Source organism: Durio zibethinus, chromosome 3 (genome assembly GCF_047325235.1).
Source record: "Durio zibethinus cultivar Kanyao isolate XHJ-2024 chromosome 3, ASM4732523v1, whole genome shotgun sequence".
NCBI lineage: Eukaryota > Viridiplantae > Streptophyta > Magnoliopsida > Malvales > Malvaceae > Durio > Durio zibethinus.
Genome location: NC_143164.1, coordinates 7,872,458 through 7,994,353, shown reverse-complemented (window position 1 = coordinate 7,994,353; position 121,896 = coordinate 7,872,458). Strand labels below are relative to the sequence as shown.

Genomic DNA, 121,896 nt, shown 5'->3' with positions numbered 1-121,896 from the left:
CCATTGTCGCCATCGCTTCTCCACCGTCAATCATTGTTCTCCTTGCATCACCGCTACTACCAATGGCTTTGATTGCTTCTCCTATCCTTTTTTGTGTTTTATTTTGCTTTATTTTGCTGAATCTGACTATATATATTTTCTACAATGTGGCTTTGGCGTTGGGTTCCTCCTTCAGGGAAAAATTGTGTTTTTTTTTTCCTTTGATTTTTTTTGTTTGGGTTTTCTTTGAAAAGTGATAGAAAATTTTTTTATTTTATTTTGTTATTTTTTTTGGGTTGATAGTGGTTGTGGCTAAAGGTTTTGGTGGAGCTTGGGGTTTTAAAAGGGGTTGGTCTAAGTAAAAAATGGGCCATTTAAAAAGTAGTTCTAGGTAAATGTTGGTGCGGCTTGAGTCAATGGTGGGTTCTAGGTATGTGTCGGCTGGGTGTTTGCGTTTATGGTGCATGGGTGCGATGTTAAGGTAACGGCCGGTGTGGTGTGAGCACTAAATTGATGTGGACAAAGGTGCAGGGATTTAACTTAGTTTTATGTGCGAGGTTCTACGAGGCTTGTGAAAGCTAAGCGCGAGGATTGGGAGATGCAAGTATGGAAGGATTGTGCTGGGGGTTCTAAAGTGGGCAAGGTGTTTAGGTAGATTTGGGGTAGTGATTGAATAGGGTTATGGAGTAGCTGCAGGGGTTATAAAGTCGGGGCTTAGAAAGTCTATGTTGGGTAAGGACTAGGCAGTTTGGAGAACGTTGGTGCTTAGTGTTGTGTAGGCGTGGAGTAGCTGCTCAGGCTATAAAGCTGGCCAAATGAGGTCTAGGGATTTCAAGGGTGGAGATGGGTGTCGACCTTATTGTGTTTCCTTTTTTCTTTGGTTTTTATCTGGTCTCTTGTAACAACCATCCAAAATTTTCAGAGCAAGGTAGTGGGGCATGACACTAGGCAATTTGGCTTGTTGTAGTCTTGCTACACCAATGGTAAGGAAGTGGAGCAGTGGTTGCTAGCAGAGGGTAAGGTAGTTTTATTGTCTTCCACCTTTTTTTTGTAATTTAATTTTAATTGATAATTAATTTTTTTATAATTAATTAATTTTTTATTATATCTATTTTTTATTAATTTAATTAATCCTAAATGATAAATAATAATAATAAATTAAAATTAAAATAACTAATATGAAATAAGCTCGAATAAATCCAATTCGATTTAATATTTAAACTGGCTCAAATAAAAACAAGTAAATTAAGCATAAAAATCGAACATGTTTGAATTGATTCAAACAAAATTGGGTATCTACAAAATTTCATTAGTTAAAATATTAAAAAAAAATTTAGGATTTCTCTAATATTATGATAAAATTCTTAAAAATTCTTTCATCCTAAAAGTATCCAAAAAAACAAAATCCATTTGTTCCTTTAATGAAGTTCTATTGTCATATTAATTTAATATTTTATAGAAAAAAGTTTATACCAACATTTATTTTTTACTAAATAATTTACTAAAATGTAAAAAAATTTTATTGAAATATTTTCAAAATTTTTCCAACACTTTTAGTAACAGTTTTGTTTTAACTTCATTATTGGAATAATTTTTATATTTTTTCAAACTTTATAAAATTTACATGATACAAATAAAAAAAATTATAAATTATAAATTTATTTGTCTAACCCATATTTTTAGTTTTTTTTTTATATTTTCAAATAATTAAAATACATTCCTAATATAAAATTTTAAATATATGTAAATAAAAAATAAAAAAATAAAAAAGAAAATCAACAAATAACAGAAAAATTAAAACTAAAAAGAAAATGAAAAAAAAAAAAAGATAAAAATCAAAGAAAGAAAAAGAGTTGGCAACTTTTAATATATGACAAAGATAATTCGATCCTCAAATATAAATATTAACTCCAAAAGTATCTCTCAAATTATTTTTTAAGACAAAATTGATGTGATTAAGTACATTATAAGTAGGGGACTGTTTTAATTATTTGTATAAATATTTACTTTAAGGACTAATAGTTATAATCAATGCTTTGATTTAGCCACACAAAAAAAAAAAAAAAGAAACTAATAAATGAAGTTGTTTCATTTACATAGTTTAAGAAGGACAATTTAAATTTACAACCTCTTTTGTAAAAGAGGAAAAAAATAGCATGAAGTTTTAGGTTAAGATTCAACTACCAAGCACTCCCTTAATGCAACTACCAGGTACTGACTTAATCACTATAAAGAGGAAAAGGGCAAAAGAACAATTGGTTCACTAGATTGTCCATATGCAAATAAATAAAGAAATAGTGCATATGTTCCTTTCAATAAACTAAACCATGTAAAAAAAAACTTTTTTTTTTTCAATTTCTAAAATTTTCCAATCAAACTCCAAGAAAACTATAAAATTTGGACATTTTTGTAATGCCTACCTTGCAACAAAACATACAGGAATATGATGTAAGTCAAAGCTTCATTTTCTACTTGGTTTTTTACTTCTTTAATACTAGTTATTATAAAAGCACAAGTAAATACTAAAGTATAAACCAAAATATTGTCGAATTAAAAATAATTAAATAAATTCATCTTACATTTGATTATGTAGTTGATGCATCATCGTTTTATTCCAAGAGTAGGGTTCAAATCCAATTTTGTTCAAAAAAAATATATAATCTTAATTAAAAAATAATAGTTCTATACATAAGTAAAATTATACATTCAATGAACTTTTATTTTGAACATTTTATTGTTTGATACAATTTTACTTTTTGCATTCTAACACTTTTGATTTTTCTTTTTTTCAAACAAAAAATCATGTAGTAGGAGGGGTAAAGTAATACTAACAAAAAAACCTTAAGTAACGTTAATCCTAATCTACATATCTAACATATATAATGATTAATCCTAATATACATATCTAACACATATTTTCATCTCCTGTTGCCTAAAATTGTGATACGAGGACTGTCACATATGCAACATTCATTTGCCATGTAAGATCATTAAGTTGCCAAATATTCAATTTAAGTTGTTAGATCATTCAAGATTAATTATCCCCATTTTATGTCTTTCATCCGTTAGGGTTTAAAGTCAAGAATGCTCTATCTTTCATTCTTGATTCCCTCCTCAATACTTGTATTTCTCTTTCATTTATTTAAAAAAAAAAAAAAATTGTTCTATTTCCATATTCGAGAGACATTGAATCTTCAAAAAATCTTTATAGCTTGAAAAAAAATGAATTTGCATCATTTAAATTTTTCATATAAGTAATCGATTATCTTTTCTGTTCATTATTATTTATTTAATGCTTTCAAATTTTTTTTCCAAAAAAAACATATTCATCTAATATTTGATTATAAGTATAAATATTTTTTCAATTAATTTTTTTTAAAAAAATTCATTCTCTATATTGGATTTAAGTTTTTTTTATTTTTAACTCTATCGATGATTTATCAAGTACTCTCTTTTTCAATAATCTTTCTATGAAAAATATTTCATCAAAGTGTGTTATTTCCAATTGAAACAGAACAATCTTCCTCTGGTTTTAAAAATCCACTTGAACCAAAAAAAAAAAAAAAATTATTGTCATATTAGGTGATATCATCCACAAATTGATGTTACCTTTTGGTCATATCAAAAAATTTATATGGATGGTATCACCTAATATGACAATAATTCTTTATGTTCCATTTGGATATTATTTTTATTATCTGTCTTTTTTTTTTTTTGCTATTAAATACTTAAGATAATAAATAGAAGAAAAAGGCAATTTTGATTAAATGTAATATTATTTCGAATATAATTGTTTTGTTTAACCGTTATTTTTCTAAATTTTTTCTTTTTTTTATTTTTATTAGTTTCTGTACAATTAAAAAATTAATAATAATAAAAAAATTATATTTTATTAAAATAAATAAATGATTGACGCTACACATCTTATGTGTAATAGAATTCAAAGAGAATTTTACCTTCAATTGCTTCGTATTTGAAAAACATTTAATGCTGCGTTTGCAGGCCCCTAATTGCACTATTCTTTCAGTTCTCAATTTGAGGCAAAAAGATTAAGTGAACCGCTGAATTTTAAAATAGTGGACCGTCCTTCTATAATTTTAATGTAAAATTGAAATGTAAAAAAAAATAAAATTTATGTTGTGCCCAAAATGTACTTTTTAATTTTTTTTGGCTTTCAAAAATAAAAAATAAAATATTAATTTTATAAATAACAAGGATTCCAATTTCCACCTATTTTACATTGCAAATTGTGTGAAGAACACTCATTCATTGTGGGCGGTGAATGGTGCTGACCGATGAAAGCACAGTTGTAAACGGGCCGTGCGAAGTGCGAACTCAATGAAAGCCCGTGACTGCGTTACCAAAACCAGCCACGCTCCCCTATGGCCGGAGACCCTAATCACGTGATTCTCAATCAAATACCGTACACGTGGCGCCTTATTGTGTGAGCCTCGCGCCAACTGTTCACCGCATACGTGCTCTCCACGCTGATGGCCACGTGCCCTCTCCCTTCTGATATTACCTTTAGAATTAATAAGTACTACCAAAAAAAATTCAATGACATATTCTTCCTATATTTTTTTTGCTTTCCAATGTATATGTAAATATTTCACAAATAAATTAGTAGAAGAATAAAGAGGAAAACCATTGGTATTAAAGTATTTTTTTGTTAAATATATTTTTTATTTAGAAAAAGTAATTCTTTTTTATTTTAAGCAAAATATCATATATATATATATATATTCAGAGTTTTTTTTTTTTTAAAGGAGATAAAATCCTACAATAAAGGAGAAAGAAGGAGGTTGGAGTCGAACTTCAACTTTGATATCTTTTAAAGGTTTTATTAGCCATTAGCTCAAGAAACTGAAATTTTAATTTTGATTTATTCATATAATTACTTTTAAAAAATAATATTTAATAATATGTGATTCAAACATCTAACACCTATAATATTTTATATATCCTCACATTACAGTCTTTTATATACAAAAAATTTTGAATTAAATACTCTGATTGCATTAAATTAAAATTAAAAACATTTATCTTAAAAATTTACTATCATAAAGTTATTATCTTATACAATTTTTGAGTTTTGATTTCATGATGAGTTCCATCTTGTGAGAGTTACCATGAAATTTTAATGTGGCATATCTCATAATTATAAAATTTTAATTCATAATAAATAGATAAATTTTATTTTAAATATTTCAATTAAATAAATTTGATTTCAATTAAATTTTATAATTGTAATTAAATCACGTTGAAGTTTCATGATAATTCTCATGAAATAGATCAAAATTTTAAAATCCTTAATAAGACCTAGCCAATTAATGTTACACAAAAATCTTAAACCTAGCTTGCCCCGGATCTAACTTCAGAGGTGTTCAATTCAAAAGCTTCCAAAAGCAAACTGTTAGAAGGAAATTAAGGAAAGGGAGAGGTGAAGGGCTGCCACTATGAAAATAAAACTTGTCCAAATAATAGGAACAGCAATGTATAAACAAAGAGGGTCGTGAGGGAGGGACCATTGGTTCCGATGCTTTTGCATTTGCATGTGATATGTTCCTTTTAAATTTTGACAAAGGGTCCACCTCCCTTTCCTCAAATATAGCCTTCTTCCATTAATTAATTTTCTTTTTAGGGTTTTAATATTTAAATTTCTCAAAACCCTAGATTATGGCCACTGTTGCATTGTCGGTGGATCCAATGTGCTTCCTCACATGCCAAAAGGCTTAAAATATCCTCAGTTACCCACCTAAACTAAATGAAACAAAGTAGAAAGTGGAAATATTTTCATGCTTATAATGAGGGTCACAATAATTTTATACTATGTTCTTAAAGATCTGCCAAGGAGACATTTAATAACTCTAATTTTATGGGCTAATTAATTCTAGTGGGTCCTAAGATTTTATAATAAAGCTTCAAATGTTGGTACCACTCAAAACTAAGTTTATAAAATACTTTTAATGATTATAAAATTAAAATTGCATTATATTGTTGGATATTGGATTTTGTTACCGTATTTTATTTAATTTTTTTGTCATTGTATTTTAATTTCGTTGATTTGTGACAAAAAAAATTAGCGTTGAACTATTCCATTAATGTAAATGATAAATTTTTATTTTAAAATATGGTGATATAATTAAATAAAATTAAAATACAATGATAAAATCAATATTAACTCATAATCTAATGATAAATTTAAATTATTCCCGTATTTTTTTAATGAATGCAATTAAATTTTTTACAATGAAAAGCATGTGGTAATTGAAGGAGAGGACATTTGGTATAGGAAAATGAGAAGGGAATCATGGTATCCATTCCAAGCTTAATTTTTCCGCTCTTTGATAGTTGCAATCAAGAAGGATGCTTATGGGGATATGTACGACCCCTGCAAATCAAAGAGAAACCGACCTTTGATCTTGGATTTGTGGGCCTGCCAATAACCACCGACATTGGCAACAATTTGGTCGAATGTGTAGTATTAATAAATCTGGCCATTTTAAATGATTTAATTGATCAATGGTTGTAATCATTCATCACGGTAGTCTATATGCCAGGCCAATTATTATTTTTTGGTTGATTTGTTCAATAATGGAGTTTGGACCCACAGAGAGTACATGTTCATAATTGCAGCAGATATCATATATTCTTGGTGACAGACTAGTTTAGTTGGGTATCTTTTCCAATGGGGACAGGCCAAGCCACTTCTGTAGATGTTGCCTCCTTTGATAACGTATACAGTCAAGGTGCTTCTTGTACCATTGGCAGGCATGGGATGGTGCATAAATGTTTCTTAGATTTTATCTACAATAGCAAATATATATTTTTCTTTTTTGTCATTTAAATTAATTTTTTTACATGTGAAAAGTCTACATAAAATCTAAACTCTAAATTTTAAAATAAAAATATCACATTAAAAATTTTATTAAACTATAGGGATCAAATATGACATTATTTTTAATCAAGTTAAATTGGCAACCTTAATTCTAACTTTTAAACTCATTTATTCCGGCTAATTAAGTTGATTAAAATAAAAGATAAATTTTACATTTTACGCACCCCTCCCTAAGATAGATAAGCAGAAATCTTTTGATTTTGTAGTCTGACTATAAGGATATTTTATTTTTATTAATAAATATTTTAATTAAAAAAAAAAAAAAAAAAACAAACTTTACATGATGCCATAATGCTAGGCCATAAGTCCATAATTAAGTCATGGATTCTGGTTAATTTCCTCTCACAATTCCCAACAAGTACTTCTCCATCTTACATGATTAACTAAAGAGACAACATCTATTTTGTGACACCCAAATCCCTGCCTTAAGACCAGATAATAATGCATACAAAACAAGGTCAAAACTATGACTTTCACCTGTCCTTTACGCTATACAAAACAAAAAATGATGATTGCTTAGAGTTCTGATGTTCCTAACAATTGGCCGTTAAAATGGGGCTTGGAACACCAAAACGACACGTTAACCAAAGGAAAGAAAACTAAATATGCAATAGCGGCAATGCCAAACCAAAAAGTTTCATCATATGCATCGTTTAATCTCTCAATCGGTTCAATTTGCAAGTAACTAATCATGGCTTTTTTAACGGACAGAAAAGGAAACTTAACTTGTCAGTTGGTGTGCGTTTGCGTGGGTTTGTTTTCTATGACAAAACATTGGATGTTAGATAGATTAGAACAAGTTTTGATTGGCTTAGACAATGCATGATGTTCAAGTAAGGTAGTAGACTTGCTATCTTGTTACTTAAGTCAATCAACTCTGCTTGAAAACCCTGCTATAAGAAGGTTAAAGAGTCAACTAATTTGATAAGGTATGTATGTTAGGTTGTGGCATCATCATTTTTGGGATGAAGATCGTTCTCTTTAACAAAAGTATTATTTTACTTCATAAATGTAATTGTGATTTAATAAAATTTCTTATTTATCTATACATAAAAGATTTTATATTTAACCAATAAACGTTGGTTTAAGTGAAAAAAAATTTGTTTATTTTTATTATCCCGAATTAAAATATTATTTAAAAATAAAATTTACATTTGATGCATTATTTTCACAAAATTAACATTTGAGTCTATTAATTATCACTTATATGAATTCAACATAATCAAATTAATACCGAATATCCATTTATTTACTATTTACTGTCATCCTTTTTAATTTCTCTAGAGATGAAAAAAAAAAAAACTAATAAATGAAAGCAAACAAGGTGTGTTTTTTAATTTTGATTGAAATGCTGAGTTTTGATTTATAGAAAGCTAATGGAGAGCATAAATCAAATCGTCTAATTGGGCTGGGAATAATTTAGAACTGGATTATGGGCTTTCCTAATACATTTTACAGGGGTTTAATTTGTATTTGGGTCAGTAAGTTGGGCTAATTGGTAAAAGAGTAGGGCAATACGAGGATACATGCCTAAGGTTTTTCTTTAACAAATATTATATATTTAAAAAAAAAAAAAAGAAAATAAATTATTCATCCTTCTCGAGATCTTAAATTTGAAATTTATCGATGATTATTTATTGAGATAATCTTAAATATATAATCTGTAATCATCTACCTTGAGTTATCAGATACGATACATCTTACTTTGATTTAAAAAATTAAGTATTACAAATATATATATATAATTTTGTTTTCATTACTACTATTGATGAAAAAAAGTCAACATACACTGAAGATCACAAGGAGATAGAAAAAGTCTCTTTCCAAGGCTCCACCTCTAAATGCCAAAAAATAGCAAGGAGTGATATATTTTTCTAAGATAAATTAAAACTACTCTTAAGATCGTCAATTTTTTTGGTAAGTTCATGCATGAAACCACTTTGCCACTACTTTCCATTTATTTTATTTTATATTATTTTGAGATCAAAGTATTTCACTAATAATTTTTTATTATAGTTTTAAATTATTCAACTATAATAAAAAATTACTAAAAGTCATCCATTTATAAATCTGTAAATTTCATATAATATTTGATAAAATTACACATTTGTAAATTATAATAATATTTTGTTTTTTACGATGAAAGCTCGTATGCTTTCATATTTTATTTTTATTAATTATCTAAGTAAAATATTAAAACAAGACATGGTACACGCTGTAAAATATTACACTCAAGGGATCTTTAATATTAAAATGGTTAAATCATTTATGAAAATCATAAATAAAAAATAAAAGTCAGTTCAAGGTCTAATTTTTAATTAACATTTACATAGATTAGATTCCTTGTCTTGGTTGGTGCCTTGTTGACATAGCTAAGGACCAATTTCACACGGAATAGAAAAAGCCCACGTCCAAATTGGACCACACTATTTTTCCTCTTCTTGTGTAAAAGAGTCCTAAGTTCCATCCAATAAATTCATCAAATCTCTGTATAGAGCTCACAATTTAAAAATATAATATAAATATGATAAAAAAATAAAATATAGAAGTAACATAATTTAAAATTTTAATAATTATTATATATACATTTAATAAAAATAAAAAATAAATATTTTATAATTATATATAAATTATAATATATTATTTTTATATAAAATACAATATAAATATATAAATTATAATATTTTATTTCATACATATTATCAGATTTGCACCGGCATTGCTTAATATTTTCTTAACTGTCAAAAGTTCCTAGAACCGCCCCTCTCTGTTTCCTCATCACTTAGCCTACGCGCTACTGTTGGAAAATAAACCTCACATGCCCAATTTTTTTTGGTTTTCGGTTTAATTTATTACTATTATTGCGACTAAAAGAACTTATTTATAAAATGTTATAAAAAATTATTGTGAAAAATTATTATTTTAAAAATTTTAATATTTGATATATTATTATTGATTAATTGTCCATCTTCAAAATTGAATCCAAAATTCCATATTACAATCTAAAATTCAACCATTCTTTTTATTGTGTCCTTTTAAAAATAATATCACAAATTAAATGCAAAGACTAGTTGTTCCGGACCTTATAAAATTCAATCTATGTCAAATTAAAAAAAAAAAAAATTCCCTAAATTTTTTATTTTCATAAAGACATGGGTAAACAAGGAAAAAAAACACCATGGATGAATTAACTATTTTCTTTTATTTTAATATTTTTGCGTGTCCACTAGTAGGACGAGTACATTTCTTCTCCAACTCAAGCAAGTGGCCTAAACTACCCACTAAGAGTAGTTACCCTGGTGTCGAGTATTGCTTCCAATCGGAACCATGTTTGCTTACATCCGCAGTTCTGAGTTATTCTCTCTCTTCCTCTTCATATATAAACAAAAGAAACCTTTTTTAAGTATTAACAGACTTTCTACCAATTTTTCAGCTTTTGGTCTTTTTCTACTTCTATAAATATAATAAACCCAAATCAATCACAAAAAGCCTGTAGGACTCTTGTTGAACCTTCCTTTCTCATCTTGGTAATATCTTGTGTTCTTTTCTGTTTTGTTGTTCTGTTCCTTTAACTGTTCTGGTTTGTAAACTTGAACAACATTATGTTCTTGGTCTTTAGGCTTCCTTGATTTGTTTTCTCCTTTACTTGATTTAGTTCAACTGGAATCAACATATGATCAGTTGGGTCACTCTTAGTTTCTGTTTTTTTAAGAGTTTTGATAACTTTGAACTATAAATAGTTTGATTTAACTGCATGATGGTGTGTTTTCTTAATGAGTTTTTGCTTGTTGAACTGGAATATTCGCCAACTACTATATTTTTCTCCCCTTGGCTTTGGAAAATTTGTGGAGTTGATTCGATAATCTGCATGAACTGAATTTTATTGATGACTTGTTTTTCATTATGCTATATTTATTGCTTTATTTTCTTAAATGGGTTTTTGGAGTTAATGTTTGTTGTTAAAAAATTGACCTGCAAAGCATATGATTTTTCTTTTTTGAATTGAGGATGCTGGAATATATGGTGAATGGATGTAAACAGTTCAAATTGCATTGGAAAAGCGTTGAATAACTTGATCATAATCTCCTTATGAAAGATACATGCATTTGAGTGTTTATAGTTTTGTAAAACTTGCTTTCTGCAGGAGTGGCTGCTAATTAGAGACCTCAGTTTACATATTATAAATTTGATACAGTAATTGGATGCCAGATTTTGTATTTGAAATCTAGTTGTATTTGAGAATGCCCTAAAATTCAGAGAACTGATGACCATGACTTGCTATTCTGTTAAAGAAGTTAGGTTATAAACTTGGCATTCATTAAGTTTAAGCCGCATGACTTTGTTCCTTCATATCAAATGTCTGATGGCATCAAGGAACTATGATAAACATACCCCTTTAGTTCTTTCTTTCCTTCTGTGTGGTTGTAAACTTGGTGGATTCAATTTATTGATTGAACAACATATTGAAAAAATAGTCTGAAAGTGTTTTGTATTGAGGTAGAAAGAATCTGATGGATCAGTACTGTTCTTGTACTTTTTTCAGTCCAATCAACACTTGAGCAGATTAGCCCCTTTCTTATATTTATGAGATATGCCATTACTGCACGTCTTAGCTGTTCATGGATTCCTCCATTGGTTTTATTGAATCATTAATGCTTTATATTGTTATCGTGTCCATAAGTTTTGAGTAAATTTGATGAAAGATGCTGATCAGACTCTTTGTTACTTTTCAATTGCAGACGTCAACCATTCTTTGTTGATTGCGCTGTGAAAGATATTCAAAGTTGGTGAAAATAGTCTTTATGTTTCAAGCCATTGTTAATTAAATCATGCAGTTATATCATCATCCATACTCATTGGACAGCCAAAAGGTCAGACTCGCTTTGGAAGAGAAAGGCATTGATTACACCTCATTTCATGTCAATCCTATTGTTGGCAAGAACATGGACTCCTCGTTCTTCAGGATGAATTCTAGTGCCAAACTCCCTGTTTTCAAGAATGGTTCTCATATAATTTTCGACACAGTTGAAATAACCCTGTATGTTCTATCCTTCATTGACAATTTTTATCCACTTAAAACCTTCTGTGCACTTGGATGTAATTTCAAACTTGCATTGACAACCACTAGAATTTTCTACTGTTGCTTACTAATGACTTATAATGTGTGTAAGATATATGCAGGTACATTGAAAGAATTGCAGTTGTCTCTGTTGGTAACAATGGCAATGCCTTAAGCAGCGAAGAAGTAAAAGAGTGGATGCTCAAGATACAAGAATGGAACCCCAAGTATTTCACTCTGTCAAACATTCCAGACAAGTATCGCCTCTTTGTTTCTAAATTCATAAGGAAGGTGGTGATTGCTCGGATGGCTGAATCTCCAGACCTAGCTAGTGCTTACCACTGTAAACTCAGGGAAGCATATGAGACCGAGGAGAAGCTGAAAAACCCTGATGTTCCGAAAAGGAGCAAAGAACATCTGGTTCAACTACTTGATGAAGTTGAAACAAAGCTGAATGAAACAACATATTTAGTAGGGCACGAGTTCACCATGGCAGATGTGATGCTCATTCCAGTGCTAGCTCGCTTAGTACTCCTGGATTTGGAAGATGAGTATATAAATAGTAGACCAAACATTGCAGAGTACTGGAGTTTGGTGCAAAAAAGGCCTAGCTATAAGAAGGTAATAGGAAGGTATTTTAGTGGCTGGAGGAAGCGCAAAACTCTAATAAAAACTTGGTGCTTTCTTCATATCAGAAATTTGCTGAAGAGATATTGATTAAGGACTGTGGGTTAGAGGTGACAGGATAAGGTAAGTGTAAATTGAGATGCGTAAAATGAGTTGGAAAGAAAAATTTGCAATTGTATTTATTTTTCTTCTTGTTATCCTTTAAATTACAGGATTTTTGTTCTCTTTCGGCTTTTGTTAAATGTAAACCGGTGAAAGAAAAGAAAGGTCGGTATAAATGTTGAATTGATGTTAAGTCTCTCTAGTCATGTGTTTTTGTTACTCGTGTAGAATGTTTTTTTTAGCATATACCTGGAAAAAAATATAGAAAGAAAGAAGAAACACAAACCAAAGGACAACCAAGATTTATGTGGGTGTGCCTGCATTTCCCTTTGACCTAGGAAAATATCATCCTATTCAAGAATTTAAAACAGCTATGAGCCTTCCACATATAATGAAGAATGAATTGGTTTTAATATAAACGAGAAGTGCTACCTCTCTCAATAGTTTGCAAGAGGCATCCATGAACAATAAGGCAGTTACCATTCTCGCATGGAACCTGAGATTGATTACTTCAAGTCGGAAATTGAATAAAATTACAAATTTCCACTGGAACTTAAATCCAGGAAACAAAGAATTGAAGAGAATACACTTTATGAAAGAAAATCCAGTACTTCTCACAAAAATTTCCTATAAATCAATGTTGATTTGGGTGCTGTGGTTGCTGATAAAAATCACCGCGACCTTCTCCAACACTATAGGTTATATCATCTGAGTAATAAGAATTTCTCAGCTCATTTTTTACATTAACTACATCAGTGCAGCTTGTCACACCTATATGGTTGTTTCCCATGCATTCAGACTTACGCCAGGGAGGCCCTTTTCGTTTCTGCTGTCTGAAGTACTTCTTACCCAGATCATACGAGGATTCCCTCGTTCTTTTAAATGCCTGTTGGATGTTAGTAACAGGAATGTCTGTATCTGGTGGGTTACCACCAGCTGCGCTATGAATATTTTCATCAAGATAACTAGTGGCAGGTTGACGGCTGTCTTGTCGCTCTTCTAAATCTTGTTTAATTCCATTGGAGTTAGCAGCACAAGCAGGTGGAGTGTCTTTCTTATCACGGGGACATGGAGGTAAAGGTGGAAAAGGGTGGAAAGGCATGCCAGGGACAATTACCCAACTCTCTACACTTTCACCCTGTGGTGATCCAAACTGCTGCAAAATGTGCAAGGGAATTCCATATGAGACGGGCAAACGGGAAATGAATCTCTTCTGTGGATGAGCCACAATCATATCAGAATACTTCAACTGAGAAAATTTTGGTTGAGGGAAATCAGTAGCAGTTGATGGAGCAGTAGATGAAACCATAGATGCATTGGAAGGAGATGAGAACCCCGGTGGAACATCGTCCTGAAAACTGTTCCTTCCATTGTCAAAATTAATAGCTTCACCTTTGCAAACAAATTCAGGACATTCTTTATCCCCTCTACTCATCTTGTCTGTGTGATCTGGCATTGATTGAACTAAAACAGGTAATGGGCTATATTCAAGTTTCTTTGGTGACGGTGAATCAATTTTCTCTGTATCTGCCGGCTGATCCCAACGGCTTTTACGCTTGCGAATTTTGGTGCCATTGGTTTGGGAAACACCTGTGGAAGATGAGGAGCAACCCTCACGGGCAGAAGTATCCACTGAAGTTGTGGCAACCGTGGTTTGCATGATACAACTAATTGCCTCAGTGGGTCTTATAGCCTGGTCGCGCCAATGATTGTGCGCTGCTGAAACCTTGTTACAGTCCAAACCCCTGTGAAACTCCATCCTGCCCTCATCCTTGTCCCTGTAGCTAAGTTTTCTGACAGGTTTTGGAATCCATCTATCTCGAAAATTTCGGGCAATTTGATGGACCTGTAAGGCACGTTTAACAATTAGATCTGATATTCACCAAGGAAAAAGCTACTCAAGAAAAAAAAGTAGAGTCCATAAATAACAAAATACAGAAGCTATACTATTATGTTCTAAGCAATAGCTCCCTCTGAAATACACATATCATGGAAAAAAAAGAAAGTATAAAAAAAACATGTTAAAGAAAAATTCAAAAAATAAACAATGAACAACACAATACCTGTTTGTCATCATGCTCTGTGAATGACAGTATAGACTCCCTAAAGCTGCATGAGAAAGCACAGTGTTCAGGAAAAGGGAATAAAAAAGATTGAAAAGCGTATTCAATCAAACAAAACTCAGCTATGTTCTCTAACCTCTCCCTTCCAGCACAGGGAGGACCTCCATTTATATGTTCCAGAGTAAGTATCTCCCTCATTGCTAAATACTCTAAAACCTGCAGAAGAAGCAAGTTGCAAGCTGTAGTCTTGTCATATCTTCCGAGAGTTTTCTTATTTATTTTCAAGTTCTTATAACTGACACTTTATCATCATAATTTGAAGATTCCAGATACAAGCTTAAGAATAACAACTCTGGGCCAGACCTAACTGCACCCCTTTTTATTTTTCAAAGAAAATGAAATATTCAGATAAAATCATGCTTAAATTTGGCTGAAATCATGAAGTTAGTTGATTAATTTCTATTTTGGCTTTAGTAAGATGTATATCCCAGTTACACCTACAACTCGCATGATCAAATGCAGCAATTGTCTCAAATTTTCTTCTTTAGTTATTCAAGATATGACTGTTATATCAAAAAAGAAAGAGATACCTTATTGATCATGAAAGCAAGTAAGAAACAATACACATATAAGAGTTACATGCTTATATATATATATACATACACAAATACTGTATGTTACAGTTCAATGAATCTTATGTGACACTTTCTGCAATGAAAAGTAGACAGAAGAAAAGCATTCATACTGCCCTATATTTTCTAATTTTTCTCCTCCATAAAGGAACATGGGGTGCATCATTTATCTGCCTCAAAGTTCAGCAGCTTAATTTATATCTTTGGCACACAAATGAAGGCAAAAATTATCCACAAAAGACAATATTATTTGAAAGAGGTAGGGGAAACTTAAAAGATCTATCGCACTATCACTGACTTAACCAGGGAGCGGCATGTCATTATTCAATTTAGAATTACAGATAGAGAGCCTTTCGCTATCAAACTATTTTCCCTTTTTCTTTCAAAATGAACTAATTAAGCATTTTGACCATTTCATTAAGCAGTGAAATGCGGCTAATTCAAATACTATCGTTGAATAAAACTATTAAAAGAAAGAAGCACCACGATAATGAATCTTTCCCTTGATTTTTAATTTTTCCCTAAAAAGAAAAAGGGTGTACAATTTTCATCTCTTTTTACTACCATTCAGTTCAAATACTATGATGTACCTTATATTTCCAAGAATCGGTAACTGGCAAGACATGCAAATTCGCAAATATGATTATATAACCACAAAAAATTATAATGCAACACGGTTTCCAGCACTGCACCTTTAGAAGCTTTCGAAGAATCGGAATCTTTTTGAAGTCCCTTCTGTATTTCTTCATTATGTTGTGTAGCATCTGCAAACCTGAAAAGCAAAGCAACATCCATTTATTTGCATGACAATGGAGACGCAACTGGAGCAATGTATTCATCACCGGATGCTGTGCAGAAAAAGTTAGGAAACACTACCATTCTTGTTAATTATATCGGTCAGCACAAGTCGTGATTTTGTTTTTAAAAGTGCATCAAGAATCATTGAAAGCTCTCGATTGCTGCACAACAAGAAAGCTAGAATCAAAGATTGGAAAACTTATATAACATGAGCACAAAATATAATGTTCTTAAGGCCATATAAATGAAGATAAACTAAATTGACCTTTGAATTGCTTCACCATTGCCACTATCACCAGAAGTTGCCGTGAGAAGCAGAAGCTTCAAGTAGCCCTTAGAAGCATCCTGCCACAAATCAAAATGCCTGAGAAACATGATGTGGTATAAAGAAATAAAGAAGCATGCTGCATTACAAGAAAGTCGACATAATTCTCTCATCAAAATAAGTAACATCTCAATATGATTTGTAGAAGATGCCAAAGCACAAAATTATCTACTAAACTTAAAAATGATGAAAACAAGAAATATCTGCTAAATTTAAAATTTTACTATGTTAAATGCATAAAATTAAACCACTAACCTTTCGTTTTGTTATCCCCCCCTCAGAATCCAGCAATTCATTAAGTTTCTCCTCCACTGCAAGCATCCAAATGCATGTATCAGTACAATAAAAAAGTACACAACAGTCCCATTCTAAGTTAAGAGGATTCTTAACCTGTTTCAAAGCGGCAAGTACTGGAATTTTCCAAAAATTTTTTGGGTTTGACAGAAGGCACTTGAGATTTGATAGATGTTATCTGAACCTTATTTCCATTCAGAGAATTACTACTATTTTTCCCCTTCTTAATAGAGCCGGATGAACGACAAGTCTTCATCATGGGGCGAGATTTTCTAGGAACCTGTTTGTCTTCTGCTGTATCAAACTTTGACTTTTTATTAGCATCAACAATATCAGAAGATAATTTGTTGTCTGACACATTTAGAGAAGTATCTAATTTCTGAATGGAAGATGGGGTTTTGTTCATAGCCTTCTGTTCTGTGGTACCATCAGGCTGAACAGCTTCACAGGGAACTGTCATAGGCAAAACCTCTGGCTGAATGGCTACTTGGAAATTTCCCTTAAAATCTTCTGTTTCAACTGAACTGTTCAATTTAGATGTGGCAAAAGCAGAACGATCCACAGAGTCCTCAGCTTCTGGTTTATTCTCCAATTTTATAACACCACCAGTTATTACACTCCCCACAGATTGCATCGCTGCACCATCAAAGGAACTAGATCCAGATATAATTTTGTCAGAACCATTCCAGGTTTCACCATCTTCAAGCATCTCAGGTTCAGGAGATTCTTCATCTGAATCATCATGAACAATTACTTCGGCACTAAGTGGATCTCCACCTATATAACCCCGACAATGAGGTGAACCACAATGACATTTTTTAGCAGCAGCTCCAAATACCCTCACATAGTTGTAGTCAAATGTAACCTCTTCACCCTGACAAATATACCAAGCTTGTAACATATACAAAGATGATTTGTCACGCATGTTACAGAAAGACAAAACAAATACACACACAGATATATGTATGTATGATATCACATTAGAACAATTAATTCAAGGTCACTGCATGTGCCCTATACCCTCCAAAAACTCTGCATAAACATCAGATTCGGCTTGCTCAAGTTTTTTTGGTTTATTAACAAAATATCTTACAGAAAGGATGCTGCTAACTGCAACTAAATTTTCTGACATTTAAGAACCCATGAGATGATGCATGGCTACTCTGCAATGTATGCTGATCAACTTGGTGGTTGTTAGCTTGTTAATTAAGCAGTTCTGTCTTGCTACGAGGATGTGCCTCTGGAATAGGGCCTTTTAGCATTAACCCTTGTATTCTACCCTTCTTCACCCAGGATTGTAGCATGGATTAGTTATTAGTCTCGATAAAAGGCTGACTAGCTATTGTATGGCATATTTGAGAAATCTGTTAACCGGGCTTGCAGGGGACATATGAATTTGGTTGAACACAACTACACTTTTAGGATTTATGTTTAGAAAAAGAAAAAAAATGTCAAAGGTTTAAGACTCGAAAAAGCAACTTGGACTAGCAGAAAAAAGTAGACTTGTGTAAAATTCCTAGAATAATACAAATTTCCCCAAATTACAAAGGTAGCATTACCGTGCAGAAATCATATAAAGTAACAGTTCTGTTTTAAATCAATCATAGTTAGTAACTCATAACACCTCTTGGCTGGCTGGTAAGAAGCCCCTTGAGATTTTTGTTTTGAAACCTCCAAAATCTCATTAATTGTAAAAACAAGATAAAAGACAGAAAATTGCTAAAGTTAAGTTTATTTAACAAAGAGCAACTCAACTTTTTCTTCAATAGCTGCAGTAACATCTTTTTTAATATCACAATGCAGCACCATCTACAATTGAATATATTTTGTTATTACCTAGCATCATTTTATCATGACAGTTTCTTTGGGTTGCATGCATCATCAATAATGAAAATGGTGATGTGAAAGTTGATAACAAGATCAATGGAGGTGACAGATCTTATGTTCCAGTTTGTGTTAACCAGCCCTCATGTGACCAGGTGGAATTTAATTAAAATGTTAGGTCCCTATTCTTGCTCCTGCTTTGGGATCTTAATTTTAGCTTCTGTTAACCCTCACACACTTTCTCTCTCTGCAGTTTACTCTTCAATATCTAAAATAGAGGTTTTCAAACCTACAACAACAACAAAAAAATAAGCCTTATATTCCAAGCTTTGGGGTCGGCTGTATGGAAGGCCAAAAAAGGAATCATGTTAGGTCGTAATTTTGAATCTTCTTACACCACTCGTTTCTATCAAAAACAACATTTTCATCTATTTCCTTAACTGTCATATCATTTTTTATTACTTGCAACCACGTCTTTTGTGGTCTACCTCTAGAAGTTCTGATCTCTCCCAAATCTAGAAGCTCATTTCTACTAACTAGTGCACAGATAGACCGACATTTCACATGTCCAAACCATCTCAAATGGCCCTCTCTCATATTTTCCTCAATTCGAACTATCCCTAATTTTCCTTGAATCTCTTCATTTTTTACTTTATCTTTTCTAGTCTTACCACACATCCATCTAAGCATCTTTATCTCTTAGTTACACTCATTTTCTTCTCATGTAGATTCTTGACGGCCCAATACTTAGTCCCATATAATATTGCAAGCCTTACAATTGTTTTACACAACTTCACCTTTAACTTTAAAGGCATGTTGTGATCACACAACACACCTATCACACTTCACCACCTCACCCATCTTGCTTAAATCCTATGATTTAGATCCCTTTCTATCTCAGTATTGCTCTGAATAATTGATCCCAAATATCAAAAATGACCACTCTTTGGTACTACCCGACCATCCAGCATAATCGCACAAGTACTTGTTTCCCTATTACTACTAAACTTACAATCCATATATTCAGTTTTAGATCTACTCAATTTAAAGCCTCGAGACTCCAACTTATGCCGCCATAATTCTAATTTCACATTAAAAAGATTTCAAACCTAGAATACTTTATTGTTTTTCTACCTTAATTTTCAACCTCCATTCAGCTGTTGCATCTTTTACTTACCCAAAATTCATCAAATAAGGATTATAAAAATGTAAGCTCCCCAAGTGATTTTCAAAATCTCAAATATATCAACTTAAAGGAATTCAGTAGATCAGTAAGCACCAAAATATGATATTTGAGTTATACATATGAGCCAAACCATAAAAAAAAAAAGTAATTATGAGATCCCATATAACAGCAAAGCTTGGCATCAATAACATACTGTGCTAGCATACCTTCTTTATATCCCTCACTGCAAACAGTCCAATACAAATTTCTCCATTCACCATCCACTGCTCATGAAAAAGATACAAAAACAATGGAAAGAAAAGTTAACCTTCTTGAAATAAAATGAACACATTGAAAGAAGCATATTTTGAGAAATAAAAGCCAGTAAAACAAGAGAGCCATGTTCATATTCAGGGCGCATATTCTTATTCAGGGAACATAAACACTGAAAAAGTCAAAATGCGATTCACCAAATGACATATCACACATGGAGATCAAAGCAGTTGGCCAGATCAAACGTAGGGAAAGGTACATAGGTCAGTAAGGGAAAAAGGCAAAACAAAACAGCTAATGTTTTGCAAGCTTATAATCTAAGTCTGATATTAATAGTTAATATATCGATATATTTTAATAATGGAAAAGACTTTGAAGCCCATGGTCACTAACAAAGCATAAAAAGGCAAAGATGGCCATGATACTCCAAGAATTTGGCAAATCACATTCAAAAAGAAAAGTTAGTAACAGCAATCCCCAACTTATCAACCTAGTTTTTAATTAGGGTTCCACATAGCGGAGATATCCTTGAATTACAAAGGAGGTGGAAAGGAGACATTCCACCAAGAGATTCCTTCATTCAGCTATCATCCCAATCACAATAACAAGCACATTATAAGAATCCCATTTAATTTGCTTTTATAAAAAAAAAAAAAGAATTCTCATTTTCTTGTCAACTGATATGATAGCAAAAAGCTCATATGAATAATCACCTTTTCAGTACGACAATTGGGATCACAACTATGGTTAATGAAGCGCCCCAAATTTCCTTTGACATATGCATCTATAACCTGGAAGAAGGGAAAAATATCCTTGAAACTGAAGCATCAAAGTATAAATTGACAGAAAATCAGACAACAGATTAGATTTTAACGATATACAGAAGAAATTGAAAATTAAATGAAAACATTATTCAGGACAAATGGATAATTAAAAGTCTGCAGCAAACATGGGGCTGCAAAGGCAAATAAATTGTGAATTCAAAAACCAAATTTACAGTGGCAAAGGAAACTCTTGGCTTCTCCAGTGTAAGGTTTTATCATGAACAATAAATGCAATCTACTAGGTAAATAAGAATAATTAACAAAATTATGTTTCATGTTATATGCACGTACATGTACTAAGTGCTAAATAATTAAATAACAACCAAACACAGGCAAGAGACAGTTGCAAACTTTCTTCACTTGCTATGGCCTTTTGTACTATCAAATGCTATTTGATATTCATATTATGTTTGTAAAATATAATTAATAAAAAAAATTAGAAAGGTAAAGGATATTATATAAACCTCACTGCCATTCAATGTCATGAAATAGAAATGCCTCTGACCCCTAGAAGCATACTCCTTTTGTCGAGCCTCATAAGATTGCATATCAAGCACCTGATGAACCAAATATTCAAATACCACCTATAAATATACAAATATAAAAAAGTGTCTACAAACATAGAATCAGTATCATTGAATCCCCACTCTACATAAACTCTAAATACCTAGACAATGGGAATTATTTCTTTTCTTTGGTATAAAGGAGGCCACAGCTTGGAGATAGGGAAAGGATTTGCAAGTGCTAGAATTCGAACTCTAGACTTACGAGATGCTACCTTTTAAGGAAACTGTATGAACCAACTAGGCTAAGTCCCGGGTTCGAATTATTTCTTTCTTAATTATGCAAACTATAACAAAACAGTGAATTATGGATCAGACAAAAACTAGCCTTCAACGAATGTAACTTTTGCATGCATGATAGGCAAGAGAAACTTCTAGATAAGTATGACAGGAATTGGTTAACTTGCTTGGCATTTGGATTTAGAAAATGGCTAGCACAAAAAAACCAACAGTCCACATGATAACATATGACTCTTAAAATAATTGAGGGATCATAATACGAACTAGATACACCCAGCTTTTTTCCTTTCTACAAGACATGAATACTTAATTCATGTTAAGAATGTTTACAAGAAAGATTACCGCTTAAGAAAGTGCATACATTATATCAACTAAATAATGAAGCTGAACTCACAAGCCATAACACAGCAGAACCATGCCTTAAACATGCTTATTCTGCCAATCCATTTGACAATACATTTGGTGCTTTTACCTAAACAGTACAGTAAGCTGTGGAAGCCTCAACAACAGTCTTCATTATGGCTATGGTTTACTTAAAGTTAAATGCACCATACTTAAACAAATACAAAAATCAAATGTAAAATAGCCATCACTTGAATTTGACTATAATTCCAACAAGCATGTCACTTACTGATCAACAAGCATAAAATACTATAAAACAAAACTTTGGTTACCTCTCCAACGTATTCAATAAGGAAATGGCCAGCAGATATATTCTCAAGTATCCTCAGCCCAAAACCTTTCTTACCAAATCTGTCCCACTTCATCTTTGCATATTTGCGCTTCTGGAACTGCAAAATGATGCTTGGAATAAAATAACATTCTCTTCAAAAAAAAAAAAGTCCTCGTAGAAACACATACACACGAATATAAAATTCATAAATATTGTCATTATCTTCTACTAAAAACAGTGGAAGAACCTGTTGATTTGAACAAAGGTCCCCGCATGGACAGGTGCCTTGAACACATTCAATGTTCAGCATTCGGTTTAGGCATTCATCTCCACAGCCAAGCTTACCGTCTGGAGGTCGTTTGCAATGGCAAACCATTATCTGCTTAAAATTTAACTGAAATGTTAATTGCAAAAACACACTCCTAAACAACCAGAAGGTTATCGACCTAACAATGAGAAAAATATAATCAGAGGAAAGTTAATTTAAGTTCTTCTTTTTGTCCAATTTAATGAAAGCCTATATACCAATATTTGTGACACATTGAGAGATAACTAAAGCAAGGACGGAGAGGTGTCAGCAAGCTTAACAGATACAAAGTCTGTTTATCCAAGACATGAGATCAAATTCTAGCTTCACCAAGGACTTAGGAGGGGAGATTAAGTAATGTAAAAACACTAACCTTATTTATGTAGCCTAGAGATAAAACTAGAACAGGTGAAGGTGTCAAAGTAGTTAAACAAAGGAAATACTTCCAACCACAACCCCCCTAAAGAAGGAAGAAGAGGAAGCAATAGAGGAGCCCACCAATCCAAATTAATAATTTCCTCGCCAAATAAAAACTACATTAAAATTATCACGAGTTCACTATGTCAGCATAAAATCTTTAGGAAGGAAAAGGTGGAAATAAGCAAAACTCATACAGCCTTTAACAATCAAATTAGATGTATTTTCCTACATTATCTCCCTCTGTGTTGCATTTTCTTTCAATCATGACAAACAGATCTCCAAACTGATGTTGGTTAATAATCTTTAGAAGTACCTACCATTTCTTAAAACCAAAATGTTCCATCTTACAGTCCTACCTATTTTTCATATTGATTTATTAGAGGAAGCCTCTAACCGTTATTAGCATTACAATGAAAAGGAATGATTATACTAACAAGAATGAAAAATCCAACTGCAGACTAAATAGCATATAACTATTTAATGAAGTCAAGTTAGGTTCAGAGTCAGACCTCATCAATGGTTTGAGTTTTACGGCCACGGTGCAAAAATTGGTTACTATCAATACGCCAAAAATGTGACAGTGGTGGCACTGCAATAAATAGGAAAGTGATAATAGAATATCAAAAAGGAAAGAAGCAGGATAAAAAAGAATCATTATACTAAAACAACAACATTTGTATCTACAATTCATTCATGCAGTTTGGCTATCAGCAGCAAAAATTATACCTGTCATTCGTTTACTTTCAAATCCCTTTTCCAGTTCCTTATTATTGAAACCATCACAACCATCTTCCTCAGCATCTGATATGCCCAACTCAGTATTAATATCTGCATTGGACTTCTCTTGAGGGATTGAGCAATCAGCAAATGCTTTATCCCTGTTGTCCCCACAGATCCTTCCAAGTAAATGACAAAACAAATTTAAAGTTAGACATCACATTGCTTTTCTCAGTGCAACCAGACAACAACCAATGCATTAGAAAGATAGGTCAAAAACATGAGGAAAGATAAAGAGATGACATATTGTTTGTATCTAAACTACTGTCATGGTAATGCTTATGAAAAGATAAAAAATGAGAACACACTTGAAATACAAAACATATTATACAACATTGCTCAGCCAGAAGAGGAAACATCTGATCAGATAGTAAGATGCCATGTTTTATGAAGACTATGATCATTAGAAGAACACCCAATTGTGTTTCACCAAGTTGGAGTATGCTTTAGGATTAGGTGAAATGCAACTAACAACAAGCACTATAGCTCAATCAAGTCTTCCATACATACATTTTGAAGGCCAAGGAATCCTAAAAGCATAAAGATCTCCCAAGATAGAAGCTAGACTTAATACAGATAGAATAATCAGTATTATTCTCGTACAACTTCCACCATCAAAACTTTAAGAGGCATGGGCAAATCCTGTGAGAGGGTCAATTACTTTCGTCAAAAATGGCCCTGAACTGCATAGAGGGTAGACCTTTGCAAAGCCATGTCTGGTAATGGTTCTTCCCGCATGTCTTTTTATTTATTTTTTTAAAAAGAATGCATCCACCATAGATATTAAAAGCATCCTGATTTAGCTTGACTAAAGTGTGATCTAGACTTCTGGCATTTGTCTTACACGTAAGCAGTAACATGCAACAGTTAGAAAGTTTTGAGAATGAAACTTAAGGTGGCCAAGTATTAAAAAAATTACTAAATTACACCCTAAAAAAATGTCTATAGATTTCCCAAACATTTTCCATAAATTCACTATACCAAGGAAGCAACACAGCACCCAAAGCCCAATCGAACCTGGCTGGAAGCAACATCCTGGTCCTAATTGCATGGATACCAGCACTAGGTTGACAAAAGCATAAATCGAGTGATTAAAATATGCGAGATCCATAGGTAAATAACACATTTGACCATTGCAGTTCATAAGATTAGGGATGGCAAGTTAACCTGAAACCATCAGGAACACTAAAGTTGGGGTGGGGTCGAAGGCAGTTTTATGTGAAAACAGTCCCAACCCGATATAACTACCAAAATGCCCTTAATATATATTATTTTAAGATTTCCTTACTTTTCTCTTATCTCTTTCTTTCACCACCTGACCATCTCCGACCTTCCTCTCTCAATCTTAGATCTGTAAAATTCGTTTTGTCATTCCCAAACCCATCTCCAACCATCAGTTTCTTACTTGAAGGAAAGCCATCAACGACAGCAGCATTAGTTATATTTCATTTATTTATCTGATTGTTTATGACTCATAAGATTAATTAGTTGTATCAAGAGCTCAAGGCCTCACATGAAGCTTTTGATGGTTTTCTTTCCTCTTTGCAGATCATTAGCATGGAATGTTGAAATAAAAGAAATTGTCAATTGGGTAGCCATGGAATGTTGAAACTTTTTCTTTTCCAACTTCATGAAAGCAGTTATTGAGTTGTAGTTGTCAAATAGGTAGCCATTGACAGCTGGGTTTTTAGATCTATCATGATAAAGCACATGCTGGGTTTAGTTGAATAAAGGACTTTTAGTCAAATTTTATATTTTGGTTTGGCTAGGAACCCATCCAGTTAAAAAATGCTTTTTGTATCCCTTTGTTTTCATATTATCTCTGCAACAAAAGTATAGCTGTGACAAACAACGTAAATATCTATTACTATATCATTACCATAATAGCTTTGCAATGCCTTGACAAAATCTGGTTGAACCTTATCTTTTAGAAAGTCAATCTTTAGTGCAAAAGTAAATGCTTTTTGTTTGAAACTTAGTCTGGGTCTAATCCTTGGCAGTCAGATGCTCGTATGGAGTTGGTGAAGATGAATAGATGATGAAAGAGGTGGGTTGAAGTTGGGGAAATGTCTATTCTATCCGGTTAGAGTTGGATTTTACAATTTAAAACTCTGATCCAAGGCAGGTCGAGGATCGGGTAGAGGTGTTGGGAAGTGGGTCGAAGGCAGGGCAAGCAAAAATCGGCCCCACCCGACCTGTTGTCATCACTACATAAGATCTGTGGATAAATAACTAAACATGTGATCCTTCCTATATCCAATAAGTGATATGTGTTTGACCAAGAGATTTACTGTTCTCAAACATGTAAGAGCCACCAAAACAAACATGTAAAAAACAAGCATTGAATAATAATTTTCACATAAATTGCATTCTAAGATGTTAAAGAGTTGTATGAATGAGAGTATACCAACGGCACGCCTCATCAATTGACTTTACAAGTGCAACTGGTATTCGCCGCCATTTATGACAATCATCACAACGCACCCAAGCATCATCAGGCTGTGTATGCTGCTCCATGACACCAGCAGCTACCAAGTCAACATTAGCCATGTCTACAGATGCAATACTGTTGCCAGTATTTGATCCCTCAGTATCATCCAAAATGTGATTTCCTGCAGCATCAACTATTGTAAAATTAATTAAAATTATCTCCAATTTCTTGTATTCTGAATAAATTTATCACATTGGCAAGGAATAAGAATGACAACTAATATCTGAAAATATTAAAGAGATTATAAATAATAATAATAATAACATGAGATGAACAGAGAAAAAGGGAAGAAACAGTTAAACATATCCTTAGAGTTCCACTACCTGTTAGTGAGTGCTTTCCTCCTTTAGCTACAATCTCTTCATCAGAGCCTTTCTCCTTTACGCTGCTCTTACTAACAGACTTTAACTCATCTCCCTGCAGCTTACAAGCATTTCCTTTCCTGCTCTTCACTGAATCAGAGATTCTGGACTTTCCCTTGCTCACTCCCTGAGATTTTGAACTTTTGTAAAGTTGATTCCGCTTGTGTTTAGAGGAAGACAAATTCTTAGTGTTCTTTGTATCTGGAACATCAGGATTGCAACATGCTTTAGCATCCATATTAATTTCCACTTCCATGGCCTCTTCGGAGACTCCAGGCTCATTCTCTCTTGAAGAATTTGCACCAGTGGATGAAGTAAGAGTGTCGCTAGAGACAAATCCATTAGCTGTTGCTTTTTGCCTGCCTCTGCAATTCTTTGATGATTTAGGTCTCCTTATGCTGGATGCACGAGGGGAACTATGATTATCCTTCTTTCCCTGCTTGCTACCCTTGCTACTCTTAATAACTCCAGTAAAAGCAATAGCTCCAGAAGTATTCAAAACAGTATCATGCGACTCTTCTTGGTGTATTAAACCAACTTGAGCATCAGGAATTGAATTGATTACTTCTGAATCTGGTGAAGTTCCAGGATCCATATACTTGTGTTCTATTGCTTCTCCAGATGCTTCAGCCACAGCATCAGACTGACTTACACAGTAATTATTTGCAGCAACTTCAGCAGACTTTTCAAGATTTTCAGCACTCCCCACAACTTTATTTGCTAGTTTTACATCCATAATAGAAGCATCTGAGCTTGCTTTCACCTTTTCTTGGTCCTCCTTGAACTGAAACAGCATTTCACTACCCAGTTCTACTTTATCTTCAATAACATTGGCTAATTTTGGAAATTGTAAATTTGTTTCCTTCCCATAATTACTAAAAGAAGAATCAAAAGAAACTAACGGATCAATCACTTCTGCAACCACAGTGTTCAGATTACTTGGAGCAACTTCCTTGCCCACTTTAATCTTCAAACGTAGACAACTGGTTGAAGTGTTACTTAGCCCACTTGACTTTCTGCTGTTTTGACCAGCCCGATTTTTGCTTCGTTTCCCACTTCCTCGCCCACCCCCAGCTTTGGACGGTTCTTGATTCTGCACTTCATTACAAACAGGGTCAGGACATGGCTCAAGAAATTGTGTAATATTACTGAGCAATCCCCAGATAGAAGAACGAGCAGGTTTGGATGAACAGCTTCTTTTCCTTCTTGAAGCTTTGAAAAGGAATTCAATACTTTCATGTGGGTGTGGCAGCTTTGTGTTCCTGCAGTTCCTAGCAGCCCTTTTTGCAGGATTTTTTCTGCTCGATTTACTTTTCCGGCTGCCCCTTCGAGAAGAGGAAGATGTGGTAGTATCATGTTTAGTTTCTGAAACACAATCGGCCTTGACAAGATCCTTTCCTTCATTTTCTCTTTGTCCGGAACAGTCAGTTGAACTGCTAGAACTAATTGCAGCACAAGTATCCTTTGTCAAAAGATCCGGTGGATCCAACCTCCCAGACAGGTTTTCAACAACATCAATGGGCCGACATGACAACGAAGCTGATTTATCAAAAAGACAGCCTGCACCTAGCTCAAAAGAATCACCCTTTGAGTTGCAGGCATTTTCTTTGGCATTTATTATTTCACTGGAAGCTTCAACCATTGTACCTGCAGTAACATCATTCCTCCCCTCAAAAACCTCAGCAACACCATCTCCTGATGGACCACTAACATTCTTATTGTCAGATTGTGCATTCTGCCACGTGCGCAATGATTCAGGCCTATGTAAGATTTCCAATGCACCTAGGCAACCCTGTGAAGCCAATAACTCAATGCATATATCATCATTACTTTTAGGTTCCACATGCTTAGTAAAACATTCCAATGAGAGATCACTGCTACTCAAATCATCTTTGTGGTTATGCCAGTCACAACTACTCACTGAATCACCTGTACGTTGTAAGTTGGAAATGGTCTCAGCACAACATGAAGCTGATAGCTGGCTGCACGTATCAGATTCTATTAAGGGTGAAGCACCACTTTTCCCATCCAGAGCAGGACCTTTGACAATGTTACTATCGTTCAGGTCATTTTCTTGGGAACAATCACTCCTGCAACCAGCAATGGCTAATGATTCTGAAGGAAAGTTACTACCCTGAATAGATGGAATTTGGTTGCAAAATTTAGTCACGATCTCAGCTAATATCTCGTGTTTTTCTTCCATAGCTATTTCCACATAGGAACAACATCTACTTGGATCATCCTTATTCCTGTGTTCACCAGTTACATTAATTAACTCAAAGGGCACTTCACATTTCTGTGAAGGCAATATTTGTTTCAGAACGTCTGTCCCTGTCATCCTTACCACATCTTCCATGATCCCTTGCATAATGGAACCACTGACCCTCTCATCATCCTTCCGCTTATCCTGCTTAACACAATTTCGGGGACAACAAGTCATCTTTTTCAGTTCTGATGGCAGTTCACCCTCCTGTGAAGCATCATTTTCTGAGTCATGATGATCAATTATACCCTGATTCTCAGTCAAACAACCACCTTCTTTGTCCATAAATTCTTGTAACATCAAGCCAACCACATTTTCATCATTGTCTTTCATCTGATCTTCACAGTTTATAGAAATCTCCATGCCACTGCTCAAACTAGCAGTACTTTCATCCTGAGACAAGCCTAAAGATCCATCCAGAGCAGCTGCACCACCCTCAACCAAAGATACTTTGTTTTTCAAGCACAACATATCAGTTTCAGAATCATTTTTATCAATGGCACCCTGATTCTTGTCTAAACAAACCACTTGATTACCATCCTTATCAACCATCAATTCCTTTGAATCAGAATGGTCTACATTTTCACACAAATTTTTATTTGAATAACCCATGCTATCACCATCACCCATCAATTTCTCTGACCCAGAACCATCTAGATTTTCACCTTGATTATCATTCAAACAAACGACAGTATCACCACACCTATCACCCATTATTTCCTTTGAACCAGAAGCATCCACATTCTCATCCTGGTTTTCATTAAAGCATATCATGCAATCACCATTGTTGTCACCAATCAATTCCTTTGAGGCAGCACCATCTACATGCTTACTCTGATTTTCATTGGAACAAACTGTAATATCACCACACCTATCACTCATCAGCTCCTCTGCAAAAGAACCATCCATGTTCTCACCCTGACAACCATTTGAGTAAACTGTGTTGTTCCTGCACCTATCACCCATCAATTCCTTTGAACTAGAACCATCCACACTTTGACCCTGATTTTCTTCCAAAAAAACTGCACTATCACCATGCATATCACCCATTAATTCTTTTGAACAAGAAACATCAGCAGCAATTTCACCCTGATTTTCTTCCAAACAAACTGTGCTGTCAAAACATTGATCACCCATCAATTCTTTCAAACCAAAACCAACCACTTGGCCCTCTCGCGAGATGAAATCAATATCCTTAGACCTTTCACAACCGGTATTTTCATCTTCACCCAGTTCACCGGCACAATCCCCATTAGAATCAACTACAATGCAATCCCGCTGCTCAAGCATAACGTTTTGCCTTGACTCTGAGCACGAATGTTGCTCTGCAGCAGCAACTTCATGCAAAGGTTCGCTAACCAAAGTCGTATTCTGGCACGAACCCATGTCAGTTTTTTCCAAATAAATTATCTCAATACAGCAAACTCATTACTCCAAACCTAAATAAGAAGCGAAAAGAAGAAACAATAATTTTGACCCAATAATAAAAATCAAGTATATCCTCTTCACCAATACAATGCACCCTCAGATTCAACGCCGAGGAATCCCTAACTCCCTTTTCTGACCATATCGTTCCCAATAAAGCCTTTACAAAAAAAAAATACTAATAATAAAATAACACCTCTGTCAAAGCTCTCTGAGAAGAAATTCGAAAAAAACCCTAGAATCCCTTTCTCTGCACAATCCAAAAACCCCTAATCTCAGAATCCAAACACTAATGCGGATATAAAAACATAAGTAAAAAGAAAAAAAAAAACGGATAATACATTCAAATAATTAACAAGCAAGAAAAATAATAAATTTAAGGAAAGAAAAAAAGGAGAACGTAAAAAAAAAAAAAAATTACCTGTTAGAGAGAAGAGGAACCAGGCTCTTGAAGAAGGAAGAAAAGGGCGCTTTTATATTTTTTATTTTTCATAAAATATTAAAAAACTTTTTTTTTTTTTTAATAAAACTGTTCGCGAGAGGAGAGAAAACGAGAGAATTCGGTGGCGCTGTCAAAGCTCTTTGAGAAGAAGCACGAGAAAAAGCGAAAGAGAACTTAAAATATCAGTTTTGACCTTTCCTCCTCCTTTGCTTGTTATTAGGTGAAAATCTATTCGTCTGAGTTTGATTGGGACAACTTTGGTTCCTTTTCTCTCGCTTTTACACGTGTATTTTTTTTTGGGTGTTTTTCTTGAATTTTGAATTTCTTTTTTTTATTAGCTTATTCATGAATTTTTGGAATAAAATGAGATTTACCTCATTTTTTATCCTAACATTCATTTGTTTCTTTCTTTAAAAAAAAAACATTACTTTGTTTCTCTACGAATTGATAGAATTTGTCACATTTTGTTTAATATATACACTCGTAGTATTTGATTTTTGAGGAGATTTAGATTTTTTTAAGGAAATATAGACTATAATTTAACGTAAATGAAAGAAGATGAAAGACTTCTTTGATAGCAATATGGAGTAATTAACACAAAAGTATATGAATAAATTAATGAATCATCAGTCACTTATTCCTTTCGTTTCTATTCATCTGTTTTGTATTGATTTTTATGAAATTTTAAAAAGAAATTAATTTTAATATATTTAATATTAAAATTAAAATATATATATATAATTTTGGGACATCCTAAAAAAAAGGATGAAAAAAAAAAGGACAAAGGAAGTATAAATTATCAATTTTGCTATAAAATGAAAAAATAAAATCATGTTTAACCTTAGTTTTGATAAGAAAGAAAGAAAAAAATTTGATTTACATACATAAAAGTTTATACTATTATTTTAGAATTCAATCATTAAATTACAACATTTTTTCTATCGAACATAAATTTATTACAAAATGTTTAATTTCACAATACTAAAAGTATTTATGAGTTGAATCAAATGAGATAAATACTTCAAAAAATTAAGTCAAGCTATAATTGGTCCATTTTTTTATTTTATATTTATATACTAAAATATTAAAAATATTTGTATATTATTATTTAAATTATTTTAAATTAAATAAAAAGTTTATCTATGACAAACATTAAAACTGTTGATGAAAAGCTTCGATTTTACGTCTCATGACAAAGATAAAATTACTTAGATTTGTTAAAGATAGTTGTTTGTTAATATAATAATATCTTCAATATCGTTGAATAAATGAGAAATCGAGGCCCAAATAAGTTGGGCCTCGGCCAGTGGCCGAAAAACAAACATTGGAATATGCAAAAAAATTGAAGTTATAAAGCTTCAGCTAGCTAGGTAACTGCGGCCTGCCTCAGCAATCGCAACAATCTTATTACATTCTCTCTTGTAAGTTTGGTTGCATTGGCTACACGCAAAAGGCATCTGTGAGTTATGGCCCCTAGTTCCCTGGTATCCATGATCCATCTGCTTTCTAGCATTTCATAAGTTATATACTGTTGATTATGCAAAGCAAGACATTTATATATTCATAGTTATAAACCATTCTATGAAATGAACAAGCTCTGGGGGTGATGGGTTTCCTTAATTACTGATCTAGCTAGGATCCTAGTTAGGTTTAAGGGTCATTATTTTCTACTATTTTAGAGAAGATTTGTTTCCTTTACATCCGCTCCTCTCATGAGGTGGTGTGTCAACTCAACATGGTGAGGCAAAATGCAAATATTCATATTGCTATATAAAAATCTTTTGCAAAGCATTGTGTTTGATATCAATAACTTCTTAGATTATGGGACTCTAGAGTTTAGAGCTTCAAAATGAAACTGCACCACTCGTTTGCAACATATATGGGAAATGGGACTTAAGACCAATTTTTCCCTTTTAGTGTATATTGTAACTCAAACCTTAATTCAATAGTATCATACACAGTCATTCTTAAAAGATAATATTTAATAAATATGACATTCGAATTCGAATACTTTAATTCATTTTTTTATCCTCAAGTTGAGGCCTCTTTTGTAAATATAATATATATATATATGTATATATAGAGAGAAAGAGATCTAGCCCTATTTCCTGATAAAATAATTTGATAACCAAAGTTTAAACTAGGTCAGCAAGGTGACCTTAGACATTTTCCTTCTCTACCATGTTATAAATTGTTGCTAGAATTTAGTTATACAAGTATGGATCATTAAATAATTTTTTTTCTTTTGTTTTCGTAATTACATGATAATCAAATAGTTTCTCCCACACTATCAATGTTTGTTAAGAAAAAAAAAATTTAGTTTATCTTTCACAAGAAAATTATAGCTGTATATATGATCTATGAGCTTACATATGGTATGTTGGTTAAATTTGTTGGTTAAATTTGTACTTCTGACCAAGAAACCCTAAAGCTGCCATCATGAAATAATTAGATCGTATGAGATTTGTTCATAGAAAATACATTTTAATTAATGCCTTTAAATTGACTCCTATATTCAATTTTTGCAAGGAAAAGGAAGGTGGAGAATAACATTTTTATTACCACCTCTGTTGATAGAGGTTGCGTTTCAGATAGGTTTAGTTTTCTTTTTTAACAAAAGAAAGGCATAAAATATATATCAATGAGAGAGAAGGGGCTAAAGCAATACATCAATTCATCCCATTCGTAGATCTATTCAGATAATTCATAGTTCATTTATATATATATATATACCAAAAAAAGTCATTTTCCTAGTCACAACAAATACAAAAAAAAAAAAAAAATGAAGGAGAAATCAAAGGAAACAAGGAAAAAGAATGAAACCTACCTCATGTTTATCATCCCACAACTTAATTTTCGAAAGTCTTTTGATATTTATCCAAAATATCACTTGACCTTCACCATAAAAGGAATTTTTTTATTTTCAAATGAAAAGGAATAAGCAGACAGAAGACCCATCAAGAAAAAATATACTATATATAACAAAATAAATTTCTTGTAGTTAATTAGAAGTACAACCAAGAAAGTAAAAAAGGGTTTGAGAAAAATAAGGGAAAGAAAAGCTTCATACTGAGAAGAAGGGTTGCAATACTCGTGCATTTTCCTAGAACTAGCAAAGATAAAAAGAGAAACATGAGCATCACACAATACATTAATCTCGTTAGCTTTCTTCGTAATCCCATTCTTTGTCTTTGAATAAGTAAGTTGCCTGTTGCTTGAGTTCTCAATCCTCTTGATCTCAAATTTTCCTCTCCCCATCTCTTCTCTGATCTTTGCTCTTTTACTTTTTTTTTTAATCTTTTTTGTTTTGCTTTTGCTTGTAAAAGGATAAAGAATAACAGAGCAGAAAATGAGGTTTACAAATAGAGATAAGAGAGGAAAAGTAATAGGTAAACATTCTATTTTGGGTTTGGGGTCGGAATGTTCATAATTCGATTTTAATCAAATTAAATGATCAAACCGATTTAATTTTATTAATTAGTTAGTCATCGAATTAATTTTAGTTAGTTATCGAAAATAATTTTAGAGAAACTTTGGTTTTCTATTTATTCAATTCAAATACCAAATTAATCGAAATTTTAACCAAAATATTATAAAACCTATATATAAAATTTAAAATATATGAAATTGTCCATTTCATTTCAAGTTATTATAATTTTTAACGTAATATTTTGATGTTTGAATAATTTTGTTGGATAATTTTATTTAATTTGTTTCACATATGAAAAAATAAGAATTAAAATATAATTTAACTTAATATATTTTATTATTCAATATATCAAAAAATTAACCAAATCGACTAAATTAATTTCATATGGTTAAATTTTAAAATTAAAAAATTCAATTCAATAAATGAAAATAAAATAATATAATTTAGTTAATTCTATTTTGAGTAATTTGATTCAAAATTAATCGACTTGATCAAATGAACAGCAAAAATAAAAAAAAAAACTTTCAAAGTGTTATGTACGGACATCTTGTTTTTTAAACCATTGGTCTCTACAATCCTGTCTCCATTAGTCTCTACCAATACTCTTTGTGTGATAGTATTTAGCATGGTAGTATTAATTCAAGGAGAGCTCGTAGCTTTAGGGCTAGGGTTTTAGATATGGAAATTTGAACAAAAGCAATATTGGGAAACTTATGAGATTGAGGTGGGAACAACAAACATTTTTTAGGGAGGCTTTGCCTTTGATGTGTTTGATACGTAAAATGAACGAAAAAATAAAATGAATTTGGTATGCATTTCGTAATCGATAAACGTCATGATAATAATCTGTTGACATAAAAATAATAGTTTTGTCTATGTTGTAATTGATGGACAACTTATATCAAGATTTTTAAGTGAAATTTGTAAAGTTTTTTTAAAATAATTTAATAAAATTTTAACAAAAAATTCAAATCAATAGATTGATAGAATTCAATATGAAAATAAAAAATATGTAAAAAAAATTATTAAAAATATTGATTGATATTTATTTAACGGTAAAAATTTTATCAATATTTTTACTAAAAATATCTACTTAAAAAATATATCAAAATTTATTAAATTTTTTTTTTTTAAATTTGCACTCTTGATCTATATAATGAAATCTTTTAATTTATTAGTTTTAATCTTTGACATTGGTTTTTATTTAATCATTTCTAATAGACAACTTCACGTACTTCATTTAAAAACTTCATTGAAGTCTTTTCTTACGGTAGATATATTGTATCTATGTTTGTTTTTTGTTAAACACATGAAAATATAAAAATTGTTATATTATAATTCGTGTCAACACGTCAAATATAAAATAAATTTTTTTATCTTTTATCAAACACAAATACGATTTTTAATAAAATTTTAAATCATATAACTCTCATTTTTTTTTGTTCATATCGCTTTTCTATCGAATTTAAAACATTCAATTTTATTTTGTAATGATAGAACCAAGAGGATACTTTATAATAAATTTGTCACATGTTAAGCATTGAATCAAAATCGAAGAAAGTTTTTTTTAACTGAATATGTAAATAAATAATGAAAAAGGTTAAAAAATAACAAAAATATAAGGATGTACATATGATTTTTCCAAGAGTAAAAAATTATGGAGGTCTTAATTTCATAAACAGGAGGGCCAGCTAGGACTTGGGTTGGGGTAGTGGGAGGCTTTGTTCTTTGCTGGCTATTTGCTTCGTTGCTTTGAATAATTTTGTAGTAGTTAATTACATTGTATAAGTTGATTTTTTTTTTAAAGATAATTGATGTCAAAAAGTCTAGAAACAAAAATCATTAAAAAAAAATAGATATGGAAGTTAGAAAGTTAGAATGCTAAGTATTTCCAAAATTAGAAAAATGAAATAAAATTTTATGATATCCTAAAAAAGAAAGATAATGAAAGAAATTAATGAAAATAGGGAGAAAAGCCTTTTATTTTTCAAATTGACTAGCACAAGTTTATGTCTAATTGGTATACCTAGATTTTGAATTTAGAAATTTATTGCTCAATCTCAGATATTGTAGTAAGTATATAGTATTAATTTCACGTGATATTTAAATTATAGTAATTACAACAATTAGCAAACAATAACATATTAAACTTTATGCTCTATATTTTGGAATCGACTTAATGAAAGACCAAATAAAAAAATCATATTAGATTGTAATTTAAATTTTTTTATGTCACTTATTTCTATTAACAATAATTTTTTTTTATCTAATTTCTTAATCATCATATCGTTCTTTATATAATATTAATTTCACGTTAATATTAAATTGAGATGAAGGTAAAAAATAAATGGCAAAATGACTTAAACCATGTTTCTTTAGTATACAAATTGATCTATAGGCAAATCATAAAGTTAACCTACTATTCTCCATTAAGTGTATCCCTCCTTTATTTTTAATATATTTTAATCATTATTTATATAAGGTAAATTTCTTTATTTATATAAGGTAAACATATAAACATTGATAATTTTTTTTTATTAAACAGTAAGAAAAAAAATAATGAAGGAATATCCCATCCCTTTTTGTTGCCAATGGTATCCCATAAATTAATTGATCATATATCAATTAATGTCTAAATAGTTAACATAAAAATGTCTAATATGACATCCAATATACATTATAATATTGGGATGTTATACCGTAATAACACAAAGTTTATAATATACCGTATACACTACTTTGAATATAAATAATTATACTATATTATTTAATATTTAAATCATTATTATTCAGTTATATTTTTATTTAATAATTTTTTATAAAAATAAAAATGAAATAATTTTGCATTGTAAATTATATATATTTATTTTAATTAATTAATTAATTGTAATCAAACTTTATTTTTTGTATTCAGTTAATATATGTGTACAAATTCATATTCTCTTTGTATTTTTTTGCATATGTTTTGGAATAAAATAAATTGTAATTTATCTTCTCATTTGCTTTAAATAATTAAGATTCAAACAAAATAAAAATAAATTAATGATAAAGTGACAATGTATTATTTACATTCAAAATTTCAACTATTTTCACAGTTTTTTCCTTCTCTGCTAGAAATAAATCTATTACAAGTTAATAGTTTCAAACCAATTGCCAATAAAGCTTAGGCGCTCAAGGACAAAGGCTTGCTGATAAGGATTAAGGAACCTTTAGATTTCACGAGTCAAGTCCCACTGCAAGTAAATTTAGTCCAATTTTATATTAGTTTATTTAATTTGTTTGTTTATAAATTTAGTCAAATTGGAGTTTCTTCACGAATTTGTCCTTCAAACTTTGGGTCTAGTCCTTAACACTCGCAGACAAAAGTTTTGCGAAGATTTTGCAATTTAAATCCTTTTTTAGAAAAATTAAAGCTAGGGAATTTGTTAAAGTTTAAGAAACTAAGAAAATTTATCTTGAAAAACTCTAAAATAGTGTTTGCTTGTGACATACATGATTTTGAAATTAAAAATTTTTTTTTAAAAATTAAAACCACGTTACAATTCTATCAGTATATTATATTTTTATTACTATACAATTAATCCATTTATTTTGAGTGTAGATGAGCTTTGAGTGTAATTAAAAGGATGGTTTTGAAAGCATGGTTATATTATACTTTGTATCTCACTGTAAATCATCACCAACATATCTTACAGATTAATAGAAATTACGCAAATCTTATGTTTATTTTTATTTATTTATTTTTTTAATTTTTAACTACTACAATTTCTAACATAAAATATGTTAAAGAAAACTCTATTTGACTCTGATATTCTTTGAATTAATTTCAATGTCCCATAATATTGCACCAATTCCCTAATTAGGATTAGCCCAACATAGCAGTGTCCCAAAGCAACAACCATGGCAATGTCCCAAAGCAGCAGGAAGGGACGATGCTCCATGAGAAGAAAAACCAGAGACAACTAATTAACATCAAAACAAGTTCTTTAAAAAGAAATGTCACAAGTAAAAAACAACAGCCAAACACAAAACTATTTAATCTCTAGAACCAGTACAGATACAAACCAATCTGCAAAATATAGCAAAAGAACTCATTTGAAAAAAATAAAGTGTACAATCATCTAATAAGCTCTCGAGCAATTTGTTTATCTGTCAACAGATATGGCAGGATATCAGCATTATAATCACTTCTGCTGCTGAAACAAATTGCAACTGCAGAACATCCAAGTAAACATAATATCGACTAAACCATAGTTTTCTACCAAGTTATGGCTGTGCCAGTTACATAATACTATTATACAAGTGAACTCACAAAAAGATTTAAAATAGATGTAATTTGAGAAAGCATCAATACTAAAACAAGTGAAATTTGACAAAAAAAAAAAACAAATACAAATACAAAAACAAAATTAAGTGAAATAAACTCAACTTATTTACCAAACTCTCAAACTAGTATCAAGCCACAACAATCATGCCAAATACTCACTCACCATCTATACTAATATGCAATAAGGAAAATCATTGCCAAAGCATCACTGAAGAGATATAGTACTAGAAATAATTCTGATAAAAACATAAAGCCTCCCAGAAGACATCCATTATAACTATAGTAATCAAACAAAAGAAATTGAGCTAGACAAATCAAACTCAAGCAATACTTGTTTAAAAAGCGCTAAAATTGTGTTATTATTCACATGTACATTACTGGATTAAGACAGGTATATTGTAACTAAGAAGGTAACACACCAAAATATAATGGGGCACAGCCAAACTAGAGTTTCAGAGGCCTACCTTTTTAAGGCAGAAATGTTATTAAACGAATTTTGAGCTGGAAGATTTTTCAAGTGAGAAGACCAATTGATAGAAGTAATTAACCGCTAATTATATAACAAGAGAAGTAATTGTGAGTTCTCTTAGCTACAACATACAACAAATTTGAATGGGGCAAGTGCCCAGATAATGCCAAGAACATTCATAATTTTGAGCTTTAGCCAGGAGCAATGGTGAAGGAAGTGATTTTTGCCCTCAATTGTCAATTTTTGTTTTGCAAGTTGAAACTTCAATTTCCTACATGCTGACACATCCAGACAATGTGGACTGGTTGCATGATTATCCTCATGAAGCAGCCTCTAAATTATGTCATTGGATTAGAACCAATTTGAAATGCTGAAGTCTCGTAGCTTTCTGAGATGTCTTTCCATGTCTTCTCTGGTCTTGACCCACTCTTCCTTTTCTATTACAGTTGTTGGGTCATCTCTTTCACTCTGGAAGCATATAGAAAATTAAATTAGGTAACACAAAACAGGCAAGGCAACTCAAGAAAGTGAGACGGGGCATGGGTAGTCACTGCATGAATTATTTTGAAGGAGTTTCCATTAGCACGTACAACAAGTAGGTCGCTCTTTCTATCCTGGTTTCTTCCTCCTGGAACTATGACCTACATAAAGAATCAATAATTAAGACATGGTAAATCAATAATTAAGCACTATTTACCAATTTAAATATTACATTTAGCTAGAAGAAATTTAGAAACAATATATTGTCAAATCAAGTTGCTGCTACTTGCTGCTCTTCTTCTTCTTCTTTTTCTTTTTTTTTTGCTTGAAGCAGCAGTCATTGTTAGATAGGTTCTAATGTTCAAGTTGTAATTGAAAAAGGTTCTGCAGCAGGCTCAAGCAAAGAACAAAACTGCATCTCACCCTTACTATCTAAAGCATCATAAAAAATGAGGAATATTTCCTATTTGAATCCACAAAGCCAAAAAGAACTTATCTAAACAAGAAAGTTACTAAAAAGGGAATGGAAGGCATGAGCCATATTGTAGCCTTGTGTGCAATAGAAGAGTATTTAAAGAGATTTAATTACAAAATTTCGTACCAAAACTTTTGCTCTGGTAATTGACTTGGTCTTTGAGTCAATCACATATATCTCCTCAAAGTCTAGAACAAACTTTGGGTTGCCCAACCTTCGGTTCCTGTAATGTTTTGCCAAAAAAACCTGCAATAAAAAAGAAGCCAGCTCATAATATTGCTCAAAGAAAATCAATGATCTTTACCCCCTCCGATTGAGATAACAGCCATATTTCAATGAAATGGCCAATGAGAGGAAGAGTTTTAATTATTCAGAATTCCTAAATTCTGTAATTTGTCCATCTCATTCATATCCTTGTTTTGCTATCATACCAAGGCTAAATTAAGACTTCATTGGCATTTGTAATTTGCATACCAGCATCAGCTTGCACCCATTTTTCTTTCTTCTTCTATTGCTTTATTCTTATTTCACAGTTCTTCTGGCATGTCTGTTTTATACAAAGTTTTTCTTTCTTTTTCTCAATTAATCCTAAATCATAATTATAGCATAGCTTTAAAGAGCATACTAACTTATTTATTCAACAAGGTTCAAACAACAAGGTAGGCCGCAATTGACAAACACAAAAAGTAGGGCAATAGTTGGGATTTTAGCTCTCTCTAGGTCAAATCTCTAAAGTTGTTTAATCTTATGCACAAAAGGAATTCTCAATCTTAATTGATAAGCATTTAGAAAGTTTTTATCATGCATGGAAATGGCATTGGAAGATACGTTACACAAGTGAGATTGCATATAGCAGCACATGCTAATCCCACATAATGATTGAGCATTTGTAGCGCTAAATTAACCAAAGATGAGGTTGGAGCTGCTTACAGAGAACAGGAAAGACGGATATAACTAAATTTCCTAAAGGGAAGCAACAACCTGACAATTGCATGGAAAAGAGTCTACCGATGACTGCCAGCCCTTCAACAGGGCGATCCTCTAACCTACTAATCAAGAACAGAGCTAATGTCTGCAAAGGTAGGCATCAGACTTGTAGGAAACTTAAAAGAGGAAAAATTACACGTCAATTCATACTTCTAGGAATACATGCAAGGACATCTTATGTGGTACCCAATCCCATCCTTTAGCAATTTTACTTTTAATTCTTTTTTTAAGAAAAAAAAGTGTCACCCTTCAGCAATATTACAATCTCAGGCGTTTATAAAGCATAAAATCTAAAAGGCAGGATTATTTTATTTTAATATCACTAAATCTGAAGCAAAAGCAAATTATGGAGTTCTCTCATAGGTTTACTGAGGAAGAAGAGGCATATACGTAGGATATATCAAACTAAATGAAATTAACAACATCAAATACTCTTGAATCATAATAAAAAAGAGTTAAAGAATAGAAACCCATAACGTAATTCAGACTACAAACCAGATCAGAAAGATACACTTGTATGAAACACATGTTCATCTTGGAATGGTCAAGTTTGCTGGAGGAAGGAGTGGATTCAGGGAGAGGGAGAGTGAAAACTAGAAGAGTATTTGGATTCACATGTTAACAATGGCAAAACATGTGGCAATAGATAAGTCATACCTTCTTGACCACTCTCTCAGATTATCAAGTGGATCTCGAGGTACATCAATGGGTGGTTCTGCAACATTGTAGCAGCCATAATCATTCTTTCCACAGCGAATGTACTGTAATTTTGAGATAAACAGAGTTGACCCGATTAATGAAAACAAATCAAAAGATCAACTTAAAGAATGTCAATTTGACTAGCTGTTACCATGAACAAATAAAATGAGACAGAAAGAGTATTATACATGATTCAAATCTATAACACATTACAGCCACATTATTCTTTCTCATCGGAGCATTATAGCTGCATTGACTTTAGATAAGGAACCAGAAATGTCGTCTTAGAAAAACTAGTAATAAAACCCAAAAATAAAAAATCAACAATTACACTACCTTTTGAGGCATTGGAGCCAGAACCTCGGGAATGGAATACACATCCATATCCGGTGGAGTAACATACATCTAAGGAAAACCATATAAAAAATAAGAACAAAATCACATAACAAGTCCAAAAACCCAGCAAAAGTAACACAAAAGACCAGAAACAACAATTCAAGTGCAGACAAAAAAAAGCAGAAATTCCCTTAAACCACAAAAAAAAAGAAAAAGCCACTAACCTCCCTGAAATCATAAACATCATTATCCGGGTCAGGCGGCTTCCGAATAAAGAAATCACAATCCAACAAGCTAATCTTATGAAACTCCTCCTCATTTATCCTATAATCCACCACCATCTCCCAGTCCCACCCTTGAGTCGGCACGAAGCTCTTGCTTTCAATAACTGCTATGTCCACGTCAACAGTAGTAGAAGAAGCGGTAGCAGCAGAGGCGGCGTCTAAAGGGCCGTATTCAACGTCGAAGTTTTCTTGTTGTCGACTTCTTCGACTTATTTATTCGTCCATGTCGTAGTCATCGGGTCCTCCGGCATCAGCGTCGCTGTCTTCGACCCGGACGAGGAAGGGTGGGTTTAAGGATTGGGATTAAGGGGAAGTGGAGGGGTTTGGGTTTGAGAAAAGGGAAGGGAAGGAGGGAGTGGGTGAGGAAGAGGGAGGAAGACTATTTAGGGGAGAATAATGGAGAGGAGAGAAAGAGCGTGGCCGTGTTGAAGGAGGTGGTGGTCATGGAGGGGGATAGGATTGAAACTTTGGATTAGATTTTTGAAACAAGAAGTATCCTAAAAAAATCTATTTTTCCTCCCTTTACACGTTGAATAAATTGTTTGCCTGTGAGAAATGTCTCTCAATAATGTCCGATAATAGCATAAATAAAGGCAATATCAATGTTTTCAACCAGGCCGACAGCTCTAGCCCACGCTCCTGGACCATGTGAATTAGAGCCCCGGTCCCAAAAAATCGAACCACAGGCTTTAACCGATCTGGATGGACTCTCGTGATCTTTTCGAATGCAACCCAAGACAGACCGACCCTTTTCGGCTTTTCCCTTCTCCCGTTTCGCGTCTGAATTTGATCGGGAAAAGAAAACCGCAAGAAGATTAAACCCTAAAAAGACCATTAAATTTTTTTAATAATCCACACATAAGCCCCCCCCCCCCCCCCCCCCAAAAAAAAAAGAGAAAAACGGAAAAAAACCCCTGCTAAAAGGAAATCGTTTTTCTTTATCCCGCGCAATTCTCTTCTCACTCTATTTCCCAATCAAATTCCCCAATATTCTAGGTCTCAAATTAGAGCCTTCTTTTACTGGTTCTTGAATATTCTTCTGTTTTAATTAACCCTAGGAGTAACAATTGGGTGACCCGACCCGGAATTCTTGATGGAAGATAAGAGTGGTGGTGGTGGAGGAGCCGTAAGTGGTGGTGGTGGTCAGCCCTCGGGAGTGGTTGCTCCGAAGGTGATTAAGGCTGGTGACCGGCAGGTTTTCACGGTTGAGCTCCGACCAGGAGAGACCACGTATGTTTCTTGGAGGAAGTTTGTCAAAGACGCCAACCGGGCCAATGGATCTTCCGCCGCTGCCGCGGCTGTGGTGGCGGTGCCTGCACCTGAACCACCTCCTATTGCCCACCCTAATCTCCAGTCTTGCATCGCCCCTGTAAGGGCCGCTTCTTCAATCCTTATTTATACGTAGTTGCATTGTTTAACTTTTAAATTTAGTTATTTATTTTATGCATGTTTTTTATATGCATGCTTACATGAAGTTTGACTTCGTAGTTTTGTGGCGCTTGATTTAAGAAATTGTGCTTTGAATTTTTGGGTATATTTGAATGTGTTAGTATTGTTTGGCTGCCAAGAAAATGAGGGAAAGTGAAAGAAGATCTGGTACTTGCTTTTTCCTTTTCGGCCATCCTTAAGCATGCTTGACATTATCCAGGGACAAGCAGCTGAAAAAGAAGCGAAACATGAACCACCTCCAAATCGTTTCAGTGCTGTAATTGAGAAGATTGAACGTCTTTACATGGTATTTGTATGTTTTATTGTGTTTGCGATCATTTTGAGCTGCACTTTGAATTGTTTATGTTAATGTGAAGTGTAATTCTTTCTCAGGGTAAAGATAGCAGTGATGAGGAGGAACTGAATGAAACTCCAGATGATGATCAGTATGATACAGAAGACTCTTTTATTGATGATGCCGAGCTGGTTAGTAGTAAATCTATTATTTCTATTTTTAGCCAGTCTATATTGGTTTTATGCTGATGGTAGTTGGTGCTATTCTTCATGTAACAAGGATCACGTAATGTATTTTTATTGCTTTATAATGTTGCTTTGTTGCTTGTTCTGCAGGATGAGTATTTTGAAGTTGATGATTCAGCCATAAAACATGATGGATTCTTTGTTAATAGGGGAAAGTTGGAAAGAATGTGAGTTTCTTTGAACCGTTTCCATCCTGCTTCTTCTCCGTTGGTTGGTGACAAAGCTGTAGTAATGATCCTGTTTAGATTGCTATTCATATGTATTCTATGACATACCAGAAGCAACCATACATCTCATATCAGTTAAAGCTAGGTTGATTTATGTATTATTTTCCCTTAAATTGGTACACATTTGTCTTGTGGACCAAAATATAATTGGATGCGCAGCTAGGCTTGCAACTTTAATTCCTGATATCATGAACATTGCTACTGTAGTGGTTGTCAATGACGCATTGCTCGTCTTGTCTAAAGTAACCTTATATCGTATTTATTTTATCATTCTTTTCTCAATGCAATGTGGATAAAGCTAGGTTACTTGATTTATCTTTAATTTACCTAATCAAGTTATATGCTTTTTCATGTTGAAAGTTCATTATTAGTTGATTTCTTCCAATTTCCCTTTACTAATATCTTTTCCTTCTTTTTCAAGAAATGAATCTTCTGTGATACCTAACCAGCAGCCCAAGAAAAGGCGAAGAAAAGATGCTGCAAAACCTCCTGGTGAGGATGACGATGGTAGTGTGCCAAATCATGTAAAAGCAGCAAAGATGACTGCAGGGGCGGCTGAACCATCTCTTGGGAAGAATAATTCTAGTTCTTCTCTGAATTTGACTGCATTAAACGAACAATATGGGGATGTAAAGTCTCAGAATCAATTATCAGTTTCTGGTGATTCTTCCAAGAAGAAATCTTCTGAGATAAGACAAGCATTGGATTCTTCTTCATATTTAAAAGTTCCGAATGGTGATTCTTCTGTACATTTGGCAGATGTGAAGGATATTGAAAAGTCGAAGACGGGATTTCTGCAGCCAAAAAATGTTGTCAATAACAAACTGAAAGATGCAATTGGATCCTTTGATGTTTTGCATCAGAAATACCATGATAAAAATGCTTATGCACAATCCAAATCCCAACATGGAAAACCAATCAGCAATTTTCATGAGCTAGAACAATCGGTTCGGCCTAAAGAAAAGAATGGTATCCATGAACTGCCAGACATTAATGTTTCTGATGGCAAACATGCTATGCATTCAGCAGTAAGTTATTGTATTTAATCTTCAACTTTTTTTTTTGATAATTTGTTCCATTTCTCAGTTTCCATTGGCTGGTTAATAACTTGTTAGTCATAATTAGTAGCTGCATAACCTAGTTTGAGTTTTGACATGAAGACAGGGTTCTTTTAATGACAGCCTACAATATCTGAAAACACTAGGAGTTCCATGGTTGTGTGTGTGTTACAGTAATAAAAGCTCGAACATAGATTCACATGACATCTGCTTTGACTGCAAGAATAGTGCTTCGCAATTAGAGATGGAGACAGAGATAGAGATAGAGACAATTGAAACAGTTGTTATATTCCCTCAAATTTCATTTGAACAGTATGTGGACTACTGAAAACACCCTGGAAAGCTCAAGGGACCCATAGACCTCTCTTTTTTAGTGTGTGTGCATGTGCATGTAGTGCAAGGTATTAGAGAGGTTCCTGCTTTGTCCCAAATTATCGCTTATCAGAGAGATGTGAGCAACTACTTTTGCATTAGATATTAATGCTATCATATTGATTTTGATTTTGTGTAATATATCATGCAGAAATCTTCACACATGCCGAAAAAGGATGGCTCCACTCTTAGGCCCAAAACTTCCATGCTTGAAAAGGCTATTAGGGAGCTAGAGAAGATGGTTGCGGAATGTAAGTGTAAATATGTATCTTGTACAATGCAATTATGGATAGTTCCTTTTAAATATATATTCTTTTTCCTCCCTGTCTAAAATATCACAGCAAGGCCACCTGCTATTGAAAGTCAAGATGTTGATACTTCATCCCAGGGGATTAAGAGGAGATTGCCTAGAGAAATAAAGCTCAAGCTCGCTAAAGTTGCTAGATTAGCGGTATGGGACTTTTATTAACACTTTATGTCCTGTAAAATAACTCATTTTCCAACTGTCATTTGTTTCAATTGCGTGATGCCTTAAGATAAAGATTAAGTTTTTTATTTTTACTTTTATGTTTGTAGCAGGCAAGCCACGGGAAAGTTTCTAAGGAGTTACTAAATCGTCTTATGAGCATCCTTGGTCATTTAATGCAGCTAAGAACACTTAAGGTATCTTTCCTTGTCTATGGATGAGTATGACCCCCACCAATTTTCAATTGCAATTCCAATATTTTGCCTTTACTAGATCAAATTTAAAAGGGTTTGGAATGTTGTCATGTTATGATTGCATGCCAACATACCAATAACTCACAAATCTAGAAATACTTTCTGTTAAATCTACCTTTTCTATTGACATGGCTTTTGCTTTTAATTCGCATGATGTAGTTTCTTTTTGTTCAATGAAGAAAAGTTGGTACGCTATATGTTGGACTAGCGATCATTATAACTGCAATTATTGTGGCTTTGTAATGTAACCTAGTGCATGTATTTTGGGTGTTGAATCATGCAATCAAATTTGTGAGATCTTGAAGCATGTTTTGCTTGTAGTTATAATCCAAGTTCATTTGGAAGCCTATTGTAGAACCATACCACATGAGGACTGTTTGGTGGATGTCAAATATGTGACAAGTTTTCTTACTTTTAGAAGAGATTCCTCTGGTTTGTCATCTTTATCCTTTGAAATGCAGAACTGTTTAAAGAATTAATGGAACAGGGCAAAAGTATGTAAAACTTTTGTGCATTACTCTTCTCTTTTTTTTTTTTTCCTCTATGATAGACTAAATCCTCTTGTTTGCTCTCGATGATCCTTTCTATTAAACTCGTTCTACCAATTTGGATCATCTTTGTAATACAAATCTATGAATATTGATGCAGAGGAACCTCAAAGTCATGATTAGTACGGGTGTGTCAGCAAAGCAAGAAAAAGACGCTAAATTTCAACAGATAAAGAAGGAAGTCATTGAGATGATAAAGACAAGAATTCCTTCTTTTGAGATAAAGGTTTGTTTTACTCTCTCTCTCTCTCTCTCTCTCTCTCGCCCTCTCACTTTTCTAATTTCTATTTTATTTAATTTCTGTTTCCTCTCTTAGTTTCTCCTGATTCAACAGTCTTTTATCTTTTTTTTTACTCTCTATAATGAAATGCAGTCTTCATTCTGCTTTGCTTATGAGCAAGGGCAAAATTTCTTTCCTACACATAGGGCCTGCACTTCTGTTAAAATATGCCTTTTCTCACCTTCTCGCCCTATGCTATTGTACTTCATTTTATCTCCCTTCTTTCTATCATGTGGATTGTTTAGTTTAAATACTCCATTGTAGATTCCATGACTATTTTTCTCCTTGTTTTCTCTTTTCTTCCCTTCATCTTGGTATATAAGATCATGGTCTTTCATCTTGTTCATGGTTAGTACTCTATATTATCAATTAAATTTAGAAAATTTTGCTGCTCTTAATGAAAAATGCATAATTGTGTTTCAGATATTGGAGCCACACGCCAGAGCTTCTGGTGATTTTCAAGAAATTGATTCCGAAGAAAGAGTTTTTAGAAGGAAATTTAGCATGGACGCATCATTGGAGAACAAGATTTGTGATCTTTATGACCTCTATGTTGATGTAATCATATGTCCTAGCATGACTTTTGAGAAAACTTCATCTCTTTCGGGGAAATCTTCTTCTTAATGAATCTTATCTTTGCTTTTTTATTGTTTAATGGTTGTAGGGATTGGATGAAGATGCAGGTCCACAAATCAGAAAGCTTTATGTAGAGGTTGGGCACTTACCATTTCTTTCTCTACCCCCACAGTTACTGTAGTGATAATGAAAATCTCTATATTGCTGGCATAGGTGTTCATGAAGGTGGCCAAATATGTCTCTGCAGTTATTGTTTAGTGATAGGTTTTGATAGTATCACTCTCTTGCCATTTGGATGAGAGGAGTGCATGAGACTGCTATGTCTCTTTCTCTTCTACCCACCTTCTCTCTTCTGTCTACCCTTATTTCTCTTCTAATTTTGTATCCTATCCTTGTACAGTTGCATTCTCTTCCCCTTCAACTGCATCATCCCTTTTTATAACTAAAAACATGCCTTAAAATGCTTTGCTGAACAGAATTCCATAAATTTGTCCTATATTATCATTATTATTTTTTTTCAAATAATTTGAATCAATTCTATGGTGTTCTTCTTGAGCTCATTTCTTGCTGCTACCTTGAACAGATCTCTTATTCTTTGTTTTGGTCATGTTCCTTTTGCGTTAATTTATTGGTGATGAATCTCTTGATTATTGTTCTTAATGCTCAATTATGGTTTTATTTTTTCTGTTAAATAATTATCTTATATTTGGAGTCCATCTGTGAACAGCTTGCCCAGCTGTGGCCAAATGGTATGATGGACAACCATGAGATTAAACATGCAATATGTAGGGCAAAGGAAAGACGGAGAGCAAGGTACAATAGACGTAAGGTTAGTAATATTGCTTCCCTGCTTTTTGCCCTCGTGTTGGTGTATATACTTTATTTATTGGTGTGTGTATGTTTTCAAATTAATTGGTTGGTCTTCTGCAGACTGGATTAATCGATCTTCACAATTTTTATATAATTATGAGATTTGAAGCTTCCTTAGGCTTGGCAATCAAAAACCTTTCTTATCCAAACATTTACTGGCACAGCAACCTAGCCCATGTTTTTGATTATTCTTAGGGTTTCAGATGAACCAGTATTGAGTGGATGCTGGGTGTTTTACTTGGCCATGTTCTCTATTTTTGGTGATATATTCATTAATGGGTCTCTTCTTGTATTGTTTGTTGGTTCCCATTCTGAGCAGCAAGTGAGATGAGATGACATAGTTGCCATTTGGCTGTAGATAAGTACATGTCTTCTTTTCATTGATTTCTCTCAGTTTGATTGCTGTTTGCTTATTTGTGTTCATTTTTGTCCTTTCTAAAAGGATCTAGAGAAAATCAAGAGGAAAGAGATGTTGGCACCAAGATTGGAGGAGAGTGTTCGAGTGGAGTCTGCCTCAAGGGCACAGCCACAGCAGATGCAAGAGAGGTCAGCTACTGACTTCGATTGTCAGGTTTTGCCTTCAACTAATAAGTCAATTTCAAGCACAACAACAGCTGCTGTCCGGATTCCCAGTCCCTCAGCAACTGGTTCCAGTTTGGACATACTAAAACAGGAGAAGTTAAAGGGCATTTCAAGCAATGCCATGGATGAAATAAAGGTGGCGGATGGTTCAATGCCAAAGAGAAAGGTAAAAAGGAAGCCTGAAATGGAGTTGGATGAAACTCATTTCCGTCCAGAGAAGTTAAATCTGCAACAGGGTAACGACAGGCACAAGTCCACGAAGCAGCTTTTGAATCTTGCCCCGAAATCAAACCTTCCGCAAACTGCTACAATGTTCGAGCAGTCAAGCTAACATAATGTCGTCCATTTAGGAGTTCTCATCATAAACTGATAAGTGCTTACCCATTTTTTTTTTGTTCTCCTTCCCTACTCATTCTTACCTTTTTAATTTTACTTTTCTTTATCGTTTCATTCGTTCAGAGTCTTCAGACCTACTGATTTGTCACCTTATCTGGTAGTACCATTTTTGTAATTACATGTTCTTTCTCTTGCAGTTAAGAGTTCTATGTTAAATAGGAGATAGCAATAAGGTTGTAATATTCTATTGCGAATGTATTTTCTAGGGAACCCTTTTTCCAGCTGGAATTTTTCTGTTTGCCTTTAGATCATTTGCAAACATAATAAATTAACCCCTAGATCTTATTCGTTATGCGGGTGTTTTTTTTCCTTTTCTTTTTATTTTTCCTTGCTAAAAATAAGGAAAATTTTAATTTTTTATTTGGTAATACGGTTTGTGTGATTATAAAAATATTTTTTACATATCCAGTTAGTGTATTTTTTACATCGGGTTAGTGTATTTAAGGTTTTATTTTTTAAATATTTTAGTGTATTTAAGATTTTATTTTTGAAATATTTTTTTCTTCACGAGGAGAAAATTACTAGGAAAGGATTTATAAAAGAAATTGCAAACTTGTAAGAGCCGTCTGATCCAAACCATGGACTGGCCTAGTAACTATCCCATTAACCAAAACAGAAAAGCCCCATACAAACGATCCATTTTGGCCCATACTATATAAGACCCAGACCCTGCCGCGTTTTTCCATTCCCACTTCTTCCTTTCCCATAAAGCTTCCCTCATACAAACGGACTACCTCTCTCTAACTCCACAAAACCTAACTTACCTTGAAAAAAAAAAAAAAATTCCAGATATAGAGGTTGAGGAAGAGAGAAAAAAAGATGATGATGACTAAGACGAAGGCGTTCAAGATGTGTTGATGCCACGAAACTTGGTCCTTCCTCAAGTCTTCGACAAACTTCACGGCTTTCTCAAGGATAGCGGAGCCCAAGTCTTCCTCTGTTGTGAGCCTTCTCGAAACGCCCCCGATGATTTCCACGTCATCTCTCCCATCGATCACGTAAACTCCTTTTTGCCGCCATTTTCATTTTGCAAAATATTTGAAATTATTTTTAAATGTCTTTATTTCATTTAATTAATTCCTTTGAACTATATGCTTGATTTGCTATCACATTGTTTCGCTGGTGTGGACTTAGGAGATTTAGCCATGCTATGTGAGTCAATCCCTCTATGGCGAGCTCAAATGTCAATGTGTGCGTTGTGCTTTTCTGTGTATCAATTCTTGTTGAGATGCTGTAGAACTGGTTTTTCTGGTAAAGGGATATCTTTGTTGAGATTTTCTTTGGCTAAGCAATTGAATCACACAATTGAAGAATGGAATTGAAGAAGGGAATTCCCTCAACCCCACTCAAATTAAAAAAAAATTACAATTATATGTATATAGTTGTAAAATTTGTGTAATTTTTTTGTATTGACTCCGCTCAAATTCAATAAAAACATAAAACGATAGGTTAAACAAAAAAAAAAAAAATTATAAGGACAATACTAATATCTAGATTCAAATTAGATAAAAGTCTTTACATTTTTAATATTAAATATAAGAAATTTGGATGTCTTAAATGATAGTGCCATGACATGATTGTATTTTCTTTACTCTTACTAGAAGATGAAACCGAACATGCACTCTTCCATGATTATCTCTTAGATTCTTTATCTCTAAGGAGATAGAGTCTAGCACACATCCTAGCATTGCCAATCTTCTTCCCTGAATCCAAGCCCTGAATTTCACTAATGTTAGAAAGAAATTTAGTAACACAATTAAGATCTCTCGTAATTTTACTAATAGACAGAAAGTTGCAATCTAAATTAGGGACATGAATAACAGAGTCAAGTGTTATGTCTTTTGAAATAATGATTGAACTTGTCTTGGCTACTCGGAAAAGTGACCCATTTGGTATTCGAACTATGAGGTTTTCAGTATATGGTGATGTATTCATGGAACACCGATGCATCACCGGTCATTTGGTCTAATGTACTTGAATAAACAATCCAAGATCTTGATCCACTTTACACAAGTAGTGCATTGAGAGAGTTACCATTTTTTGCAACAGACGCTGTGCTTACAACTGACTCAGTGTTCTGAAGAGATTGCTAAACAATTTTCTAAAGGAGTTTCAACTGCTCTTTATTGAACGGGATTGATTCCGGGAGTGTTGGAGTTGTCTCGGTGGTGGCAAAATGCTCATGACTCTCTCGATTTTGAGTAGAACGTGGTTTGTAGTCAGTAGGTTTCCCATGGATTTGCCAACAATTTTCTCGTGTGTGCCCTGCCTTCTAATAGTAGTCATACCAAGATCTGTTACCTTTCTTCTGTTGATTTTCACCACCTTGGTAGGATTTTGGTCTTTGTACAGCAAAGGCTGAATTTTCTGTCTCTTGTGGATTGCATGATGTCCCTAACATCACTTTCCTTCTACTTTTTTCTCAACGGACCTCAAAGAAAACTTCTTGGATGCTGGGTAATGGCTTGATGCTAAAAATTCTTTCACGAACATCATCAAGGCTCTTGTTTAGACCAAGTAGAAACTTATAAACTCGGTCATTCTCCACTATTTTCTTGTATTGCTGGTTATCGTCAAGGTACTTCCATGCTATTTCTTCAAAGATATCTAATTGCTGCTAATAATGAGTTAAGAAATTAAAATATTCCATGATAGAGGAGTTTCCTTGCTGCAGGTCATGTAGAGTGCTTTTGATCTCAAATATTGCAGACGTATTCTCTATGTTGGAGTAGGTTTCTATGTTGTTGGCCAGGGTGTAGATAGAAAGATAGAAAGAAAATATATATATATATATATATATATATAGCTAAAACATCAAATTTGGCAAATCCCATGATATCCTAAAGATAATAACAAATCACCTAAAAATCTTCTAACAATAAATAGAAACTACCAAGTAAGAATTTGATCAATGAGCCAAATCCTTTTTATTTAGGAAACAACCAAAATACTAAATGAATGGCACCTAATCAAATCTGGTTAGGAATCAGTTTTTCACATAGGTTTATTCTATACATGCTATTTTGGCTATCGTGGTTATTCTGTAAATAATGACTGTTGCTAATGCAGGTTCATCCAAATGTTCCTTGTATGCTTTTTACACCTATCTGCCCACATTCCCTCTCATTTAGATCAGTTATACTTCCAGATTCTGCAAGGCTTAAATTGAAGGTAAAATTATTCACATATGAAAAGACTACGCATATTTTATTCTAGACCCCTTTTTTTCCCATCTAATAAGAACGTAGTGGAATTCTTTTATGCTTTGTCTTAAACTAGTATATTATTTTTGCTTTAATTAGTCAAACTGGGTTCATGTTTTATTTTTCCAATCAATTTCTCATGTGCTATATTAGAAAAAGTTCATTAGCTTGTTCTTATGCATTATGGCTAAGTGCTCGTTGAATACTAACAAGGGAAGAATAAATTTAAATTCTTTGATTTGCTTGGTATATTAATCCTCTTAGTGACTGTATGTTATCTACATTACATAGGTGTGGGTGTGGTAATGTGTATGCATGGGCATTGGAGTCAGCTCTTCTAACCTTCATGTGAAAGGTTTGTGGTGTTTTTCAAGGATTTGGCGTTATCCAATCTTTGCTATATTATTTGAAGATTTCTATGTTACTGGTCGCAACCCCCTGTTTAAACTTGTTATTTATCATTGGCATATGAGAAAAAAATTGTTTCTGTGCTGTACCTGGCTGGAAGTTGCCTGCCTGTTTGTTTAGTTGCTGTAGAGTCTTGCCTGACAAACCATCAATTGGCCAGTTGGACTCTTGCTTGTAACTATTTTTTCATTTTCTTGGATGTTGCAAATAATTTAAAATGAGGTGTTTTAATAGAGAATTAAACAGAGAAAAGATGGTGTTTAACTTTCTGCTGTTATTGGATGGTCTTCCAATTTTGAGAGCTCAATTGGTTTTTTTTTTGTTTTGTTTTTTTTTTGGGGGGGGGGGGGGGGGTCATATTGCACCAAATATGCTCATTTGATGTTACTTTGTCAGCCCTTCTAAGTAATGCTCTTATTAATAGCTATATTCCATGTTAAAACTCAATTAGCTTAACATAAGTAAACACTTCAATATACACAAATGAGGTTGTATTTCTGATACTTGTTCTCATCTTTGTTATAAAGGTTATAGTCGGGTAGAGAGTTGTGGGTTTCTTTTGCACAAGCTAAGGGCATTTTTTGCTTAAGGGGATAAAACAAAAATTGTGTGAATGAAGCTAAACAAACTGAAATTGCATTTTAAGTCTGAGAGTTCTTCAAAGATGACATCACAGTATCTGTATCTGAAGGAGATTTCATTGCCTGTCTTTTGAAAAAACCTTGCAGTTTACCAAATTCTTTTAGGTACATTATATAAAGCATTGAAATATCGTTGTTTGTGGCTTCACAGATTCCTGATGATGCTTGGAGTAACGCTTGGGTTTCTTTTGATGGGAAGAGAAGGCAGCAACTCTCACGAGGACATTCTGTCAGAATATCTATGAGCCAGCACCCCCTCCCAACTGTCAATAAATCTGATCAAACATGTGATTGGCTCCACTGCTTGATTCGCTGCCTAAACTCGAATGAGAGAATGGATCAAAAAGCCCTGTAAGGCCTTGCCTCTGACATTGGGTAGCAAGTTTCTTCATCCTCAAGGTAGGATAATGAAGCTTCATGTAAATGGCTGTACAAATCTAAATGGGAAAAAGTAAAAAATGTTTAATATACAAATAGTGGATGTTATTCATTACCAACATAGGCTTGTCCATGTCAATTTTCACCCTTAAATTGTACAAACACTGTCAGTTAGGACACGGCACGAATTTGAAATAAGGAAAAAAAAAAGATCTGATCATTTCTTTTTGGTGAAAGAATCTAATCATCAAATGTGTTGTATTAAAGCTATAATTTGTCATTGCATGATCAATTACGTATGTCTTTCTGGTAGTTTTGTATCATATATTTCTGCAACTTAATAAGAGAATGCGGGAATTATACAGATTACTTTGGTGGTGCCCTCGTACTTTCAAATAGTTTTGAATTATCAAAAAAGTTGTCACATAACCTAATTTACTTATGATGATTTAACGAAGGTTTGTCTTATTAAATTTTTGAAATAATTGTGAAAATTAAATAATGAAAACAAGAGGAAAATCACAATGAAGTCAAATACTCTGAAAGATGTTTCTTAAAATAAATAGTAGAATTCATAAAATATATATGATTATAATTTACAATGCCAACTTTAGCAGATGCATGAGCATCTCATCATGTTCATCACCCAGAAACAGACCCTGGTAATATTATTTGAGCTCTCTATCCTTCCCCGCAATTTTATTTTTGAGGAAAGAAAGAGCTCTCGTCTTTGGTCAAATGCTTAATTATATAAAGAGCCATGTACCAAGGAAGAAAGTGAAAGGTAAAAGAAAAAGAAAAGAAAAATTCATCATTTCAGTTTTTAGCTTCTTATCTTCTTGCTGTTACATGGCCTTTACAGCTTGGAACCTTGGTTCTTTAGGGAGGAACTTTTGCTGAACATAAACGGACATGTAGTCGCCAAAAACAAACTTGGGATAGGTTTGTTTCACTTCTTGGTTTGTTTTCTCCACCAGCTGTGGTGCAGGAGCTATGGTCGCCTTAAGGGATGGATTGTAAAATGAAGCAATCGATCTCCTGTTCCCGTCATTGGTGCTCAAAACACGGTGCCAAGTGCTCTTGTACCGGCCATTGCTCAAGACCTCTATCTGATCACCAGTGTTGATGACAATGGTGTTTGGCAAGGGCTGGACATCAATCCATTGCTCATCTTTCAGGATTTGAAGGCCTCCTACCTTGTCATCTTGGAAGAGTAAGATCACACCGCCTGCATCGGTGTGCGCTCGAAGACCATTCACTCTCTCAGGGTGAGGACACGGTGGGTAGTGGCTAACCTTGGTGCCAAAGAAGGCATTCTCACCTTCTCCATCATTGAATGCCTTCTTGATGTATCCCTTTGGTAAGCCTAAGTTTTCATCCATTACTTCCATGACATTCTCAGCCAATTTCTTCAACTCAAATCTGTATTCTTTCATGGTTTCCCTGTCGTGAACATCAACAAGTTAGATTATATATATTCAGCCATTAAGCAAGCATTTTAATGAATTAACACGTTAAGAACTGATAGATGTATTACTTACTGGAATCCAGGTGTTTGGGATGGCCATTCATTATCATCCAGGAGATTAATGGCATCCTCCCAGTCCACATTCTCCAACTTTTTACCAGTCTCATCCAACAAATTCACCAGCTTTGAGTTCCTGAAATTCTCTTCCCTTTCCAGCTTATAGAACTCGGATGAAACCTTCTTTACCCTCTCCAGCAGCTCCTCCGGAATCCAATGGTTCATCAGCTGCAACAAATATGCATGATATAGATAGAGTAAAACTAATGCTTTGTTTCCTATGGCTAAAGATAATAAAAGGGTACCTGAAAGAACCCCCATTCCTCGCATGCATTTGCAATTTGAGCCAGTGTCTCGGCCCTTTCCTCACCATTGAGCTTAGAGAAATCAATCACGGGAATAGCCATTGAAGTGATATAAGTAATGAACGTAGTGCTCAGAAGGATTGAGAGAAAAGAGAGTGATACTTAAAGTTGCGAATGCTTAGCCAAGTTTGTAGTTTTGTGGTTGACAGGGAAGAGGGGTTGGCCCTATTTATAGCAAAGCAAAAGCAAGCTTCCCGCCATATTGGATTTGTCAACTATTTTTACTCAATGCCCTTTCTTGTTCCTGGAAGTAGCCGTTGGGGTGAGGTATGGGACGGTGACACAATCATTAATTATTAAATCATTAAAAACAAGGTCAATGCTTGAGATGTTACTCACTGGTAACCCACAACAGAGGCATACTTTCCATCGGGAGTAATAATGTTGCTGATGATCATTTCCTATGATTAAAACTCCTCTTTAATTATCATTAATTAATAATTAATAAAACTCTCTTTTCTATCGCTGCCACGTACTAATCTCAGTTTTGACATCAATTACAGTACCACCGAATTAACAACTCACTGGTATAATTTAAATCTTTGCCGACCTCCCACTATTTGCCTTGATTTATAATGTTTGGCTGGTCCCCTTGATCTTGTAGACTGTAGCCCCCATCACCGTCTCACCTCCCACACATGAACATGCTCTTCAACCAAATGCACTGTTATACATGTAGGCATAGTTTAAGGGTTAAGCAAGGAAGATTATATGAACTTATTTAGATATAAATTAAAATTTAAAAATTTATTTGAGTTTAATAAAAATATACAAATTTATTTAAATAAAATGGTAAAATTCAAAAGGTTTTTTTATTATTTGAGCCTATATTATATCATAAACATAGCTATCATCAACTCTTTACTTAATTAATGCATTGTCAACTCCATTGTTTTATATTCCAACAAGCTTTCCTTTTTCTTTTTCCTGTCTTTTTATTTTTTATTCTTAATTGGGGAAGGTTTGGGATACAATTTAATGATCAACATTTCCATTTTGAAAGGTTAAGCCAATCTTATAAAATCAAAATCATTATAATATTTCTTAACACTTTACTTTTTAAATTAATAGGAAGATTTGTATAAAAATCTCTAATCTTTATTTTAAAATTGATTTTTAATATAAAATTAGTGTCGAGAAATTTGAATTTTGGGTTACGGCATTTTATTGGATATACTAAGTATTATATGGACAAATTTAATTACAACGGTCTATTATTTTTATTAAAGTTTGTATTACTTATAAGGATTTTAAAAAAAAAAAAAAACAGTGTAGTTTATACACTAGAAGTGGTATTTTGGAGGGTAGGGGATCTGTAATTCAAGAAGCTGCAGTACAGCATCAACAGTTGATGCATAGTTGGCAATTTCTGATCTTGATTCCAAAAGTGTCCAAATTTTAGGGTACAGCTTCGAAGAGACAGGCTATATTGGCCGTCTGATGAAGAACTTCCATCACAAATTTAATTAATTCATTGCTGTACTTGTTAGTACCTCTCTCAAAGAGTTTGTCAAAAATATTAATACATGATGGATCAAACTGATCTCAACAAGATTGCATACATAATTGGCATGTTTTGGATCTTATGATACATAACCACTGCTGCATCATGGGCCACGATGCATGATTCTTAATCATTAATCGTCCACCTCCAAGCTTTGATTCGATTATTTCAATGATTTATGTTTACATATTTTGACTATTTTTAGAATAAAAAATCTTAATTTATTGTAATTAAAGAACTTAATTTGCAAAGGTGCGATGAGATTTGAATAAAGATTTTAAGTTCTGGTGGCATTATATTTATTTTTTATTTTTAAAAATTGACATCTTCAACATTTAATTGAGCAAGAAAAACTTTTTTTTTTTTTTGAAAAACTCTAAATTTTTTTTAAAAAAATTGACATCTTCGAAATTAATCAATAACTAAAGAGAGATAATTCAATCCATGACCTTGTAAATAATTATTAATTAATTAAGAGTTTTATTATTAAGTAGATGGAACATGGGTTTGTTGGTCAAATGTCAACTTAATTTGCAATTAGAAAATAAAAAATCTTCATCATTAATTTATAACTTGTACTAACTAAGAAGACCATTGCCCAAATCCACGAGCCTGCATCAAGCATTAGCATTTCTCCTCTGAACCAATCTATTAGACAAAGAAATCCATCTGCAAAATTCTCTGTTAATTTCATATGTTATTCCTATGTTTTTTTATCTCTTCTTTAGTCCCTTTATCATGCAAATAATAAAAAAGGTTGAAATTGATGACTTGGGTGTAGATCAAAATCTCATTAAAATGAAAAATTTTCAAATAAATCGATAGACTGAAAGGATTCACGTATTATAAAATATTTTTTTGAAAATAAAATCTTTATATTAAAAAAATTATAAAATCTCTAACTTGATTTTATGTGTCTAAATTACCGTCTTAAAGAATTACGAATATATATCCTAGTATTTAATTCAATAATTATTGTATATTCTCTTATTCAAATTATAGAATTAAAATCTTTCTTATTTCTTTTTTTTTTTAAAGTTAAGAATATGGATTTGATCGCTTCTTGGGCTTCACATTTTATGCTATTATGCTACATCTATGGTTACATTTGATAATGTTTTTCTTAAACTAGTAATTAATCTAATACATTGACAAAATAAATAAATAAATAAATGAATCTAATGAATGCAAAAACTAAGGACACACCCTACCTGAGAAGCAACTTCTCCTAACTAACAACATAGAACATCTTAAATTACTCTTCATATAAAATTAGTTAATACTATTTATAAGAATTTATAATCATTTTATTATTACTATTAATATTTAATATGAGGCTGGCGTTATAGGTCTTTAAATTCATTCCCCCAAGACTTGTCTTCGGATTGAGGGTGCTCTGGGGATTGAGTAATATTAATATATATTCACTGCATGAATCAAGGGTTAGGGTTAAAATTTGATTTTTTTTTTTCATTTCTATAGCTTAAAATTAAAGAAAGTCTCTGTTGTTTCACATGGTGCTGACTAATGGGTGTTTCTGATCAGAAAGCATTTGTTTCCATGATAAAGAAATGGTCTAGGGAGTCTGTACATAGTTTTGGTTTTCTGGTCTATATGTCTTCCATTTATTAAATTTAATTGACTTTTATTTTAAAATCATATCTTCTTATTTAAATAAAGTTTTTTTAATTAATGTAATTAAAAGATTATGAACGAACTTTAAAGTTAGTTGTATTATTTATAATAATATTTTTATATTAAATGCAGTAATTGATTTTTAATGTGATAAATTTTAATATATTAAAAATTATTTAATAAGATAATTTTAAAAAATACACACTTTTTGCAAAAACCAATAAGTATTTTGAGCCAAAGAAGTAAAAAAAATGTTAATGTTTTCATGAAGATGATATTTTACAAACTTAATTTAATTAATTTTTATTTTTTTGACAAAAAATAGAGGAATTTAAAAAAAAAAAAAACTATTTTTCTGTATAGGAGGGATGATATTATAACAAATAACAATTCATAAAATTTTTGGCAGAAAAGAAAAAAAAATTCATAAAATTAAGAAGGAAACTGTTGCTAGAAACCAACCTTGTTTTTTTTTAGGAGAATATATATATTTTATTCCGTAACTTTAAAGTCTTTAACGCCCTAAATATAATATTAAAGTTGCTAACCATGAAGAATGGGAAAACAAAGACAAATAAAAGTTGCATTGACTTGCCTTTACCCATGGGCCATAGCTGCTAGACTTGACATGGAGTGGTGTGCCCTAGGCCTACAAGCTCAAAGGACCGAGACTTGGGGTCACTTTTAGTAGGCCCCAATAGGCTAAATATTCAAAGCCAACAAGTAGGCTGCTCATTTAAGCCCAGTGAAGCCGAAGTTGAAGGACTTGAAAGAAATATTGACATGCAGATGCAGATAGGAGAAGGATAATGCAGTCTGATGTATTGAAATAAAAGCAACATTGATTCAGTAACAGCTGAGCATTAAGTCTTCTATCTGAAGATATGGAATGCCATAGTGGAACCTGAATATAAGTCATTCAATAAAACGAAACGCATGCGAATACATTGACTCTAATAAAAGAATTTCACATTTGCTTTCAACTCAGCACCAAAAAATTTCCATGATCTCAATGTACATATATACATGCCAGGATGAACTTTGAGAACTTTTGATGGTATCGTACAACAGGCATACTTTTCATTGGTGATAAAATTTATGGTACAACCAAAGTCTTTGTAGACCATTGCCTTAAGCATACTGCAAAAATGCAGGACAGTTTGAAACTTGTTGGCCAAAAACACAGCTTTGTAGGTTATATGTATCCGAGTGATATAATGGAAACTTTGCTCCTTTGAACTAAATAGTATCCACAATCTAAGTTGTCAAGAAGCCTTGTGGCGAGAAATTATGCTGACTCCGCTGGTCACCCTGCCACCCAAAGACTCGGAGTATTTCTTCCCAAAGCAGACTGGAGCAGTTGTATTAAAAATGAAGCTAAGAATGGAAAAAGAATATAAAATACCCTTGTCAGAATTATACTATGTGATCTCCTTCAGTATACCATTGATGAGATTTCATCCGACTGTAGTTCACTTTGGAGACTGGAAGAGCAATATCCAATCCAAACGCCCTACATATACTCCGTTGATGGTGAATGTAATCAATATCAACTGCCAACAAAAAGGAAAAAGGTTGACTCAAAAAGAAACTTAAAATAAATAAATTAAGAAAAAAAGAAAACACAAGAATTTTCTTCTTGAAAAGCAAAATAATATTATTAATAGGAAAAAAGTACACAAGCCGATCACAAGAGAGTGAATAGTAAAAGCATTAATACATCTCAAACAGAATGGAAATAACCAGGCCTAAGATTCTCTTGTTTAGATAATAAGGGAACAAATGAATGATTTTGAGGGGCAAATCTTGACATCATCATAAAACCGAAAGAGTTCGAAAGCAGTCCCATCTCGAAATTGATAGAAAAAGATATGCAGAAATAAACCTTTGTTTGATCAACATCTGCTTTCATGACAAAAATAGCTCTTGGGACTCCATAGGAGATGACCAATAATACAAGAGTGGTTCTTGTGCTGAGCATTGAGATGAAAAATCGACACCCATCAATTTTATATTCTTCAAGAGGATTTCTGTGCCCAAAGCTTCTTACATTTACCTGTCAAAGACTGCCATAAAAGTGCATCTATGTTTGAAATCTGAAGAGAAGAAAGCAATATATTCAGATTAAGTACAGCAGAACTCAGCCTGTTCATGTTTATGAGATGATCCCTCCAGGAACAATCCAGAGTCTTGACAAGAACTGCTCTCTGAATTCCAAACATAAGGAAATTAGCAGAAAAAAGCAGAGAAAATAAACAAGATCTTGGATGGCATTTAAGAGGTAGTAAGAGTATAGGCTGAAAAAAAGAACCGATAACTAAGAAAGTAGCTGATATGTGCTCTCTAAACCACATATACAAATATTAACTAGAGTTTGGAAGTCGAAAGAAGGTAGGTGAAAGGAACCCGATGCCAAGGTCCCATAGTAACTTTCACAGGATCAAGCCATTGATTGGAAACACTACTCATGTAAAAGAAGCACCTGACCTCAATTTCTTTTATGTACACATCATCATAACCCGATTCTTGTACAATGGTCAAGTATGACACAATCAAAATATCCCCAAGGTATTTGCAGAGAAGACTAGTTGTTGGTCGGTACCTCCCATTCCTAGAGTAGAAATATCAACGGTTATTATTTAATATCAAAATGGTCTAGAACTAAACTGAATTGTGGAAACCAATGTTTTTCCCTCCCCTGTTTTCATCTCAGCAATGGACCCATCATGAAGTACCGCTCCACCAATAATCTACCATAAAAAAACTTTTAGGATAATACCTATCATCAAATGAATAACGAACATACTTGTATACAGTTATGTAATCCTAGAGACATGATCAGAGTATCCATGCAAGCACACAGTCATACATGTTTTTTTGCCTGTATCCATAAAAAGATAAAGGCCAGCACATCAAAATGGCCCATGCCAAGCTTCCTTCTTGCAGCTTCACGAACAACAGCAAATTCCTCTGTAAAACCAACAATAAAAAGAGCCTTAATTCTCATATAAATTTCATAAATTCAACCCTCTGAAACAAAAGCATTAATAAAAACTAACCAGCTTGAATATCCGAAAGGGTATCTCCTTGGCTCAACCTTTTCTTAAACTCAGAAGTTTTAGCAGTAAGCTACAAGACACAAGCTCAATCCATTATCCCAATGAACCAAACAATGGCAACGCAAGTAATTGACTGTAAAAAGCCGACCAACCTGCTCATCAGATAGCCTATGAATCTCTCGCTCAAGTGTATTGACAGAGTCGACAAGACGATAGTAATCACGAACAACCCAGTAGTTTAAGCTAGTAAAATCACCCAAAGTCTTCTTAAAACGACCCACGTTCTCCTGAAACAAAATTAAAAAAGGGCATCAAAAGTGCACAGCAGCAACTCCGCACGGATAAAATCAAAGCAGTTGATCAACGATTGCGAATAGTGGAAAATGACACAAAACGTGACCTTGAAAGATGCCGCTATAGGCTTTTGACCATTAAAACTATGTCGCTGAAAACCGGAGAAAGAAGGAAAAGATGAAAGTAAGAGGGAAGGGGAGGTGGGTTTTGTACAAGGGATGGTTTGAGGGGTTTTGGGTGAGGAAAGAAGTGTTAAGAAGAGAAGGCACAGTGGCTATTTGGGCAGCTGTCGTTGCCGTTGGCTTCTCCTATGAATTATGATAGCATTTGTCTGGCGTTTCCTTCCTGCAATTAGCTTTGGAGCTCAGCTCTCCATCAGGGAAAGAACTAAGTGTTGGTCTTTTTTTTTTTCTTTTTTAATTTTAAATGCTACATACATCCTACCAAATTCAAGTTTCATTTTTTTATTTCTATTAAATATACCTTATCCTTCGCTTCATATTTTCTATTCCTACATTTGTTTTTCATCTTTTCTTTTACCTCCAAAAATCAAGTTTTTTAAAAAACGAATAACCAAGAAATTTTAAAAATTTTTGAAAATAAATATTCAAAAAAATTTAAAAAATTTTTGAATATCCATTTTCGAAAAGCTTCAAAATTTCTCGATTATTAATTTTCGAAAAAGCTTTATATTTTTTATAATATCAATTTCAAGAAGACGCAAGACTTTTTAAAAATGAATATATGAAAAAATATGAAGGTTATTAAATCTCTATATATACGAGATACCTTAGAGCTTTTGGTTTTCTAGATAGGATAAATCCATTAATAGAGATCTCCAATCTTTCAACTATCAATAATTACTGTTTGTTCAATAATGTTTATAATATTTTTGCAATTCTAAAAGATATCCATCTTAAAAGAATTGTTAAGTGTAAAAAGACGCTAGTATAAAATAATTGTTACATCATATGTGATGAAGTGCCATGTGTGATTGAGCTTCATCGTACATGATGCAGTAGCTACTTGTACGAACGTTATTCACCATTAACAATTTTTTTTAAATATACATTTGTTAGAATTGGATAAAGTTGTGAATATTATTTATCGAATAGTGCTTGATCGAAAAATTTAAAGTTTTTATTATCAGATTTATACATCTTATATGTCGGAGCTTGAATACCTTACATAAACAATATTAGCAGCAAATTGACAAATCAGATAGTATCTAATTTTTCAATCATCAATCCTTACTATCAGATTTATTAATTTGTTAATGATATTTTTTAGTGACCCTAATATTAGAGATCTCGATTTTTCTGTTATCAAAAGCTTATAATTAAATATATATTTTAAAAAGAATTTATGCATTCTTGGAATCAAATTTTAAAAAGTTATATTGTGTTAAAAATTCATTTTTAAAAAAGCAATATAAATATCAGAAATAGATTATGAGAGGCGTATTTTATTTTTAATAATCCATTTATGAGAATTATATTATTTTCTTAAAAATAAATTTTTAAAAATATTATATAACACTAAAAAATTCATTTATGAGAAATATGATATGCTCTTTGCATGTATAAGTTATTAAGGGTTTTTTTTTTTTTTTTTCATTTATTAAAAGTTAAAATTGGCATTTGGTATGTAGGTATTTTTTTTAAAAAAAATTTTAGTTGTATAAAAAAAATTTGATTATGTATTTAGAAGCCTTTTCTATCTTTTCTTTTGCGAAGGTTTTAAGCTCTATTTATTTCGTAGAAAATGGCTTTTAAAAAATAATTTTAGTATTTTCAAGTATTTGTTTAATAAAAAATTGACTGGTCAATAGAAAATAAAGGTTTTTTTTGAAAATTATCTTATAAATTTGAAAAGGAAAATATATTTTTCAAAAAAGAACTATATATTAGTAAAACTATTTATCAATACTTTTGAGCATAAATTTATTTATAAATAATATTATATTAATAAATAATATTATAAATTATTGATAAATTATATATTGTTAATAAATAATATTAATAAATAAGATTATAATATTAATGAATAATATAAAGAATAATAAATAATTTTATTTTAAGTATTTTTTTATATTCACATAATATTCTAACATTAAATATTATTATTAAAATATAATTATTTTTAATATTAGTAATTTTAATAATAAATAATTTCAATATACTTTAATAATAAATAATTTTAATATTTTAATAGTGATATTAATATTATTTGAAAAAAATAAAATTTTCCAAAAATTAACCAAATAACGGAAAATATATTTCCTTAACTTATCCAAATAATACAAAATATTTTTCAATTCAAAAAATACAAATATTTTTAAAAAATAATTTTTTAAAAGTCATTTTCCACTAAACAAAAAGAAGCTTTAATTCTATAAAATTTTAGGCCTAAAAACATTTAACATTCTTGAACTCTTGTTTCTTTCTTTTTTCTTTTTTCTTTTTAATTTCCCTTATTCTATTGAAATATAAAGTCTTTTATTGCTTAATAAATATTTACATTGTATTTCACACTGCAAAATCCTTCCTTCCCTATAATAATTACCAAGAAAAAGAGGCCAATCTATCAATGGCCATTTTAGCTTCTCTTGGCTAGTGATATAACTACTTGAGCACTGCATGTTGTGGAATCTACAAATTTGTCTATTGACATCAACATATATACATGTGTTGAGAGTGTATAGGTACATTTTTCTGCACAAAATTCATCGTCTACAATCTACCACTCCATTGGCTTGATCCAGACTACAAGCAGAGAACAACAGCTATCTAAATGAGATTTTGATCACTTCCCATGATAGAATACCTGCATGTTCAGATCAGTATTAACTGATTCAGCAGCAAATCATCCTTGGTTGGAAGGAAAAGAAAAACAAAAGCAGACCCTTAACCACACAGCAAATTTCCTTTTCATTGTTGGTTATTACACACATGCCTAGATTAAAGCCTATGAACAGAGACAGGGAGGTTCTGTTGAGTTAAAAAAAAATAAAAAGATGTTAGAATCGAAAACAAAAAAGTGGTTATTTGCGTAAAATATTCATTGGATTGGTCATCTCCTAACAAATGTTACAAAAGGAGCAATTCTCATGAAAATATACAAAAAAATATGTAAACATACCTTCAGTGTCCTATCGCCAAACCCGACAAAAAGCTTTCCTTCACAGTAAGATAAAGCTGTTATGACAGAATCACAAGGAATTGATCCAATAACTCTAACATCCAAATCAAAATCATCTCCTGCTAATTCCTGCAAATCAATTATATATATAACATTGTAAATATAAACATAAATAATAATAAAAAAGAATCTACATCAACCAATTCAACAAATTAAAAATTAAAGAAGAAATAAAAAGAATTCCTAGAGGTGAATGTTTTTATAGAATAATAGGTTAAAATCCTCATCCAAGCTGCCTACTTCACAGGCAGACAAGGATCAATAAGTGAAGTCTAAACAAATACAATAACAGGCTGTGTTCAAACCTGTGCCTTGATGGTTCTGTCCCAACTTCCTGTGAAAAGCCATTTCCCCTTTAAGCTAATAGCGAAAATGGCACCATTGTGTATTTGTATAGATTTCCTGAACACATCATCCCTCCAGATCTAAAAAGAAGAAGAAAGGATGGAAATGATTTCATTAACAAACTCAAGAAACTAAAGGAAAAGGAAAGAGGGTGGAGGAGAGAGTAGAAAAAATGAATTTGGCCTTTCCACACGGAGAGGAGAAACCAACAGTAACAATCCTATTGAAAGTTTATATTTTCCACCTAGTAGTTTCCTATAAGATTAAATGTCCCCTTTGTTTCCCAATATAATATACATTTGCTGACAAAACATTCAAATCAGACTTTTTGCATTCCAAGCAAGGAGTTTCAGGATTTGGATACTGGCATCAACTATCATTTGGGTATAATATTACTGTATGATAGGCCATAACATTACTGCACGGTTACATCAATTCATTTCCATGAAAATTGCAAATGCACATAAGAATGAAGGAAATTAAGACCAATTCAACAGCATTTTGAAGAACAAAGAACCTTTATAGATCCATTTTCATAAGTAACAACAACTGTGTTCTGGTCAGCTGCAAGAGACAAGACAGTTCCAGGTGTGTCACTCCCTATGACTGTCAAAAGGCTATGATCACTTAGACTCCACAATCTAACAGTTCCATCCCAACTCCCACTGTGAAGAACTCCATTACTCACTGCTAGCGTGGAAACTACAGATTTATGGCCACTCATAGTGCATGACAGGGTTCCATCCTGGAAGAAAAGAAAACCAAGGTTCTGAATGATCACCTAACATTTCAAAAGGTGAAGATATAGGCAGTGCAGGTCATATGATAAATTAAAGAAATTACCTGCAATGACCATTCTTTAATCAATTTATCTCCACTTCCAGTATATAAATATCCATTCTCTGAAACTGCCAAAGCGTGAATTCCACTGTAGCGCCAATCTTTTTCCTCATACCATTTTTTCAATGGCTCTTCTCTAAAAGGGATATTAATGCACCATACATATATACCACCTCCACTATCACCACTAATGCATAATGGCTGTTCTTCATCCACACAGACAACAGCCATGACTTTATGCTCATGACCTGTAAATGTATGCAAATGAGAGTAGTCCTGTAAAAAAAATGCAGGAAGAAAATGATTCAAAAGAAGCCAATAATCCAAATTAAATTACTCACAGAAAACTACAATTACAGAGTAAGGTTGAATTTTGATCATGCTAGTAGAGCCACTTGAAAATGACAATTTAAGATAGTATACCTGCAGAGACCATACTTTGACTGATTTATCAAAGGAGGAGCTAAACAGATAACCCCCTACAACAGAAGAAAAAAAATAAATCAGAATACAGCTCCTAAATTACCTAATATTCATAAACTCATTTTAAACAATCTGTGTGAAGAAGACCTTCTGACACACAGTTAACACTGAAAAGAGAAACAGAAAGGGAAAAAAACACCATTTAACCAAATACAATACAACTTAACGTTCAAAGAGTTGTTCCAAGGATCACGATGCACCCACAAGAAGAAGGGGGAGGGAGAGAAGCATCATATATCAAGCACTTGTGCAAAGGAAGAAACTAGTTTACCAATAGCAAATCTATAAACCCCTCCCCACTCCCAAGCCCAACAGACTCACCAACTCGATTAACAAAGAAATCCTTGTGATGTGGATAACTGGTAACTGTGGCAACCATATAACAGTAAATATGAAGTTAAAAATTCTAAATGCAGTTATAACAAAGGGCACAAATGACCACAGATTCACAGGCCTTGGGCTTGTAAAGTTTGTAAATACACACAGTATCAACTACTAGAAAGCCCTTCTATCATTTGGCTAGGAGAGATCCCTTTAAATTTCATTGATAGCATGGAAATTTTCCTTTTTTACCACTACTCAGCATAGAAACAATGTCTACAAACCAATTAGGCTCTGGTGCTTGAGAATTAAAAAAGATGTCACAATTACAAAGATTCGGAAGTGTTAGTTTCAGCAATATGTTGCAACTTGCAACTTCTTACCACAAATTGAACAATCATCTAAAATAGATTCAGGTAGCATTAAAAATTATTGAATTGAAACAGCTTATATCAAGGACAGAGACAAAGAAGTTATACTTGCAACAGCTAATCCTGTAACACAATCAAGATGGCCTTGCAAATCTTTAGATTTAATGCTTCCCTCTATGAGACCATTGACCATATCTGCACCATTTGTTTCATTTCCTTTTGACTCATCGTTTTCCTGTGTTTCGGTTCTTTCCCTGGGCAGTAGACACAATTTTCCAATAACCAAACATCGACCTCTATTCCCATCATAACTTGCTCTATCAAATTTGACTATTTTATCAAACTGAGGTTTAATAACTAGCTCCCTAATAAATTTCCATACATCTCTCACAAGTGAACGGTTCTCTGGATCAAAATCCAAACATTTACATAGAGTCTGTTGCAAAGACACATGTTCTGAACCAAATTTAGTTCCCAACAAAGAGCTAACGTTTTCCATCAAACTGGTGTAAACACTTGAACAAGCTGATTCACTATCTTCATCAACTTTCAAAACAATATGACACATAAAATCAACCAACAAATCACTAAAAACTTCGCCAAGGAGAATCCTAAGCAAAATACAACCTAACAACCAAACATCTGAGTTATACCCTATGGGATATCTTGAGCTACCACTATCAACTCCAATACCCTCTTTCTCCAACAGCTCAAGCAATGTCTCAGGGCTAACAAACACATCCCTTTTCAACAAATCTTTTAACAACACACCAATTTCTCCATCACCAATCTTTTTCCCACTGGAACCAACCTTTGCAACAACATCATGAATTCTCCTTCCAATCAATAACACCTCATTCAAATCAAGAAATACATGCCCAAAATCATCAAACTGAAAGCAAGAATAGCCTAAACAACCAGCAAACAACCCTTCTTTATGTAAAGAAATAACTGCCTCACACATTTCCATACCTATCATTGCAAAATTAAAAACTCCATCTTTTTCAAAACCACCGACGTTTTTATCCAAAAAGTTCCCTGATTCTTGCTTCTCACTCACTAAATACAAAATCCCATCTCCAAGATCACCCCATAAACCCAAAAACCTACAAATTCTACCACTTTGTTTAGTAAAAGCTCTTAAAACTAAACCCAATTCCTCTCTTTCCTCCTCCTTCATTTCACTCAAACAATCCATAACTCTCACAAGACAGCCAGCCTTAAACCCGGAACCATCCTGGCCACTTCTTGAAAAAGACCCAACAGTCAAAAGACTCACTTTTTTTCTCTCAACGGCGTCGTCAGGGAGAAGGTACTTTTTCCAGATGGAGTAAAACTCGTCTGACCAAGAGCGGGGGAGGAAAGGGATACGGGAGTCAATTGGGGAATTTTGAACCGGTTTTCGGGGATTTTCAGAGCCGGGGAAGAGTCTGAGGAGGTCGATGTTTTTGGGGAGAGTCTTGGGGCCCTCCGGAGGGTACTTGACGAGCACCGTACACGCGGGACAGCGGATTGCTCCCGGGAGCTTCTGAGGGAGGGTTGCAAGGCATAACTCACACACCGTGTGGCCACACGCGAGCACCCGCGGTATCGTGCATGCCTCGTCGTACGGTTGCAAACACACCGGACACTCTGGTAACTCCTGCGACTCCATCAATGTAAACAGGAAGAGAAGAGGTTTCGTCCTTTTATAGGCACCGTTCCATTTTGACCAAAACATATATCTTGACATGTTTACCCCTAAAGTTTTCGTTAATACCAAAATTACACTTCTTTATGGGTAGTTGGTTTTAACTTGCATCTTTTACTTCCCTGAATTCCATCTTTACTCTGAGATTTTGACGCATCAGCAGAGCAACGGAGAGGGATCGGGCAAAACTAGGGTTTAAAAGGTACGGCCTTCAATTTTGAAATTTCGAAATTCCCGTTGATTTTTATTATTAGCATTTCTTCAATCTTTTTGTTTTATCTTGATCTGTTTTTTTTTTTTTTTTTTATCGGATTATGAAGCTGATTTCCAATTTTATTTGATGAGATCCGAAATGTGACATAGATAAGATTGTCATTCAACTAGGGTTTATCTAAATTTCACATTTCAATTTCTCATGTTTCCAGATTGTTAATTATTTCCTGAGTGTTGCTTAAGCTTTTTTCTTTTTCTTTTTAAATGCAACTTGAAGGCCATGGCTGGATCAGGGAGCTCGATGCTGTATTCATTTCTGCTATTTACTGTGATTCTCTCACTCCAAGAGATGTATCGAGGGAAGTTAGCGTCGTCGGAGCTGTTTACAATACTTGGAGGATTCATCAGCTCCCTCTTGTTTCTGGTGTCACTAACGGTGAGTCCTAGAAACCCTGAATTGACTCCTTTTCTTTTTTAGTTATCATCCGGAACTCAATCCGCCGTTTTATGTTCTGAGTTATGGTTTTAATCTGATTATGTGATGTGTTTGTCAATGTTGTAGACTCCAACACACTACAAGCTGAGCTCTGAAAACCGAATAGCATTCAGTTGTGCAACTTATATTACTTTATTTAGCATAATTTCCTGCCTTTTGTTATTTCAGTTCATTGGGAATTTCCAGGAAGCATGTGGGATGAGAACTGGCTGGGGTGCTGGTAAGTATAGAGAGGCTTCTTTTGATTTTTTTAGTTATTTATGGTTATCTATTATTAACAAAGGTCAGAAAGAATGAACCTTTAACCTTTTATAGTGCTCTGTTCGTTTCACTTTCCTTGGTGAAAATGTAGCATGCATACCATGATTAATCTAACGCAATTAAGATTGCGCATGGGTATGTCATGGGCTTGGAACTTAAGTAACTTAAGTAGTCTCTGTGGTGCCTGTGCTAGTCTCAGTGGTGTGCGTGCAGGATGTAACATGAAACTGTGCTTTCATGTTGCATGCTTTTTACTACTGAAAATTAACTCTAGTAAGAAGCTCAGAAGGTTTAATATTCAAAAGCTGTTATTTCCTTGTATTGTTAACAGTTACTGAAGAACCTGACATTAACTTCTGGGAAGAAACTGCTATTTATCTTCTACTACTCTGGTAGAGCTTTTCATGGGCAATGGAATTTAAGGATTCATCGTAATAACTAGCCCTTTGTTCTGACACATTTTACAATGCACGGGGTTCTCTGCTACAGAATTTGTTGTTTGTTAAAGAGCTTAACATGAATTGCTCTTGTTGTTTTGTTTTTGGCAGTCATATTAGCAGAAGCAGTTGCACTGGTTGCTGCTGGCACTGTTCACCGAGTTTGTATCACAACATGGTAATGTTAAGATGTGACCTCATTATCTGCATTTTACTGCATGTTCATGCATGCTTCTTGGGAAATTTTTTAATTCATTGACAGCATGGTTTGGTAAGTTTAATTCATGTTGAAGGAAAAACATGTTTATCTGCATTTTACTGCATGTTCATGCATGCTCCTTGGGAAAATTTTTAAATCATTGACAGCATGGTTCGGTAAGTTTAATTCATGTTGAAGGAAGAACATGTTTAAACAAGTCCACTTATAAAGGAGAAGCAACCCAATGTCACAGAGAAACTGGTAGCTGCTGTTGAACATGTCTCTTATAGACTCGTAGTGGAGCCAGGGTGATGGATTTGAACCTTAGACCTCCTTTTGACAAATTGTAGGCTTATAGCCACCCTTCCCCCCAACACACACGAAAAATGAAGATGATTCCTAATAGGTTTGCTCCATGCTGTGGAAACAGGGGCCAAAATGAGCATGAAAATCTGAAATGGTTTTTAATTGGAAAGAATTACAGTTTGCTTAGTTGGAAGCTTTCAGTTTGTGAAATTAATTTACCAATAATATGGACCAACCAGTATAATTAATGGAAAATCAGCTTTGTGTTTGTGTTTTACAAATATACATACTAATAACTGTTTTTATGTTTTTGTATTCTATGCAGTTTCTTGTTCTCAGCTGGATTACTTTATGAGATCAGCAAGATTTCAGGAGTGACGCTTTCTAAAAGCGAATCAAAAACAAAGAGGCACTGAGTTGAAATATTGTTCCTTTGCACGGTAATCCATATTTGATTAGAATGCTACCTCTTTGTGCCATAGGGACTAGATGTAATCAATAGTCATCAGTGATGCGAATTTAGAAATTTATTTGTAGACGTTACTGCTACCAAGGACTTACACACGGGTAATGGGACATAGATCTTCTCTCCACTCCCTCCCTCACCCTTTTTTTCCTTTGAATGAAGAATTTTACGAATCGATATTTTTTTTTCTTGCCCATTGGTGCCATTTGTGCGTGCTAAATTAGTTTTGGTGAAGTATTCTTATAATGAAGTTAATGAAAACAAAGTAGTAGTCAACTTCAGTTTTTATACAAGCAGATTGGTGGTGCATTTTCATGTTGGCATGGCATCGTCCATGGCAACAAGAGATGGATTGAAGAACTCAATTAAAGATAATTATTCCAGATAGCCCAAATGTGCATTCGACTTTCCAAGAACCAATTACAATCCTCTTCCTCCACTTTCATCAGTTACCATATAGACTTGGGTTGAGCTAAAATAATAAGTAAAAATAAGTCTAAATCTCGATATAAAAAAAATTTTAATATTATGAATAATTTTTAAATTAGAGATATTAATAAATAAAATATGATATGGATAAAGTATTTTTTTATTTTTTATTTTTTTATATTATATTTATTTTTATATTTATGTCAAAAAATATTTTAAAATCATTTTCATACTTAGCTTTGCGTGTATTTAATAAATACGATAATGTTCGTACTCTTAACTTTTATTGAAAAATAATATAAAAAGGATATATTTTTTACGGAAGAAAAAGGGTGCAAACAAGAGGGAAAAGATTTTGGTGAAATTTTGGAGACTGTTTGGAAGGATTTAACAACGGGGATTTGGAGTATCAAGGTCTGATCTGAAAAGATTTTCTCCAAAATCAAACAGTGAACGACGTGAGGGGTGAGGAATAGAACGTGTGTGCAAAAGAGGGGGTGAGGAATGTGGTGGTGTTGCCACTTACTTGTCGGCAGAGTACAGTGCTCCACCCACATTATGCCATGTGTTACTTTCTGATTTTTTTGCGTTTTTAACATTGTTTTTGACTTTTTTCTTTTAATAGCATATGTACGGGCTGCCATGCCCTTTCCTATCATGCCACTTGTTGCGATACAATTAACTCATTTTTTTTTATGTTTTCCTTTTAAAAAATTAATAAATTTTTAAAAAATTATAAAAAAATATATTTATAAAGATTTTATTTTTGTATGAGACCTATTATACCAAATGTTTTTTTTTTATTTTTATTATTTATTTAAAAATAACAATTAAAATTTTTTATTTTTTTAAAATACTTTAATGATGTATGGTTTACAATCTTTTTTTTTATTATTATTGCATGTCATTTTTTTGGTTTTACATTTTTTATTTTTTAAAAAATTATTTAATAAATATTTTTAAAAATGATAAACTTCTATATATATTTTAGATTTTTTTTAGAGTTGCTTATATCAAACTTTTTAATCATAATTATGAAAATATTTTTATATTATATTTAATTAAAATTATTATAATATTTTTAATTATAATTATAAAAAATATATTTTTTATTAATTTATGTAATATTTTTTTACCATAATTATGAAAACTCCCTCGTACCATTAATCTTAAGCCAAAAAAATGTCTCGTGTCGGACGCTCAGCTTGTCACGTGGCAGCCCTTTAATATTTATTTTTATTTTTTTTATATTTTTAAGTTATGAGATTCACTTATTTCTTAAATTTTTTTTTTTAAAGTGTGGGTTCACATTTCTTTTTAAAGTGTTGGGCTTTCTTTTTCAATTGGTTTCTTTTTATTTTTTGGTGGGGTTCACATATCGTTTAAAATTTTATAAAGGACGTGGGGCTCACATCTTTTTTTTTTTAAGATGTGACTCCCAATTTTTTTGCAACTAGTTTCGTTTTTTTTTTGTTATTTTTTTATTGGTGGAGCTCACATGCTTTTAAATTTTATTTTAAAAGATGTAGGGCATTTTTTAATTTATTTTTTGATTTTTTATTATTTTTAATATTTTAAAAAATTATATTTTTTTTGTTGGATTCATTTATACAAAATTTTTTTTATTTTTTATTTTTGCTTTTTTACTTTTTTTTTTTAAGTTTTTTCAGACAAAATTTTTTTTTCATTTTAATTTGATTTTAAAGCTCACTTACTATTAAAACACAAGATGTTTTTTTTTTTTTTTTTCATTTTTAACATAATTGATAAATATTTTTTGATTTAAATTTTTTTTGATCCACTTTATTTAAATGATATACAAAATGTTGAGTCATTTTATTTTTCATTCATTATTTCTATTAACTTTTTTAATATTTAATAGTTTTTATATTTTGATTTTTTTAATATGGGCCATTTGAGATTATTATAAAAAATATATGTTTGATTTTTTTATTTTTTATTTTTTAATTTGATCATTTTTAAAGAAAATTATATTTATGAATTTGTTGGCTTTGTATTTGAATTTAATTTTTCTCTTTTTTTGAATTTTTTTTAGTTTTGATTTTTTAATTCATAATATAAAATTTTTCATAAAAACTCATTATTGTTGATATCACGTATGAACTTAATTTCCTTAAAAATAATCATGATTTCTTTTTAATTACATAATAATTGAATTACATGTATCTAAATTAATTGTAATGTCTTTTCTTTTATGATTAACTAAAATTATTATAATGTCTCTCTTAACATAATTACTATAATGCCCTGCAACAATAATTATGAAAATATCCTCTTACTATTATTTGCCATGACTATAAAGCTATTTGTACTATATTTACAAAAATGCCCCTCATATTATTATTTGTCAAAATTGCTATAATATCTTTTAACCATAATTACAAAACACCCTTTTAATTATTTCATATAATGCCTCTTTAATCATAATTATGAAAATATATCTTTCATGTTCAATTGGCCAAACTTATTATAATATCTCTAAGTATGATTACGATAATACCCTTTTGATTATTTCATAATTATGCATTAAATTTTAATATCATATAATAATATGAAATTAATTTACCTAGAAATGATCATGATGTCCTTTTAATTACTTGAAAATTAAATTACATGCATCTAAATTGATTGTATTGCTTTTTTTTTTATGATTAACTAAAATTACTAAAATACGTCTCTTAACATAATTACTAAGATACCTTTCTCACCATAATTAGCCAAAGTTACTCTATTGCCCTCAACAACCATAATTACGAAAATGCCTTCTTACCATAATTGCAAAAACACTTGTCATATTATAATTTGTTAAAATTACTTTAATACTCTATAACCATAATTATGAAAATGCTCTCATACCATAATTACAAAAATACCTCTCATATTATAATTGATTAAAATTATTGTATGAGTAAAATTTAAGATTTCTCTTTAAAATCGAATATATTCAGTTCTAATCACACTTAAAAAAAAAGATTGATGGTAATTTCTTTAGTCAAATCTAGCGATAGGTGCATGGATCTAAACGTTATTAACAGTTTGGTGACTCCACTGGGGACAAGCCAAGAGTCAGGTTAGCAAATAAATTTATGTTATCCAAAAGCCTAATAAAATTGATTTTTTTAGATATTTATTTATTTATTTATTTATTTATTTTGCTTATTATGTCATTCATATGCATATGTATAACATGAGCTTTACATTCGAGTTTCGTCCTTTTAGGAGGGAATAAAGTATCTAGTTCTTTCGTGAGGTTTTAATACCTTCGTAGTGGCTAGTGAAATATTTCACTCAAATTGAATTCTTTTTGCTTGTAGCTTGTAATGGGAGAGGATCGGAGTGCCTCACTAGTCTGTAATAGACAAAGATGTGAGGAATAATTTGAGAACCTTTAGATTATCAACCTTAAATCACATATAGTGACCATAAAAAACCTAACTTGTAGGTAGAGTCTTACTTTCCCTTTTGTAGAAAAAATCCAACAGTGAAGTTACATTTTTGCAATGATTGATTTTTCTTACAAGGAAATTAACTGTTTGTACATATCATGTTGCATGAATTGTCATTTTGAAGTGTATGATAAGGTGTATGTTAGTTGAATTTCTTCATTCATCTATTTTTCTTTTGTTTAAAGCAAAATAACATTAGGTTGCATATATTTTTGCATTCATTTCACATGTGTTAACTTGAAATCTTGGTGGTTGCATATTGAGACTATTTTCATAATCCTTCCTTCATGGCATGAGTATGTAGTAATGTAAGCATCTTAATTTATGGTAATCAAAGGTTCAATGATAGCTCGACCATCGAAGACTCTTATCCAACGTACTCGTCATTTATATAATACTTGATCACAAACAAGGCAAATGGAGCAAGTAGAAAATAACCGTATGGATAAGATTGAGAAAGCTCAAAAAGAGTTAAAAGTGGAGTTGGTGAAGATGATGAGAATGTTAAAGAAGTTACATAAAGGCAATACAATAGAAAAGACCCTCAATTCAAATGAAAAACAAAATATCATGGATCTTTTGCATCATCCCGGGTTTGGCCTAAATTAAGGCCAATCTTCTTAAAACACACAAGCCCTGTAAATGCCATTTTTTGGGGCATATGCTTACATATATCCTGAAATACCATTTTGTAACTGCACTAACACTACCTTTGGGGTAAAAGCATATGATCTATTTGAAGTTTTTGATTTTCATGACCATAAAGAGAAGGAGAGATTAAAGATAAAGACTTTTAAGATGATGGAGGATTTAAGCACGCAACAAATAAACCTTTTAGAAGGGAGAGTGCAAGTTATTAAAGGAATGGATTATTTTGGCTCTATTGATGTAGTTGAACTCTATTTAGCTTTAGATGTGGTCATTCCACTGAAATTTAAAGTCACAAGATGCTTTGTAACTCATGTTACCATGTACTATTGTAAAATGGTTGCCATGCTTAAAATGAAAAGCTGTTGATCATGTATTCCAAGATAACTTTACTACTTTAGTCCCGAGATGGTATGTCTAGTTAGACAAAACCCATATATACTATTGAAATAAGTTGGCAAAAGCATTCATTACCTAATACTGACACATTATAGATTTAACTCCAGATCGTCTATCTCTACACAGTATGAAAAAAAAACTTTTTAAAAACTTTAAAGAATATGCACAAAGATAGAAAGATGTTTCTGTTCAAGTTCAACCACCTCTTACTAAAAAGAAAACAATAATTTTATTTATGAGTACTTTGAAAGCTCCATATTATAAACAAATGATTAGGAATACCACCAAGAATTTTACCGATATGGTGATCTCTAACAAAATGATAAAAAATACCATTAAGAATGGTAAGCTTGAAGAAGGAAAGACTTCTAGTATAAATAAGGGTGGGATGTCTAAAAAAAAAAAAAATGAAGCTTAAGCTGTGAATTTTGAAGAATATCAGTTTAGAAGTTACACTTCATACCCATAGCCAGTATATCCTGCATATTATCCACCCATTAATCATGTTGCACCAGTCTCTTACCATTTTGTCACAACTAGCTTATCGATAAACTTTTCAAACACCTATATATGGGTCTAGTCCTATCACTACACTAGTTTCTAGGCCTAACAACCAAGTAAGTGGTTTGAAGAGATCTCAAAATAACAAATAAAGGGCCTAAATTGATCCTATCCCTATGATTTACACTGAGTTATTCCTAGAACTGGTCAAGAATGATTTGATATCTCTAGTTATTTTAGAACCATTAAAGCCACTCCATCCTAACTGGTATAATGCTAATGCCACATGTGATTACCATAATGGGAACGTGAGTCATTTTATAGAAACTTGTTTTACTTTCAAGCACAAAGTGCAAAGTTTGACTTGAAAAGACTTAGTGAGTTTTGACGAATTAAGATGACCAAATGTCAATAAAAACTTTTCACCTGATCATGTTAGGGCATAATTTTGATAAGGACAATGATGTTAAGGCTGGTTGGAAGTGGCTTATCATTTTAAGATTTTTTTTGGAGTAATGTTAGGATGTCTTTTACGTAATAAGATTTTATTTTTTATTATTTTAATAAAAGGCAAGTTGATGTGTTTCATTATATTTTCTCTTTCATCCAAATCATTATTTTTTATTATTTTTCATATCCTTTTTATTTTCATTTTCAAATTCCCAATGATGAATGTTTGGACAATGATAAACAATAGTTTTGGGATTTAATTTTGGAAACTCATTCATATTGATCTGTAAAAACTATTTGAGCAAAAAAAGCAATATGTGAGAAATATCATTCATGAAAAAATAGACATGTCTTGGAGGCATCTATTAGTCTTTCTTTGTTCAAAACATGGTCTTCAAACAAAGCATTCACATTTGAGATGAAAAATAACTGTCTTTCTTTTACCATTCATGAAAATAAATTATCTATTGCTACCTCATTTAGGCCTATTATGATTTTTTTTTCTAAAGAACCTCAACCAAAGATCATCTTTCACATTAGAGGGTAATTTTTAGGAAGAAACCTACTTAAACAAAAGAAAAAAAGTAAAAAAATCACAAAACATCTAAAAAATGGAGAGTGAAAAGAAAGAACCCTTTTTATAAAAAAAAACCAAAAAAGAGAAAAGAAAAGTGAATGTCACAAATGACCTAGGGCAAAATAAAAAGAATTTTTTTATGAGGAATAAGATGAAAAAGGTAGAAAAAAAGTGTAAAATGATGTGAAATGGGACAAAGTGCCAAGTTGCATTATATGATAAAAAATGATCCTTTAGTTTAAACCCTTTAAACATATATTTTGAGCTTATTTTATTCAAATTTTTTTCATAAGCTCTTATCATAGCTTACATTACAACCCTTAAAAGTTTATTTTTGATCAAATATGAATGCTCGAATTGACTGATCATATATTGAGCTAAGATATACTTGTAATTAAGTAATGGAATCATGATTTATTCTCGTATTTTAAAGATTAATGTGTGAAAAATATCAATAATGGATGAAGTGAAAAAATGCAAAATGAAGAAAATAAAAAAAGGTGAAAAATGAAAAAAATGAAAATGTGAAAATATGAAAAGTGAGAGAAAGAGAAAACTCAAATTGCAAACCCAAAGAGCGATTTAGGTAAAAAATATCTGAGCCAAAACTAAAAAGATAGTTAAATATATGGAAGATCAATATCATTTGAAGATATTTTAAAATTGGGGCAAAGTTTGATGAATTCAAAATGATTTTAAAAGTCAATGGAATTAGTTTTTGAAAAAAAATTCTGGATTAATGTTAAAAATTATTTGAATATTCATTGTTTGAACATTGCTATACCATTCAAATACTTATCCTAGTTACATGCCTTGAATTTTTTCCTTTGCTTATTTGTTTTTGTACCAGGCTTGTTCTTGTATTGATTACTTTTTCTCTCAAATCATCTTATCCTCTTTCATTTTTGCATCCCCAAAATAAATGGAAAAAATATATGATTGCATTATATTTGTTATCAATTAAAATGATAATGAATGAATGACAATATCCATAAGAGATTCATACATTCATTTGAAAAGAAATCTAGGATGATAGAGGCAAAAAGGCAATGAAAAAAGATGAAATAAGCTATAGAAGATGATTTGAAAAGGCAAATATGATACCCAAGTGGTGAATATGGTGATGGACCAACCGATATAATATGTGACTTGTGACAAAATGCTAGAAATAACATGGATTAGTTGACAAAATTAGTGAATTGATCTTGAAATTGTTAGTGCTTGGAAGTTAAAAAAGAAATGTGAAATAATGGAGTCTTGAGAACCTTATTACCATAATCAATTAGAATTTCATGGTATTGATTCTAATGACATCTACATTACATTATTGTTTATATAGTACATGTACATAATTTGGTAAATATTTGAATCTTTGTTTTGATAATTGCATTTGCATTATGGTTTGGACATGCATTTGCATTTTGCAATGAACATTTGAATTGTGGTTTGGAGTATGGCATCTGTATTATTGTAAGAATTTGAATTGTTGCATTTGCATCATCGAGAAAATATTTGCATCATTATCATACGAAATTTTAAATTTGGTAGGAAATTTTGAACTTTTGAATCCTTGAATGAGAAAAATTTTTCATGATGAGATTTTCTTTCCAAATTTTAAAGTTGTGAAGCCTTTTGAAGAAGCATTTTCAATGTTAAGAAAGATTTATAGGACCTTCGATCATAATTTTCAAGAATTTTCAAATGAGAATATTTGAGTTTTAACTGAACCTTGAAAAATTTTTGATGTGAATCCCTAAAGTTTTTAAATCAAAATCTTTGAAATTTTGGATGAAACCCTAAAATTTTTGAATAAAAACCTTTGAAATATTGAATGTTAAATGTTAAAGTTTTTTGAATGAGAATCTTTGAAATTTTAGTTATGTATCCCTAGAAAGTTTTTGAATGCAAATCTTTGAATTTTATGAATCTTCAATTCTTGGGAACTAAAAAACCTTACGAATCTTTAATTCTTATGAATTTGAGTTCTTATGAATCTTCAATTCTTGCAAATCTTTGAGTTCTCGCAAATCTTAATTTTGGCAAATTTTTAAAATCTTATGAATTTTTAAATTCTTACGAATATGAAAATCTTAAGAATCTGAAGTCTTGTGAACATGAAATTCTTACGAATCTAAAAGGGTAAAAATCTAAAATTTTTGAAAATCTAAAAATCTTGTGAACCTTTTTTTTTTTTTTACAAATCTGAGTTTTTACAAATCTTCAAATTTTGTGAACCATCAAGTCATAGAAATCTGAAAATTCTAGTGAAGCTGAAATTTTTGTGAATTTAAAATTCTTGTGAATCTTTTATCCTTACAAATATGAGTTGTTGAGAATCTTCAATTTTTGTGAACTTTCAATTATTATGAATATGAAAATTCTTGCGAATTTGAAAATTCTTGCGAATATGAAATTCTTGCGAATCTGAAAATCTTACGAATCTTTGAACATTAGGAATCTTTGAATTACGAACCTTTGAATTTCTATTTTTTTAACTTAATTGGTGAATCTTTAAATTTTAACCTATACTGTGAATTTTCGATTATGAAATTTTGAGTACTTCAAATTATGAATCTTTGAAGTTTCAAAATTTTGTAGTTGTTCTGAAGCTAGACTCGGACATATTGGATATCTATATCTTTACGCAATTCCTGTTTCACAAAAATTATACAAAGATGAACAATTATAGATATCTTATTTCATCTGAAGATATTTGGGCATTGGACCTAATCCATTTGGTTTATTGTTTCATTTATTTATTTTTGGTTTTATTATTATTCTGGAAATAAAGAAAAGGATAAAGTAAATGATAATTTAGGTGTTTGAAATTTAGAGTTTGGATTAAATTATGGAAATCCAATGTTTCTTGAAATCAAAATTCAAATTCAAAGTGATAGGATGCTCTGTTTTTTTTAATTGAAATCCTATCTTCATCATATTATATAATCTATTATTTAGGCAAAGAAGAAGATGGGTGGAAAATCAGAGTGAAAAATACATCACAAATATACAGAAAAAACACGTAGAAAAAATCAGGGTGAAAAATATAAAAAAACCCAACAATTACCAATAGCTCCATCACCCTTTTCATTTTTTTCTCTATCACACTGCCACCACCATTACAAGCACCACACGAGTTCTTAATCTACCACAACACCACCAAATTGTCCATCCTTTAGCCATAGCTACCAAGTTTTCCACCGTGCATGGTTGTCATTCCCAACCACAACCTTTAACAGCCCCAATCGATAACCCACCTTCTCCAACAATCAACACAGTACATTTAAATAGAGAGAGAATAAAAAAAAGAATCTAGCAAAAAATATAGGTAGAGAGAACGTCCACATTAATTGCAAACCTACCATCCTAGAATCAAGACATTGCACAATAAATGCATAAAATTGAGTAAGTAAAAAAAGTAAAAAAACTTAACTTTAAGCAAGATACAAATCTAATCACCCACTACCAACAATCAATAGCCAAAAATCTTTCCTAACCAACCATAAATCATCATGATAGTCAATCAGACAACTAATACCCAAATCCCATAATGCCCGAAACCTAGTAGACAAATTACAATCAACCCAAGATTGCCTACAGAGGAGATAAGCACTAAGTAATGAAGAAAAAATAAGAGCTCTGGTAGTAGATTTGAGGTCTCAGTCTCAGGTGGGAAAGACTTTTTTTTGAAGTTTCAAATAAGGCAGAAGGTTGAAGCGTTGACTTTAGATCAGGGCTGCGAGAGGGCGAGGTAATTGAAGAAGGTAATTTTTAATGATCGATGAGGCCTACAATGGCAAAAATGATTGAGGGCAATTGAAATTTAGAGTTTGGGTTTGTCGATATTTAGTACTAATTTTGGAATCCTGAAGAAAGCAAAGAAATAGAATTAAAGAGGTAAAAAAAGGTAAACTAGAGAAGAAGTAAAGTTTAGCAAAGTTTTTTGGGCATAAAGCAAATGATATCGTGGAGTTTAGCCCACATACCAGCCCGTTTACAAGCCCATGACCTGATCCAATCTCCTAGCCTGTGCACCATTTGAATAAGCCTGAGCCTATTCATGAGCCCAAGGCAAAAGGCCCTAATTTTTTAAGCTCAAATCAAAATCTAGATTGGTCCAGTCCAAACTCAAATATGTTGGACTTCAACTTGGACTTGATCTAATAATTGGTAAAATTTTTTATTTTAATGCTATTGTTGATTATTTACTTAGAGGATGAATGTTTTTAATATAAAAAAATAATAAAAATAATCTTAAAAAATGGAGGTTAAATTTCTTCCTAAATAAAAAATAATTTTTAAAATTTTTTAAGGAAAAGTTGAAGTATTAATTTTTTTAAATAAAAAATATTTCCAAAAAATATTTAAGGAATAGTTGAAAGTATTAATTTTTCTTAAAAAATAAAAAAATTTCAAAAAAATATATTTCAAAATAAACATTTTAAGGAAAAGTTCAAAATATTAATTTTTATTAAATAAAAATCTTCCCAATTTTAAAAAATTTATTTGGAAAAAAAGTTAAAAGTATCAATTTTTCCTTAAAGAAAGGCATTAATTTTTCTAAAAATAAAATAAGAAAAGAAATCTTAGGAAAAAGTTGAAGTATTAATTTTTTCTTGAAATTTTTTTAAATGTTAAATAATCTGATATGGAGACTTAGAAAAACAATAATTTTCTTGTATACTCTTACGGTGAGAAAATTTTCTTAATTTTTTACCAAAAGTATTGGAGTCAATTAAGAACAATTTTTAATAATTAATTATCTAGTAAGATTTTTTAAGGCTCAATGGGTAACATGGAATCAAGCTGGTACTATCATTTGATGGGCGATGTGAGGGTGTTATAACATTTCTCATATGTAACCTTATTATTTGATATAGTTTTGATTTCGTAGACATTGAATCTACCTTTTAAAGATACCTAAGTCAAACTTAGCATTTCTTTTTAAAATGGTACATATTCAGTTAAGTGGCCAATCGCACCTAAAAAAAAAGATTGGTGGTAACTCCTTTAGTCAAGTCTAGCGATAGGTCTACGATTTTAGACGTTATTGATAGATGATATCATCATAACTGACAGTGATAGTGTAAGGATTGACAGATTTAATATGTATCTTAAATCCCAATTTGAGACCAAAGAATTGGTCAATTGAAATATTTTCTAGGTATTGAAGTGGTGAGGTGTAAAAAGGGAATCTCTGTATCTTAGAGGAAGTATGTGTTGGATATTTTGAAAGATGCAGGCTTGTTCCATATTAAGCCCTGTGACACACTGATGGATCCGGGTATCAAGCTTTCTTCAAAAGATGGCACTTGACTTGATGATCCCACACTGTATAGAAGAGTAGTGGAAAAATTGAATTATCTGACTATGACAAGACCTGATATATCTTTTTTAATAAGTATGATTATTCAATTCATGGCACCTTCCAGAGATACTCACTGAAGAGCAACGATGTGCATCCTCTGATATTTGTTAAGAAATCCTAGCAAGGGAATACTCTATAGTTCTACTAGTGATAGGGGTATTTCAACTTATGTAGATGTAGATTGGGCAAGCTTTCCTATAAATAGGAAGTCTACATATGGTTATGCTATCTTTCTTGGGAGTAATCTGGTGTCCTGAAAGAGCAAGAAGTAGCAAGTAGTTGCTAAATCTAGCATAGAAGCAAAGAATAGAGCCATGGCTTTAGTTACAATAGAGGTATTATGAATGGTTTAATTCTTAGAAGAAATTAGCTTTCAGTTTGGACCTCTACAGAGTTATGGTGTGATAATTAGGCGATGATTCGTATTATTAATCATCTGTAAAGAAAAAGTAAAAAGGGAATGAACAAACCACAGCTAAGTAGGTATAGGCTCACACACCTTACCGGATCAAGCACGTTTTCATACACATCATATAGATCATTCAAAATATTCATCGAATCATAATGTCAAAATATTTCAAGATCATCGTTCTGTCAAACATTTCGTAAATTCACAAATCATTGTAAAATATATTACTATTCAAATATAGTAATCAAACCAAATCATGTATCAGTCATTAAAAATCATCATAATCATCTTTATATACAAATCATGAATCAGTCTTTAAAAATCATCGTAAATCATCATCATTATAAATCATTATTATCAATCGTTTATCATTAGCTACAGTCACTGCTATAACTCGTGACATTGACCGTATCGACAATTTCATCTTCATGATCATTGCTAACTATTATAACCCGTTAGCCAGGGCCTTATGCTAACTACTATAACCCGTTAGCAGGGCCGTATGATCATGTCTATGCTAATTACTATATTCTGTTAGCCAAGGCCGTAGAACTAGTTCTGGTATCGATGATCCCACTTCTCAGGAATCTAAAAATGTAGCCATCACAAAATCATTCTTTAAGCATAAATCTTTCTCATTTCATTCATAAGCATGATCCATCATTTACATAGCAAAAACACAAAACAATCATATGCTTGATCTCATTTTCATATATCGAAAATAAAGAAATAAAATATTCATTCATTTAGAAACATACATATATACATAAGTTTGAAAATAAATAAAGTGTGTGAGATTCTACTTACCTCCATTCGATTCCACCACTTAGTTTTTTCCCCTAAAATAATTAATGGCTTATCCAAGAACATTTCAACAAATCAGAATTTAATCAACCCTTTTTGAGACCATTTATACAAAAATCAACTAAGTTATACAAAGGGTTAACTTAACTAATTAATACCGGCAGCCTGACCTCTTTTAATTAAAACAGTCATATCTCAATATATCCAAATAGGAATTATGATCTCTTTAATGCGTTAGAAACTAGACTTGATAAGCTTTCTAACCATATATGTCACACACCTCGTAATTCCTTGTAGATTAATTACAACAAATTTTGAAATCCACGTCATATACTGCTACCAAACAGCCTGTATACCTTCTAATAAAAATTATATATTTATCCACAAGAACTCCAAATTCAATTTCGCTTGTTTTATTGGAAAGTAGACTCAATAAGCTTTTCAAACATATATGGCTTAATCTGTAAATCCTTGTATACAAATTAAGAAGAATTTCGTAATTCAACCCTGATGCTATTGTCTTACAGTCTGCATATCCTTAAGTTAAAATTAGACAACTATTCATAAAAAACTCGGATTTGATTTTCGTTTGTTTCATTAGAAACTAGATTCAACATGCTTTCCGATGATATGTAATAATCATAGCAATAATCTATCCATTAATACAAAATTATATTTTAATTCATTATTATAGATTATAACATCTCATTCAAAAATAAAATTTCTCCTTCAATCTTTAAAAACTCAAATCCTTACTTTCAGCCTTTAAACTCCATTCAATAATCATCAATAAATCTTAAGAACATAAAATAAACAAAGCCCAGTAATTTATCCAAATAAATCATGAAGATTAATGAAAGATTTTATGATTTTTCTTGATTTTGCTCTCAAAACTTTAACTCTAAACAATAGCAATCAACTTGATATTTCTTTTTAAATAAAAAAAGGACATGTACTCACTTTTAAGGGATTAACTTGATTGTAGCCTCGATTATGAATCTCTAACTTGATTTTTCATATTCTCTAACCCTAAAAAAGATGAAGAAGAAGAATTCTATCTTTTTTCTGTTTCAAGATAGTTAGGTTTTCTTTCATCTAATACTTTAACCTTTTTTTTTTATTAAATAATGTTTTAATAAACTGATGAGCTTTAGTATTAGTCTAGCCTAATTATTATTTGGGTTGGGGTATTATAGATGATCAACGTACTAGGTTTAGGTTTGGGTATCAGTGCCGTAAACTTTCGGAGGAGATGATCAAATACGCAAGTGTTGAAGCTTTTCTTGCTTGTAAAATGGGATCAATTTATTGAAAGATTCTCAGTAGACTTTACTTTCTTTTCTTGTTCCTTTACATTTAAGGTTTGAGTATGGTGCTTAATGAGGTTATCAATATTCATGGAAGTTAGCCAATTTCGGTAGTACCTGGAATGTTTCGATTATTCTCTTCTAATATTGTTTTAGATGTTTATTTACTTAATCTATCTTTATCCCACTCCATTGATCCTTGATTTATACATTTTGAAACAGTTCTTATTATATATGCGAACTGAATTACCGAGAACTTCTACCAGGAAAAGCAAGTGTAATGCATAGGCTGAAAATTCAGGATAAAAACTCATCCTGGTAATGGTTCTTTTTCCTCACTATTTTCTTTATTTTTTAATCAGCACCTTTGGACTGTTAGGGAGGCAGTACAACATATCAATAGCAAAATCCAGATACAGTGATTATTCAATAAAACTAATGAACACAAAAATGCTATCTATTGACAATATATAGCTTAATGGAATAATTATAAAAGGGAAAATTTCCAGGAAATCTCTGTTGTTATTACTTCAATGATAATGCTGATATATTAGTGCATTATCCTGAAATTTGCCTATGTTGACAAATTGAATCATCCGTTGATTTCTAGTAACTCCATGACTTCAATCCGTTCCATCTTGTTTACAAAACAAACTATTGTAAGGCAAAGTGGGAAGGACACCGAAGGAGACGCACTAATGACTAGTATTAACCCAATACTCTTCCCGGGCCTACCACTCATGGGCTGCTAAAAGCCTCCGCATGGCGGCTGGGTCGGCTGCCCCCTCCCCTCACTAGTCACTACCGCCGCCTAACTTCCATTACCAGCAACTGGAACTTTACATGCATATCGATTATAATTTTATGGCCTTTTTATGCACATATAATAGTAGTAGGATTGGCAGGGATCAATTTATGGAAGGAAACGTAAGCCCGCTTTAGCTATTTTAGAACCAAAATGACAGCAATTTATCTTTGACTTTAGCTTTACTCAAGCGACAAAACCAAATTCTATATTTTTCAACATACTCAATTAAGCCACAAATTGTTCACTTTGGTGAAGTATTATTTAATTAGTGGTATATGTGCAACGTCTCAAATTTCACATAATTGAAACAGTAACAGTTTCTCCAACTTTTTAGTTTTTATAACACCAAAATCTGTGGCTTTTTCAGGGGTTAAAGTGTTGAATCTGTTGCTCGTTTTAGGTAGTTGTTGATTTCAAGCCTGGGAAGGACAATTAATCTATTAAGTGCCACTGAATTTGAAGTGAACAAATTTTCACCACCTGGCTTAATGGATAGTCACGATCAAAATCTGATCCTTTTGGCCATGACTCGTAATAATCGCCCATCTCTTTAATCTTCACAAAACAAGTCTGCCTCAGTTATAGTACATTTTAGTACTCTTGCCCTCCACCTGATCCCTTGACTTCGATTTTTTTCTTTGTTGTCAGATCGGATCCATTCCATTAATCCAAACCTAATATATGACGACTTTATCTCTGTATACACACACGTTGGTGCCAGTGTTGAGTAGAAATGGGCACTTCCAATGGTGTACGTGTTAATGGAGTTACCACATTGAAGGAAACAGGTTTCTTTTTTCCTTTTATATATTAAAAGTTGAAGAGCAGTTTCCTTTCAAGTTTCAATCATTCCAAAAGATAAATTAAGGATTTCCCACTAGGTATTCTGCAATTTTGGCATGGAGTAACTTTTTTAAATTGCTAAACTTTAATATTGTATGATAAAAAAAGTTCAATAAAATTAGGGGAACAGTGGCATGCATACTATTTTGTGCTCAATTTTGTCCATTTTGCATTAAGTGATAGGGAAATTTACGAGCTGAAATGGTAACACATGGCCCCATTTTGTTGAACATTAGAGACAGAAGAAACTGCATAGGAGAAATGGTAAATTAACAACAATAATTCTGGCTTGATATGAACATGAACGAAAACCTTTTTTATCACAAAGATTAGTTTTCCTTGCTTTTTAAACTGTCCATGAGTGCTGTGAGACCAGTTCAATTCTACTGAACTAGTAACCAGTCGAGAAGGGCGTATATGACTTGAGATCTAGCATTACCCCTGCAATAGAACCGGCAGCTGCAGCTATAGTGATAATAAGGCAAGCAATGCTGAGGATTTGGAGGCAAAGCCATCTTGTGCTCCCCTTTGGTATCTTCTTTTGTGAAATGTACATCTCAACTGGGAAGTAAACTGTGAGTGGCCAGAATCCAAGAGCTCCAAGGAGTCCAAGAATATCATTAAAGAAGGGAACAAGCATAGAGATCAAAGTTGTTATGATCACAAAAAGTGTCCTCCAGACCAATCGAAAGAGGTTGAGATTGTAGGGATGGAAGCCTGGAATAGGGATCTTGATATCTTTGGTAATGACTTCACTATCTGGGAACTTTTCTGCTGCTATTTTCTCGATAAAGGCAAAAAGAGGTTGGCAGAAAACTTGGTATGCAGCCACAAGGTGAATAACAATGGCAGCATTGGCAATGTCAAGGAGCCAGAATGGGTTATAAAATCCAAAACCAGTTAGAAGGTTTCCAGGGGACAAGTCTCCAAAAGCAGCATAGCCCATGCAACCACACAACATGTAGAAAAGGGTCGTTACTCCAATACTTAAAAAAGTTGCCTTGTTCATTGTCTTTGATTCTGATGGTGGAGCCCTGATTGTGTCCTGTATAAATAGCATATTGTTAAGTGCAAGTTTTATGGATTTTTCACGTAAACAAGTTATTTGAGTTAGATAAATTGTACAAAATACGATTATATACCTGAATTTCAATGAGTATAAGGGAGTAAGAATAGGCAAAAGCTATGTCTCCAAGGGCCTGGAAGCTCCTCCATATTTTTTGGGTTTGAGTAACAGTTCCAACACTAATTCCGGTAAGGCTTCCCCTAATTTTTCCAGTTTCTGGTAAATTCAACAAAGAAAAACACCTTAAATCAGCTTCATCATAACTTTATTTCCAAAAGTTCATCTCAAGATCAGGATGCATTTTAAGAGTCTAAAGGAAGATTTTAATACCTGCTACTCTAGCAATTCCAAGACCAAGTCCAATTGTTGAGTAAGTGAAGGACATGACAGCGGCAACAATGGAAAGCCACCATAATTGATCAAAGTCAGGAATTTGAGAGAAAATGATTTCAGCAACTCCAAAAGCAATCATATAAGGGTTGCTATTTATGTGGCATGGATTTTTGCCACCACTGGCATGGAAACAATTTGACCTTTTAATAGCTCTGTTATATCAATCCCACCCCCCCCCCCCCCCCAAAAAAAAAAAAAAAAAGAAAAAAAGAAAAAAAAAACTGTTAGCCCGAAAAATGCAAAAATAACTAAACAAGAAAAGCAAATATCATTGGATTCTTGTATTAAATTAAAATTTAGTTGGAAACTCACATCATGCTAATCGATGATGCAATTGTGTATCCAATGGCAACTCCAAAAAGGTTCAAGTATTGAACCCAACCACATATCTTGACTTTAACCCCACCTGAAAAGTAACAGAAGAATAAGATATTGTTAAGTGTAAAAGATTTAGAAATACGCCATTTGCTAATGCAATTAAAAGGTTAAGTGATTTACCAAGATTTGATCGGACAGCGTCCATGTAAGTATAGTTTCTCTTGCCATTGACAGGGTCGTCAGAACGGTAACAGTCAGCAAGAAGAGTGGAGGTGTAGTAAGTTACAAAAGAGAACAAAAACATCACTGCTGGACCAGCAATCCATCCAAGCTGAGCTATGGCCCAAGCCAGGGACAGGACACCAGAACCAATCACAGCAGTAATAATATGAGCACTTGCGGTCCATACAGTTCCTGGCAAAGGAAAACAGTAACACAAGAGTAGAATCCTATTGAACTTTATAAAAAGTAGAATTCCAAGTGAATTTACTTTTCAACGAAAGGAACAAAAGCAACAAAAAAGCAAAGGATGAAAGGAATGTTGTCATAAAACTTCCCGGCACTTACCAGTTCGCTTGAGACGGCCATCGTCATCAAAGCAATTGGAGCCACCATGTGGAAGCACATCAATGGAGAGGTCAAAAACTTGGTTGTTGTAAAGGTCATTCTTTCCATCACCGTTCTCTCCCATCTTTGTTAAACAAAGAAACCAACAAAAAAGGAAAAGACCCTTTTCCTGATCTGTTAAACGAAAAGCAGCCTCTACTACTGTACTGTGCCTTAAAAAATCTACTCTCAAAGTTTGTACAACACTGTCTAGCAAAATATTTAACGATGGTGGGTCTTTGAAGTTTGATGCATCAGAGTCACAAGTTCGGTTGTACGTCTAATCTAGCAGTGACTGTTGTTTACTGACACTGTGATTTTACACAACTCCCAATAGTCACAAAAACCCAAGGACTTACATCCAAGAGATGGAAAACTACGAAGGAAAGAGAATCGGAAGTGGAATTGAATTTGGGGTGCAGAAATGAGGAAAGGGAGAAGAGTATATATAACTGCTGTGGGTTGGAAGAAAAAGGAGCACGTGGATAGACTACGCGTTTTATGTCAAACACCTCCCGCCATTCCTATTCCCACCACGACATGGCCCCAAACCACTCTCTCGGCCAAATATCAGCATAGCCTCTCTTTCTCTCTTTTTGTGTTTATGAAATAAACATACAATATTGTTAATATTTCAGTACTTTTGATAATGTGTATGTTGTGAAGACCTTGATATATCGTGTAACAATTAATTAATAATCTAAATTCGGCTTGGCTACTTTTACCCTTCGATTCATGGAGGTAATTTAATTATTTGGTCAAGAGTTCAACTCCTCTTTATTTCTTTCCCCAAATTTGTGTGACAAATTCAAAAAATATATATGATTTTAGAACAATTATTGATCCTAAATACGTACATAGATAAGGCCACATGATTGGTGTAATTTCTTACCTATAATGCCAAAACCAAGACATGATATATATATATATATATAATTTTCATATTGCATTTCTAGATGAGTGTAAACACTAAATTTGTTTGGATTTTTGAATCGGGCTGATTTCGATTTATTTAGGCTCAGGACTTAATTTCATTTGTTGGGGTTGAGCCCACTACTTTTATTTTTATTTTTACTTTTACTTTTATTATTTGATTTTATAATTAAATATTAAAACACAATAATATTAAATAATATGTTTAATTAATTAATTAATTAACAAAAAAATATTAAATCCTAAAAAAAAAACTTAAAAAGAGGAAAAAAATAATGGTGCTGTGTATGACACCACTACACCTAGCCTACTCCCCAACTGCCCTTAAAACCCTACGCCACTCATTCCCTTACAATCCTTGGCCACACCCTAAACCTTCATCAACCACCACCTATTCCACCCACTATCCCCAAGTGGCTGGCCCTATAAAGCATCCATTCTCCACCCAGCGGCATCAATCCCAACCTCCATGCACAAGCCCAAACACTTGTAACACCTATACCTTCATCATTTCTAGCTATTCCCAAAATTTCCAAAGACCCCAGAACCCAATTTTCTCCCCTGTGCTAGACCCGTTCCTTGCCTTTTCCTCACCTTCATAGACTCGAGACCCGGCTCTTCCACCTAGTGCACTCAGCCATTCTCTACCATGCACCCAAATAGACACCCATCTCCAGCTTCCTCATCCCCAAGCATCCATAGGCACCTCAGTCCCTTCTACTCCCAATGATTCTAGCCATAAACATCGGCCTGTGCATCTAACAACTGAAACCCCTTTCTTCTCAATCACCTCGCCTAAGCCCCGTGCACCTATGGCCCAATCCAGACCTATCCACTCTAGCCCTCACCCAAGTCGGCATACCCACATCGTGCCTCTCAACCTTGCATACACCTTATAGACCCGAGACCTAGCCTTTTTCAACCAGTATCCAACCACCTCACAATACCTCCACCCATAAAAAAACCAAAAAAATAAAAATAAAAAAACCAAACCAAAAAACTATATATAAAAAACAAAGTCCTCCTCAAAGGGAGGAACCTTAGCGCCATAGCCCGCTGCACACAAACAAAATAAAAACCATAAGTTTTAGTTTATAATAAAAAAATAAAATAAAAGGTCAAAACTTTGAAGCTTGATTTATGTCGATCGAGGTGTTTTATGACGAAAAAAAGGTAGATCCATGCTCAGAAGATTGAAAAGAGTTTTCAAAGAATTTTTTGAAAAATTTCGATCATTGGTGGTCATCGATGACAACTTCTGACAACTGAGGAAGTGACGGCAATGATAGTTGGCTGGTCAGGGAGTCACCGGCTTTTAAAAATTTTTGAAGAGAAAAAAAATTTTTTTTAGTAGAAAAGAAGAAATGAAGTAAAAAAAATGATTTTATATAGGGTTAAGAAAACCCAAAACGACATTGTTTTAAGTAAAGGATCCGTGAGTGGACCTGGATTTGACCCGAGATCTGTGTGACCCAACCCAGCTTCTCACCTTAGCCAAGCCCTGATCGATTCAATTAGACTGATGTTGACTGGACCGTTGACTAGTCTGATTTATATAAGAATTTTTTATTTTTGATTTATTTATTTATTTTGTTATTATTAGTTAAGCATGCCTAATCGTTTGTTAGAATAAATGATTTTTTGTCAATATTAATAATAATAGTAAATAACAATAAATAATAATAAATAAAATCTAAGTTTTGATAATTTTAAATTTCATTACAAAAAACTTAAAATAAACTTTATAAAAATTATAAAATAATAATAACAATAATAAGAATGAAAAAATGATTTCAAAACTTTTTTTTCTTTTTAAATAATAAAATAAAAGAAAATTATAACAGAAAGTGCTAAAAAAATCTTTAAAAAATGATAAAAAAATAAAGTGATAAATTTTTTTTTCTTATTTAGATGATGGAAGGAATAAAAATCATTTTTTTTAAAAATAATTCCAATTAGATGTTGGAGAATTATTAAATAATAATGATAAAATTAAAATTAAAAGTTAATAAATGAATGATTAATAATAATAATAATAATGAATTCTTATATAAAAAAGAAAACTTTAATTAATTTTAAAAAATCATAAAAACCAAATTTGTTTGAAAATCCGTCTAGATGTTAGAGATTTTTAGAGATGTTCACGTTTTCTTAAAAAAAAAAATTTCTAAACCCTCAAGACTTTAAAATCCTAAGTCTTAAAACCATCAAAACCCTAAAACCTTCCAAACCCAAAAACTTTAAACCTTAAAATATCGAAACACTAAAATCCAAAATCTTAAAATCCGAAATGCAAAAATCTCAAAACCCTCAAACAAGACCCTAAATCCCAAAGATCCATAAAGACTTGAAATCCTACTTAACTCCTAAAGTCAATACGCAACCCCAAATCATTACCAAACCCTAAACCTATACTCAAAATCATTCCAAAACTTTAAGGATACGTGTGAAAATCTCATATGATGTAAGTTGTTCTCGAATGTCACCTAGAATATAGGGTATTTAGGAAAGTTTATTTGATTAAGTTTTTCGCACAAGTCCTTAACCTATAATAATAATGAGTTTAAAATTAAAAAATATATATGTATGTAATGGGATCTTAAATAAAAATAATCGTACCTAAACTCTGCCTAGATTTAGGGGAGTCAAGGTGATCTCATTATATATAAGAACCTAATTTTAAAATTGCATTTCATCATCACGCATAACATCTATTAATGCATCTATTTATTATTGATTGCACTCAATTAGTATGTTTATGCCTTTAGTTGTCGTTTATTGTATGATAATACCATCATTAGCATCTTCGCATAAAAAAAAGTGGAATAAAACAAAAATAACATTCCGAGGGAAATAATTCTTGGTACTTTGTCTAGATGTTGGAAAGTCACCAATAATTATCTTCCCCAATGAATGTTATTTTCATTTTTAAAGAATGTTATGGTAAATATCAGTCAAAAGAGTTATCTTTAAAGTTCTACCTAGATGTTAGAGAAGTTTAAGATAATTCTCTAACTTAAAGATTTTCTTGATATTCCTAAATAAAGAATTTTAATAAAATTAATTTTTTTTCAAATAATAAAGGGAATTATTATTAAATTTCATATCAAAACTATTTCGTCCAACACCAAAAATATTGCATGATTAATTGGTACTAATTTATAGGCATGTAGAGGTGTTAATCTTTCCTCACATGTAACTGACTCCCAAATTAAACTTGGTTTTTATAGACTAAAATTTGTCTTTTTCATAAATTTTAAACCCCATTTTATAGTTTTATTAAAAAGATAAACTTTTGGGTAGCTAATCACATCCTAAAAAAGATTGGTGGTGACTCTTTTATTTTTTCAATTTTAAAATCTTTATGTCTAAGGGTCCCAAAACCTTTATGACAGCTTGACGACTTCACTTGAAACTTTTTTTTTAGAGTCAAGCCAAAAAAATTAATCATGCATTATCCAAATTGTTGGATTTTACGATTTTAGTCAATATTTAATTTTAATTCCCTTCATTTTAATTCTTTCAAAAAAATAAAAAAAAAAAATTCTTGCACGTTAACATCCTACCTTGGTTTTGTTATTCGTTTTTTTTATGCTAATCGATATATCTTTTTATATGTACTTTGCATATTCACTTGCATGCATAAGCTTTAGACTTAGGCTTTTTTCTTTTTAGAAAGAAGTAAAGTAGCTATGCTCCCATAAGGTGATAATTTTTGCATTTGCTAGCGAAATGCTTCTACTCAGATTAAACCCTTTTCGTTAATAGCCTGTAATGGGTGAAGATTAGGAAATCTTACTAGTTTATAATGAATGATGATGTGAGGAATAGTCTAAGAACCTTTAGAAATATAAATGCTAACCCGCATATCGTGAGTTGTAAGGTCCAACCCTATGATAGAGCCATGCTGTCATTTTTAAGAAAATCACCTAAACTTAGGACATTATGTATATTCTGCTTTGTTATATGCTATACTTGATTATTTATTTATTTATTTATTATTAACATTACTAACTTGTTTAATTCTTTTGTTGCCTTCAATTTTACCGCATGCATCATATAAGCAACACATTTCTTAAGAGGATTTTGTTTTGGGCCAATCTTTAATAAGAAAAAACTCTCATGAAGCCTAAAGTGGCATCATCCATATGTGAAAACTATTTAAATGTTAAGAGCCAATCAAAAAGTACTCAAGAAAAAAAAAAGGTTTGTTTAGTAGATGGTTATATCTCGATGCCGCTGTGGTCCGTGCATGTGGATCTCAGTCAAAATGACATATCAAAATTGGAAGCTATCTGGAAACAATAGGAAATAGAGAGAAAAAAATATTTTTCTAAGAAATATGGGGATGTGGCACTACTTATGATGGTAAAAATTGATGAATAGTTGATTAGAGTTGTGGTGTAATTTTGAGATCCATTCTATCAATGTTTTATGTTTAACTAAGAAGATTTGATCCTTATGATCGAGGAATACTCATCTTTGCTTTGGATAGAATTCACTAGTCAAGACATAATCTATTGGAAAGAAAAAAAATGATCGAGTTCAGGAAGAAACTAGCTAGAATCATGAAACTTAGGATCGATAAAATTGATAAACATAAGAAAAAAAAGAACGAAATCGAGACAATTCCTTTAACTTTTTTGCTAGAACACAGAAAGAAATATTTGAATGATGATTGCAAGCATGATATGTTTGCTTTAACAGTTTATAGATTGGTAATATTTCCCAAGTTATTGGGGCATGTAAAAGTGTTGGTGGTTGATTTTTTTGAGTAATTGGGCATGGGCATAAATTCGGCTCCAATCATCTCAGTCGAAATCATCAGATCATTAACTTTCTATAAAAAAAGGTGAAGATCGATTTATAAGATGTGCTAAACTACTATACATTTGAATTTTGAGTCATTTTTTAAGAAAAAAAAAGGTGTCATTTCAACCTTTCTTTACTCAATTTGTCTTGATCAAGAAATTTGTCATTAAAGAATGACAGAGAGATTAGACAAAAAAGCATTAAATGTTATTTTTTTTTAATCTCATGAGTGGGGTCGTAATATGGAGGGCACTATGGCTGCTTCCTTCCACCATATTATATAGTTGTGGAGACAAGCCATGAGTCTCATTGCTAAGAATATGGAGAGTAGCTAGCTATGCACCTCTTATGGTCCAAATAATATGATTCTTGATACTTTATTCCTATGACGCATGGACTCAACCTACATGAATTTGATTTGGTGCACCTAGTTATATGAAAGAAGTTCAAAAAGTCATCAAAGCTTGAAAATAAATCAATCGAATGAATTTGGCCAGGTATACGAATAATATGGTAGAAGGATATCTCTTATGGAGAGTGAAAAAATCAATAGAGTTAGGCCATTACCAAAAGATGTTTTAGAGTAGCTACCCATCCCACATCAACACCAGTATTGATAGCCCTTAAGAATACCTAACAAGAATTTAAGGTAAAAAAGAAAAAAATGGAGAAAAAAAGTATGGTGATATTCGAATAGGTTAACCAATTGAGATATGATTTAATAAAGAAAGATGATGCATTGTAAAAGTTGGCTAAGGAACAAAAAGTGTTGAAAGAGGATTTGAAAGGTCTCCATCAGAAAAATAAAAAATTGAGAATGAATGTTGGAGATTCAAAAGGATCCAAGAGGGAAACTAAGGATTTAAAAAAACTAATGAAGTATTGGAAAGGTAAAGCGAAGAAAAATAATGAAGCTATTGTCATTCTTACTTAAGACCAGTAGACATGGAATGACAAGTTTTCTGAAATTACTGAAGAAAACAAGCAATTGGAAGTCAAATTAAGGGAAGAAAAAAGCACGAATACCATAGTGCAAATGACATTGGAATAAAAGTTAACAAGGTTGGAACACTAACTGGTCAAGAACCAAAACCACATAGATAGGATTCTAACAAAGTGGTAAGAAAGAGAAGTCGAACTGGCCTGTATTTGTAACATGAAAGTATAAGCCAAAGAGATATGGAAAACAAAAAGTTTAAGGAGGTAGCAATACATAGAACACTTGATTGCATAAATTTACAACACTGTCCAAAAAGCAGGCAAAATGGTTAAAAAAATAGAAGTACTTGAACAAAAGATTATACTGACCTAAGGTTATAGTAAGATATTATTGAACTTTCTATATAAGACTAGAAAACAATATACTCAAGTCAAATGTTTTTATGGTTTTAATGTAAGGATGAACAGATGATGTACAAGAATTTTTATAGTCAATGAAAGTTTTTTTTTATTTTGATTGATCCAAAACAATGCCCCAATTCACATTTAATTCATTTCATGCATACATTTTAATAAAAGCAAAGAATAAGAACATCAACATTATATCGTGCGATCTAATTCATAGTCAATAAACTAAGGTTTAAAGATAACGAACCTAAAGAACCCAAGTCAGTCAATCCCGCACATATATAATACTCGTTCTCAAGCTCGAGTTATAGAAGTAAAAAATATAGCTAGATTTAAGAGAGTTAAAAAGGCATAAGAGGAAATAAGGAAAAAAGTAATAGAGATACAGTAAAGTATTAAAGCACAGATGACTGAATTAAGGCAATTGTTGTCTAGTTCATTAAAGGGTAAAAGAGTCACTAGTATAACAAGGCCAAAGGAGAAATTAATATGAAAAAACCATTATACCCTTTGGGATTCACCTTGCCTTAAGCTCAAACTCCTCATGGTATACACGTACAACCACCAAGTGTGCAACCATACCCTTCTATCAATCATTCTGCTAGTTAATTATAGATTCACTTGAATGCTAACTTGAGATCTATCCTAGTTGACCCTATCATGGTTCAAAATCTAGATAACCCGATCGAACAAGATAAGTACTATGAAATGTCAGAGCCTGTTGTGAATTTAAAAATACGAAACAAGTATGATCAACTTGAAGAAAAGCTTAAAATAGTGGAGGGTAATGATATCTATGGGATTATTAACGCTAATTAGTTTAGCTTGGAACCTGACTTAGTTATCCTAGTAAAATTTAAAATCTCAGATTTTGAGAAATATGATAGAACAAAATGTCTTTCTACTCACCCTACAATGTTCTATCAAAAGATGATGGGTTATACTTAAAATGATAAGCTCTTGATACACTATTTTCAAGATTGTTTAACTAGATCGACAGCAAGACAGTACGTATAACTAGATCAGAGCCAAATCCATTTGTGAAAAGACTTGGCCATAACCTTCATCGCCTAATATAAGCATGTCCTGCCCATGGCAGGTTGTCGTTACAAAATATGAAAAAAAAGTCAATAAAAACCTTTAAAAAATATGTGCAATGGTGGAGAGATGTGGCAGTCCAAGTCCAACCATCACTACCTGAAAAAGAGATTACTATGTTATTTGTCAACAAACTAAAAGCCTCATACTATGACAAATTGATTGGAAATGCAACAAATAATTTCTCTGTTATGGTGATTTCAAGAGAAATGGTAGAAAACACCATTAAGAGTGACAAAATTGAAAGGCTTGAAAATAAGATAACAAATCCAAGAAAGAATGAGCACGAGACACATATAGTCATTTACAAAAATTTCTCATGCCATTCTTTTGTCCCATATAATCTAAACCCACCATACTTTCTTTATTACTCTACTACCAACCAAATCTTTCAGTAGCCATATTATTACTAAGCACTTTAACAACCATCACACAAGTCGAGCTTTAGTATTCAACCATCCAATTACACCCCTGTACTTCCAATTTGACAATTCATCCAACCAACCCATAAAACAATAACCAAAGAAACCTAAAAAACAATAATAATTGAGAAATACCTCAGTTTGACCCAATTCATATGTCTTACACTGATTTATACCCTCAGCTATTGAGAGGCCACCTTATTGTCACTACCCATGTATACCATTAAAGCCATTCTACTTAAGTTGGTATGACCCCAATGCCAAGTACGATTATCATTATGGTGTGACAATACACTCCACTAAAAACTACAAAGCACTTAAACATAAAGTACAAAGTCTAATAAATAAGAGGATCTTAACTTTTGATACCAAATTCAAGTTAAGTGTCAATGAAAACCCTTTGCCAGACCACACCAATGGAAGATATATATGGTTGGTAATGGAAAATATGTGAAGATCAAAAGATACGTAGATGAAGTTAGGGCCTTTTTTGAATGGGTGTATGACTGCTTAGTGAGATAAGCATGATTTAATTACTATTTTTGGATGATAATGAAAGCAATGAAGACCTTGACCAGGTTTGCAAGTATCATTAAAGAATGATCGAACGTTCGATCTAATGTTGTAAAGCTTTTAAACGAATATTGCAAAGCTTAATGGATGCGACCATCATAAAGTTTTATGATGAATATGATAAGAATGGTTGAATATGACAAGCGATGAGCATCATCCCAAGTTTTTTATCCTCAAACCTCTTACGGTATATTATGATAAGAAATCAAAATCTATAGTTGAAAAAGCTATCTCCTTTCTTAGGATGCCAATGACTATTTATGTCTCTAATCCATTTCCTTACCAAACCGATAAAAAAATCTTATGAAAGTATGACTATGATGTTGTAATGTGAGGACTTGATATGATCTTGAATGATCTAGGTATGGAGAATATTGCAAACATAACAAACATATGAGGAATGATTTAAAGTGGTTGATGTTACACTTTTGAGATTTTGAAGAAGGCCAAAAAAGAGAAAGGTAAAATAAAAAAAGAAGACATGAGGGAAAATCAACGTACTGAGGCAGTGGTAAGACTAGAAGTTCAGATTAACAAGTCAGTATTAGAGAAAAAAACTTGTAAGTATTTAAAGATTATTAAACACAGCGAGTACAATATGGTTGACTAACTGAAAAAATTAATAGCTTATATTTTTTAATTGTCATTATTGTTGAATTCAAAGTTGCACAGGAATGCTTTACTAAAAATGTTCAACCAAGCTTATGACAAATACAGTATTTCTGTCGAGAAGATAGATCACATGGTTGAAAATATTATAGCCTCGAAGTTCATTACTTTTAATGATGATGAAATACCCTCAAAGGGACGAGGTAGTGTTAAGGCCTTGTACATTACTGTCAAGTGCAAAATCCACTCATGGCCAAAGTATTGATTAATAATAGATCATCTATTAATGTCATACCTATGACAACATTGTCAAAACTTTCAGAGGACCCCTCTTACATGAAAAACAAACACATGATTATAAGGGCTTTTAACAGAGCATAAAAAGAGGTGATTGACGATATAGAGATTTCGTTGCAAATTGGCTTGTGTACCTTTAATATCCCATTTCAGGTGATGGATATAACACCTATATATAGCTGTTTACTCGAAAGATCTTGGATCTATACAACTAGAGTTGTACCTTTATCTTTACACCAAAAGGTAAAGTTTATCATTAAAAAGAAACAAGTTTGTCTAGATTGTGAGAAAGATTTGTTAGTGACCAAGACCCTGACTATTCCTTATGTTTATGCCATGAAAGAGGTGACCAAATGCTCGTTTAGGGCTTTCGAAGTAGCAAACATTACTTATGTCAGAAAAAAGGTTAAAGATACCACTTGCTCGACTGTTAATGACTATCGATATGGTGATTAAGCAAACATCAGCAAAGGTTGACAAACAGGATAAGGTTTGGAAAAGTCTTTTCAAGGAATTAAGAGGGCACTAAGAATGACTGAGAATAAAGAGAGATAGAGTTTAGGTTATAAACCTACTATTGTTGATAGAAAGAGCATGATGCAAGAACAGAAAGAGAAAAGAATACACGCTTCAAAGGGCATGAATCAATTTATGGAAGAATGGTATTCCCCTATCTGTATGAAACATTTTGCTTCAACAGATATGTCCATCCTGGATCATCAAAGGTTGAGAAGGGTGAGCTAGCAATGGGATTAGAGGAAGCATTTTTTCAAGTTTATATTAGGGTAAATGAGAAAGATGTGCAAGATGAAAAGATTTTTTTTTCTTTCCTAGGTTAAGAGATTCAAGAACGATGTACTATTTTTGTTATCTTTGAACCATTCAAAATAAAAAATTTCAATTACTTCTGCTTAAGAGCATACAGAGGTTAAATATATGGGCTTACTTTCATTATTCTAATAAAATGATGAATGCGATACATTTCACATATATCATCTTCTTCATTTTTTTTATTGCTATTCTTTTTGGCTTTACCAAAATAAATATATATTTCTTTGTAATTATACCCATTTTTAGGTCTTTTAATATTGAACATTATGGATGACCAAGACAATAACGTTGGTAAAAATTCGATTCACATTAGCGAGCTTGATAATAATGTTGATTCAAAAGATTATAATTTGCCTCATGATCTGTTAAAATGGATGGAACAAGAGGAGAAAATCATAGAATCCCATAAAAAATCTGCCAACTTGTTGAATTTTGTTGAGGTGTGATTGGCCACCGATATTATTTTTCATCTATAAATTTGAGGTTAGGTTTAGGAGTACGGTTATGTGCAAGAAATGTTATAGCACCCCTGCAACGTTCGTCCGAAGATGATACCGGTTAATCTTATGTTATCCTAAAATGGTATTGTTTGAATAGTCTTTTACTTTACTTTTTTTTATCATTCTTATTTTCTTATTATTGAAAATTTTTTAATTTATATATGACACTTTCAATATAATTTAAAATTTTTTCACCTCAAGCGTATTCAAAGAAATCACTTATTTCCTTGAAGAAATCTATCATCGGATCTATTTTAATATATATATATATATTTAAGTAAATCATAATTTTCACTTTTGGTATGATTTAAAAAATTTAGAAGAAAATCACCACTTGTAATTCCCTCTTAATTTTATTATTGATGAAAATTTTAATCTACTTAGTAATATTTATTGATTCTTTAGTTTATTATTGAAGTAAAATTTATTGGTTGAACTCCCAAAGTATTTCTGACCTTTTTAGACTATTTTGAGAAAATCTTTTGTTTAAAAAATTTTGATAAAGTCACCACTCGTGACTTTTATTCTTGTAAAATTTTATTTATTTTGACAATTTAAACATTTATATTTTATTATTTTTTAATGAAAAGATTTTCAAATAATTTTACAAATACTTTTGGTAAAATTTTGAAAAGAATAATTTAAGAATCACAGCCTATGATCTTATAATAAATTTTTATGTGTGAAAGTTTCTAAAATATTTCTAATATTTTTTGGAATATTTTAGAAATTTTCTTTTTTTGAAATATTTTAATAAAATCACCACTTGTGATTTTATTGTTATGAATATTTCTTGTTTGAAAAATAATCTAAAATATTGCTAACAATTTTAAAACATTTTAGAAAATTTCTTTGTAAAATTTTTATTTAAATCACCACTTGTGATTTTATTTTTTTGGTTAATAATATTTTTTGATGTTTAAAAATTTTTCTAAATTATTTCTAAACTTTTAGAGTATTTTAGGAAATTCCTTTGTATAAATATTTTTAATAAAATCACCACTTGTGATTTTATTTTTATTTTTTATTTTTATCATATTTTATTTATTTTTCATTATTATTTTTATTGTATATTTTTCTTTATTCTTGTTCATTAAAATTTTAATAAGTTTATGTTTAACAATTACTTTAATTTAATTAAATTAAAACTATTTTATATCTTCTACCAATTATTTTATTTTATATGAAAAGTTTATACAAAAATAAAATAAAAATAACAAAAAAATCATAAATTAAATAATAGAAATATATAAAAATTTGACCAAAAAATAAAAAAATAAAAGTTACAATGAAAAACCTAAAATGTCCTTGGTCAACTTGGTCAAAAGTTTAAAGATAGCTCAAATGGTCGGTCAACCAGCTTAGATCCACAGTCAACGGCTTGATCAACTTGACTTGGATATATAGCACGACTAAGTTCTTGGCTTGGCTTGGTGGCTTGGCTACCATTTTAATCAAACGACATCATTTTGATTTCACTATAAATAGCCCTCAAAACACCCAAATCTTTCATTCTTTTCCTTCTCCTTCTTTTTTTTTCTCTCTCCCCTTTTTCAAAATTATTTTTCTTTCTCCTTCCCAAATTTTCAACGGTTCCTGTTGTCATTGCTGCTAGAGGTGTAATCTATCGAGTTCGAGTCGATACAGTACTGAGGTTGAACTCGAGCTCGACTCCAAATTCAATGCTCAAAACTCAGCTCGAACTTGATCGAGATTTTTTTAGCTTGAGCTTGACTCGAGATAGAAATCGAGCTACTTGAATTTGCTTAATTAGGCTCGATTAACATATAAAAATAAGCTCGATTATTTGTGCTGGAGCTCAAACTCGAGTTTGAGATATTTTATCAATTAAAATAATTAAATTATATTAAAATATAAAAGCTTGATTAGGCTTATAAAAACTTGAGCTGAGTATAAAAATGCTTGAACTCAACTCGATCGATAAGTCAAGCTACGTGAGCTCGAGCTTGACTTGATAATAATGAAGTTGAATTCAAGTTTTATTTGAATCGAATCTAAATAGCTTGTGAGTTCTAATGTATTATTTATACCCCTAGCCGTCACCATTAACAGTTGTTAATGCCACCATCGATCACTGTCGGATGTGCCAAAAAAATTCTTAAAAAATACTTTAAAATTTGTTTTCGACCCTTTGAACTCAGATCTAACCTTCGTTTTGTGAGAAATGATCTCGAACAGTGTAGATCGAGGCCTAAAGTTTCGTTAAAATGAAATTTTTTTATGTTTTTAGCGTTGAGATCCCTACTACTAGGGGCTGTGATTTTAGGGTTTGTGTTATTTTTTATTTTGGTTTTGGTTTTTTTTGAATTTTAACAGAGTTTTTTTTTTTTATCTGGTAGTGTTTTTTTAACTAGGTTTTTCATTTTTAGTAAGGTTTTTTTTTTTGGTTTTTTTATTTTTACAAGGTTTTCTTTGGATAGATCTTGTGGGTTTTTTTGTCCTCTTATGGCTCTATTTATAGAGCCAAATGAAAATGAAAATCTTAGATTTTATAAGATTTTGTTGAACCTTGGTTGCCTAGGGTTAGGGTGGTCATCAAAGTGACGGCCAACGACTGTCAAGGCTGCTAGCAGTGAGGCTACCGACATCTGGCAGAAAAGTTGCTAGAAAAGGAAAAAGGAAAAAGGAAAAATAAATATAAATATAAATATAAATATAAAACGGTGTCTAAAACTGTCCTTTTTTGCTTATGTTTAAGAATCAAGAATAAGGCAAAGACTAAAAAACAATCATTTTGTTTGGGCACAACGTTCAACATAAAGTTTTTTTTTTTTTGAAAATTTGGAAAGTTCCTCTACGTAGAGGTTCAATGAAAATAAATTTAAAAGGCTCCTCTAAGCAGAAGTCAACAAAAATAAATTGAAACATCGAAAAATAACTTCAAATATCATCATCGAAGGAAACTCAGATATCCCCACTGATAATATGCAAATGATCTTGGGGATCACCATCGAGAATATGTGAATGACTTCAGATACTAACATTGAAGAAAACTCGAATATCACTATAAAAAAATGTAATTCAAGCTGTAAGTCTTGGATATTACCACCGAGAAAATGCAATTCCAATTTTAACACTCGGATATCATTGTTGAGCAGATGCAAATGACTTTTAAAACTCGATATCATTACCAAGAATGTGATAATTTTTAATACTCAGATATCACCATCGAAAAATAAATGATTTTTATCATTTGGATATCACCATCTAAAAAATGCAATGACTTCGGATATCATTATCAAAGAAAACTCGAATATCACTATCGAGAAAATACAAATGTAGAGAAATTCCTATTAGACAGGGATGATGTAAAGACATAGACACCCATTCTGTTTCATTCTAAGAGTTAAATCAATAAACAGAAAGGACTAACACTAAGTCATAAGTTAAAAAGTTGAAAAGATGATTTGGATTGGGTTAAGAAGTTTAAAAAATGATCTGGACTAAGCCGAGATAGAAAATTTTAAAAAATAACCTAGACTGAACCAAGATCGAAGATGAATGATTGGGATGAAACTGCAAGTCAAAAAAATGATCTGGACTGAGCCAAGATCGAATGACCGAGACAATGCCATGAGTTTCAAAGTGACTAGGATCAAGTCAAGGTCAAAGATGGCTGACTAAGATGAAATCATGAGTTAAGAAATGATCTAAACTGAGCTAAAATTAAATGACTGAGATAAAATTATAAATCTAGAGATAAAATGACTAGGATTGAGTCGAGGTCGAGATGGCTGATTGGGATGAAATCATGAATTAAAAAAATGATCTGGATAAAGCCGAGATTAAATGATCAAGATAAAACTATGAGTTTAAAGATAAAGCGATCGGATTAAGTCAAGGTCGAATATGACTGATTGAGATAAAATCATGAATCAAGAAGATGATCTAGATAGAACCGAAATGGCATGACCAGAACAAAATTATGATTCAAAAAGATAAAGTAACTAAGATCGAGTCAAAGTCGAAGATGGTTGATCGGGATAAAACTGTGAGTCAAGAAATGATCTGAATAAAATCGAGATCAAATGATCAAGACAAAATTGCTAGTCAAAAAGATAAAGTGATTAGGATTGAGTTGAGGTCGAAAATGGCTGATCGAGATAAAATCGTGAGTTAGGAAATGATCTGGATGGAATTGAGATTGAATGTCCTGGATGAAACTATGAGTCAAAAAGATAAAGTGACTAGGATCAAGTCGAGGTCAAATATAACTGACTGAGATGAAATCGTGAATCAAAAAAATGATCTAGCCTGAGCTAAGATCGGATGACTGTGATGATATTATGAGTCTAAAAGTAACCAAAAATGAGTTGAGGTAAAAAATGACTGACCAGGATAGAATCACGAGTCAAGAAATGATCTGGATGGAACTAAGATTGAATGATCAAGATGAAATTATGAGTCAAAAAGATAAAGTGACCAGAATTGAGTCGAGGTCGAAGATGACTAACTAGAATGAAACCATGAATCAAGAAAATGATCTAACCTAGGGCAAGATTGAATGATTGAGACGATGTCATAAGTCTAAAAGCGACCAAGACTAAGTGAAGGTTAAAAATGACTGACCGAGATGAAATCATGAATCAATAAAATGATCTAGCTTGGGTCAAGAATGGATGATTAAGATCATGTTACGAGTCTGAAAGTGACCAAGACTAAGTCAAGATCGTAGATGAATGATTGAGATAATATTACGGTCTAAAGATAAAGTGACCAGGACTAAGTCGAGACTGAAGATGATTGATTAGGATAAAAATACGAGTTAAAAAAATGATCTGAACTGAATCGAGATAAAAATGAGTGATGATTATATTGCAACGATGCATGTCCTATCTAAGATGCGAATGTGAATGTAATGTATGTAATATTGATGTCATGAAATTTTAGTTGTGGTGACAAAGTTCTCAAGAGTGATGGGTTACCACTAACATTAGATGTCATTTTTTCATTGGTATCAAAATTTATCAACTCTTTTTTTATCAAACTTTGCATCATACGTTTCAAAGAGATGCAATTTTTTATGGAATAACCTGCCACCCCAAAATGGTAGTGACAGTGAGTAGTGGAGTCATACCATTTGGGATAAAGAGGTTTGAGTTTTTTTGTAAGAATGGGAGCAATCACATGATTCTTGTAAAGCTCTTGACATAGTTCAGTATAACTTACAAAGATAGGGTCAAATGTAAGCTTTTTCCTATTTTATGATTATTGTGCATTACTTATTGGGGTAGTGGGATGAATGAAGGGCCTCAGAGGATGGATAAGAAGATCGTGGAGTTAATTGGTAGAGTACAGTAGCAACATAACTTACAGGAGAATGATATGTGAGATAGGTTGGTTGAAGGTAGTTTCTGGATTATTGTTTGTCAAAACTCACAGCTTGAGTCTCATTTTTCTTTTTCTTAAGCATTTTTTTTAGTAGCAGGTGATTCTTCTTCCTCTAGTTTATCATTTTTTATTGTATTTTTAATGATCTTCCCTAAAATCATCATATCAGTAAAATTTTTAGTCACGTTCCTTATCATCTTTTCGTAGTACAACGACTTCAGAATGATTACAAACAGCACTGTCATTTTTTTTCGTTAATGAGGTTGTACTTGATCTTGGCATCTAGCCATCTTTGGATAAATTCTTTGAAAGACTTAGAAACTTTCTTCTCCATCCCTTATAATGAAAGGTGATCAGGAGCCATATCTATGATGTGGCATTATTGATTGATAAAGGATCGAGTTAGATCTTTTCATAATTTTATGAGAGTTTTATCTAATTGAACATACCATTTTGTAATAGATCCAGTTAAGCTATCTTGAAATACTTGCATGAACAATTTCTCATTGCTAGCATGTGTTGCTATCTTGCAATAATACATTATGTTATGTGTAATGGGGCACTTGATATCGTCATACTTTTTAAATTCTACTACTTTGAATTTCAGAGGAATCACAACATCTGAAACCAAATAAAGGTTAGCAGCATCTATGGATCCATAAAAATCAATGCCTTCTACAGCCCATAATCTTTCATCAATCATGCTCATAACTTAACAGGTCTTAGAATTTTCTAAGGGTATACCCATCTGTAACTTCATTTTTTTTTAGTCTCATCCATTTTAGGCATTTGGATGGGCTCATTTGGTTTTTCAGTGAAGACAGGATTGATATAGCTCTAAACATTCCCTTGACAAGGTGCATAAGGCATTCTGTAACTCGAGAATATGGTCTGTTGTGGCTGAAAACTTGGAGTAGTTTAGGTCTGATGTGGACTAAATCCTGGTGGATATGGTGATTCAGTAACTTCATGCAAACCATCTTCTTCCACCTCTTTTCCTTTGTTATCTTTTTAAGAGCGTTTAGAATTTTGCTTAATTTTCCCTCAAGTATCTCTTGGGTATTTTTTATCCTTTTGAGATGACTTGCATTATCTTACTCCATTTTATTGACTCTAGCTCTAGTGTAATACTAGTATTGATTTATCCTTGAACCTTGATTTTTCATAATTATTGTGCAAATTTAGAATGATGTTTATGGACCCATCAGATTATACATGAGAATGAATGTAGTGATGCATGAATGCATGCGTACACGATAAAAAAAAATTGTTAGTGAGTATAATATGTAATCTACATGTATGTTTATGAATATGCACAAAAAGAAAAAAAATAAAAAGAAGACAAAAGAGTCGATTAGTCACCTCAATAAAAAGTAAAGAATAAACACTATAAAGCAAATAATAACATGACCTTAAATTTTTGGTTAACTATAAAGGGTGGAAGGATATGGCTCTATCTATGGTGGGCTCTTAAAGTTAACTATATGCGGTTTTGATTACTTCTAAAAGGTTCTCAAATTGTTCTTTACATCATAGTCCATTATAGACTAGTAAGGCACCCTGATCCTCACCCATCATAGGTTACAAGTGAAAATGATTCAATCTAAATGAGAGTATTTCATGAGCCTATATAGAGACATGAATTCTTATGAGGGCATAGGTACTTCACTCCTTCTTAAAAGTAAAGCTCATATGGAGAGCTTTATGTTATGTATATGCAAATGGATGACAGATATATACAATAAATAAATGAATAACTAACAAATATAAGCAATGAAAAAATAAATAGGAAAGAGAAAAAAAAATCAAATTTATTAGGCTAGGCTTGAAAATAAGAAATCGTTCACTAGCCTAACTCTCGATCCATAACAGAGTCTCCAAACTGTTGTAATGTATAGATTCATAGACCTACCGCTAAACATGGATTAAAAGAATTATCACTAATCTTTTTTGTTAAGAGGTGTTTGGCCACCTGATCATGTCTGATCCACAAAATCAGATTCTAGATTCAAGAGTACGGTTTCTTGTAGGGAAGGTTATAGCACCCTCATGGTGCCCATCTAAAGATGGTACTAGTTTGATTATGAATTATCCAAGCCTTAAAAAATGTTTATAATTTTTTAAAATATTTAATATTAAAAATTAGTCTTAAAATTATCTCAATAGTTTGGTAGCAATTTAAGATAATTCTCTCACCTCAGGAGTCTTCATGGGAACTAGTGTTCTACCTTGAAGAGGTTTCGTTGTCAGATTTAATAACTTATTTTATTCCAAAAAATTAGTAAAGTCTCTCAATAGTTTTCATAAGACTTACTTTAAAGCAGATTTTTCAATAATTTGGTGAGATTTTATTGTAAAAAGATTTGTAAAATTTTTTTGAGAATTTCATTAAGTCTCCCAATAGTTTGATAGGATTTAATTTGAAGTAATCTTCCAATAATTTAGAGGATTAAAAAAAAATTTTTTTAATTTTTTTTGAAAACTAATTTATGAAATTTTTCAATAGTTTGGTGGATTTTATTTTAAAAATTAAATCCATGAAAATTCTCCAATAATTTGGTAGAATTCATGAATTTATTTTGTAAGGATTTTTATTTGAAAAAAAGATTTTTTATTATTTTTTTTGCTTCTTTTGTTTTCTAGAAAGAATTTTTTTTTTTATTTTTTAAAAAGTAAAAATAGTGAAATTAAATAAAAAGAAAAAAATAAAACAAAAAATTAAGATAATAAAATAAATCAAAATTCAAATCAAAAAATAAAATGAAAATGAAAATGAAAAAGGAAAACCTTATGATCGGGTCAAGTCTGAGTGTGGGTCAACAGGTCAACGCGCGGATCCTGGGAAGTCCAAAACGACACCGTTTTGTGCTACTATAAAAGGCATCCTTCAATGTTTTTTTGCTTTAGAAACCTCTAACGTCTCTCTCTTCAACCCCATTTTCTCTGCCTTCTCACTAGGATTTTCGGTTAGTTTCTGGAAATTTGGCCAAAAAATTCAATTTTATCGAGAAATTCAACCGAAAACTTCAAATATTCATCCCAAAAACCAGAAAAAACTAAAAAAAACTCAAAAATTTCCAAATCTCCCAAAAAATCTTCAAGAACCTCAATCTTAACTCTAAGAACCTAGATCTAAACTCAGAAACTCCCAATTAATCCTGGAATCCCTAAATCGAAACCAAAAAAAAAACCTTACTGTCCAACCAACAATAAAAAATTTTCACCAACTTTCCTCTCCCTCTTTTTTGTGATGTTGGTTCAATTTATAAGCCCTCTTAGGATAGATTTTAAGAAATAGCCAGAATCAATCATAGGCTTAAATCTTGGGATTGGATTCTGCCCCAGCACAATTTTAGATTTTTGATTCAATCCCAATTGAATTTGCAATTGCCCTATCTTGATTTCACATTAAAACGTTTGACTATGATAGAGTTCTGATCTGATTGATCTAATTTTCATTTTCACAATTCTCGTTCCATAATTTTCTCTATGAATCAACAAAGCAAGGAAAGGAGAAAGAAAATAATAATAATAATAATAATAATAATAATAATAATAATAATAATAATAATATACCCAACTATTCGCTATACTGTAATAATAATAACAATAGTACTAAAAACACAAATGAAATCAGTCCGATTGACTCCAGACATAGATGTGTATCTACAAGTGACCAATCACATCTTAAAAAAAATTGATAGCGACTTTTTCTTTGTTTTCTTGATTTTAAAATCTTTACATCTAATGGTCCCAAAACTATTATGACAATGAAAACAACTTTACTTACCTATTTCTTTATTCCATATTCTCCATAACCTTTTAAGAAATGTAGGTTAAAAGTCTCAAGTCTCAAGCACTGGAACCCTTCTTTTTATGCCTAAAAGAACTAATGTTATTGATTTTGTTTTTCTTTGCAAAGAAGGTTATACAATGTAGATAGAAGAAAAAGCTCTAAATGTTAAAATTTGAACCCATACTTATTAATTGTCATTTTTTAAAAGTATTTATATAAATCAACTAAATTAAACCCTGAATTCAATGTTGTTAATTTTCAAAATGCTGTTTTATGATCATGTAGACATCTAGTAGTTAGGAAGAATAAAAAACTACATATGGTAAATGAAAGTATATGATTGATGATGAATATGATAATCATATTCAAAGTTAGATGGTGCATCCTTCCCAAATGGATAAAAAGGCGTAAATAAAAAAGACAAATGAAATAATAATCCAGTAATTAGATGTATATGAAATTTCAAACTCAAATTAAATGAATGGTGAGAGTCAACTTAGATTTTCAATTATTTAGAAAATAATATCCCTTTAGTTGAAATGGGAAATGTATCCATAATCAAAACTTGAAGATAACGCATTAAACTTATTTTAGTTAAGAGTTTAGTTTAGGGTATAATATTTAAAACCTAATTATGCATTTAAAAACCTAATTATGATAATGAGACGGAATAATAATTTTCTTTCAAACCCTAGCCATTATTAGAACTATTTTATGCATTTGATCATAATGGTATAATATTTCATTTTCTTTCTACATTCTGACGTTGGATATAATGAGTATGACATGGAATCATAATTAGCAAAGTTATGGGAAACTTCAGCTTTTTGAGCGATACCCATCATCAATTTGGAGATAATTAAAAGCAAAACTTATAATTTGAACATGCCTGAGATTCTTTCGAAATATGATCAATAAATTAATTATGCTGATATAAAATGTTTGTTTCATTTTTTTTTTTATTTTTTTTTCTTTTGGAAAGAAAGAATATATAAAAACCAACCTGAAGAAATTTACTAGTAAAAAATATCTTTTAGGTGGAGCTGAAATCGTTGAATATTTGGCTTTTTTTTATAAGGGTGAAGAGAATAAATTATCTATCTCTCCGATCAAAAAATTCTTCCTATTATGATTACTGTTTATAATGAATAGTATTCAATTAAAATTAAAATAATTCACCAACAATCATGTATATTGTTAATAAAATATTAAATTTTTAATTCAAATAATTAAGTTCAAATCTTGATAATCTCAAATAAAAAAATTAAAATGATTTAATTCTAACATTTTATCTATGTGCGATGGAAAGAAAATTTTCTTCTGATCCGATCCAAATTTTCTAGGATCGATATAGAGCAGTAGCTTTATGGATTCCTTTTTTTTCTAAGGCATTACCCAATTATGTAATATATTATGAGTAGTTTGCTTAGGATATGTATAGGAATAAAAAAGACTAATTTTGGTTTCAAATCATGAAAATTTGAAGAATTTAGATTCTGTCCCATGCAAATGAAATTTATAAGACTATTTAAACAATTACGGTAATTTAATTTTATGTACTCAAAAAATTCAAAATATAATAATCTTTGTATTTTTATTTAATAATAAGCCTCTAAGTTTAACCCTCCTTTGCAAACTTTGGATTCAAAACATTTAAATTACTAATCTCAAATGCTAAACGTTATTTAGTGCTAGTCCCACTTCTTCAAACAGCAATCCCCTTCTTTGTTCATGTGACTGACAATTGTTTTGGGGGAGAGATCTTTAAATGCAATCCATGAAAAATCTTTTAAAAAAATTGGTGTTGCTCCTGATCCATCTAACTTTCATTACACTAGATTTTGCATATTCCATCAATGATTAGTTAGCTAGGGTTTCATATTTCATATTAAAACAATTTTCTTGTGTCCTCCCCCTCTCTCCTCCCCCCCCCCCCCCCCCCACCCAACGCTCCCACTATAGTTGTTATTTAAAAATATATTTCAAGTTGCATTTGCAACTAGCTTTTGAGAATTTATCGGGATGAACATGGGCAAATCTAGGGGGTGGATAGGGGCCATCCCTCCAAAATTAGATAATATTATAATATAAAACTTGATCTCTCTTCTCGATTTGATTCATTATTTCAATCCCCTTCATGATTTTGTCTGCGGATGAATGTATGAAATGAAGCATTTCAAAAGTTTTTGTTCTTTTTAAACAATTGGACAAAGCTAAAATAAAGAAAAGAAATTAATTTGAACTTCTTCAACTTTTATATTTCACTAATTACCTAATCAAGCTTGAGTTTATAAAGCATTGTTATAAGAGCTTAAGTAATCGCAATCGATGACTATTGTAGAAAGTTTAAATTGGATAGACACAAAAGGTTTTCTTCAGATTTACTACATGACGATCATATATATCTTTTAAAACGAGTAGAGGAGAATATATTACTTTGCTAGATAGCTATCTATTGCTTTTTTTAATAATATTCTTCTTCATTAGAAGAAGTATAATGCATGCTCATATCCATCCACTTGCATGTGTGCTTTCCTTTATCTGAAAAATGTGTCAAATTCTTTAATTCAGTACGTTTTAACATCCCTAAAAAGGGGTTCTACAAACATATGTTTGCACATCGCTCTTAATGGAACTCATTTTCTAGCGTATTATTTTTCCCTTTGCCTTTTTTTTTTAAATTTATTTTTGGGGTTTCTTGTTGGAGGAAGCAAAGATAAGTGTTGTTTCATGCCAATAGCATTAGACGATAAAGATGACTTTATTTTGTTTGATTGCACACTGAATTAAAGGTAACCTAGCTACTTCTCTTTTGATGACCTTTAAGACTATTATAATCTTATTATAATTACACTTTCTTCTTTTTTTGAATCTTAATTCACGCTCTTGTCAGCTGACCTTAACATGCAAAATATGAGATTATGAAATTTAATTAAATTGGTTCATACAATCACCTTTAAGAGGTGGTATCTAGTGGTTTTGGATTAATTCAAATCTTAACATATCATTTCCTCTATCTTCAGACTATAGCCTCTTTTATACCAAAAAAAAAAAAAAAATGCGAGTGTTTAATCTTACCAAAAAGAATATGAGTTTATTTCATGTGTGTTCTTCTTTCGTAATATAATTTTTTCATAGCCTATGACAATTCGAGAGTTAGATTTTAAGACTCCATTTTAGAAATATGAAGTTTGAATTACCAAATCTAATTAAACACTTTTAAAGCTACCAAATCTGATTGTAAATAAATACTATAATAGAAGAAATGTCATGAAACTAACTATTGGCTTTAGGCCATAGGACATATTGTTTGGTGAGAAACTAAAGACGGAAGGATATCACCAACAACTTTTTTTACTACAATATTACAATTAAACAAACACAATAAAAAATTATGCAAGCATCCACCATTTAAAATTGTGGACTCCACATATTTTTATAAACCTATACAATATTGAATTAGGATTAGTTAACTGTACTATAATAATTATAATTATAAGTGATATACTCTTGCTAAAGACTGGTATAAAATTATGACAAATTGACAATCACCCAAATAGAAGAAGAGCTTTTAGCTAGGTTTTAATTCATACCACAACTAGTCAAAAAATAAAAAGGAAAAATATTCAAATGTTAAATATACCGATTTAGAAATCCATTGGAATATATGTTTTGTGTGTAAATAAAATTCGAATTTGGTAGCCTTTGAAGAATCGAAGTATAGAAATTTTTTATGCCCTACCGACGAAGTTGTGAATGTGACATGCTACTATATGTGGCGACACGCATCTACAAATTTCAAATTCAACATTGAAGTTTACCTAACTATGAAACTAATTCAAACTTTAATGATAAAGAAAATATTTTTCAAACTTGTTGGCTGGGTTTCTATATATTATGGATTTTGTGTGTGTGTGTGTTTTTATTAAAAAAAAAATTGTAATCAGATAATGATAATGAGAAGAAATTATAAGTATTAAGAATTGAATCCCACACCTATTAAATATTTCTTTTTAAAAGTAATTATATTAATCAACTAAGCTAAATTTAAATTTGAATAAAACTTTTACTTCATTTTAATTAGTTCAAGAATTGATTAACTTATTATCTGTAGGTATTAATATATAAAATCTTCTATAAGAAAGTTTAATATTTTTAATAATTCATGCGTTCCAAATAAGATATTGGTTATATAATCAAAATCAAATAACCATCAATCGGTATTATATAATTAATTAGTACATTGAGGAAAAGAAAATCTATAAATAACCAAATAAACTGATCATAATATAATCCCAAAAAAAAAAAAATCAACACAAATTAATAAAATGAAAAATGGATATACAAAAAAATGAGATTTGAATGGTCTTTTAGACAAGTAACAGCCTTAAACCGATAGCATTATTCGAACCGCATTAAAAATATATTTTGTAATTGATTTTTTAGTCAGATTTTCAAATGGAACATAAGAGATCTTATATAAAAAGAAACCCCAAGATTGTAAATATATATATATATATATTTGTCGCTAAGAACAGTGTAGACTATAAGGAAAAACGAATTCAAATACAAAAAAGGTTATAAGAAAATATGAATATAACTAAATTTCATTATGAAAGCTTGCCTGTAGCAAATGCCCTGCATGGACGGTAATCAGAAAGTCAACCATTTTGCAAATGTAGGTCCCATGCAAAAGACCAATAAAGGGAATGATTTCGTCCATACGCCGGTCAACTATGGCTGCAGTCCACATCTTTTTGGTCCTTTTTTTCATTAAATGGTTCTCTTCTTTCGTAAAGTTTCTGTTTTTGATAAATGATAATGAGAGCTTGTCGAGGTCAAGCCTAAAGTCGTTGCCATAGGCTAATGGCCACCCACTACTGATGAAAATTTGAAAGCAAATGTATATATTTGAGAAAGATCGCTCTGTCTGTCGTTGACTAGTTAACAGCAACAACAAACTGCTCCGATGGCTGAGGCTCTTTTCTAGTTGTGTCAGTTGACGACGAGGAACCAGCTGTGCGGCGAATCGACATAGATTGGGTTGGGTTGGGGTAAGGATAAAAATTAACGATGAAATTGATTTTAATAAAATTAAAAAAATAATAAAAATAAAATTATTATAATAATAATAAAATTAAAATTAATTAAAAAATTATATATTTCGAGACAAACGTAGCAATGATGACAAGGTGAAGTGTAATGAAAAAAAAAAATATTAAAGATATTAGATAAAAATTTGTATAATAAAATTTTTAGTATATTTTTTTTACATTTATGAATTAATTTTTATAATAAATAAGAAATTTATTAAAAATTAATAATAATATTTTATAATTAAAATTTTTTAGCTTTTTATTTTATTAATTATAGAAATGATTTATTAAATAATTATAATGATATTATTTAAAAATATTTAAATGAAAAACTAAAATAAGCAATAAAATAAATAAATAATAAAAAAGATAAAAATAAAGCATACAAGTGACAGAGACATTTCATCGCTGTAATCTTAAGGGTAAAAAAAAAAGAACATAGGTAATAAAGGAAAAAAAATATTACAGTGAGAGTGAAATGTTTTCCGTAAATTCTAAAAGTTCAGTCAATTTTTAAGCCTCCGCAATTAAAAAACATAAAACGCACTGAATTTTACTTTTCAAACACTTCATTAATTCAGTGGAATGTTTCGTCTGAATCTCTTAAGAGCTTACGAAGCCTCGGACATGAGTGGAAATGTGGAAGTGTGATGGTGGACTGTGGAGGAGAGCTGGGTTGAGTCACTTGAGAATTGACATGGAGTCATGTCTCACATGGCTTTTGTTTCTCAAGGGTTAAGTGGTCAAAGCCTCACACATCTGCAGTTGAGTGCTGTCAGGAAAATTTGAAATGACCACGCGACCATGATTATATTTTGACCAGTATTTCAAATATACTAATGCTAATAATTAAACATATTAAAATAAAAAATAGATATTTATTTCAATAATTAATATATATTTTTATTTAAAAAATTAATTAATTTTAAAAAAAAAATTAAAAAAATATTATGAACAATCTCCAATATTTGATTTTACTTTACCTACGAAACACGAGTTAATTTAGTTGTAACTGGTTTCATATTACATTACACATTACACGGCGGAATCGATTCTTCAAGTGGCATGATTTGAATAATGTTTCCTAGCTCTTTTATATATATATATATATATATATATATATATAAATATACTACAAAAAAAAAAATCCATGTAGGAGAACTAAGAAATCCAAATCTATGATACTTTCAGGGTTAAGATTAGAGAATGAGAGCAGGACGGATAAAAGCCAGATTTCCCAATGATCTTTATATTGTTGAAGCCAGCAGAGGGTGATTCGTCAATCCTCACCCGCATGCGGCATCAACAGGTAGCAGCAGCGAGGCAAGAAAGGGAATAAATTAAATATAAGTTTTGGGCTTTTTACTTCTTTCTTGACGAATTGATTCTGCAATTGATGGCCCAAGCTAGTTCGCTAGATTTCAAAATTTATTCTTTTTCCTTCTTCTCTAATCTCCATTCATATGATTACGCCTCGAAATATATGCAAAAATGATCTTAATTTTTCTTTGTAGAAAATCAAGTTGCATGTGTTGATCTTTCTTTGGATCCAATTTTAGAAGGCAAGAATGCTGTTAAAATAATGTTTTCAACATTCATGCGATTTGTTAATAAATAATATCGAATTTTTAATTTTAATAATCTCAAATGTAAAAAAAAAAAAAAAAAAAAATTTAAAATAAAGTGAATACCATTGGTTGCAAGGAAAATTAACCCAACTTCATACACTTTTTATCTCCATTTGGCTGGTAAAAGGAAAGAATTTTGCTCTAAAAAATCTTTTAAAAAAAATAACCTTATGTGATCAATAATCTTCAATGTATCCATCATTTATATATCAAGATCATTCACTCTGAAATTCGCTCATGAACTATGGATTTTATGTGTATATGAACTGTTTGATGACTGCATTGAGAATTATAGCTCCGGAAAGAAAGTTTGAAGCAAGATTTATAGCTGGCATGGTATACTAAGTCAGCTAAAGTTGGAAGACAAAAAATGGGAATATCACCCTTTCCCCCTCTGATGTTGGGTAGGATGGATTTAAAACAGTAACCAGGAACCTCTTTTTGCCAGTCCTCCTAACTTGGCTTGAAAGGTAAGACTCAAGAGTCCATAGCTTCATCCATCCAACAGGAAGTTCAAAACAAACACAATATTTGTCTATCTTAACCATCCACAATCACAAAACAACGGTCCAGGATTCAATTTACAAGGATATAAACAAGCTACATCAATAGCATCTAATCTCGAATGCAAATCTATGCCAAATTGGTGAGTCAAATTACAGCACAACAGCATTACAACTCCATCCATCTACATTTCAGCTAAATTACTTTTTAATGAGATTTGCCAAAGCTTGAGAAAGTTTGGCATATCTAGTTCATCCCGAATCAGCAGGAGGTCAATGGTTGCAAGGCCTATAACAGCACATCACATATCTTCCAACAATGTTTTCCACGGAAAGAGGGCCCCTTCATTATCAATCAACATTGATGATATAAGTTAACATTGATGATGCCAGTTAAAATCAAATATCGAATTGCGTTTACAGTATAAATCACATTTCAAATTACAAGTGCAAGAAGAGCAAAAGCCAAATCAACATTCAAGAAGCTGCTCTCTTGGAACATTATTCTTTAAATTGGAAATTACAAAGTTAATTTCCCTTTTTTAAAGAATTATGTCCCTCTTAAGAACCCTTTCAAGGGTGAAGCAGTATATTTTCAATTATATCAATATATCAAGAATCATGTTGCTTTAAAGAATAAAGAACAAGAGAAAAATAGAGTTGAACAGAGAAAATTTGAAGAAAGGGAGAATGTATGAATGTACCAATTATGGGAGTCATAGCTGTTATTTCGGTTGTCCCCCAACACATAAACATGACCTTTAGGCACATACTGCAGATAGGAGGAAAATAAAAAAATCAGCACGAAGCATCTGTGAATACAAAAATAAGAAAGTGTGGACCAAGCAAACAGTGTAACATCATCCTAAGCCCTATAATAAACTCGAATCCAAATTGATTTGAATTATGGAGGCTCAAATATCAACATTATGGAGTCCACCAGGCTTCTTCATTCTCACATTTGTTGTACATAATCTAGTGATAAGGCAAAATAGTAAAAGAGCTTTACTAGGTAATTGCTGAATAATTTACCATGGTGGTTCCTACCCCTAATGTCTTATTAAAGAAAATATTATTCTGGCCCATCAAATGCTGGAAAACTCAAGAATTAAATGGAGAGACAACAAATGGGACTCACTGTTAAATCTGATGTGTATGATGGCTGTTCAGCTATGAAATTTTCATTTTGTGCAACTCCATTGACATAGAGTGAGCCGTGATGAACCTGCACAGTATTAGAGGAAAACATTTTACAAGAAGAAAAAGAAGAGCCTTCAGCATTTAATTGTTTCAAGTTGATTTTCTTTTGCAGCTTGAACTTTGAATTAAGATATTGTCTTGCAGACATTAGGTGCAGATCAATATAGAAATTTAATGAAGGAGCTTCAGAAACTTTATCTAAAGGGATAAAACGAAAGGTGATTGAATTTTATTTGCACTCTTGCATTCAAAATTAACTAAACTACAAAAAAAAAAAAAAAAAATCAGTATAAATGACAGTAACTATTGATAAAAAAGATAAAGAACTAAAAGTAGAATTAGTGTGACTGCAGCCTCCACAGAACTTTCAATTTGCCATAACCATATTTTACACCCAACCCATATTAATGAGAAAAATGGTAACAGAATCAATAATACCTGAACCAAGTCTCCAGCTTTTGCAACAATTCTCTTAATGAAAACTGCATCCTTCCCAAATTCAGATTCCTGTAGCACAATAAGAAGATAAGAATACTTCAGCATAAGATTTTCTATTGGGTGCAAGCAATTAGGCAATTCTATACCAAACCAACAAACCTGTTCCGGAGCTCGGAATGTTACAATATCATTTATAGCAGGATTTCTAAAGAAGTATGAGGCCTGGACAAGTTGCAAAGCAACAGTTAAAATGAGTGTAAACAACATAATGGTAAAGCAAATCAGGACCATTACTCCTAAGTCAATCACAATCATGAGGCATACTGTTACTGAGCAAAATTCCATAACAAGCACAAAGAATTTTATATTAGAGCTCTATTTGCATTAAGCAGAAGAAAAATATATTAAGAAAAATAACAGGGTTTGTTTGTGAATTAAGAAAGGACATTTTCATGTTGTTTAATTGCCCTCTAAAGTCAATTAAGAATGTAAACATTTCCTCTGCTAGTAATTCTACTAAAATAAGCTTTCTGGACTAGAATGTCAGGAATCCTGCTCACTATTCTAATGATTTTCAGACTTTCATTAAAACAGAAACTGAGATGAACCATTGACCGGACTTTCTGGTTCCAAGGATCTCCTATCTACAATGTTAAAGTCTATACAGACAGCTTGTGAAGTCTTCAGGGCTCTGGCAATGACTATCCTACAATAGTATTGAACAGTGAAGAGTAAAGTTTAGAGAAGGGCCAAGACCTCTTGGCAGCATTTATCATAAGGCCACAAATCAAGAACAAAGATCAGACAGAAATCCCTGGCCAGCCTCTAACTAAAGTAAGATAGAAATATGACATGACTATGCGAATAGTATCAAAATTCAGGTGATTCCACAAACTCTAAAATGTGAAGAGAGAAGAGCCTGATTATTGAAAAATTCTACTTGAGATATACCAAAAAAAACAAAGAATGTCCAAGTGCAATTGTAATAATAGAAGACAGATTAATGATTATAGACTCCTTTATTATAATTAACAGTTTAACACAAGAAAATCGCTACCTGTTTTTGGAGAGTTTTAATAATCTAGTGATTAGGGGAAAACGCTGATAGAAAATAAGAACAAACCTAATATTAAATGGTTACTAAGAAGATTTTATAAACTGTTAAATGTTTGCATGAGCACTTTATAACAAAACATTTTTGTCATTTATGGCCAACGAATGCTGTAATATGAAACCATGGACCAATAAACAACAGGAGAATCACATTTTTGACACAGCCATCATAGAAGAAGACAGAGGGAGAATGGAAGGAGGGTGAGCAGAGGATGCATTAGATGTCCCAATTTTTCAATTCTAAGGGAGCTGCACCAGCCATACTCTGGTTTTCAGTAGGATTTCCATGAGGACTCCATTGCTGCAATGTCTTAACAGAACAAAATACCACATCACCGTAAATGTATTGCTTGAAAAATCTTTCGCCTCAAACACAGGTACTTGTATAATTTCTCAACAAACTA

General features: G+C 32.0%; 9 protein-coding genes, 1 long non-coding RNA gene and 1 pseudogene across 28 annotated transcripts in view; 4 read left to right on the top strand and 7 right to left on the bottom strand.

Moving 5' to 3' along the window:
* The first annotated feature begins 10,264 nt into the window (after window positions 1-10,264).
* On the top strand, window positions 10,265-12,858 carry LOC111298584 (glutathione S-transferase TCHQD). Its single transcript, XM_022893315.2, has 3 exons — window positions 10,265-10,404; window positions 11,617-11,915; window positions 12,059-12,858. The coding sequence occupies exons 2-3, from the start codon at window positions 11,707-11,709 to the stop codon at window positions 12,651-12,653; spliced, it is 804 nt and encodes a 267-aa protein (XP_022749050.1). The 5' UTR covers window positions 10,265-10,404; window positions 11,617-11,706; the 3' UTR covers window positions 12,654-12,858.
* A 196-nt stretch (window positions 12,859-13,054) lies between these two features.
* LOC111298539 (histone-lysine N-methyltransferase ASHH2-like) lies at window positions 13,055-31,025 on the bottom strand. Of its 7 annotated transcripts, none has more exons than XM_022893271.2 (18): window positions 30,806-31,025; window positions 26,658-30,634; window positions 26,251-26,455; window positions 23,793-23,962; window positions 23,576-23,655; window positions 22,587-22,718; window positions 22,341-22,457; window positions 21,328-21,420; window positions 20,753-20,830; window positions 19,994-20,050; window positions 16,874-17,651; window positions 16,739-16,794; window positions 16,424-16,503; window positions 16,237-16,319; window positions 16,053-16,132; window positions 14,865-14,944; window positions 14,729-14,774; window positions 13,055-14,511 (listed from the first exon to the last, which is right to left on the bottom strand). In XM_022893271.2, the coding sequence occupies exons 2-18, from the start codon at window positions 30,343-30,345 to the stop codon at window positions 13,300-13,302; spliced, it is 7,035 nt and encodes a 2,344-aa protein (XP_022749006.1). In that variant the 5' UTR covers window positions 30,346-30,634; window positions 30,806-31,025; the 3' UTR covers window positions 13,055-13,299. The 7 variants fall into 7 exon arrangements, with proteins under 7 accessions (XP_022749006.1, XP_022748993.1, XP_089614475.1 ...); XM_022893258.2 differs by having other exon boundaries at window positions 26,251-26,467; window positions 30,806-31,010; XM_089758349.1 differs by having other exon boundaries at window positions 26,658-30,330; window positions 30,806-30,978.
* A 1,063-nt stretch (window positions 31,026-32,088) lies between these two features.
* LOC149519595 (uncharacterized) lies at window positions 32,089-35,383 on the top strand. The gene is made up of 2 exons (XR_016340911.1): window positions 32,089-34,025; window positions 34,153-35,383. It is a non-coding gene; the product is annotated as an uncharacterized LOC149519595 (long non-coding RNA).
* A 3,531-nt stretch (window positions 35,384-38,914) lies between these two features.
* Window positions 38,915-42,886, bottom strand: LOC111299991 (PLASTID TRANSCRIPTIONALLY ACTIVE protein 6, chloroplastic-like; annotated as a pseudogene). Its single transcript, XR_016340910.1, has 6 exons — window positions 42,254-42,886; window positions 42,030-42,098; window positions 41,652-41,755; window positions 40,134-40,253; window positions 39,604-39,693; window positions 38,915-39,520 (listed from the first exon to the last, which is right to left on the bottom strand). The product of XR_016340910.1 is annotated as a PLASTID TRANSCRIPTIONALLY ACTIVE protein 6, chloroplastic-like (transcript).
* Window positions 42,887-43,036: 150 nt separating this feature from the next.
* On the top strand, window positions 43,037-54,832 carry LOC111298452 (ubinuclein-1-like). Of its 9 annotated transcripts, none has more exons than XM_089758346.1 (16): window positions 43,037-43,682; window positions 43,962-44,048; window positions 44,135-44,227; window positions 44,372-44,448; window positions 44,930-45,168; window positions 45,268-45,536; window positions 46,090-46,189; window positions 46,280-46,389; window positions 46,518-46,601; window positions 47,307-47,432; window positions 47,910-48,044; window positions 48,151-48,198; window positions 48,790-48,891; window positions 49,375-50,908; window positions 52,980-53,081; window positions 54,314-54,832. In XM_089758346.1, the coding sequence occupies exons 1-14, from the start codon at window positions 43,407-43,409 to the stop codon at window positions 49,843-49,845; spliced, it is 2,217 nt and encodes a 738-aa protein (XP_089614472.1). In that variant the 5' UTR covers window positions 43,037-43,406; the 3' UTR covers window positions 49,846-50,908; window positions 52,980-53,081; window positions 54,314-54,832. The 9 variants fall into 9 exon arrangements, with proteins under 9 accessions (XP_089614472.1, XP_022748922.1, XP_022748907.1 ...); XM_022893187.2 differs by having other exon boundaries at window positions 46,515-46,601; XM_022893172.2 differs by having other exon boundaries at window positions 44,930-45,536.
* Window positions 54,833-54,960: 128 nt separating this feature from the next.
* LOC111298503 (1-aminocyclopropane-1-carboxylate oxidase 5-like) lies at window positions 54,961-56,540 on the bottom strand. Its single transcript, XM_022893224.2, has 3 exons — window positions 56,371-56,540; window positions 56,082-56,293; window positions 54,961-55,983 (listed from the first exon to the last, which is right to left on the bottom strand). The coding sequence occupies exons 1-3, from the start codon at window positions 56,470-56,472 to the stop codon at window positions 55,386-55,388; spliced, it is 912 nt and encodes a 303-aa protein (XP_022748959.1). The 5' UTR covers window positions 56,473-56,540; the 3' UTR covers window positions 54,961-55,385.
* A 3,986-nt stretch (window positions 56,541-60,526) lies between these two features.
* Window positions 60,527-63,367, bottom strand: LOC149519594 (protein translocase subunit SECA2, chloroplastic-like). The gene is made up of 7 exons (XM_089758345.1): window positions 63,029-63,367; window positions 62,781-62,915; window positions 62,629-62,698; window positions 62,439-62,539; window positions 61,702-61,776; window positions 61,455-61,625; window positions 60,527-61,122 (listed from the first exon to the last, which is right to left on the bottom strand). Exons 4-7 carry the CDS (start codon window positions 62,493-62,495, stop codon window positions 61,042-61,044), a joined length of 384 nt encoding a protein of 127 aa, XP_089614471.1. The 5' UTR covers window positions 62,496-62,539; window positions 62,629-62,698; window positions 62,781-62,915; window positions 63,029-63,367; the 3' UTR covers window positions 60,527-61,041.
* Window positions 63,368-65,395: 2,028 nt separating this feature from the next.
* On the bottom strand, window positions 65,396-70,143 carry LOC111298415 (zinc ion binding protein). 4 transcript variants are annotated; one of them, XM_089758344.1, is made up of 7 exons: window positions 68,592-70,143; window positions 67,650-67,787; window positions 67,312-67,556; window positions 66,986-67,213; window positions 66,429-66,548; window positions 66,064-66,192; window positions 65,396-65,748 (listed from the first exon to the last, which is right to left on the bottom strand). In XM_089758344.1, exons 1-7 carry the CDS (start codon window positions 70,135-70,137, stop codon window positions 65,728-65,730), a joined length of 2,427 nt encoding a protein of 808 aa, XP_089614470.1. In that variant the 5' UTR covers window positions 70,138-70,143; the 3' UTR covers window positions 65,396-65,727. The 4 variants fall into 4 exon arrangements, with proteins under 4 accessions (XP_089614470.1, XP_022748867.2, XP_022748872.2 ...); XM_022893132.2 differs by having other exon boundaries at window positions 65,396-65,912; window positions 67,312-67,584; window positions 67,732-67,787; XM_022893137.2 differs by having other exon boundaries at window positions 67,312-67,584; window positions 67,732-67,787.
* Window positions 70,144-70,153: 10 nt separating this feature from the next.
* Window positions 70,154-72,745, top strand: LOC111298437 (uncharacterized). Its single transcript, XM_022893150.2, has 5 exons — window positions 70,154-70,375; window positions 70,664-70,822; window positions 71,051-71,102; window positions 71,692-71,758; window positions 72,411-72,745. The coding sequence occupies exons 2-5, from the start codon at window positions 70,667-70,669 to the stop codon at window positions 72,499-72,501; spliced, it is 366 nt and encodes a 121-aa protein (XP_022748885.1). The 5' UTR covers window positions 70,154-70,375; window positions 70,664-70,666; the 3' UTR covers window positions 72,502-72,745.
* A 16,018-nt stretch (window positions 72,746-88,763) lies between these two features.
* Window positions 88,764-91,362, bottom strand: LOC111301779 (amino acid permease 3-like). The gene is made up of 6 exons (XM_022897731.2): window positions 90,906-91,362; window positions 90,519-90,752; window positions 90,333-90,426; window positions 89,958-90,172; window positions 89,704-89,843; window positions 88,764-89,606 (listed from the first exon to the last, which is right to left on the bottom strand). Exons 1-6 carry the CDS (start codon window positions 91,027-91,029, stop codon window positions 88,953-88,955), a joined length of 1,461 nt encoding a protein of 486 aa, XP_022753466.1. The 5' UTR covers window positions 91,030-91,362; the 3' UTR covers window positions 88,764-88,952.
* Window positions 91,363-118,750: 27,388 nt separating this feature from the next.
* LOC111298399 (chloroplast processing peptidase-like) overlaps window positions 118,751-121,896 on the bottom strand; it is a 4,413-nt gene continuing 1,267 nt past the window's right edge. The window contains exons 2-6 of the mRNA XM_022893121.2: window positions 120,539-120,601; window positions 120,380-120,448; window positions 119,880-119,966; window positions 119,446-119,513; window positions 118,751-119,084 (exon numbers count right to left, since the gene is read on the bottom strand). Coding sequence (XP_022748856.2) covers window positions 119,015-119,084; window positions 119,446-119,513; window positions 119,880-119,966; window positions 120,380-120,448; window positions 120,539-120,601 — 357 coding nt within the window. The 3' untranslated portion in view covers window positions 118,751-119,014. The remainder of the gene's footprint in view (window positions 119,085-119,445; window positions 119,514-119,879; window positions 119,967-120,379; window positions 120,449-120,538; window positions 120,602-121,896) is intronic.

Excerpts from the sequence above, each read along its gene's own strand:
- LOC149519594 (XM_089758345.1), bottom strand. The coding sequence starts at position 62,495 with ATGGGCCATTTTGATGTGCTGGCCTTTATCTTTTTATGGATACAGGCA. Across the intron at positions 61,626-61,701 it reads TGAACAGGCTGAGTTCTGCT|GTAAATGTAAGAAGCTTTGG; the intron begins GTACTTAATCTG and ends AGTCTTTGACAG. Across the intron at positions 61,123-61,454 it reads CAGATGTTGATCAAACAAAG|TTGATATTGATTACATTCAC; the intron begins GTTTATTTCTGC and ends TTTTGTTGGCAG.
- LOC111298415 (XM_089758343.1), bottom strand. The coding sequence starts at position 70,137 with ATGGAGTCGCAGGAGTTACCAGAGTGTCCGGTGTGTTTGCAACCGTAC. Across the intron at positions 67,788-68,591 it reads TACAGGATTAGCTGTTGCAA|GGGGTTATCTGTTTAGCTCC; the intron begins GTATAACTTCTT and ends CTTCTGTTGTAG. Across the intron at positions 66,193-66,428 it reads ACAGAACCATCAAGGCACAG|GAATTAGCAGGAGATGATTT; the intron begins GTTTGAACACAG and ends ATTGATTTGCAG.
- LOC111298452 (XM_022893164.2), top strand. The coding sequence starts at position 43,407 with ATGGAAGATAAGAGTGGTGGTGGTGGAGGAGCCGTAAGTGGTGGTGGT. Across the intron at positions 44,449-44,929 it reads AGGGGAAAGTTGGAAAGAAT|AAATGAATCTTCTGTGATAC; the intron begins GTGAGTTTCTTT and ends TTCTTTTTCAAG. Across the intron at positions 47,433-47,909 it reads TTCCTTCTTTTGAGATAAAG|ATATTGGAGCCACACGCCAG; the intron begins GTTTGTTTTACT and ends ATTGTGTTTCAG.
- LOC111298437 (XM_022893150.2), top strand. The coding sequence starts at position 70,667 with ATGGCTGGATCAGGGAGCTCGATGCTGTATTCATTTCTGCTATTTACT. Across the intron at positions 70,823-71,050 it reads TGTTTCTGGTGTCACTAACG|TTCATTGGGAATTTCCAGGA; the intron begins GTGAGTCCTAGA and ends TTGTTATTTCAG. Across the intron at positions 71,103-71,691 it reads GAGAACTGGCTGGGGTGCTG|TCATATTAGCAGAAGCAGTT; the intron begins GTAAGTATAGAG and ends TGTTTTTGGCAG.
- LOC111298503 (XM_022893224.2), bottom strand. The coding sequence starts at position 56,472 with ATGGCTATTCCCGTGATTGATTTCTCTAAGCTCAATGGTGAGGAAAGG. Across the intron at positions 56,294-56,370 it reads AGGAATGGGGGTTCTTTCAG|CTGATGAACCATTGGATTCC; the intron begins GTACCCTTTTAT and ends TATTTGTTGCAG. Across the intron at positions 55,984-56,081 it reads TCCCAAACACCTGGATTCCA|GGAAACCATGAAAGAATACA; the intron begins GTAAGTAATACA and ends TGTTCACGACAG.
- LOC111298539 (XM_022893258.2), bottom strand. The coding sequence starts at position 30,345 with ATGGGTTCGTGCCAGAATACGACTTTGGTTAGCGAACCTTTGCATGAA. Across the intron at positions 26,468-26,657 it reads AGGAAAGCACTCACTAACAG|TTGATGCTGCAGGAAATCAC; the intron begins GTAGTGGAACTC and ends ATTTTACAATAG. Across the intron at positions 14,775-14,864 it reads CCCTGTGCTGGAAGGGAGAG|CTTTAGGGAGTCTATACTGT; the intron begins GTTAGAGAACAT and ends TTTCTCATGCAG.
- LOC111298584 (XM_022893315.2), top strand. The coding sequence starts at position 11,707 with ATGCAGTTATATCATCATCCATACTCATTGGACAGCCAAAAGGTCAGA. Across the intron at positions 11,916-12,058 it reads GACACAGTTGAAATAACCCT|GTACATTGAAAGAATTGCAG; the intron begins GTATGTTCTATC and ends AGATATATGCAG.
- LOC111301779 (XM_022897731.2), bottom strand. The coding sequence starts at position 91,029 with ATGGGAGAGAACGGTGATGGAAAGAATGACCTTTACAACAACCAAGTT. Across the intron at positions 90,753-90,905 it reads TGGCCGTCTCAAGCGAACTG|GAACTGTATGGACCGCAAGT; the intron begins GTAAGTGCCGGG and ends TTCCTTTGCCAG. Across the intron at positions 89,844-89,957 it reads TGGAATTGCTAGAGTAGCAG|AAACTGGAAAAATTAGGGGA; the intron begins GTATTAAAATCT and ends TGAATTTACCAG.